The 144,179-nt window shown below is 39.8% G+C and overlaps 1 protein-coding gene and 1 non-coding gene across 2 annotated transcripts; both read right to left on the bottom strand.

Moving 5' to 3' along the window:
- Positions 1-15,000: 15,000 nt before the first annotated feature.
- On the bottom strand, positions 15,001-109,660 carry RSPO3 (R-spondin 3). The gene is made up of 5 exons (XM_004011136.5): positions 109,037-109,660; positions 70,448-70,639; positions 68,559-68,705; positions 62,634-62,831; positions 15,001-16,233 (listed from the first exon to the last, which is right to left on the bottom strand). The coding sequence occupies exons 1-5, from the start codon at positions 109,131-109,133 to the stop codon at positions 16,046-16,048; spliced, it is 822 nt and encodes a 273-aa protein (XP_004011185.1). The 5' UTR covers positions 109,134-109,660; the 3' UTR covers positions 15,001-16,045.
- On the bottom strand, positions 55,930-56,001 carry TRNAC-GCA (transfer RNA cysteine (anticodon GCA)). The gene has a single exon. It is a non-coding gene; the product is annotated as a tRNA-Cys (tRNA).
- Positions 109,661-144,179: the final 34,519 nt, after the last annotated feature.

Consider the following 144,179-nt stretch of genomic DNA (forward strand, 5'->3'; position numbering starts at 1 on the left):
GGTCTCCTGCATTACAGGCGGATTCTTTACCAGCTGAGCCACAAGGGAAGCCCTAAATATTGCTAAGTGTGTTCAATCTTTTTCCTTTTCTTTTAGTGTATTCTGCTCAGATCCACTCACCTATGCCCTCTGGTTTATCTATTAGATGATTACTTCTAATTCGATGTTTCATTTTACACGCTCTAAAAGGGACTGACTTGTATTTCAGAATCCCTTGAGTTCATCCCCATTGAATGCTTCACACATTTCAACATCAACAAGGCAAGCAGGCAATCCACTTGTGCCTATGGTCAGTTCTCTGTGTAGTGATACCACTAACCTCAGACACACCAAGAGACACACGGATTCACTTCACTTGCCAGCTTCCTCTTGTGGCTTCTACTTTCAAATGATGTCTCATATCTATTTTCTCTTCTCCTTCACCTTCTCTGTGCATTAATTCAGGCTCTGTGTATTTTTGAGTTCACTATATGCAGGTCAGGAAGCAACAGTTAGAACTGGACATGGAACAACAGACTGGTCTCAAATAGGAAAAGGAGTACATCAAGGCTGTATACTGTCACCCTGCTTATTTAACTTATATGCAGAGTACATCATGAGAAATGCTGGGCTGGAAGAAGCACAAGCTGGAATCAAGATTGCCGGGAGAAATATCAATAACCTCAGATATGCAGATGACATCACCCTTATGGCAGAAAGTGAAGAGGAGCTAAAAAGCCTCTTGATGAAAGAGGAGAGTGAAAAGTTGGCTTAAAGCTCAACATTCAGAAAACGAAGATCATGGCATCTGGTCCCACCACCTCATGGGAAATAGATGGGGAAACAATGGAAACAGAGAGAGACTTTATTTTTGGGGGGCTCCAAAATCATTGCAGATGGTGACTGCAGCCATGAAATTAAAAGACGCTTACTCCTTGGAAGGAAAGTTATGACCAACCTAGATAGCATGTTGAAAAGCAGACACATTACTTTCCCAACAAAGGTCCGTCTAGTCAAGGCCATGGTTTTTCCAGTGGTCATGTACGGATGTGAGAGTTGGACTGTAAAGAAAGCTGAGCGCTGAAGAATTGATGCTTTTGAACTGTGGTGCTGGAGACGACTCTTGAGAGTCCCGTGGACTGCAAGGAGATTCAACCAGTCCATTCTGAAGGAGATCAATCCTGGGAATTCTTTGGAAGGAATGATGCTAAAGCTGAAACTCCAGTACTTTGGCCACCTCATGCGAAGAGTTGACTCATTGGAAAAGAGTCTGATGCTGGGAGGGGTTGGGGGCAGGAGGAGAAGGGGATGACAGAGGATGAGATGGCTGGATGGATGGCATCACCGACTCGATGGACGTGAGTTTGAGTGAACTCCAGAGTTGGTGATGGACAGGGAGGCCTGGCATGCTGCGATTCATGGCGCCACAAAGAGTCGGACACGACTGAGTGACTGAACTGAACTGAAGACAATTTTATTGCACGTAATCAGTCACTCAGTAATATGTGACTATGTGACTTCATGGACTGTAGTCCACCAGGCTCCTCTGTCCATGGAATTTTCTAGGCAAGAATGCTGGAGTGGCTTGCCATTTCTACTCTAGGGGATCTTCCTGACTCAGATTGAACTGCTCGTCTGAGGTTTCTTTTGTTCATTCTTTTTAAAAATTCTGTCATTCTTTGTCACCAAAGTCATCTTTGTAAGCCAACTAGAATGATTTTGTTGCCTTTCTCACAACCTTTCCCAGACTTGTCACTTTTCAAGATAAAGTTCCAAGTCTTTCACATAGCATATAGGGCCATTTGTCATCTGTTCCCTGCCCACACACCCACCAAATCTCTTGCCAGAGAACACAACAGGTACGTGGAGTTCCGCAAACAGCATATGTATGCTCTTTTATGCCAGAGTCTTCTCATGGCCTATGACTCTATCACTTCCTTCCTATCTTGTTTCACTGTCAAAGAACTATAGTAGTCTCCCCTTATTCATAGAGGGTGCATCTCAAGACCTCCAGTGGACCCCTGAAACTGCTGCTGCTGCCAAGTCACTTCAGTCGTGTCTGACTCTGTGCGACCCCATAGACGGCAGCCCACCAGGCTCCCCCGTCCATGGGCTTCTCCAGGCAAGAACACTGGAGTGGGTTGCCATTTCCTTCTCCAATGCATGAAAGTGAAGTCGCTCAGTCGTGTCCAACTCTTCGCGACCCCATGGATGGCAGCCTACCAGGCTCCTCTGTCCATGGGATTTTCCAGGCAAGAGTATGCCTGTAACCGTAGATAGTATCAAATCCTATATATACTATGTTTTTTTTTCCTACACATACATACCTAGGATAAAGTTTAATTTACACATTAGGCACAGTAAGAGATTAACCATGATAACTTATAATAAAATCAAATAATTATAACAATATACTGTAATAAAAATTAAATGAATATGATTTCTCTCTCTCTCTCTCTCTCTCTGAATGTCTTAGTGTACAAACTTAATGCCTTTTAAAATCTTATCCAAGTACTAATCACTCACTGCGCCTGTAACTTTTGCAGTTTGAGGGGTGACAGACAAAGCAGCATGAATTTATTTTTCCTTCTTCACAATTTCACAGATAGAAAACTTGTTCTTACCATAGAATTTAGCAACCCCAGCACACGATCTTTTTTTCTTTCCTTATTGAGAACTTTCACCTTTTCACTTAAAGGAAGCATCTTTCAGCTTCTCTTTGACGAATCTGAATGGCCAGCATCACTACTCTTGTGTTGTGGGGCTGTTATTAAGTAAAATGAGGGTGACTTGAATACAAGCACAAATATCATATGATATCACTTATGTGTGGAATCTTAAAAAAGAAAATGAGACAAATGAACTTACATACAAAACAGAAATAGACCTCAGACACAGAAAACAAACATGGTTGCCAAAGAGGAAAGTGAAGGAGGGATTAATTGTTTGGGATGAATATATACACACCACTATATATGAAATAGATGACCAACAAGTACCCACTGTATAGAGCGAAACATACCCAGTATTTAGTAATAATCCATAAGGGAAAAGAATCTAAAAAAGAATATATATATATGTATAACTGAGTCACTTTCTTATACATCTGAAAATACAACATTGTAAATCAACTATCCTTCAATAAAAAAAAGTTAAAAAATAATATTTAGAAACACATTGCTGGACTCTGCAAAGCAAAACAAAAAACCTTATTGCTAAAAAATGCTAACCATCACCTGGCAAGGCAAGGCGGTCACAAATCTTGCTTGTCAAAACCACACTATCTGTGAAACGCCATGAAGTAAAGTGCAAGAAAATATGCTTGTAGATAAAAACTTACATTTCAGAGTGATTTGGAAATTCTAAGTGTTTTAAACAAAGCGCGTAAAAGATCTGATGATGACAGGGACAACTTACAGAGCACCCACCATGTGCCCAGCAAGTCATATACTTTTTAAAACTTTTATTTTAATTAATTTATTCTGCAATCCATACACTATGTTTCCTTTAATCCTGACAACAATTCTGCATAGTCTGGAATGATATACTCATTTTATACAAGAAGATACTGAGAATCAAAGAACTTCAGTTATTTTTCCAAGGTTGCACAGTCTGCCAGAAAGGGATTTAATTGCAGCTCTTTGAGTCTCCAAAGACTGTGTCCTTTCCACAAAATTTCACTCCATCGGGTAACCGCAGACTTATTTCCCAGTGTCCTCCAATGATTCCATCTAACTAGTCATCTTGGCTTTTTCTTCTGCAGCACATTTGGATTTTGTGCTTCATGATGCTGCCAAATGGGGGTCTACTGACTGGGAGAGAAACAGGGATTAGGAGTCACTGAGCAGGTCAGTCAAGGGAACTGGAGGAAGAGAGATGGAAAAATGGCGAACACTGTGGCACACCGCCTCACCCCTGCAGCCATGTTTGTACGTCCTCTTCCTTTCTGTTGAGCTCCGGGATATTTGTTTTTGCTTAAATATGCGTGACTTTGTGACATTCAAAATCTTGTAGAATGGAAAGCAAATGCTCTTTTTGGAACTTGCAATATGAATGTATCTTTATTTTGTTTGCTGTATTTTTGTTTGTTGAAAGAGAGGGAATGGTTAATCCTCAAAAGTGAGTAAGAATCTCTTAAATGTATTACAACTTGTAGCCTCGGTAAATTTGACCTACTGCCCACATTTAACAGTTTCTGATAGAAGAGACTGTAATGTAAAATATCCTTCATGCAGCCTGGCTAAAACTGGCATTTGGTTAATCAGAAAAAGAAAGAAAGAAAAAAAAGCAATGAAATGTCTGATGACTTATTTCCCAGTGTTCTCCAGGAATTCCATGTTAACTATCCATCTTGGCTGTTTCTTCTGAAGTACATTTGGATTGTCTCATGATACAGCCAAATGGTATCTTTTTTTAAAGTAGGAAAACTGAGTTCCCCATTTTGCTGGTATAGTTTCAGCCACATGTGAAGAATGGAATAAATATGTGTCATCAGGAGCAGACTGTTAGCAGATGAGATGATGCCTCAAACCGTATCTCAGCAACATCCTTTGCCAAACTCTACTCCCTAAGGAAAGAGAAGCAAATGTACTTTTGAAAAACACTTACATGAGATTAAACATCCTTACATATTTGAGAAATATTTATCATCCTATTAGTAATGAACAGGTTGGTTTCATTATTTAAAAGAAAAATCAAGATTTGTGAACTAGGAAGAAAAAATAATTGAGGGTATATAAGCTTGGAATAATTGAACTGATTATTATTTACTATAAAATAGGCATGATGATTTTTTTTGAGATATAAAAATTTACTTACAAATTACATATTTCTAGTGCTTTTCTTTCTTTGGCATTGGATGTACCACGCTTACTATGTCACCTACAAAAATTTTATGCTAGCATTACACAAAATAAGCGAGGTGACTCTGGGGCAAGTGTGCACACAGGAGTCCTTAAATTCACTAGAGAGACTCAAGCATTCTTTGTAATGAGTTTGCATAGGAAGAGTGTCTGACCAGTTGCTGTCTCTATAAATATTAACCGAATTGAATCACTACCCACAAGTTGGATGCAGATGAGAAGCAGATGGAACATGGTCTTTTTTGCTTGTCATTGCAAGGAGAAATAATTTAATGTAATAACACTTTAGGATGAAAATGTTGAATTTTCCTAGTATAGTACATTGCAGATTTTAGTTTCCTAAGGCAAAAGGGGATACTTTTCTTGTCTAACAATACCAATAATAATTAGAGCTAAATACCATTTTCATATCTAAATGAAGTGGCTTAATAAGTGAACACTGTTTCAAATAGTAGAAAACAAGAGAGTTAAAATGTCACTAAGCCTAGGTCAAAGACATAATTACAGGCAGTATTCCCTTATCTGAGATTTTAAAGTAAAATCAGTACATCTTTGGCTTGTGTTTGGTTAATAATGGAAAACATTTCCTAAATTTTAAAAATGAAGTCCATACTTTAGTAATAGAACTAAGGAAAGTTAGCACTCTCTCTCACCCCATTCCCTCCAAAGCTTTTCCTCCAGATGTTATTTGGTATTTATTTTGCAGTGTTTATTATGACAGTTCAAGCCGTTTATGTTTTAAAGATGCATTGGTCAGTTTATTTATAGAGAGACAGCTTCTTGAAGTCAAGACAATTGACGTGGATATGGGTTAAAGCTACCCAGTGCTAGAAAGAATGGAGATGGCTGGTTTCCTCCAGTAGGTTCTCTGTCATTTCTTTCATTATGGGGGTTCTGGAGTTTTCTTTTCTTTTTCTTATTTTTTTTTCTCAGTCCCATAGGTTTTACGTGATATACCCTGGGAGGAAAAGCTGATTTCCTGGAGCTGTTATCCTGCTCAGGAAATGAAAGAAACACAAGGCAGAAGGGGTGACTGGGCCTTCATACATTTGCTTACAATCTGGCTCCAGTCCAGGGTGAAACTGGAAGAGCTGGAGATTTTCCCAAGGCACCCAGGTTGGAGTGCAGTTCGTCTGTTTGGATAGCATTGCTGGTGCTTCTCGAACCAGGCTCAGGACTGGGGGGGTGGGCAGTAGGTGGTTATGAGTGTGCAGCAGGGCTGGATCAAGGTTGTGGAGGTTTCCTGTGCTGAACTATGCTGTAATCCTCTCCCTTTGTGTGTTGCAAAATAAAACGATATTAAATTGCAAACCCGGGATGAGAAAGTTCAACAAAGTTCTCATTTTTCTCATTGTGATTACTTCACTGACACTTTGACAATATTGAATGATATTAAAATTTTTTTGTAATGTAAAACAGCAATTTTTTTTCCCCAAAGATTGCTTTTCCTTGCCTTTGCTTTCCTGAGTTCCTTAGACTTTCCATTGGGAAGTCTAGATAGGAAATACATCTACTGACTGAGTTTGCGGGAGTGCAAGCTCAGGAAATGGCAACCCACTCCAGTGTTCTTGCCTGGAGAATCCCAGGGACGGGGGAGCCTGGTGGGCTGCTGTCTATCGGGTCACACAGAGTCGGACACGACTGAAGCGACTTAGCAGCAGCAGCAGCAAGCTGAGGGCAGTGGCAAGTGGAAGCTGGGGGCGTGGCACCCAATGAAGTCTGGGGAAGCGCTGAGGACCATTATGGCTTAGGGCTGTCTTTAGAACCACATTGTCTTTAGAACCACAATGCAGTACTTTGTAGTAAGACTGAAGCTTTGTCTTGCAAATTAGAATGTATAGGGAATTTCACTTGTAATTATTTTCCTCTCCTTTAGCAGAATGTGTCTTTCCAAGCTTTAAGAAACAACTTAGCAATGAATTTGTTATCTCAATTCACTTTTAACTTAATATGTGAGTGTTGTACAGCATTTCAAGTTACACAAGGAAAAGCAAGACAATATGCTACTTTTCTTTGAGGGTCTAAAATAATCTTACACAGGGTTAGCTCTCCACTTGAAATGCTACTCAAAGGTATATTTTATTTTTTTCAACCCTTTGAAGCACTGCTTAAATAGTACTTAGTTACGTTAGTTCAGTAGTGATTTTTATAAAGAATTTTCCTTCAGAACTTAAATCACTCTGATTCTTTGTAAAGTTGGACTTCTGTATTTTCAAATTTTCTTGTTTTTTGATATCAAAACTTATAAAGTTATATAACTACAAAGGCAATAATGTTTTCTTATCATTTTTACAAGCTGGAAAACATTAATATTTACAACAGATGCCAGGGATGGTAGAGCAATTAGTGCAAAATAATATAAAGCTTTAACTTCTTCATATCTGGAGATGATAAATTTTAAGAGAATATATAACTTATACACATGGAAATACTAAATCTAATTGGGTAGCCCTACTGGTCCCTCAAAGCACTGTTGCTGTTAGCTTTATAATAAGGATGGCAGAATCTATCTTTTGATTATTTATTCATTTAAATGATGACTCATAAGTGGATGGTGCTATTGTCTGAACGTGTCCCCTTCCAATTTCATGTCTTGAGATCTTAATGCTTGCTGTAATGGTATTAGGAGATAGGGTTATTACGTCATGTGGATGTAGCCCTCATGATTGGAATTAGTGCCCTTGTAAAAGAGGCTCCAGAGAGATCCTTAGCCTGTTCTACCACAAGAGGTCCCAACAAGAAGGTGCCATCTATTAACCAGAAAGTGGGCACTCAAAGGTGAGGTGAAAGTCATTAAGTCATGTCCGACTCTTTGCAACCCCATGGACTATACATGCAGTCCCTGGAATTCTCCAGGCCAGAATACTGGAATGGGTAGCCGTTCCCTTCTCCAAGTGATCTTCCCAATCCAGGGGTTGAACACAGGTCTTCTGCATTGCAGCAGGTTCTTTACTAGCTGAGCCACCAGGGAAGCCCAAGAATACTGGAGTGGGTAGCCTATCCCTTCTCCAGTGGATCTTTCTGATCCAGGAATCGAATTGGGGTTTTATGCATTGCAGGCAGATTCTTTACCAGCTGAGCTACCAGGAAAGCCTTAAGTGGGCTCTAACTAGATACCAAATCTTCTGGTGCTTTCATCTTGAGTTTCTAAACTCCAGAACTGTTATTTATAAGCTACCAGACTTAGTTATTTTGTTATGGCAGTCCAAATGGACTAAGACAGATAGGAAATACATCTACTGATTAGTTTTGTAGAACTGTCCCACAGGTGACTATATCAAACCTGAAACAACTGATGCTTCTCTACAGTCATTTCTCTTTAAACTTATTATTCCTTGTTAATTCAATTGCTTAAAAATTATCTAGTTGGCTGGTTGTTTTGAGGGGTGGAAAGGGTTGAGGCAATAAAATTGATAAAGGCCCTGAATTTCATGTTGCTTCAGCCTAGAACAATGGCTATGACCAAACAATTAATTTTGAAGATGTGGAAAGGATAATTTTCATAATAAACTTGAAAAATCTGGAGACATGGAATAGCACATTCTAACGATCTCTTCCTTTCTATAAATAGTAGCATTTTGGATTTGGTTGGATCATATGGATTCCAATTAAGCTGTATTCTCTTGACCCTTTCTTTCACATGTTGCATATTAAGCTTTGCTTTAAATATTCCACAGTCAACAAGTGGAAATATTTTTTTACCACAATAATTCATTTCCCCCCTCCCACCCTAAAAATGTCAACATTTAAAGGAGACTAGGATGGCAATCAAGAAAGTTAGGATTTACTTGCATGAAAAGGATTCACTTTTCTAAACTGACTCTGCTTGTCTATGTCTTTTTTGGAATCATAAACTGTTCTCACTGCTGGTTTAGATAAAACTATAATCTATTTTCCTGTAGTGTATGGTGTATTCTTGTTATGAGTCATAATCATTTTTTTCTATGGGAAAAAGATGAGTGGGGGCAAACTTCGTGATAAATAGGATCTGTTTCTAAACAGTTATCACATAAAGACAATCCCTAGAATGTTAAATACCAAGTGTTTTTATTTTTGTTTTTTCTAGTTTTTATTTTTATTTTTGTACTATGTCTTTTTGACTCATGGCATGCAGGATCTTCCCCAACTGGGGATCCAATCCAAGCCCCTTGCAGTGGAAGCACGAAATCATAACCCCACTGGGCTGCCAGGGAATTCTTAGTTTCCTTTTGTTTTTATTTTATTAAACTACTGCTTTAAGACGTGTAAAATAATGTCTTTCCTTAGTTTTACATTGAGCAGAGGAACTTATTAAACTATGTCTTCTCCAACTTATTCCAAGATTAATTTTTAAATCATTAGGTCATTTTTTTCCCCTTCTCAAACTAGCCAACCAAAAAAACAAACCATCAAGTGAAGTATAGGACCAAAGCAAGGGGAAAGGCCACAGTCCAGGATGACTGACATTGCCATCAGGAAGAGCCCAGTGCCCCATGCCCTAAGGCTAGGAATGTGGCTTTTTTTTTTTTTTTTTGATAACATTCTTGGGCTGATAGCTCAGCTGGTAAAGAATCTACCTGCAATGCAAGGAACCCTGGTTTGACTCCTGGGTCAGGAAGATTTGCTGGGGAAGGGATAGACTACCCACTCCAGTATTCTGGCCTGGAGAATTCCATGGACTATATAGTTCATGGGGTCTCAAAGAGTCAGACATGACTGAGCAACTTTTACTTTCACTTGGGGAGAAGCAGTGAGGTAGTACATAGCTGTCTGTGAGTAGAGTTAAGGGCCCTCATTCTTCTGGAATCATACATTTTCTTCTATTTTCTTTTTTTCAAACCTTGAGGCTGTCGTGACCAGAAGGTTGAGTGAGCTGTTAAAGAACCTTCTGCCTCTTGGGAGGTTGGAACTCGGCAAGAGTGTGGATGATCCAGGGACAGAGATCACACAGGGTAGCATCAATGCACTCAAAAACACCTCCAGTATAAAATTAAGATTTAGTGGGAACTTATGTTACTGTGTCTAGGCACCGCAAATTTGACAAAATGAAGTGGTGTCCCCTTCCCCATTTTTGATGGAGCTCCAATGACAGCAGCTATAAGGAAACCAGAGTGAAAGTGAAAGTTGCTCAGTAGTGTCTGACTCTCTGTGGCTCCATGGACTGCAGCCCATCAGGCTCCTCTTTTCATCGGGTATTTCTGGGGAAGGATACTGGGGTGGTTTGCCATTTCCTTCTTCAGGGGATCTTCCCCACCCAGGGATCCAACTGGGGTCTCCTGCACGGCAGACATTTTTTACCGACTGTGCTACCAGGGAAGCCCCAACAGAAAAATAAGCCAGAAGGAAGACTGTGTGCTGCATTCTCAAATATGGGGTCTGTCAACTCAGGAATGAGTGCTTTTATTAATCCCTTCTTGGGAAGGACATGGATAATTTCCTCTAAAAATAGTCTCGAGTGTCTCAACAGTGTGAGGAGTGGAGAAAGGCAATCTGTTGCTTTAGCTAGTGACTGGCTAGCAACAATAGTAGCTTGTATATTTACTGTGCTTTGTAATTTCAAAGCACTTATTTTATTATAAAAGTAGGCGTCTCTGCAAAAATTTTAATGGGTTGTTAAGTGGGTTGAAAAACTCTATCTCTTGCTTAAAATCTACTTGTGACATGGAAATTTGATAGGGATAGCTAAAATAGTAACTGATGTTAATGGTACAAAAACCTTTCCAATAAGAATTTGCTAATTTTCTATTTTTAAAAGTAAAACTTAGTCTTTAATAGATTATTCAATATTTTTGATTGCTCAATATCATTTTGAACAATATTTTTCATTGCACAGACTGTAGATATAGAAGTGTAAGGTATTTTTCAAACTATTTATGGCCATTAAATTCAGTCTTCTGCCATTATCATGTTGCCAGTTTTCCAGCTAATAAAATATTCTTACTGGTTGAGATTCTCTTACAAGTGTATTTTCATGACTATTCCCTGGTGGTCCAGTGTCTAAGACTCTGTGCTCTCAGTTCAGGGGACCTAGGTTTGATCCCTGGGCAGGTGACCAGATCCTACATGCGGCAGACTTGGTGCGGCCAAATAAATCAGTAATGACTATGAATAAAGCTATGGTTACTCTTTTTGCCTCCGTCTTTACTTCCCTCCATTCATTTCTTCTTTCTTTTCTTCATTTCTTAAAACCTACTTACATGATGGATATGCTGCTCTTTGAATTACTGGAGAGACAGGATGGGCAAGAAAAGACATGTGGCAACTGAAACAGCGATACTGAATGTCTGAAGTAGCTAGGGGAAAGTGAGGACCCATCTGAAGGAAGCTGTTCTGGCATTTCCAATAGTGAGAAAGATCTGCTGATGCTTATTCTCGTGTTAGTTTAACTCTTGACAAGGACTCAAGGGAAAGATAATAGAATTGGCCAATATCCTGCTTACACCGAAAGAGAACCGGACTGAGAGTCATTACACAGTAATAAAGAACGGCTATAGCAATCCAGGACTTTCCCAAGGAGCCATACTTGCCATTCCTTTTGTATATGAATGCTGGTCTTCTTCTGAGGGCAAATAATTCTCATTTTTCCATTTCCCTCTGAGCACACTTGAATCCTCCCATCAAATCTTCTATTAGCCAGCCCATAGACTCTTTGGAGCCCCCATCCCATCCCAGCCCCCAACACACACACCTACAAATAGTCACATTTGAGTTCAGATTCAGAGTTGAGTCTTATCCTGGGCTAAGGCTTCTGTGATTTGACTTCTCTGCTTCTTCTTTATGAGCTACTAGTTCAGATTACAAGAAAATACTCTTATCATATGTTTATGGACTTCTTTGGAACTAAGAATAAACATGATTTTTTTTTTTTTTGGTCACACTGTACAGCACGTGCAACTTCCCTGATTAGGGATCGAACACATGCCCTCAGCAGTGGAAGCATGGAGTCTCAACCACTGTATCACCAGGGAATTCCAAAGAGTTATGAGGTAGGGGAAGGAGCAAGAGCAGAGCTGAAGTGACTTCCAGGCTTATTGATTACTGCTTCTGTGACTTTGGGTGCTTCTCTGTGCTCTAGTTTCCTCATTTTAACAACAAATATATCAATAACCTGCTCACTGTGCTTTGGAGATAATTGCATAATATAATTCAGTCAAAGGATAACTGGTTAGCATGAAGGAGGTACAGACAATTTGGGGGTTTTGTTTCTTTTTTCTAATAAATCCAGAAGTAAGAATATAATAAAAATGATCACACATCTACTAAGTTAGTGGCTTGGGAACAACCTGGAGGGGTTGGTCACTAGGTTGGTAACAACCTAGTTGGGGAGGGAGGTGAGAGGGACGTTCAAGTGGGAGGGGACATGGGGAAACCTATGGCTGATTCATGTTGATGTTTGGTGAAAACCAACACAATACTGTTTAGCAATTATACTTCAATTAAAAATAAATAGGTTAAAAAAGCAGGTGAAATGTTGTTATTTGCAACAGAAAAAGTCTCAGTTGATCCAACTGCCATCTTTAGGTAATCTTATTCTTTAGTGGAGGATGAATTTATATTGGCTTCCAGACTGACTCTGTGTTACAAGAAGTAACATATCAGCTTAAGAAAGAGGCCTTGTCTCCCACTAATTTGCCCAGAAATAATTGCAGCTGGACTGAGATAGAGTCTAGTCAGTTCCCCAGCGTCTTTATGCTCATTTATTTTAAAAAATGCATAATTTCAAGAATATGTGATTTCTTAATTTTAACAAATCCAAGACAACACCTGTGTTTACATTTTGGTTACTAATATTCATTTCATTTCCACTGAATCCTACAGATATACTTATTCCTGGAAATTATTACATTAATTTCCAGGAATAAGTAATTCCTTGATGCAATAATTTCAAGGAATTACTTATTCCTGGAAGTTAATGTAACAATTTCAAGGAATTACTTATTCCTTGAAATTAATGTAATAATTTCAAGGAATAAGAAATTAATGTAATAATTTCAAGGACTAAGCACACTTATATGGATAATATCACATATTAATCAGGACAAAAATGGACTTATACGTGTGACTTGTGGGATTAGTTATTTTTCTTGATATTTATTATGTACAGAATAATTATTATATTGAGTGGTGAAACTTCTAATTCTCATCTAAGAGCCTGTACATTTCCACTTTTTGGAAAAGCAAAGTTGGGGAACCCAGAAGAACACTGTCACTAATGAGGGGTTATTAAGGACATCACCTTGAACTAACACGAAGGACAAGGCTTTCCTGCCAATGGTCATCTCCAGACCACCTCTTTCATGCTACACATAAGAAATGAGGACGCAGAGCAGTTAAGTAGTTTGCCAGTCATTAAGCAGTGCCAGCTATCTATGACTGGATAGAAAAAAGACCTCCTTTCTCTTATAAAGTAGAATTTGGAGACCAGAACAGGCGTGTGGATCAAACACAGATTTACTGCAGATTGCTGCATTCCCTTCATTTTCTTTGTATCTAGTCTTTACCAGCCATCTGTCGCCATTAACAGTTTACCAGATCTTAGAGACAGAATCAGAGCAGAAAGTTAATGCCTTCAGTGACTAATACAGGAATTTTATCAGAAGTCAAGCAGATTTTCCCAAAGTTGAGTAGGCTGCTAGTTTGAAGATGATAATGATTTCACGTGCTTTAAAATCTAATTACGTGTGGATTAAGAACTGCAGTTAAAGTTGATGTTTTCTTTGTCTTCACTTCTATTTCACCCAATGAAAGTGAAAGTGAGGTCACTCAGTCGTGTCCGACTCTTCGCGACACCGTGGACTGTAGCCCACCAGGCTCCGCTGTCCATGAGGCTCCGCTGTTCATGGGATTCTCCAGGCAAGAATACTGGAGTGGGTTGCCATTTCCTTCTCCAGGGGATCTTCCCAACCCAGGGATCGAACCCAGGCCTCCTGCATTGCAGGCAGATGCTTTAACCTCTGAGCCACCAGGGAAGCCCATTTCACCCAATATGTGACTATAATGCTGGTTTTCATTTTTTTTTCCTTTGTAATAATTCTACTTGTAATTATGCCCTGCATCAGAGATTTAGATTATCTGCCATTGTCTGGGGGCCACAGAGTAAAAGTCTGGAGTCAAAACACCTGGGAAGACATGATAATCACTTGCCACGGTTGTCGTGTCCTGGTTTATTTCACCTTTTTTCAGCATTGCACGTGCAGATGTAGACCTTCTCAGTCATTGCTTGTGAAAGGATGGAGACAATGATAAACACAGAGAGTACACAAAAATTATTTGGCCACATAGCCTTGACTAGGTAAGACTGAGGACAAAGATGGTGATAGAAACCACCTCTAAGGTCTAGAAGATGGGACTATACTTCCACCTAACACAACTCTGTAAGGAAAATGTTTGTTTCTCCTTGGCGACATAAATGTTGTAGTTGAAGATTGGATTATTTTTGTACAGAACACATTTCACGTGGACAAGAAAAGAAAATACAGAATAAGAAGCAGGAACACATCACTCAGAAATTTTATATCTTGGAAGAGGAAAAGAGAATTAAGGCAAACGGTCCACACGAAGAGTATCGTTTGTGGAGAAAGAATGACCAGAAATTGGCAGCTAGAAACCAGACTCATTGCCAGCTCTTCAGAAAGCAGTGCTCTTTAGAGGGCTAGGAAGACTGGTGAACGGGTAGCTGTGTGTCTTTCCATTGCAACAGGAAGGTTATGGTGGGTCATGAGAGTCTGTGGCACCTGTCTCCTCTTGCCCCAGGCTGGCTGTGGCCTCTCTGAAATACTGGTGAAGCCTCCAGGTAGGGTGACTTCAGTTCCCCAAAGAGATCCAGAGACTGAAAAACATGCAGAAGAAAAGGCCAAATGTTCAAGATGCCGGAGGAACCGACATACAGGAAAAGATACAAATTTTGAAGCAAAAAAAGGGGGAGTAATGAAACCATTTAGGGAGGCCCCTGTAGCTATAACTAGAATTTTTTTAATCACAATAAGAAAAATGGGATAAGTATCTTCTAATACTGTATAAGTAAATTTCCATCAGCTCAGATAAGGCTGGACTCCAAAAGCAAACACTGAGAAATGTAATATGTTCTGAATTCCATAGGATACACAATCCTCTTTCTTATTTCAGGAAATCTCTCAGAGTAACAACTTTTTAACAAAACAAACAATAAAATGAACAAAACTTTAAAAACTATCAACAAATATATTTATTGTGGTGGCTTTCCCCCCTATTAGATACACTTTGTTAGAAAGTAGTATCCCTTTTAGTTCCATGTGGACAATTAAGCAGGTAATAAGATTGTTTTTCCCCCTCCCAGTTGAGAGAGAAAGAAAACACATGACTTGGCAAACATGTTATATTTTCCTTGCTCTAGTTTTTGTTTTCTATGAAATCAGAATTTTCTTCTAATAAGTATGATTTTGTTTTTGGAAGTAAGTTACAGGTACATGTTTACAGACATATAACCCAAGGGGTAGCAGAGGCTGAACCACACAGTGCGGACATAGACTGGAGACCTGTTCCAGGTAATCACAACCCTTCACAGTTTTGTAAAGCACAAAAATCATCCCCAGCTCTATGGTTTAGTCCACATTTTGCCTTCCTCCAAGCCCATACAGTATATCAATCCTGAAAATATGTGCACTCTCATGCTTCTTGCAGAAGGACAAATGAGGGCAAGAGAACCAAGCTTAAAACAATTGTTTCCGTGGTGATAATTCCTATGATTCCAAATGCCAGGCCCTACTATCTGAGCACTCCCTAGATTTCCTGGACAAAACAACACTGTCCTTTGAAAGGTGTTTCTCTCCTCTGATCTCTGGTTTCTTTTGAAGGGACACAGCATCTTTCAGTTTGCAGAACTGTCATTTGCTTCTTTAAGCAATAGCTTGAAAACATGACTTTACGGGGAGAAGATGGTGCTTCTCTAGCTGTTATCATTAGGTTGTTACAGCTTCTAGCCTATTGATGATTATGTACAAAATTCCTTGTCTCTTAAAAATGCACAGCACGTAAGATAACCATTCAAAAGCATCCCTTCTTTGGACTTTTGGCTCTTTGTTGTTAACTATGCTTGTATGAAGAATATAGCGACTATCTGGAATGTTGTTTAGACTGAGCAGTAACTGACACGTTGTCCATTTGTGGTCCTAACGGCTAGAGCACCTGTCCTGGGCATCTGGTGGAGATAGCAGCATTACGAGTTTACGACAATCTCACGGGACCCTCTAGTGTACAGTGCTGACGGACACCGATTTCTGTTGTTTATCTTGGACCTTTCGTTTCTTCTGCTGCTGTTTGTTTTCTCGTTGCTCTGGAGTTTCCCTGCTGGGCTCCAGACCTTTGTTGTCAGGTATTGCATCTTTACTTTCTTCTTTACTAGGTTTTTTTCTCTTTCTCTCCCTTCCTTTTCTTCCTGAAATGAAAGGAGACACCTTTTAAAAAGCATTCAGTCATGTTCAGTTTCATTTTTCAAAGTTTTTAAAGACAAGTTGAATTTCTCTTAGGTTGCATACCATGCCCATGGATACGAAATTATCCCCTATTTAAATCATTCATCCAGTTAGTTCTGTGAAGGCTGTTGTACTGTACTTTAAGCAACGCAAACATGAAACACATGCACATACGATGATATAATTAATACTTGATAGTTCTGAATTCCAGAAGGTTCTATTGCTGTCAGTTTGGTATGAGTATAATTTTACGTGATAGCTATTGGTGGATAATTAATATAAATTTTTGAATAGATTTCTGGTGGCTCAGATGGGACAGAATCTGCATGCAATGAAGAAGACCCACGTTCTATCCCTAGGTCAGGAAGATCCCCTGGAGAAGGGAATGGCAACCCACTCCAGTATTCTTGCCTGGAGAATTCCATGGATAGAAGAGCATGGCGGGCTACACTCTAAGGGGTTGTAAAGAGTCAGAAAAAATTGAGAGATTAATACCTTCTTTCAAGAAACTTACTAATGTGTGTATGTTATCTGACTCCTATAAGAGGTTCTATTTTGTTTTCAAAATTTTCGAAGTAGCAGTTACCTATTTGCATTCTGTCCCAAAGAAAGGCAATGTCAAAGAAGGTTAAAACTACTGCACAGTTGCACTCATCTCACACGCTAGCGAAGTAATGTTCAAAATTCTCCAAGCCATGCTTCAACAGTACATGAACCATGAACTTCCAGATGTTCAAGCTGGATTTAGAAAGGGCAGAGATCAAATTGCCAGCATCCATTGGATCATTGAAAAAGCAAGAAATTTCCAGGAAAAACATCTACTTTTGCTTTATTGACTATGCCAAAGCCTTTGACTGTGTGGATCACAACAAACCGTGGAAAATTCTTCAAGAGATGGGAATACCAGACCACCTGACCTGCCTCCTGAGAAATCCGTATCCAAGTCAAGAAGCAACAGTTAAAACCAGACATGGAACAACAGACTGGTTCCAAATTGGGAAAGGAGTGCGTCAAAGCTGTATATCGTCACCCTGTTTATTGAACTCATATGCAGAGTACATCGTGAGAAATGCTGGGCTGGATGAAGCACAAGCTGGAATCAAGATTGCCAGGAGAAATATCAATAACCTCAGATATGCAGATGACACCACCCTTATGGCAGAAAGTGAAGAACTAAAGAGCCTCTTGGTGAAAGTGAAAAAGAAGAGTGAAAAAGTTGGCTTAAAACTCAACATTCAGAAAACTAAGATGATGACATCTAGTCCCATCACTTCATGGCAGATAGATGGGGAAACAATAGAAACAGAGAGAGACTTTATTTTTGGGGGCTCCAAAATCACTGCAGATGCTGAGTGCAGCCACGAAATTAAAAGACGCTTGCTCCTTGGAAGAAAAGTTATGACCAACCTAGACAGCATATTAAAAAGCAGAGACATTTCTTGCCAACAAAGGTCCATCTAGTCAAAGCTATGGTTTTTCCAGTAGTCATGTATGGATGTGAGAGTTGGACTATAAAGAAATGTTTGACTACGACTATGACTTAATAACCCTATGGTATTAGCCATGAGGGCAGGAACTTTCTCTCAACCAAATGAGTAGATGTTTATTGAAATATACTGGACTCCATGAGAATCTTGACCTTGAACAGGGTTTGAAGCACAGATTTATTCAGATACACAGTGTGAAACATTTTAAAAAGTGGAATCAATACAACTTTAAAGGTTTTGATGCAGGAAGCATAGTGAAAGAAAGACTGGGGCCAGGACGAAGAAATAAATTTCATTCTATTGGCCTTGGGTAACTGTCGGCAGTTTTAGGAGAGAGTAATTTCATCAATGGGCTTCCCAGGTGGTGCTAGTGGTAAGAACCCACCTGCCAATGCAGGAGACATAAGAGAAGCAGGTTTGATCCCTGGGTCAGAAAGATCCCCTGAGGATGGCATGGCAACCCACTCCAGTATTCTTGCCTGGAGAACCCCATGGACAGAGAAGCCTGTCAGGCGATGGTCCACAGGGTCACAAAGAGTCAGACACGACTGAAATGACTTAGCATGCAATTTGATCAAAGTGAGTGAGTCTGGCACCACATTAGATGAATTGTTTTTAAATTTCAAATGAGTATATTAGCTATATTTTATTATTATGTTAACATTTTACGCATACAACCTACATTGTAAAGTGATTTTGGGGGCATGGTTTAGCAATCTCCATTAACACACATATCCCAGCGAAAAATTACTGATTCAAATCGATACAGTAAGTGAAAACTAAGAACCAAGTCTACCTGGGTGTGGAAGAAATTCTGATTGGGTGTATCCCTACATACTGAGTCATGCAGAATCTGAAATTAGTTTCAGTCTACAAAAAGTCATTTTGAACAAAAGTATTTTCGAGAAATTATTTGCATGGGAGAACCAAAATATTTTCACATCCTGAAATAGGCTGCAAATATTGAATTCAGTGGTTTGGCTTTCCTTTTCTTGAGCTCTGGTTATGGAATTCTAGGAACCAACATTATTAATACTGTATATGTATGCTCAGCCAACACAGTCTCCTTCGCTTTTATGCCACAACTAGCTTTGTCTGAGACTATATTTATAAAGTCTTCCAGTTATGTTGTGAAAACTTGCCTGTTGGGCTCAACATAAAAATCTCCAAAGTTTGGACTTTAAAAGGAGAGTAAACAAAAATAAGAATTCAGACCACGTAAATCAAATATCACGCAAATTATTTGGGATATGTAGAGAACAAAAAATATTAGAGTTGACTATTACGTCTAGGGCTGACTAGTTGTATACAGATTCATGAATTTCACCATTCTTTTCACTAAAGAGACTATTGCTGGATTGATAATATTTCTATAGAAGAAATTCAGGGTGTTTTCTTTTTTTTTCACGTTGCCTTTACACATTTTCAGTGCTGATATGAACTTAGTAACTAAGAGAAAACTGAAAAGCTAATTTATTGTCTTGCATGTGTACTATAATTTTCATAAATCTGTACAAACTGAAAGAGAGAGATGCTGGCTTTTGTGATATGCGGTTGATTTTCCAAAGAACATGGCTGAAAAGGTTAGATTACATAATACTTCCATTTGAAGAGCATTTTGGAAGTGTTCATCTCTAAAAATATCGTCAGTGAAAATCATTCCAAAGTTCCATAAAAACTACTGACCCTAAACAAAATGTTATTTTTATGGAAATCATCCAAAAGTTCAGCGTTTGACATTGTTCTCTTGATGACGGTCCAACATTTTACAGCTGTGATCCCAACCATAAAAAATATATAGTTTCTTTCTTGGTCATGGATTGATTTATATGTTTGCTAGCTGCATGTGACAACATATTCAACTTACAGTGTATTTCTGCTTATTAGCAAACTGATATGATTATTTCTTAACACAGGCAGAAACATTCTTGGAAGTAGCTTGAAACCAGTATTAGAGTTTTATTATCCAAGGAATAACTATTTAGTCTGGGTGGTGAGTGAAAGGGGAGGCTCTACTAAAGTAACAGGAAACTAGCATGTTGTACGTTGTTGTTGCCTAACAGAGGGCTATTGCACAATAGAAAAATGAGATTATTATTTTTTACAGGCCATGTGTTAGTGGTTGGAAATGCTAACTATCCTTTTGCATAAGTAATATGTTTTCCTCTTGTCCAAGAAATAAAAATGCAGAAGAGTGTCTCTAGTCCATTAAAAATCACATGCAGTTTGGGAAACCCTGTCAGGTTTTCATTAAAGGGGATTTCTTTTTCTATGCTGCTGACTTTCATTGATGTGGGCAGGAGTTATTTTATACATTTTTGGGTGATTTTGCAAACTATGCATTCCAGTTATCACAGTCTTACATATACACTTGTGCTCTGTCATTCACTGATTATGTGTGTGCATGCACCCACGTGCACCAGAGTTGGGTTGTAGAGTGCTCCAATGATTAAAAGAATCTTCATCATGCTTCCATGTCCCAGCTATGAGGGCGGGGTTTGGATAGAAACCATCAAAAAGAAATTAGTCCTAGCACAGAAGTGTAACGTTTAAGAACATTAAACACTACATTAGTCAGAAAAACATGGTGTTCAAATTCTAGATCTGCCACCAGCTAGTTGTGTGACTTTTGACAAGTTGATATCTCTTGGGATTAATTGTCTGATATTTAGAATGGGGATAATCATTACCACTTGCTGAACTTTTTAAGGGTGCTTGTAAAGCACTTAGCATAGTACATGGTACATATTAATCATGGGAGAAATGAAGGCTACTGTTATTAACTCATTACACAAACAGGAATTAAGCCTCTATCCCTGCCAAGGAGTGTGTTAAAACCTGGAGATACAAGTGAGATATGGGGACAGATACAATAAATAAAGCCACACACTAATGCAAAAATAGTAGCGTGCACAAGATCTATTGGTTGCAGAGCAAGGAAAGCATTGAACTCTGCCGATGGAGACCGAAAAAGACTCCCCGGACGGGGTGATGTTTAAGCTGAGCTTTAAAGAATTAATGAGAGTCCGCCAGGCTGATGAGGGGAAAAGGGCACAGCAGGCAGTGAACAATACGTCAATGGCATGAAGGCACGCAAGGACACGGTGAATCTGGGGAACTGAAGTAGACTTCCTTGGTTTGATCAGAGCCTATATATAGCGCATTACCCAGAGAAGCTGGAAGCACAGACAGGACTCGCTTGCCATTTTGGGAGTTTGTTCTGAGGATCAGTGGTACTGAAAACTGGAGAAGGGCAAGTGTCAGAATCTGAGAGCAAAGCAGAATTTGGGTGTTTCTGTGACTAGTTTAGAAAAGGCTATTTTCTATTTCAGAAACTTCTAAAAGTAATAAGAACCCATCAAATGAGTATGGTGATGTACCATTTGAGCCTTGACTTTGAAGAGTAGTTAAAATTTAGCCTAGATCTCTGTGAAGACCATATAGCCACATATTATTCAATATTTGTTGCAAATCATAATTGAGTAGGCCAGTGACATTTTTGAGATTCTGAAGTTATTTTCTGTAAATACAATACTGGAATGGGTTTCCATGCCCTCCTCCAGGAGATCTGCCCAACCCAGGGATTGAATCCCAGGTCTCCCACATTGCAGGTGGATTCTTTACCGTCTGAGACACCAGGGAAGCCCATGAATACAATAGGGTATTGTCACTTATGTAAAGATCTCCTAGGGCCTTCTGCAAACCGGGTTTCCAAGCACAGATGACTTTGAAAAATAGATTCCTAGTGCCACTCCTGGAGATTATGAGTCAGTAGTTTTATGATGTGCCCAGGAATTAACAACATGTTCATTCCCAGTTGATTCTTCTGTGCAGCTACATTTAAGAACCATAACTAGAGATCAAAAGAAGTCCAATGTTCTCAAACATGTGCTTTCAAAAAATTTATTTCATGTCACAGCATTGATAATTTAATTTCTTATACTTTCCCATGGATATCCAGTATGTTTTTTTGACTTACTGTAGCTATTAATTTTTAAGTCAAGTTTTCTAATTAGGTACATTTGGAACAGGCACCTATATACAAGATAAAAATTAGTTGCAGATTGTCTTTTTAAAATATGTTCAAAAAGAAGTATGAACTGAAAAGTAAATACATTAAAAAAGAACAAAATAAGTGGTGTTGAATAATATTTCCTAAATTGTGTATTACATACTTTAAGTTCCAAGTAAAAATAAAAACCGCAGAAAATGCTGTTATCTTTTTAAATGTAATAGGGTTATGAATAAAAGAATCGTTCTCGTTAGAATCACAAGTAGAATTTGTTTATTGAGAATTACTCAAATTAGGAATATCAGTTCACAATTTTCAGGGTGTTTAGAAATATCTGTGTATAGAGGGTCATAAAAGCTGCTTCTTGGTGAATTTCTTGCAAGGTACCACTAAGGGGAGCTATTGAGCTTTAAGTAGCTCAACTTCCAAGACTAAGTTTTCTCAGAAAGCTAAAAATGTATCCCACACTCTATGAACTGAGGACTAAATATCACAGAATCTACGATCAAGCCAGTTAAATGAGTATCTCATCAAAAGTACGAAATTCATTGTTAGGTAGTTCTCTTAATTTGGTATGGAAGGAAATTCATTCGATTGGGTATAGAAGGAAATTCATTTGAGAAGCCAAGACTTTATACTTTCAAAAGGGCGCAAATGATGTGAAAAGGGAGTTAATCTGATGATTTTTGGACCTAGAGTTGGACCTGAATTTTATGTATAGAGGATGAAAATTCCAATTTTTTCCTTTTTTGTGAAGACATCACTGAAGAAATTTCGCAAAGGAGGGGAAATTGCTACAGTATGACTTCTTCAGCAAATATGATCTATTGTGTAAATACATATTTAAAGGTCTTTGAATTGTGGGCTATATAAACACAGGACAGCTTGACCTAGTGGTGCAGAACAGAGCTGAACGTCAGCAAGGCTAAATTCTTTCTCAGCTATATTTTGCCCAAGTAGAATTGACTTGAGAAATGCATTAAAACCTTTTGGGTTTTTGTTGTTTAACAGAACAGAAATACTTATTTCCTTTCTATTATTTTAACCTAGGAATTTATTTCAAATACAGTGCAAATATGGTATAATGGATACTTAAAATAGGCAGACGATGTCTCCAAATGGAAATTTAAGCTACCTGTTTTATCTACTCTGTATAGTTGATCCTTGAACAACACAGGTTTGAACTGCACAAGTCGACTTATACATGGATATTTTTCAACAATAATACTACAGTACTACAGCTTCTGGTTGGTTAAATCCCCCGATGCAGGGGAACCACAGATATGGAGGGTGACTATAAATTATACTTGGCTTAACCCTCTGGAGTTGTATAATGGTCAACCATTGTTTAATACATGAATTAGTTCAATTGTATTTCCATTTAATTTCCAAGATGCTTCTGAGTAATTATTTACAGAAAAATAATTTGATGTATCATTACATACTCTGCTAAATGCTGTAATTTGAGAAATTATCTTGAGCCCATGTTTGCAAAGATATTAAGACTGAAACAACATTTTGGCTACCAAATGAAAAGGGTTAATATAAGAGGTGTTCATCCATTGTTAATGGAAGAAAATGAAGAGAAACTAAAGAGCCTCTTGATGACAGTGAAAGAAGAGAGTGAAAAAAATGGCTTGGAACTCAACATTCAAAAAACTAAGATGATGGCATCCATCATTTTGTGGCAAATAGAAGGGAAAAAGTGGAAGCAGTGACATAGTTTTTTCTTGGGCTCCAAAATCACTGCAGATAGTGACTGCAGTCATGAAATTGAAAGACATTTGCTCCTTGGAAGGGAATCTAAGACGAAGCTAGATAGCATCTTAAAAAGCAGAGACATCACTTTGCCAACAAAGGTCTGTCTGCCACAGCTATGGTTTTTGCAGTAGTCATGTACAGATGTGAGAGTTGGACTATAAAGCTGAGTGCCAAAGAACTGATGCTTTTGAACCATGGTGCTAAAGAAGACTTGAGAGTCCCTTGGACCTTAAGGAGATCAAACCAGTCCATCCTAAAGGAAATCAGTCCTGAATATTCATCAGAAGGACTGATGCTGAAGCTGAAGTTCCAATCCTTTGGCCACCTGATGTGAAGAGCTGACTCACTGGAAAAGACTCTGATGCTGGGAAAGATTGAAGGCACAAGGAGAAGCGGGTGGCAGAGGATGAGATAGATAGCATCAGTAACTCAATGGACATGAATTTGAGCAAACTCTGGGAGATAGAGGAGGGCAGAAGAGCCTGGCGTGCTGCAGTTCATGGGTTCAGAAAGAGTCGAGCATGACTTCATGACTAAACAACAACAACAAATCTGTTTATGCCCCATTCTTTTGGGGATTCTGAAACAAGATTGTCCTGCCTATAAGGTACTGAGTGTAAATTTTCAGAGGTTAAAGAAGATAAACCCAAGCTTCCTACCATGGCACCCAGCGCACTTATCCTCTGTGACCGGGCCCCTGCTTATGCAGTCATCAACTTTGAAGTCCTCATCCTGCTCTTGCCAGTCACCCCTGCACATCACTCACCATAACCCACAATGCTTACAAATCCTACTGATGCATTTCCCTAGAATGCATTCTCTAGTATCCCTGGATCTAACTCAGACTTAAGTGCTTACATGTCACACCTTCAGAAAAATCTTCCCCATTCTTGTAATCTTTTCCTCTGCTGGATTAATTATGTCTCTCTTCTCTTTGCTCCTTAAACTCCCAATTAGTAATCCTATTGTAATAATCAAGATGAAGTTGACTTAGGCTGTCTATTTTCAGAAATACAATCTGCCACTCTTTCTACTTTTTGCCTATCTATTTGCCATGAAGTGATGGGACCGGATGCCATGATCTTAGTTTTTTGAATGTTGAGTTTTAAGCCACCTGTTTCACTCTCCTTTTTCACCTTCATCAAGGGGCTCTTTAGTTCCTCTTCACTTTCTGCTGTTAGAGTGGTATCATCTACATGTCTGAAGTTGTTGCTATTTCTCCTGGCAATCTTGGTTCCAGCTTGTGATTCATCCAGTCGGCATTTCACATGATACACTCTGCATATAAGTTAAATAAGCAGAGTGACAATATACAGTTTTGATGTACTCCTTTCCCAATTTTGAACCAGTCTGTTGTTCCATGTCTGGTTTTAACTGTTGCTTCTTGACCTGCATAGAGGTTTCACAGGAGGCAGGTAAGGTGCTTTGGTATTCCCATCTCTTGAAGAATTTTCCACTGTTTGTTGGGATCAACACAGTCAAAGACTTTAGCGTAGTCAATGAAACAGAAGTAGATGTTTCTCTGCAAGTCCCTTGCCTTTTCTAAAAGACCCTGATCGAACCCTCCTACACTGTTGGTGGGAATGCAAACTAGTACAGCCACTATGGAGAACAGTGTGGAGATTCCTTAAAAAATTGCAAATAGAACTACCTTATGACCCAGCAATCCCACTGCTGGGCATACACACTGAGGAAACTAGAACTGAAAGAGACACATGTACCCCAATGTTCATCGCAGCACTGTTTATAATAGCCAGGACATGGAAACAACCTCGATGTCCATCAGCAGATGAATGGATAAGAAAGCTGTGGTACATATACACAATGGAGTATTACTCAGCCGTAAAAAAGAATTCATTTGAATCAGTTCTGATGAGATGGATGAAACTGGAGCTGATTATACAGAGTGAAGTAAGCCAGAAAGAAAAACACCAATACAGTATACTAACACATATATATGGAATTTAGGAAGATGGCAATGACGACCCTGTATGCAAGACAGGGAAAGAGACACAGATGTGTATAATGGACTTTTGGACTCAGAGGGAGAGGGAGAGGGTGGGATGATTTGGGAGAATGACATTCTAACATGTATACTATCATGTAAGAATTGAATCGCCAGTCTATGTCTGACGCAGGATGCAGCATGCTTGGGGCTGGTGCATGGGGATGACCCAGAGAGATGTTATGGGGAGGGGAGGTGGGAGGGGGGTTCATGTTTGACCGCATGTAAGAATTAAAGATTTAAAAAAAAAAAAAAAAGACCCTGATCCTGGGAAAGACTGAGGGCAGGAGGAGAAGGGGGCAACAGAGGATGAGATGGTTGGATGGCATCAGTGACTCAATGGACATGAAAACTGTCAAACTCTGGGAGATAGTGAAGGACAGGGAAGCCTGGCATCCTGCAGTCCACAGTGTCTCAAAGAGTTGAACACCAGTGAGCAACTAAACAAAAACAATAACAATTTTTAGAAATAGTAAGAGTAATAATGATAGATGACTACAATTTAATGAACATGTCCAAGTGCCAGCCATACTCCTAAGAGCAAGTACTGTGTCTATAAGTTCTGTTATCACCTCCATGGAGAGATGAGGAAAAACATCTTTTCAGATGAGGAAAAAGATGAGGAAAACCACTGCGCTTCACTGCCTTCACATTCTATTTTGACAGAGCACAATGTGACATGGCATCCTTGTATTCTTGTTTTATTTACACTGAAACTGATGAGGACAAAGAAGCAAAAAAAGAAAATACAGTGTCCAGGTGTGAACTAACACAAGAAAACATAGAGGTTTTGTAAAGATGAGAACATACTTCCTTGACCTCTTGAAATTCCAGTTTCCTGAGCACCCAGTTGCTCTTCAGAACCTAAGAGTACTTTGCAGTAAATGTTTTGTGTCAGCGCATTCATTTACACCATGAGTTACAGGCTTCTGTTTTATTGCTACAAGTCAATTTTCATTATTTCCACCCCTCTCACAATCACTTAGAGGTGACGTATTGTATACATGTAATTTGGAAATCATTTATGTATTTCATCATTCATATGTAACTTAGAAACTTCATTTGACCTTTAAAACTACTATTACACTTTTAACATTCTGATAGAATTCAGCAGAAATTTTTATATTTAGCTAACATTTAATATCAGATAAAGAGGAAGAAAAACTGTATGAATTCAAATTTCAAAATCCCACTGAGGTTTGAAGGCAGTTCTATTATTAATAACTTCACTTCATGGCAGATATCATAAATAGTAATATTAACAACTTTTTAGAATCTATATATTCATAATACCTTAGCATGATGAACTTGCTTTTGCCAAAGCAAGTATGTTTCTTATTGATTGTTGTCAATAGGTCTTTATGGATTTTGTTCTCTCCTTCAGTTGTTTAAGTAGTTTTGTTACTCATTGAAGATATAGGGTCTGAAATTTTGAATTCTGGCTCCATGTCCCAACCGAACTTTTCTTATGCCTTTCTCCCAAGGTAACTCCAGTCTATCAAAGTGCTTCTGCTGCCCAGAATACTACCCTATAGAATTTTTGCACTCAAAAGGGGCATTAACTTAGAGTCCAAAAGGGCCTGTTAAAGATATTGAATAGTGCATACTTTGATGCCCTCTTATTGTAAGTCATCAGTATTAAAAATAGTTAAAAAGTACAAGGAGAAAAAAGAACCCTCAAATGTGTTACTATTTGCAATACGCACAATTTACCCATTATAAAAGTAAAGTGTATCCTGTATTTTATTTTACAATATTTAAACAATATAACAGGGCATTACAATTTATATTATATAGCTATTTTAAATTTAATATTCTTTTATGTGGGCTGATTTCTTTTGAATCAACTACTCTTGTTTGAAAGTTCATTTGAAATTAGTAATTTCATTGTATTTTTTTTTTTGTTTTTAGTGCAAAATTTCTTAACTTGACTTTGAAATTCTACCCAGCACATTAGGTTAGATTACAAAATTCTTGAAAACTAAATCATGTACAATTTATGTGTCAGAAGTTTCTTGATCTAAGCATGTTTGCATAGTGTGTTTAGAACTAGATCTTGGGTCTTATACAATTTTATCTACTGGATAAGCACGTAAACATTCCGATTTTCATTTGCTGTCAAAGAATGTGTTGGTAAATTTCAGCTTTAAATCAATTAAATTTGGTTCATTATTTCTACCATGAAATTCACGACTAGTTTGTAAAATTACTATACGGCTCTCCTTAGAAAAAATTGACTCTGGATATGAGTTTTGGATTGTTTAACATACTGTTTGTGAATTTATGAGCATATGTGTATATTGCTTATCTTCAGAAATTTAGATAGTGATGTGGCTAGTACTGCTATTTCAAAAACTGTTGGAGCTTGCCTTGTAGCACTGTCAAGCGTCCTCCCTGAAATTTTCAGTTGAGATCCTTCTTCTCAAAGTACTAATGACTATCTCAGGGATGAAGTTTCTCCTGGTTGCAGCGCTCATTCTCTGCCTTGCTTCCCTCAGGGCCCACCCTCAACTCGTGGTGGCTGCTAGATAGCCTACCACCTCATATAGCAAGGTAGAGAATACATGTGAGTCTATGGAATGTTTTCATCAATTTTTGTTCATATCATCCTTAAAAAAAATTGAGTGCAGCCATTTAAATATGAAAAAAACACCCAGTAGAATGGCCTCTTAGAAAACTCCTACCATATGCATATTGCCAAACTTGAAGTATGTAAGATAGTATTACAGATAGGATTTCTCGCAAAATTATTTTAGAGCAGAACACACAATTATCATCCAGACTATATTTTGAGTGATTCCTTTAAGAAGTATGAACAATTAATTTTTTAATACTTCATGATACTTAATTAAAATTTTTTCACTTTTGTGATAAATTAGTTTTCTTAATTTGTGTCAATTAAAATTTTAAATATAACAGTTTTAATAAGTTACTAGTCAACAATAAGTTGAAAATAAGTGTAGAGCGCTTAGAAAATCTGAGCCTTAAAAATGTTTTTTCCTAGTGAATTTTCATTTTCTTGCTTTAAATCTTTCTGAGTTGACAATCATGTTATCTCAGTCCCCATAAAACATGTTAAAGTAACAATTAAAAATGCTTCAATATGTTGACTTACCCAATTCATTTACCTTAGAAGATCAGAAACCTCAGTTATATCAACATTTGATTCTGAAAATTAACCCTTGATATTTTAAACTGTTTTACATCCTTGCATATTCCTCTCGAGAGAGAACACAGTGATAGTGCATTTTTGCGTAGAGTTTAGAGTTTAGGATAACACTGGTATTTGAATTTTCTGTTTTTTCTTCAGCTAGGTGTGTAGGCTCACAGTTCAGTTTTTCATACTTGAAATACAGGTTCTGAAATCTTTTTATGGTAAATATCCACCAAATGCTTTTTTTTTTTTTTAAGAGAATCTCTAAGCCAAGAGCACTGTCTTCATCTTTGATGAAATATAACTTTCCAATTAACAGGAAAGTCCTCCATTTCAAAAGGCTGAACAGAATGCTACTTGAAAATTCATTCCAGCTGGTTAAATTAAAGAACTGAAATAAATCCAAAGAAAGAATATTCTCTTGGCATTTATCATTTGATTCTCATTTGGATAAATTTCCATTTGCTCCAAGAACTTGTCTCGTCTCAGAATTTTGTTCTTCTGAGACAAAAAAAGAAGTGTTGATAGGCATGTTTGACTGTACTGTACTTCCTCCCTTACCCGGATTGTCTACACGGTTGCATTGACAGCTGGAGATGGCCTCATACTTGGTGACACATTTGCAGTGATTGATTATACAAGATGTTGATATTATTCTAGTCTCTTTCATCATTTTATGTACCAGCTGACTGTGCTGTCTAATTCTCATTCTACCACATCCCACTCTTTCCTTCCTTTGAAGCTTTTTACTGCTGTATGGGGGAAAAAATGTAACTCTAATCCAGAATTACATCACAGGGGGAAAAACAACTACCAAGTGTCTCATTTAGCATGTGCTACTCCACATTTTTAGTAAAGATGTCACACTCTTTTATAGTCATAATTTACTGTTTTCAGAAATGTATTGATTACTTACATAAAGCTAATTTTTTAATACACTTTCAGTACATCCTCAAATATTTTTACTTTTCTTTTTTGTTATAGACTTGATGCTAAACTCTTGACTTCTTAACTAGCTTGGAAAACATAGAAAATCCCATGTAGCCTTTACTATATTAAAATGTGTAAGAAATAAATTTTCTTCATTCATGCAAATAAGATCATATGGGGCATATTTCAGCTTTAGTAGATAACGCAAGCTGTTTCAGTTCTTTTTCTCTCACTGTTGGCGCAAAGATTTGTTTTTGATTAGAAATACTTTTCACATTCATTTTCATAACCAACAAGATAGCACCTTGTAATTATTTCATCAACAGTGGTTACATATACTTGAATGGAATACAAACAATTTAATTTCTTTAAGGTTTTAGCAGTTGAGTATTCACTCATCTGGAAATATCAGTCCAATAATTAAGCAAGATTTGAGACCTGGGTTTGATCACTGCATTGGGAAGATCCCCTGGAGAAGGAAATGGCAACCCACTCCAGTATTCTTGCCTAGAGACTCTCATGGACAGGGGAACCTGACGGGCTACAGTTGGACATGACTGGACAACTAACTCACTCACTCACAGTAATATTTTACCACATCTCACTTTACAGTTTTTCGTGGTGCTTCCTTTTTCACTGTACTGATGCATGTTAGGGTGGAAAGAGTCAGGAGGGGAGACACATGTGCAACAAATGTGTGTGTATGTTTTTGTATATATATGAATTTATATGCACATATTTATTTATAGGTCCTTTCCCACTACAGATGGAAAAGTTCTATCTTTCTGGTGGATTTAAAAATACCAATTCAAGACAGAAAGTCTGTTTTCCAATTTAATTTTCAGTAAGTCTAAAAGGGGATTTAGCCAATTAAAAGAGTCCTTCAGAAACTCAAACCTTTAAAATTAAGAGACTCTGCTAGATTATACGTGACTTTTTTTTTTATCAAACATTTTCCATATGTTAAATTAAACTTAAATTAACTTGCACCCTTTCTTTTTTTCTTTGAAAACTTTCAAAATGTTTTAGGGAAAATAGAATATGGTGCCCTTATATACATCTGATTAATGCAGGAAAATTTAAAGAATTATATTCATTCTTCAAATACTCTTTTACACGTGGACTTTCTCTCCTAATGTTGACGTTATCATGAGAAGCCCAATTTCCCTCTTCTTTCTTCATGACTAACTAGTTCATTTCCTTCCATTGTTTTGATCGGGTTTCTAAGTGTACATTATATATATTTTATATATATATATATTATCTAATGAATTCTGACCTATATATTTCTAGGCCCTTTTGTAATACAACATGATATTGAATTATATTTCTATTTTTTGTAAAAGTAGTTATATTCTGTGTGTGTATATATATATAATTGTATTTCTATTTTTTGTAGTAGTAATAACTGAAAATATGATGGACTTATCTTTGTAGAAACTCAACCTTAATTCTGCTTCCCTATAAAAATATTTGAAAAGAAAATACAAGTCACAGAATGGGTTATTTCGGGTGGGGTGGGTAATGTTGGGGTTTCCAGGAGTGGGTTCCTGATCCATTTGCATAATTCTGTGCACAGAGAACCTGGAGGCCTAGGGAGGCCTCCATACCTGGGCACACAGGTAAGCGCTGCTGCCATTGCTCTGAAGAATGTGGTAGTTTGCCTTGCTCTTTGTCACAAGCCTCCTGTGCACAGAAGTGACTCAATACATATTTGTTGAAAAACTAAGTGAAAATATGAATGATGCTCTTTTTTTCTTGATTTAATGCCTGCCATTCTATTGAGGGAGAGATGGGGAAGGGCAGGCATGTACAGAGATACTTTTGGTGTTATTCTCACACACGCAAGCATGCTGTGAGTGAGTGAATGAAGTCACTCAGTCGTGTCCGACTCTTTGTTTACCCCATGGACTGTAAGCCTGCCAGGCGCCTCCGTCCATGGGATTTTCCAGGCAAGAATACTGGAGTGGGTTGCCATTTCCTTCTCCAAAGCATGCTGTGATTACCCAATATTTTGAATAACTTGTCTTAATGAATGACATTTTGGAGTCCTCTGCCAGTTAGGGGCTTCCCTGGTAGCTTAGTCAGGAAAGAATCCGCTTGCAGTACAGGAGACTTGGGTTTGATCCCTGGGTCGGGAAGATCCCCTGGAGAAGCAAATGGCAAATCATTCTAGAATCCTTGCCTGGAAAATTCCATGGACAGAGGAGCCTGGCAGGCTGCGGTTCATGAGGTCCCAAAGAGTCAGGCATGACTGAGTGACTAACCCTGTCACTTTTCTGCCAGTTAGCCACTTCCATCTCAGTACTGGTTCCAAGTGAGTACAACCTACTCCAGAGAGCTACATCATGGTTGCAGGGAGCTAATTTTGATTTGTCATGCTCTAAAAGATCATCTTTGGGACCAAACCGATGATTAATAACTGCGGTATCCACAAGGCTGCTTCAGAAGAGACCTTAGAAGGCCAGGGTGCACAGAGAGATTACAGAGGATCCGACTGTCTTCTACTGTGAGGAGGAACTTAAATTCCAGAACAGTTTTAGGGATTTGAAGGCTCTAAGGTTTCACTGAAACTCGGAATGTGGACCAACTCTCAGCCCCAAACTTGGAAACAGGGCCTAACAAAAATGTTTTCTGAGGCTGGAGAATAAGAGGTGGTTAGGGAGAGAGACAGAGAGGGGAAACAGAGGAGGAAGCGAAGAGAACTGACTGACTGTGAAAAGTTGAAAGATGGCAAAATAAGTTTTTTCTTCAAATTATTTTCTATAGCAGGCGTAAATGATGTGTTATTTGGTGGAGATGGGAATGTAGTCTTCTTCTAAAATAATGAAAAATGACCCTGGCTTATCTTGGCCCAGTCTTGGGCTCAATCTTTTGAGCTGGTACTATACAGTCGCAGAAGCTTGATTTCCTCTTGAGTTTTGAATGACTGTGGTTCTTGTTGTAATCCACCAAATTCTGCATTCAGTGGAATTCCACTGTAATAAAGGGCCATTTGAAAATACGATGATACTGTCAACTGAGGAGGGTGTAGCAAGGGCAGCAAATGGCAAGTGTAATGCAATTAACCAGAGAAAGTCCTGGAAAGACTTAAGCCAAATGAGCTGAAAATGAAAGAAACCGTGACAGTTTCTGAAGGAACGAACGCCCTCTTCCTCAATCTCCATGAAAATGAATATTTATTGCTTAACTGAGTATTTAAGAATCAAATAAGAAGGTCTTGGAAATAAAAAGGCTGAATGAAATAGCAAAAAAAAAAAAAAAAAAGTTTTAAAGGAATAAACAGTTTTTAATATCTTATGTTTTGGTTTTTTATTTTCTGAGAAAAATACAGAATCTTCTTGTATCCCTGAAGATCACTTGAAAGTATAAAGGGAAATATGTGACTAATGATTGATATAAAACTTTGTCTTATCTCCAGGGGATTTTTAGGAAAAAGGATAGTGGTCAGGAGGTGATTGAAAATGCTAGGAATATGGACTTCCCTGGTGGTCCAGTGATGAGTTTGCCTGCTGATGCTGGGGACACAGGTTCAATCCTTGCTCTGGGAAGTTTCCACATGCTGCGGGGCAGCTAAGCCCGTGCATCGCAACTGCTGAAGCCTGAGTGCCTAAAGCCTGTGTGTCTCAACAAGAGAAGCCACTTCAATGAGAAATCTGAGCCCTGCAACTGGAGAGTAGCCCCTGCTCACCGCAGCTAGAGAAAGCCTGCATACAGCAAAGAAGACCCAGCACAGTGAAATATTATTATTAACAATAAATATTAATAATGATATTAATAAGTATTAATGATGTTAATAAAATATTAAAACTAATTTTTAAAATGCTGAGGAGTCAAAATATTTAAGGAAGGCAGGAGTAAGGCTGGCAGATTTGTCTCTGCTGGGCTAGGGCCTGGAGGGACAGGAAGGAGAATCCTTCCTTTTCCATCACATCCTTTTGCTGTTGTTTCGTCACTAAGATGTGTCTGACTCTTTTGTGACCCTATGGACTGTAGCCCACCAGGCTCCTTATTCCATGGGATTCTCCAGGCAAGAATACTGAGTCGGTTGCCATTTCCTTCTCCAGGGGATCTTCCCAGTCCAGGGACTGAATCCATGTCTTCCGCACTGGCAGGGAGATTCTTTACTGCTGAGCCACCAGGGAAGCCCTGGGCGTCCTTAATCAAGTACATTTTTGGATCCTGCAAACTTCATTGGCCCTTTTAGCTCCAGAAGCCTTGAGGAGTGAAGCACAAAAGGCTGTCTTGTGGGCAGCTTTCCCTGAGTATGAACAGGTCTGGGTGTGGGTGATGATTCTGTCCTAACAGAAGACAATGCCAGTGATTTCTAAAAATCAGCAAATATTTCAGAGCTCATCAAATGCTCTAATAGATGATTTTCCCTATTGCTTACAACACATAACAACTACTTGTGTTCTTTAGGTATGCTAATATATTTAACATTTTTGATTCACACCTGGATTAATCACATATTTTACTGTACTAGTTGTTAAGTGTTTTGAAATTCACTCCTTGCCTATAGACATCCTTCAAGATACATTTCAAAGGCTGCTTTGTCCATGAAGTCTTCCCTAGTTATTCTCCAGAAGGTGAGTAGGGATGCAGTAAAGTCTAGCTTGTATGACCTTGGACTTTGAAGTTAGACAGACCCTAGTCTGATTCCCTGCCAAACCATTTAGTCATTGTCTATGCTTGGGGGATGTTACTTAAACTCTCAAGACCTCATTTAAAAATATGTATGAGCTTAAAAATATGTGTGGTATTAAATTAAATGTCAAACATGTGAAATGGGTATCAGAAAATGTGCATTTTATATTTGGCTATGTTCCTTAGCAGCTATGTGACCTTAAGTGAAGCACTTTCTGCAATTTAGTTGCCTCATTTATAAACATGAACAGATAATTCCTCTTCTTCTCACTAGTTGGGATAGATGTGAGGAACAAGTACTTAGAAAATTGAAAAAATTATCCTTATATATGTTATTTATAGTTATAAAGTTATAAGTCCTAAAATATGATGATGATGGTGGTGGTGCTCTCTATGAAAATACAAAACAGTGGAGTAAACCAAGTCACCTTTGAAAATAGAAAAGCTCTAATATGACTAAAATAAAACTTCAGGGGCGCTTAATTTTTTAAGACTTTTGGTGGACGTCCTTAACCACTCAAGTCTATGTTGTTGTTCAGTCGTTCAGTTGTGTGTGACTCTTTGCGACCCCACTCATGGCAGTACATCAGGCTTCCCTGTCTTTCACTATTTCCTAGAGTTTGCTCAGGTTTATGTCCATTGAGTCGGTGATGACATCCAACCATCTCATTCTCTGTCACTCCCTTCTCCTGCCCTCAATCTTTCCGAGCATCACTGTCTTTTCCAATGAGTCAGCTCTTTGCATCAGATAGCCACAGTATTGGAGTTTCAGCTTCAGCATCAGTCCTTCCAATGAATATTCAGGACTGATTTCCTTTAGGATTGACTGGTTGGATCTCCCTGCTGTCCAGGGAACTCTCAAGAGTCTTATCCATCATCACAGTTCAAAAGCATCAATTCTTTGGCACTCATCTTTACGGTCCAATTCTCACATCTGTACATGACTACTGGAAAAACCATAGCTTTGACTATATTGACCTTGTCAGCAAAGTGATGTCTCTGCTTTTTAATATGCTGTCTAGGACTATGACTCAAGTCCATGTGCTTTAGTAAAATTAAGAAAAAAAATCTTACTTCTTATATGTCTCTCAACCTTGTTACAGTCTCTTCATTCTCATTTAGTTCAAGCCTCTTACCATCTCTAGAGTATAATTTTGTACAACTAGGGACATTGCATTTTTTTTTTTTTTTTTTGCTTTCAGATGTTTCCTACCTTGCTGTCAGGTTACCTTCTTATAGCATAGAGGGCTGCTCTGCCCTTCCCGTTGGTCTCTTGTTATTTTAATCTCCCTGGTTCCTGTACTTCCAAAGTTGGGAGTATATGGTTTAGAAGGTCCTTCAGAATCTGACCCTAGTCTGTTTTATAGAGTCTCATTTTTCCCCCCAATTCGCCTTTGATTTAGCTAAAACCACATGTGTCATGATTATCTGATCACATCATATTCTTTCTTGCTTTTGTGCCTTCGATGCTGGTCCTTAATAGAAAGCTTCTTTAGCTAGAAAAATTCTACTTGTTCTTCAAGAACCAATTATACTTTATCTCCTCTGTTTCCAAAACACCCAACCCATCTGTCTATTTTACCATTATTTGTTTACAACCAACTCTCACAAGAAATTGTAAACTCTCAAGTAAGTCTCATACAGATTTATGTATTCTCCTTGTCATTTTCGCTTCTTGACCTAGGATGGTTTCTGGAATACAGTAGTTACTCAACTCATAAAGTCAAATGAAAGGATGAATAGGCAGTGTTCAGTGACAGAATCCTGCAAAGCTGGGCAAGCAGTAATACCTCAAAACTTAATCAACAGAAGAGTCTGACAATTCCAGTCCTGAAAACAGATTTTCTTATAGGACATCAAGCTTATTTTTCAGACTTACTTTGCTTTTGTCACAATGATACTGCTTTGTTAGTTTCTTTACATTGTGTTTGGTAAAGGAATCTTTGTTTTTGGTGATGGTGTGATCCTGTAAATAAAACTGTTCTATATGAGGAATGGCATCATCATGTCACTTCAGCTGGAAGCAAGGCTTATTCATGGTACCGTTACATCCAGCTTTCAATTTTCTAGGCTTCAGTTTGTCCTCTGATTGATATGCACAACACATGCCTGATGAGTTAGAGATGATGGATTTAGTCACATTTTCTACAGTCTGTTTATGAGAAGGATTAACTTCTCTTTTAAGTCAGTGAGGATAGTCAGAGGGGACACATAGAGTAATGAAAGAACTGGACAGACAGCTGAATCTGTCAACAATTTCTTATGGTGGAAATCATCACAGTGAGTCTTCACTTCATAAAAAGGAGCAATGCCAGTTAATGTTTGGTCCTTGGCTTGGTAATCATTTATCCAGGGCCCCTTCAGAGAGCATTATGTAAATTGGGGGGGGGGCTTCAAATTTATAAGTAGCATGGCTTGTTTTGCTGGAACAGCTCAGTGGAAAGCAGAATAAGAGCCTCCCAAAGCTGTCCATGTCCTAATGCTGGAGCCTATGAATATGCTGCTTTACAAAGTAGATGGAATTAAGGTTGCTATTCAGGAGACTCTGAGATGAGTAGAATATCTGGGATTATCTAGGTAAGCGTAGTCTAACTTCACGAGTCCTTGTGTCTGCATGCTCAGTTGCTTCAGTCATGTCTGACTCTTCATGACCCCGAGGACTGTAGCCTGCCAGTCTTCACTGTCCATGGGATTCTCCAGGCAAGAATACTAGAGTGGGTTACCATGCCCTTCTCCAGGGGACCTTCCCAACCCAGGGATTGAACCTGGATCTCCTGCTTTGCAGGTGGATTCTTTACTGCTGAGCCACTGGGGAAGCCCTCATGAGTCCTTAAAAGAACTTAAAAGGAAGAGGCAGAAGAGAGAGTCAAGAGATATGGTTAAAGACTCAACCTGCCATTTGTGGCTTTGTAGACGGAGGAAGAGGCCATGAGTCAAGAAATGTGGGCAATCTATACAAGCTGGGAAAGACAAGAAAATGAATTCTCCCTTAGCACTTCTAGAAAGACATACTGCCCCTTGGACACCCTGATTTTAAACTGATTAGGCATGTATTGGTCTTCTGACATAAGAGAATTATAAGATGATAACTTTGTGTTGTTTAAGACACTAAATTTTGGCAGTGATAGAAAACTAATATGAGCCCAAACTTTGTAATGATTTTCTTATATTTCAGCTCATAAATATATGCCAAAATGGTTTTGAAGGCCATTGTTTTGCTATTTAAATGCTCTAGGAAACTTGAATGGATCATCTTGGTTCTGAATAACGTCTCGCTTGTCTACACAGTCTTTTAGAACATAAGCACCATACGTTTCATTCTGGCAACTTTCTGGACATTTGGAGAAACTGAATTTACTGATGATCAAGTGAAAAATAGTAGATCAAAAGCAGCCAAATGTCAGAAATACGAATTTCTTAAAAAGTTCATAACCTCTAATATTTATCCAGTTCTTGTGAGAACCAAAAATTTGCTTCTCCTGAAAATGATCTGATTAATTTTAAGACAAAGTTGTAAAACAAGATGGGTCCTTTCCATCTTATTTTTACATGTATGGTGAATACATTTTCTGCATCAATTTGTGAACAAGGATTCCTATTAAGCAGAAAATCATCTGGAATATATCATCTGCAAGACCAGCTTTAAGAGAAATGAAAGAATGTAAAAACAGGGAGATTCTTTAAGAATGAAATTATGCCTTCCTCCAAGCACCCACACCAGTGTGGTTATAGAGCTTCAGGGAATTTATTCCAATGTTTTCTGAACTCACAGTGTTCATTGCTTTACTTCTTCCTATCAGAACCTCCTGAGGTCAGAAAGTTTTGCCCTTTTCAGAGACTTTTTTCAGCCAGTGAAGGCTTCTGAGCTAACCAGAAATCAAAATGGGATGCTGCATTATGTCAGAACTACATGTTTAGTCTGCTTTCTTAGAAATAATCAAGAAAAGTTAGATGTGAAAAGTCACAGATGTTCCTTTCCCAGCAATATTTTCATACTTTTGAAGCATAGTATGAAAAAATTTAGTTGCAATCTAGAACAATATCTATTTTGCATATCTACATATTTTATTGATTTATATAAGTTAACTAAAGACAAATATATTTTGCAAATGTCTAAGATTATATAATAATATGATTATATCATATATAATATGTGATGCAAGGCAATAAATGTTGTTTCATGTTGATGTTGACCCTTAACCCAGCATGTCTTTCTTTGAAAATTCATAGGAAATAGATATTCTACTGTTTATTCTGACTTATGTGAAGTGTTAGTCACTTAGTCATGTCCGACTATTTGTGACCCCATGGACTCTAGCCCACCAGGCTCTTCTGTCCATGAAATTTTCTAGGCAAGAATACTGGAGTGGGTAGTCATTCTCTTCTCCAAGGGATCTTCCTGATCCAGGGATTGAACCTGGGTCTCCTGTATTGTAGACAGATTCTTTACCATTTGAGCCACCAGGGAAGCCTAGTCTGATTTACAGTTGAGCATATTTATAGCATGGAGAATATTTTTCATTTATTAGACTTCCAATCATTTTAGGAAAATCTTTGAAGAGGTACCTAAAAACTAAGTTGCCCAAAATTTAATCATGTTACTTGTCTTTCATTTTTATTATTATGTGAGAAAACAGGGCTCAAATTTAAGCTGCCTTAAGACATATATTCTGTTTTGAGTTTAGTAACTAAGCGTGTGTATATATCTTGGAGAATCTCAAAGAGTTTTTGTAACATTTAAAGTTGTTGTTCAACCCAAATTCTAAAAAATGTCACTACTTGTCGACTTAATGTATAATCTACTGTTTAAAAATACATAGAGTGAAATAAAATTAGCTAACATTTCAATATTTGAATTAAAGATAACTATAGACTCTTTCACAGAATGTAAAGTCCTAGAGAAACAGTTAGGTAGATACCTATTAATATTCTATGAATGCCAGATTCATTAAACACATCAATCTATTTCAGAAATGAGTCAAAGGACTGTAACCCACAGTATGAGGCTGATACTAGTGAAATAAAACTTATTATTCTATTCAATCATTGAAAAAAACTCAGCAAAACCCCAAGAAACAAAAACAAAACTTTAAGACCACTATTTGGCTGTCTCTCACTCCTTTCCCTGGACACCCATTAAATAATTGACTTTTGAGGAAAAACAAACACATTTGTAAAAAGTTTGGCTTCCTGTGAGTCCTTTTCCTGTTGTCTTTCATCTGTCTTACTCAAGTTATTAGAAAAAAAGAGCGAGAAAGTAGATGCAAATCTTCTTAATTTACATTTTAAAAACTCCTTTTCAGTTCCTGCTTAATCAGTTTAGTTGTTCACCCAACTCTGATTATTCATCTTTATAGTTCTTGACTTACTAGTCACACCTTATCAGAAATTCTAATAGAATATAGAGTTCAGTTCTTGTGATCAGAACTTATTACTGGCATGGAATAGTTGGTGCCAACCATAAACTAATTTCAGGTTATGTTTGTATCCACGTCCTCTTTTTGACAGGGCACTATCTTCTGCTCGGAGCAAATATACAGGTCCTGCCTGCTGGATGGCCAGCTGGGTTTAAGAAGGAGGCAGGACCTCGTGGTTGATAGATACCAGATGAATGTGCCTCTTCTATACAGCTGAGATATGGAATTGTTGGTGAGCATTTGGTACAATCTGGTAGCTTGAAAGGCTGGGAATTCACATTCGTGAATAATTCACATTCGTGATAATTTAAGCAGATTTTAGTCTCACTGGCTTATTCCCAAGAATTGGGTAACATGTTATAGCTTTTGATGATTTGTTGGTTATTTGTTATTCTTCTAAATTCCCAAAGAATGAGCAAAATATCCAGTGGGAATATTGACGTGAGCAGCACACTCAGCAGTCACTTTGTGAGCCATCAGCCGTGGCACATCACATTAAAAACCCCCAAGACAGGCCAGTTTTTGGGTCAGAACTCTCTCCAGTTAGAGGAAGGCTCTACCATTAAGAAAAGAACAAGTTCAAAAGAAGTCTTGGTTTAAAATTTAAGGTTTGAGAATCTTAGTAGGGTGGAGGCGGGTGGAAACAGGTAGTGTTTATTAAAAGTAACAATTTGCTGCCACGGAGAATCATAGGGGTTATCAAGAGTATTGTAATTCAGCAACGAGGAATTCATATCTTGTAACGAGTGTCACCTGAGTTAAATGAAGATAAACTTGAACACTTTTTTGCGTGCTGCATTCCATGGGGTCGCAAAGAGTCGGACACTACTGAGCTACAGAACTGAACTGAAACTTTGACTTTTATTTGAAATTAAATATATATATAAATCCTAGAGTAGAATATTTCTTCTTTTATAACATATCTTGAGGTTTTTCACTGCTCAAACCATGGATTATTATAAATTCATCCTAAATTACTTTCTGGTGATTCCTAAGATAAAGTGCTTTCCACCCCACCCCCCCTTCCTAGATATTAAAACACATTATGTTCTTTTAAAGGCTTATTCCCCTCATGTGTTTGGCCATATTAAGAATAGTCATGAAAAATGGCTGACCTAAAATAAAACAAGTGGGATTCCAGGACTCAAAGAAGCTGATAGTTAGGAGTGAGCATTTAGGTCTATTCACACACACAAAAAGGAAATAACAAGTTCCCTGACATTGGAGCGTCAATTTCTTTTGTTCCAGGCTTGCACTTCAGCTTCTTTTTCTGCTAAGTCATTGCTTTAACTCCCACTCTGAGATTAATTGCATGACCCTTGGAGATGAATGGTCTTCTACTTAATCTTAGCCAATGCAATCTGGACAACTTCAGGGTTGGTGAGGCTCCTCTTGGGTGGTTTTTCATTTGTTTTAGGAACATTAAAGTATCTCATAAATCTATATTTATTATATTGGTGAGTAATCTATTATAATTAAATATGAAATGCTGAAGACAATGTTAAGGTAACATTGGGGTCACAAACACGCTTTTTATGGTGGTTTCATGGCTGCAAAAATACTCTGGAATTTGCTTTTGTCTTTATGTCTGCATCTGTTTAACATTACGAAGCATCCAACAGCATATCATTTTCAAATGGGCACTTTGTGTTTTAAAATAATAGTGATCTTTTTGATTATAAATACACACTGCTTAAAACAAAAAATTTAAGATGAATCTTGGAGGGAATATGGCTAATTCATTCAAAATGAAGTGTCTTCACTCACCAGTATTAGAAAATTTGGTAAGCCAGTCTTAATAATGACATATTTATGAATATTCAGGGTTTAATACTAGATCTGTTCCTATTAGTTTTCAGATTGAGACCAGCATGGAGATAAAAGAAATTAAGTAATAAAAAAAAATTCAGCTTAAGTATGTGAATTTGAAATCTACATTCAGAACAAACTATGATAAATATGCTGAAATTGACCTTTGCAGTATCATCAGGGAGAAAGAGGATTTATTATGCAAATTAATACTGAAACAAATGGTTGGTTTAGAAGTGTTTAAATTATCAAAAAATATAAACTTTTCCAGTCTTTTATATCATTTACAAAAAAAAAATTCATCTTACCAGGAGGTATTATTTGATAACCGAAGCAGCTCTCCTAATCAATTTTCCACTTGACTACAATAGGTCAATCACGCATTTGAGGAAAGTGTCACAACTGCATATCGTTCAAACATGTTCTGTAACTCACACCAGGAAAGCTATTTCCTTGGATTTTCTGAGTTTTCAATATTTAGCAGATGCAACCCCTGCCCCACCCTCCACTAACCTCAACAAAACTAAATACCGTGCTTTGGGACTTTCTCTTCAGTAAAAGGACTCAATTTTCTAAGTCAGACAGATGAACAAACCAAAACAAATAGGCATACCCAAAGATAAGAGACACTGTCAATTATAAGGATCAAACCAAGAGTCAACAAATAACTCATACTAGGAAAATAAATGCTAGAGGAAAAATGAATTATAGAACATAATGAGAGTGAGGCCATTTCAGTAAGCTGGGAAAATTACTACTTTTCATATTTAAATGTGCTACAAAATCTATTCACTAAAGAGTTTTAAAATTGAATAAAGTTTCATGCAGTTGTACCTAAAGTCAGGGATACAAAGGAGTTACTCATAATGATTCCCCGGCTAGTTTAACACGTTAAAATAAAGTTGCCCTGAGCAAGCTTCTTTGTAAATCTAAACACTATTTCTATCAGACAGTCTTCCAAATTGGTCTAGGAAAATTTTACTGAGTGCTTCAAATGGAACTTTATTGTATGGCTGATAATAAATACAAATAGATCAAACAATGGACTTTGTTAAAAACAAAACGTAGTTGGTGACTACATTTCCAGTTCTCTTGACTCCACACGTATTATTTTAATTATTTTTTAGCACATGCGTACTTAACTTTTGAGGAGAAGGAAGTAAGACTAGTTACATTCTAATGGTGCCAGAGAATATGGTGGCATGTGTGTGTGTGTGTGTGTGCGCACGCTAAGTTGCGTCCAACTCTTTGTGACCCTATGGACTGTAGCCTGCCAGACTCCTCCGTCCATGGGATTCTCCAGGCAAGAATACGGGAGTGGGTTGCCATTTCCTTCTCCCCACCCAGGGATCAAACTTGCATCTCCTGCATTGACGGGCAGGCTCTTCACCACTAGCATTACCTGGGAGGCCCTATGGTGGGAGTGAGGTCAAGTTGTAAAGCCATGGTCTTCATGTTCCCACAGGACAGCAGCAACAGAATAAAATCCAGCAAAGAAGCAGTTTCATAATGTATCTATTACCCTGCTTTTTTAACATCCCATGTTTCCTTTGCTCTCTTCACACGTCTTGTTTTCTTGGTGGGAGCATATCCACCATTCAAAAATGAGATCAAATGAAGTGTTTGTAAAAACACATGGGCAAGGCCAAAATGGCAAGCACCAATTTGTTCTTATTTCCATGAGGCCATCCTTGAGTTTGAAGATGTCTAATTATGTTTCATGTGCTCTAGAAGGCTTCATAGATCACTAGTAGGTTTTACCGCATCTTAATTCTGAAAATCTGTATATAATTGAAAGGAAACATATTCCATGTGTTTCTGACTAACTTGCCATTAAGCTTATTTTGTGAGCTCAATTTCATGTCTAAAAAATATTTAAAAGCCTCTTTAAATTGTTAAGCTTTTGCCAAGAGCAAGGTATCGCAGCCATGCACACCATTAGAAGTGGGCTGGTCTTTGACAGCCCAAACTAAAGTCTGTAAATAGATACCTAATAAAGCTACTAGAGGAAATATATGCTCCCATCTTTTTGCAAACAAACAGCTTCCTGCCCTCTTTTTCCCTACCTGGAGGAACATGCTATATATATAATGTTAGAAATAAACTCTTCTTCTGTAACAGTCAGTTTCAAAGCTACTATATTCTAGGAGGAATTTTACACCATAGCCCTACCCTCAATCTCACGTGCCTTCAGCAGATGTTGAGAGCAATTGAGAGCAGCATGTGATTTTTCCATACAGTCGTGAGTTCCCAAAGAACAAACCAAAAGTCATGCTGCATCTGCTTTATTCCTACATGCCCACTGTGTTCTCTCTTGGAACTCTATCCTCGTACAGCTTGCTTCAGGCTTGGAAGCCTCCTGGGTTGGGAACTTTGCTCCACGTCTGGCATATTCACTGGTTCACACGACACTTAGGAGACATATATATTTTGTAAACCGAGTTGCAAATCTGAACCTCTGAAATATATTTTTGCTTTTGTGAATTTCATTTTGTCTTGTTATTTTATAGTAGTTGGATGAGGTATTATTTTTCATAACCTTTTAAAAACCCAAATGAGGATCTTTATTAGGTTCCATATTTAAACACAACCCAGTGGAAATGGCATCTAAGGCATTTAGAGCCTGAAGGTAACAGACTATTGACAGACAGTGTCTTTGTTTAGACAGTGTGACGCTGCAAACATAACCATTTACTCCATTTGAATACGATGTTAGCAATTTGTGAAAACCATTTGGCTTTAAAACAGCAGTGTGATTTGAGGCAAAAGGCCAATTTGCTCATTAAGTTCAAGTTTGTTCTTTGAACAACAGAATGATTATAAAACAGGAAAGATTTAGCAGGTTTCGTGGTAGAAATAGAAGGTTCTCAATTTCACCAGCAATAAAATGACAATAAGAAATAATAGCTAATGCCAACCACATGTGGGGTGTGTATAATTTTAAAAGGTCAGAAAAATATAAATAAATGTCTTGAACATGTGGCAAAAATGTTGAAAGACAGTGTAGAAAGAAGATTGGATTAACAGACAAAATATCCACATTCTAGTCCTGAATCCTCTATTTACTAGCTAACACTCTTAAGGTTGCTATAAACTTTTTTCAGCCTCAGTTACTTGAAATGTCACTGATCTTGGAGTCAGGTCTGAGTTTGAGTTCTATGTCTGTAGCTTAATATGTGTGATTTATAGTCACCTACTCACATGCATCTGGTCCCATCACTTCATGGGAAATAGATGGGGAAACAGTGGAAACAGTGTCAGACTTTATCTTTTGGGGCTCCTAAATCACTGTGGATGGTGATTGCAGCCATGAAATTAAAAGACGCTTCCTCCTTGGAAGGAAAGTTATGACCAACCTAGATAGCATATTCAAAAGCAGAGACATTAGTTTGCCAACAAAGGTCCGTCTAGTCAAGGCTATGGTTTTTCCAGTAGTCATGTATGGATATGAGAGTTGGACTGTGAAGAAAGCTGAGTGCCGAAGAATTGATGCTTTTGAACTGTGGTGTTGGAGAAGACTCTTGAGAGTGTCTTGGACTGCAAGGAGATCCAACCAGTCCATTCTAAAGGAGATCAGCCCTGGGATTTCTTTGGAGGGAATGATGCTAAAGCTGAAACTCCAGTACTTTGGCCACCTCATGAGACGAGTTGACTCATTGGAAAAGACTCTGATGCTGGGAGAGATTGCGGGCAGGAGGAGAAGGGGACGACAGAGGGTGAGATGGCTGGATGGCATCACTGACTCGATGGACGTGAGTCTGAGTGAACTCCAGTAGTTGGTGATGGACAGGGAGGCCTGGCGTGCTGCGATTCATGGGGTCACAAAGAGTCGGACACGACTGAGCGACTGAACTGAACTGAACTGACTCACATGCACCCAGGTGGCTCAGTGGGTAAAGAATCTGCCTGCAATGAAGGAGGTTCAGAAGACTCAGTTTCAGTCCCTGGATTGGGAAGATCCCCTGGAGAAGGAAATGCAACCCACTCCAGTATTCTTGCCTGAATAATCCCATGGACAGAGGAACCTGGTGGGCTACAGTCCAAAGGGTCAAAAGAGTCAGACACAATTGAGCGACTAAGCACTCAAATGCAAAGTCTCAATATCCTCATTTTAAAAATGGAGTTGATAATAGAAATGCAGAGGTACCTGAAATAGTTAAAAGAACTACATGAGATAATTATGCAAAACTGCCAAGATTTAGACAAATCATATTGTTAAATCACAACCCCACCAGAAAGAATATATGTCAGTGGATATGGTTACTGGGTTTGAGTAAAAGATATATAGCAAGGATATACAACCTAACCAAATTATTTTCTAGCTTTCTTGCCTGGAGAATCCATGGACAGAGGAACCTGATGGGTCATAGTCCTTAGGGTCTCAAACAGTTGGACACAACTGGAGCGACTTAGCATGCATGCAGGCAAGGATACAACCCAAGCAAATTATTTTCTTTGGCTCTTTGAAAAAGGTAATTTGTGGTCCACTATAATTACTGGAAAATCCCATGGATGGAGGAGCCTGGTAGGCTGCAGTCCATGGGGTCGCTAAGAGTAGGACACGACTGAGTGACTTCATTTTCACTTTTCACTTTCATGCACTGGAGAAGGACATGGCAACCCACTCCAGTGTTCTTGCCTGGAGGATCCCAGTGATGGGGGAGCCTGGTGAGCTGCCGTCTATGGGGTTGCACAGAGTCGGACACGAATGAAGCAACTTAGCAGCAGCAGCATAATTACCCTGGAAAACCATTATCACTTCTTTAATAACTAGAAGTCTCATCTCCATTTTAATCATTTTATCAAGTTCCCAGGAATAATGAAACTAGGAAACAGAACTACTCCACCTTACCCCTTAGTGTCCAGCAGTGAGAAAATTCTCTTCCAGTTGTTGTGCAATTTAGTGGGGCTCCATGGAATATTAAGATTTAAACCAACTCAGAATTTGAATTTTTTAAATAAAAAATCGACTATAAAAGGTAAGTATGTTAAACAACCTGGTTTTAGACTGTAATATCAATAATTAAGGGTTTATTAATGATTCATAAGTCTCCTTTCGAGAGAAATGTAGGTTTGTGAAAAGGCCTTTTAGTTTAAAGGAACAGAGTTTCATGGCAAATCCAATATCTAATATCATGAATTAAAGACAGTTTTATGTTTCCTATGGAACTTTGGGTTTTTGCAGTTAGAAGATTCTGGATCATGTGTTGGTAGTTTTATTCTTTTCAATATTCCAAATACATATATTCAAGTCCTTTGGGTCTTAAACTAACTTATTTTTTTAAATTTAGTATTGCACACACATTTTTAGTTAAGCAATAAACATCTGTCATCTGCCATTTATTAATATTAATTATAAATGGTCAGTGGCTCATGGGATCCAAGTACAGCAGCTGAGATTTTTCTACATCTGACCTCCTTAGAGTTTATATAAAAAGTGTTCAGAGTAGTTCTCCTAAGCTCCTAGCCAATTTAAAGCTGGTTTGTAACCTAGTGTTTTCAATTCTGCATCTAGCAATTAAAAAAAGGAGAAATAAATAACAAAAAACCTGAAAAAAAGCATTGTGCTTGGGGATTAGATGGAACAAATAACAACAATATGTCCTGGGACATATAAAAAGGGACAAATAACTGGTCATAGCAAACACCCTCTTCCAACAACACAAGAGAAGACTCTACACATGGAAATCACCAGATGGTCAATACCAGAATCAGACTGATTATATTCTTTGCCGTCGAAGATGGAGAAGCTCTATACAGTCAGCAAAAACAAGACCAGGAGCTGACTGCGGCTCAGATCATGAACTCCTTATTGCCAAATTCAGACTTGAAGAAAGTAGGGAAAACAACTAGACCATGCAGGTGTGACCTAAATCAAATCCCTTCTGATTATTCAGGGGAACTGGCAAATAGATTCAAAGGATTAGATCTGATAGAGTGCCTGAAGAACTATGGACAGAGGTTTGTGACATTGTACAGGAGGCAGGGGTAATGACCATCCCCGAGAAAAAGAAATGCAAAAAGGCAAAACGGTGGTCTGAGGAGGGCTTATAAATAGCTGTGAAAAGAAGAGAAGTGAAAAGCAAAGGAGAAAAGGAAAGATATACCCATCTGAATGCAGAGTTCCAAAGAATAGCTAGGAGATAAGAAAGCCTTCCTCAGTGATCAGTGTAAAGAAATAGAGGAAAACAACAGAATGGGAAAGACTAGAGATTTCTTCAAGAAAATTAGAGATAGCAAGGGGACATTTCATGCAAAGATGGGCTTGATAAAGGACAGAAATGGTATGGACCTAACAGAAGCAGAAGATAGTCTTCATGACCCAGATAACCACGATGGTGTGATCCCTCACCTAGAGCCAGACATCCTGAAATGTGAAGTCAAGTGGGCCTTAGGAAGCATCATTACGAACAAAGTTAGTGAAGGTGATAGAATTCCAGTTGAGCTATTTCAAATCCTGAAAGATGATGCTGTGAAAGTGCTGCACTCAATATGCCAGGAAATCTGGAAAACTCAGCAGTGGCCATAGGACTGGAAAAGGGCAGTTTTCATTTCAATCCCAAAGAAAGGCAATGCCAAAGAGTGTTCAAACTGCCGCAAAATTGCACTCATCTCACATGCTAGCAAAGTAATGCTCAAAATTCTCCAAGCCAAACTTCAGCAGTACATGAACTGTGAACTTCCAGATGTTCAAGCTGGATTTAGAAAAAGCAGAGGAACCAGAGATCAAATTGCCAACATCTGCTGGATCTCCTTTGGCTTTACTGACTATGCAAAAGCCTTTGACTGTGTGGATCACAATAAAACTGGACAATTCTTCAAGAGATGGGAATACCAGACCAGCTGACCTGCCTCCTGAGAAATCTGTATGCATGTCAAGAAGCAACAGTTAGAACTGTACATGGAACAACAGACTGGTTCCAAATCGGGAAAGGAGTACATCAAGGCTGCATATTGTCACTCTCTTATTTATCTTACATGCAGAGTACATCATGGGAAATGCCAGGCTGGATGAAGGACAAGCTGGAATCAAGATTGCCGGGAGAAATATCAATAACCTCAGATATGCAGATGACACCACCCTTATGGCAGAAAGGGAAGAAGAACTAAAGAGCTTCTTGATGAAAGTGAAAGAGGAGAGTGAAAAAGTTGTTTTAAAACTCTACATTCAGAAAACTAAGATCATGGCATCTGGTCCCATCACTTCATGGCAAATAGGTAGGGAAACAATGGAAACAGTGAGAGACTTTATCTTTTTGGGCTCCAAAATCACTGCAGATGGTGGCCGCAGCCATGAAATTAAAAGACACTTGCTCCTTAGAAGAAAAGCTATGACCAACCTAGACAGCCTATTAAAAACCAGAAACGTTACTTTGTCAACAAAGGTCTGTCTAGTCAAAGCTATGATTTTTCCAGTAGTCATGTTTGGATCTGGACTATGAAGAAAGCTGAGCGCTGAAGAATTGATGCTTTTAAACTGTGGTATTAGAGAAGACTCTTAAGAGTCCCTTGACTGCAAGGAGATCCAACCAGTCCATCTTAAAGGAAATCAGTCCTGAATATTCATTGGAAGGACTGAGGCTGAAGCTGAAGCTCCAATACTTTGGCCACCTGATGGGAAGAACTGATTCATTTGAAAAGACCCTAATGCTGGGAAAGATTAAAGGTGGGAGGAGAAGGGGGTGACAGAGGATGAGATGGTTGGATGGCATCACTGACTTGATGGACATGTGTTTGAGTAAGCTCCAAGAGTTGATGATGGACAGGGAGGCCTGATGTGCTGCAGTCCATGGGGTCGCAAATAGTCGGACACGACGGAGCGACTGCACTGATCACCTCTTTAACCTCTGGTAGAAAATGAGTGCATCAGTTCATTAACACTATAGAGATTTTTGTTGTAGTACTAAGAGCAAAAAAGAGGAAAACATTTTGCTATCTATGTGTACTATTATGGTATATTGGTAGTATGCCATTCTGGTATCTATACATGCCATATCATGTATACATTTACTGACATTAAAAATAATCCTTTTGTGAAAATTAACCAAAGACAATAAAGAAACAGCAAATCCAGAGTTGAACTGAGATGTTTTGGTTGTCAAACTAGTTCAGCAGTGTTTTACTGCTGAAGGTAGGTTGACACTGTGTGTATTAAACTACTCTGACAACTGTGAGCACAAGAAGAAATGATGATTCTATGAACAGATAATCCTTTGAAAATGGAGGAAACCTGCATGAATGGAAGGAAAGGGTGATGAGGCAGGACACAAAGCAAGAGGAGGGACACTAAGGGCGTGAAAGAGGGGAGGAAGCCAAAGGTCCTAGGGAGAGGAATTAAACAGAAAAACTCCTTTTTCCTACACATTTCAAAGAAAAATTAGAAAAACTGGACAAGTGTGCATCCACCACCAGTTTGTCCAAGAAATACTTTAGTCACCTGCATCTTAACTATTGAAACAAACCAATCTGAAACGAAACAAAATTCCTTTATGAGCTTAGTGTTGGTTGGAAACCAGAGGAGCATAATATCAGACATTAACAGTTTTGTACTTATTACTTTGAAGAATATTTCACTATTTCATGTGCCTACAATCCATAAAAAAATTTAGCTATCTAATTAGCATTCTTCTATAAATTAGGATAATTGTTTTTGCTCACAGGTTATAATTAATTAGATATGTATACATTTCTATGACTCATTTTCAGATTTATCAACTACTCATATTTTCCAAGTGTGAATTCAGTATACTGATATTTCCTTGCCTAAAATGTGATATTATTTAAAAGAAAAAAATCAGTGAGGTATTTCCTGGTGGTCCAGTCGTTAAGTATCTGCCTGCCAAGGCAGGGGACACGGGTTCAATCCCTGGTCTGGGAAGATTCCACTTGTTGCTGGGCAGCTAAGTCTGTGCACCACCATTACTGAGCCTGAACTTCAGAGCCCATGAACTGCAGCTACTGAAGCCTGTGCACAGAGAGCCTGTGTGCTTTAACGAGAGAAGCCCCTGCAGTGAGAAGCCCACGCATCACAACTAGAGAGTAACCCCTAGTCTCTGCAACTGGAGAAAGCCCGCCTGTAGCAATGAAGACCCAGGGTAGCCAAAAAGAAATTAAAAAATAATTAATTCTTAAAAATCAATGAGAAATGAGTGCCACCATGTTTCCAGCCATTAGTTTTCACATAAGACAAGAGTAAAAGGGATATCTCATTTTCAAACGTACATTTTGCATTGAGATAGAAAACATAATTGGACTCTGTTCACAAACCATTTCCTAAATTTGATCTCTTGCAAAAATTACAAAAGTTGGCTTTTCCAGCAGAAACAACAAATAAACAAAACAAGCTTTTACCAAACATATTTTTCAATTATGGCAGCTTGGGCTCACAAAGGATAGAGTTGTGACCGGGTGGTGTATACACAGTATAAACACAAGAGTTCAGTAATTAAGTTTGAGTTAATCTTAAAGTTCCAGTGGCCTGGTGCATAATCAAGCAAAAGGTCATTACCCATACTGGTACATTTCACACAGAACACTCAGCTGCTAGAAATGGAAATGGACATGTCTTTACTTTAGCCTGCACAAATCAATTCCAGAAACCATTCATATGAATAGTGGAGTCTTTTTCTATTCATTTGAGAGCCCATTTATTCACAAAGAAAGGTTTATAGCAAACCAGAAAAATCAGAAAAAAAATCAATTAAAATATTAGCATTATGCTGGGCACGCTTGTCTAGTCTAAAACAGATGAAGCAAAGCTTTGGTTACACTTTTTTACTTAAATTTTTTTTTCCATAAATAATATTGGATAGGGATTACCCTATAGAAGAGTACAAGCTTTTTAATTTTGGGCTTCCCTGGTTGCTCAGATGGTTAAGAATCTGCTTGCAGTGTAAGAGATCTGGGTTCGAGCCTTGGGTCAGAAAGATCCCTTGGAGAAGGGAATGGCTACTGACTCCAGTATTCTTGCCTGGAGAATTCCATGGGCCGAGGAGCCTGGAGGGCTAGAGTCCATTGGGTTGCAAAGAGTCAGACACGGCTGCGTGACTAATATTTTTTTTTCTACACTATAGGAGAGTAAAAAGCTTCTTAATTTTGAGCTTTTTTTTGGGAAGAGTATCATGTGCATCTGTTGTTTCTTCAGCCTAGCACTCTTATTTCTACATAGAACTGCCACTCAACATGGCCCATGTGTCCCTTGGCTTCAGCAGTGGGCATGTGACTGAGGCGGACCAATCACAGCACTCCATTTCCTCTGCTACAGTGAGGGGCTCAAGGGGAGACACATGAGTCAAGCAGGGTCAGTTTGCATCTTCCATGTGATTGGATGAATGGACGCTGAAAGAGAGCTTACTGTCCTTTTGGACTGAGAGCAACCTGGATGTAGACTTAGGGCTTCCCCAGCCAAGCTTTCCCTGTGAGTAGAGACAGACTCCCTGTAGCAGGGGAGACCAATGCCAATAAACAAACACAAACAGAGGCAGGATGAATTGCAATGGCAAGAAGGAGGAAAGAAGATGTATCCAATGATATTGTTTGAGCACTTAGAGCAAGCTGTGTTTCCAGCCAATAGGTTCCTTTTTGCTTAAGTTAATTTGAAATCTGTCATTTTAAAATATCCTAGTGAGTACACAAGAGGGTAACAGTGAGCTTGGTGAAAAAGGACTATCAATGAAGGATAAATACTCTGACATAAACTGTTTTACTCTTAATAATGACAACATTTGCAAATAATTTTTTAAAGAAACTTAAAAACAGTAAGAAAAGTGATAGAAAACATTTCCGATTTAGGACATGAAGAATGAGGTGCTTTAAGCAAGAGGAAAAACGAATCAAATAGAAAATAAAATGGAAAGTGAAGTACATGTGAAGGAGAGCAGAAACTTAGAAGAATAATGGGTTTTGAAGAATTTATACTCATTTTGCACATGTTACTGATAACAGCCCACTGGTGCCAGCCACTGCACTAGAATTTTATGCTTGGGTTTGTCCATTAGTACAAAAGTACACCATAATCTATTTGGAGTCTGCTTTGACAGCGATGTACGAGAATGAAACCATTCAAGTGATCTTTCATGATGCTAAAAATGATAGGGTTTTAATGTAAACAAGTTTGAGAATGTTTCTGTTTCAGTGAGGTCAGGGAATTTCATTGTAATATAGTTGTATTGGCTTGGTGTTGTAACCTTGGTTGTATTGGCCTCTTGGGAGGTGGGTGGATGGAGGTAACTAGTCTTTTCTGTCAGGCTGTTAACAATCTACAAACTTAGTCTGTAACGCTTATATGAAGTTACTGGAGTAGATAAAAAAAGAGAACAAGATAATAGTCTATGGAAATAATAATTCTTTTGTGCCTTCAAATGTGAGGTAATTTCTTTGCCAAAGAGGTTTCAGCAACACCAGCAGTTTCAAGGAGTGACTGTTTGGGAGGTGGGAAGGAGGACAGGAGCATGAAAGGAGGAAGTGTCTTTTTTGCTGGAGAAATGTTTACTTTGTAATTAGCAAAGGACAAAAAGGCCCTTTTGGAAACTATACTTGGGGGTCCAGAATTTAAATTTATGCTGATGCTCTCTGAGGTTCTCTCTAGGGAACCCTCCTCATTGGCAGGGATCTCAGCTGGCTGGAACAGGCTGCACACGAAGCCAAGGTCTCGGGGTCATTTCTCCAAAGGGCCCGTTAACTCAGCTCTGTTCCACAACTACAAGCTGTACCTTTAACCCTACTCAGTCATCTCACAAACACACATTAGCACATCGACACGGTGGTCACAGAGAAAAAGACTTGCCTGTAGACCAAAAAGAAAAGCAGGCAGAGATAGTTCGTTTTTGCCAGCATAAACAAATGTTTTTGTAAATGCAAACTAATGAAACTGCAGCTACTGACAGAACAAATCACTATGAAAACTGTCCACACAAGTGGATGCTACAAGCGAGCTGATCACTGATGGTCTTTGCTCTGTGACCCAATATAAACCATGGTGGGCTTCCCCAGTGGTTCAGTGGTAAAGAACCCCCTACCTTCCTGTGGAGGAAACGTTAAGAGACATGGGTTCGATCCCTGGGTGGGAAGATCCCCTGGAGGAGGAAATGGCAACCGACTCCAGTATTCTTGCCTGGAGAATCCCATGGACAGAGAAGCCTGGCGGGCTACAGTCCACGGGGTTGCAAAGAGTAGGACATGACTGAAGCGATTTAGCACACAACGCATAAACACACTTAATAGAATAAGAGATTCATGATAGCCGGGACTTCTGTCTTTCCTGTCCACTGCTATTGGGTTGGCCAAAACATGCTTTCAGGTTTTTCTATAAGAGTGTGTGGAAAAACCTGAATGAACTTTTTGGCCAACTCCAAAAATGCTTAAAGTGCCTAGCATAAAGCTGGTGCTTTAATAGATATGTGTTGAGTGTATGAGGGTTTCTTGACTGGCCTTTTTAAAAATCATTATTAATATTCCTATTCTTCCCTTTACAAACTGGAAAGTACAATAGAAATAATCTCCTATATACTATCCCCTGTATCAACTGTTGAGTGTGTTTTTACAAAGGAAGAGACATTACCTTAGACAGGAAGAGAATGCTGAGTAAAAGAGCAGTCACACTCATCTAACTACGAACAAGAGAACGACCCCTGGGGCAGATGGACAAAAACGGTTACAGTTCTCTACCCATCCCTGTATATGCATACCAAATCACAAAGTAACGCTGGGGACTTCTCCCTGCAAGAGGGGATATCTATTTCTTTAACTCTTAAATCAGGATTGGCCTTGTAACTTGCATAGACTAACAAAAGACGGTGGAAATAAAATTGTGCCAATTCTCAGCACATACTCAACAGGACTGCTTCTCTTCCCCTTAGAACATTATAGAATTCTTGGCCACCCTGAGGATGATAGAAATGGCAGTTTCCTCTGTGCACAACCAGTCTACCACATTAGGGAACCAGCCAGAATTGCACAGTGGATCCCAGCCCACACTGCCCATCCACATTTATTGTTTTAAGCCTATATGTTTGGGAGTTATTTCTTATGCAGCAAAAATGAACTGAAACAGTTTCATCCCAACACACAGGATGTAAACAATGGCAAGATCATTGCCTTGTTGGGGCTGAAGAATGCTTTGTATACTATAACTACTACTTGATTCAACATCCTGACCAATGTGCACTATGTTACATATACCAATGGGTTGAAAGCATTAGATATTTATAAAAATCACAAAAAAGAAATCTCAGAAAATATAGGCATTTGCAAAAATAATTTGTTATAAAGAGTTAGTATAAAAACCATTTTAGAATAGAGATGCTGCAGTGTATGTTCCAACACACTGGTGAAGCCTAAAAATGATTCTTCTACCAGCAGAGACTGCACAGATAATAGTGATACTTAAGTATTTCACACCGTGAATCATGTCCATTGTGACTTTTGACCACTATGAATAGCCCTCAAATCTTGCAGAACCTACAAAAATGGAATGGTACAAACTTGGTATTAATTTTAGTGAGATAATAACTTGGCTAAATTATAAAAATAGTACAGTACCTGGGATTGCAAAACATGAAATGAAAGGCATCTTACCTTCTGCAGAACTTTTGCGTTAACAGGAGTTTAAGAATATACAGTGGAATTGTATTCAACGTTTTCATTAACAGAGTTTAAGAATATACAATGGAATTGTGTTCAAAGCAAGAAACCTAATAACTGTCATTTCGCTTTTTTTCAAAATCCGTCTAGGTGCTGGATGTGACCCTTCAGTTCCATTATTACAGAGGGGGAGTGAACTGTACATATATAAAGGAGCTTGGCATGGTCTTCACCCCACAAACCTGGGCAACAGATAATGCCTGCAAAGATCCTGCCATTGTAATGTCAACGTCAGAGGAATCAATGAGAGAAACTGGGGCCTATCACAGAGGCAATAACACTCTTTTAACCATATGGATAATAAATTTGGACACATGGTTGTGGAATTAGCAAGTTGATTTGATGCTTCAAAGATTAGGTTGGAATTGGCAGGGAAGAAACAAAGAGGCGTAAGAGTTGTGTAATATAGTGAAGGAAAAAATACATAATCAAATAAATCAGTGCATAGGCCATGAGTGAACATGACTGAAATGGACTGGAAGATGAGCCATGTTTTTATGGGGTCTTTAGAGATCAGAAACAGCAGCACACCTGTATTAATACTAAAAGCCCCAAATTTGTATTTGGTGATAACATATACAAACTGTAATCTTTTGGTCAGTAACAATGGTACTCTAAGTCTAATTTGAGTATTTATAGAAAAAATTCTGAAGTATTAGGTTGAACTCTAGTGGAAGTGAAAGTCGCACAGTCATGTCCGACTCTTTGCGCTCCCATGGACTGCCTGGCTCCTCTGTCCATGGAATTCTCCAGGCAAGAGTACTGGAGTGGGTTGCCGTTTCCTTCTCCAGGGGATTTTCCCAACTGGGAATTGAACCCAGGTCTCCTGCATTGCAGGCAGATTCTTTACCAACTGAGCCACTAGGGAAGCCCATGAAATTGTTAATATTTGACTACTGACAAGCAAAGTAAGAGCTAGTCCCTGGTGGCTTAGATGATAAAGAATGCAGGAGACCTGGGTTTGATCCCTGGGTCTGGAAGAGCCCCTGGAAAAGGGAAAGGCAACCCACTCCAGTATTCTTGCCTGGAGAAGCCCATGGACAGAGAAGCCTGGCAGGCTATAGTCCATGGGGTTGCAAAGAGTCGGACATGACTAACATACACACATGTATGTGAAAGAAAATGGCAGTTTCATATGGTTTAACCGACTAGACAGGAAAGTATTAACAAACAGCGATGACTACAGTCACGTAATTAGTCTTGGTGAAGAGAGAGCTATGGGGCTTTACTGGTGGTCCAGTGGTTGGGAATCCTTCTGCCAGTGCAGAGGACACGAGTTTGATCCCTGGGTTGGGAGGATACCATATGCCGTGGGGCACCTGAGCTCGCACACCACAGCGACTGAGCTGGAGCTCCAGAGCCCACGTGCTGCAACCACTGAAGCCTGTGCACCCAGGGCCTGCTCTCCGCAAGAAGGGAAGCTGCCGCAACAGGAAGCCAGTGCGCTGCAGCTAGATGGTAGCCCCCACTCGCCGCAACTGGAGAAAGCCGTGTGTAGCAACAAAGACCCAGTGCAGCCAAAAAAATAAAGAGCTAAACAGTTACTAAACAAATGACAGGCCTCTCCACTGGGGACATTAAATGAAAAGCTGGGTTTAGCCTTTAAGAGAAAGGCCACACATTTATATTAAGGACCATATCTCAGAGTGAAAGGCATTATATATTTGTAATAGATTACTTTTCTTAGAGACTTTAAACACAGCTAAATATTTTTGCATGGTACTGGAATATTTTAAATTCAAAGTGAAAGTCACTCAGTTGTGTGGGACTCTTTGGACTTGTAGCTCACCAGGCTCCTCTGTCCATGGAATTCTCCAGGCAAGAATACTGGAGTGAGTTGCCATTTCCGTTTCCAGAGGGTCTTCAAAATCCAGGGATTGAACCTGGTTCTTCTGCATTGCAGGCAGATTCTTTATTGTCTGAGCCACCAGGGAAATTGGGTGGCAAAAACTTCCCCTCTGTTCCACCAAATTGTTCTTGTTACCAAAGGTTTGCACCATGCACAGGTTTCCATTGGTGGCAGTGAAATCTTGCCTTGGTTGAATGAAAACTTACATTTGTTCTCCACACAATCTCAAAAAACCATTTAGGTAAGGGGCTGACTAGACCCTAAAGAAGGATCACAAAGAGAAACTGTTGAGTTTACACCAGGGTTTCTCCTCTTTGGCACAGTTCAGTTCAGTTCAGTTCAGTTGCTCAGTTGTGTTCAACTCTTTGTGACCCTATGAACCGCAGCACACCAGGCCTCCCTGTCCATCATCAACTCCCGGAGTCCACCCAAACCCATGTCTATTGAGTCAGTGATGCCATCCAACCATTTCATCCTCTGTCGTCCCCTTCTCCTCCTGCCCTCAATCTTTCCCAGCATTAGGGTCTTTTCAAATGAGTCAGCTCTTCACATCAGATGGCCAAAGTATTGGAGTTTCAGCTTCAACATCAGTCCTTCCAATGAATACCCAGGACTGAACTTTTGATGTGGGGGGCTGTCTTGTGCATTGTAAGATATTTAGCAGCCTTGCCCCATTAGATGCCTGTAACATCCTCCTCCTCTAACTGTGACAAGAAGATGTATACACTAGGGAGCAGACTCACAACTGGCTGTAAACCAGTCTTTAATGCCATCCTTATCTCAGCTCTCTATTTTGTGGAATTTTCTCTGACATGTCAAAGGGCCAGTGTACTGACTGTGTGCAGGGAAAGAGCAGAGGGCACCCACCCTCCAATGCTTAAACAGGATGAGTGTCTGCAGGCCAGCTGGTCTTCCTCCATGAGGTGAAGGTGGTGAGAGGACATCACCGAAATTCTCTAAGCCAGTTGGCATCCTACAATTTTGAGCTAATGAAGCCTTCTATTTGGATTTTGAGAACGGTTCCAAAAATTTTGGCTTAATGTCTTGTTTTGAATTTGAATGAATTTTTAATATGAATCCTTCCTGTAGAAAACTCAACTCTTCATCACTGGAGTGGTTGTTACAAATATTTTAAAAAGTAAACCAGAGGACAGAGGCGCAAGCCTGGGAACAAAGTAGATTCACTTTTTATTTGCTTTCTTTTTTAAAAACTAAATATGCTGTAATTTTAAATATAGTGCTCATGATAAATATAATGCATGTGTATAATATTGGTATTTAAAAACATGATTAATAACAATTTGTAAGTTAACTTACAAAACTTTTCTTCTATGTAAAACCTAGTAGAATTTTACAACTGGGCTTAATTTTGGGAAGGCACATAAGGTGACCTACAGTACGTTCAAATAATGCAATAATTCCCATGCTTGTTTCTTCCCTGGAAATGTCTGGATATTTTCATTTATTTATATCTTAATGGATTCCTTTTCTCCTTCTCTGCCAAGAAGGATGCTATTTCTTTCTTTACACCAAGAAAGTAGACCCTGTCCCCATTTTTTCCATGACTCTGTTCTCTCTCCTTTCTATCCCAAGATCGTGTACTACATGTAATTAATTAGGATCTTGTTCACTCAGTTCACCAAAGGACAAAATTTCTTTCATTCTTTGTAAATTTGTTCAAAACCCAGTATCTATCAGAAATTCTCTTCAGTTAATTAAAGGAATCTACATATGATTGGGAAACATTTTGGTGATCTTCCCTTCTTTGCATCTACCTTCCACTGCAAACAAACAAAAAAATCACTCTTTTGCATCAAATGCAAACATATATATACGTCCCTGCTCTGTTTCACTTCCCCTTATCTACGATGGTTACACCCAATATATCAAAAGAGTTAATAAGTATAATTTGGAAGCCATTAAAAGTGCATTTTCTCCTTGCTTATTTCTATTTCAAATATATTGTTTTAAGGCATATGTGATACTAGTATACGTTATGTTAGCCTTCATAATCTCTTAAAACACGTTACTTATCTGTGACACTTCAGATATATATAATTTAATTGAGCTATACTCAACTAGAAACTACTGCATTTGTAATAACATCTTATAAAAAATTATAATTGATGGAGAAGTTAAGAGTGATTAAAATGCTGCATGTCAGGTAAAAGGAAATAATCCTAAATGTGCAAGCAAGTAGTATATCAGACAAAAGTTTAAATCTGGGGCTACAGAAAAGACATTTATCGTCTCAGATTAACTTATGATAATTATTCTAAGTATGAGAAGAATATCAGTAGGAAAAATGTGTATATGTGTAAGATTTTGCAACCAACTTTTCATATATATATGTGAAAATTTCATGTGTATAAATATCCATCTTACAACCTGAGTAATCCATTCTGTTACTAAAATCTAGTTCTTCTTATTCAGCTTCTTCTTTGTGTACATTTTGAAAAGTCATTTCTGGATCTTATCATTCTTCCCTGGAGACCTTGCCTTTGGCAATTACAACACAGCAGGAAAAATCCTGAACACATGCTCCATACCTTTTCCAAATAAGAATTATCTACCTCTGTCTATTGTTAACCTCTTAGGCAGGGATGATAGATGTAAATTTAAATTCAAGATTTTCAGGCTAAATTTTGTTTTATAAAACCTTATCTTTTAGCTTACTCATTTGGAAATGCTCAGCCATGAACCTAGGAGATGTTATTTTGTAAATCTACAAGCATTTAGGTACAGCTCAAGCAACAACTATTCTACCGGTAGGATAAATCGTATCTTCATCACTTTATTGTGTTTATATTTATCATTTTATTGTATAGCTCTGAGATATACAATATAAATGAGAAGGCTCTGGGTAGTAGTATGATTTTGATGTGATTTTTGCTAGAGTGGCAAGTTCAGAAGTCATAATTACTTTTCTATTTGGTTTCTTCATATTCAAATAGATATTTATTTGACATTTGAGTTATTATTAAGAGAAGTTAAGAAAATCAATAGATTAGAGAAGTTAAGGAAAGAAAAGTGGTTTCTTTCCTATGTTAAATTTCTAGATAGGCTACTTGAGAAAATACTTTTGACAGACATATAAAAAGATGAGTGAAAATTAAATAAAAATGGTACTGAATCTTGAATTTAATTATACATGTAATCCACACTTCCTACTTGGTATTCTATTGATTATCAAATTTAGAAAAGAATAAAGAACCTAAAATTTTCTGGTTGTATAAAGTTCTCATTGTAAACATAAAATGTCATTGTATCCTACTTAGAAGGGAAGAAAAAGACCAGAAAGAAACTTTAAGTCAAGCTTATGTTACAGGTTATTATTTTAAACTTCTTATGGCATTTATTTTACTTGCTGCTAGTCTAAAACCTAACATTTTTCAATGTTAATGTTTAAGTCAGTGCTAGCAAAATATATTAGAAGACTATTTTCTCAAAGAAAAGAAATAAAATATAATTAGTATCTAATTTATCTATTGGATGAGGTTTTCTTCACTTATATTTTAAAAGCAAAGTACACTAAATACTGATTAGTAATGTAGAATCTTTGTGGAAAGAATAATACGAACAAAGACCACCTGTGAATCATTAAATTTCAAGAAAATTTAGTAAACATAAGTAAATGTACGGCTATGGGAGCTTACCAACAAGTAAGAGTGATGAAATATTTGATTTCCAAATCCAACTTTTAAAATCTAAGATGTTTTAAATTAATTGGTAACAAATGTCAGAAAGACCTTTTTCACTAGCCAACTTTCATTCCTAAAACCTAATTTTAATCAAAACCTCCTATAAATTTACAAAAGTTTGAAATTTCCTTTAAAATGATCCATGTATTCAAGAAGTTTGTCCCAGTAACTATTTGATTACTAATGGCAACGGCAGGCTGTACCCATCCTGGTGATGGGCAGCTTGGTCTTTTGGTACAGTGAGGACACTGCAAAGGACGGGTGACCCAAGTTCTTTCTTGTGTGAGCAAAGTTAAAGTCTCACAGCACTCTCTTCTGTGTTTCCATTGAGTTTTTTCACGCACCAAGTCTCCCTTCATATATGATACTACGATTATCTGCTTAAACTTATCTCAAACCTCCACTGGACTCTGAGTGTAACTTCAGAATAGAGATGGTACCCTATTTAGTTGAGAATCCCAAGTGCTTAGCACTATGTGTGGCTATAAAGGAAAAATTCAATAAAATGATGAATGAATGAAATAAGCAAAGGAAGTTCAACTATAGAGTCAGCCAAGCTATAGCTTGGCTACATTAATTTTTTCAATTAGTTAATTGAAAGGATCATTTATAGACTCAGCAGATTACTACCAATAGGTACATAGCATATTTGTAGGCAGTAGTGTGGGGGATAAGCAAGAAAGATGGAAAAATTATATTTTAAAAGTCAACAACTGCAAATCTTCTAGATAGATGTTTAATCACCAGAAAGCATCATATTAAATGATAAATGAGTTTTCTTTGGCTCTAACAAGACTTCAGAACAAGCCCTTACACAGAGTTATTTAATATTGATTTGGTAGGCTCTATAATCTGATATACTGCAGATGGTGACTGCAGCCATGAAATTAATAGACGCTTACTCCTTGGAAGAAAAGTTGTGACCAACCTAGATAGTATATTCAAAAGCAGAGACATTACTTTGCCGACTAAGGTCCGTCTAGTCAAGGCTATGGTTTTTCCAGTAGTCATGTATGGATGTGAGAGTTGGACTGTGAAGAAGGCTGAGTGCCGAAGAATTGATGCTTTTGAACTGTGGTGTTGGAGAAGACTCCTGAGAGTTCCTTGGACTGCAAGGAAATCCAACCAATCCATTCTGAAGGAGATCAACCCTGGGATTTCTTTGGAAGGAATGATGCTAAAGCTGAAACTCCAGTACTTTGGCCACCTCATGAGAAGAGTTGACTCATTGGAAAAGACTCTGATGCTGGGAGGGATTGGGGGCAGGAGGAGAAGGGGACGACAGAGGATGAGATGGCTGGATGGCATCACCGACTCGATGGACATGAGTCTGAGTGAACTCCAGGAGTTGGTGATGGACAGGGAGGCCTGGCGTGCTGCGATTCATGGGGTTGCAAAGAGTCGGACACGACTGAGCGACTGAACTGAACTGAACTGAATATGAAAAAATCTGGGAATAAATTGTCATTAATGCTTGTATTATGCTAATAAAATATACAACTTTTAAAACATGTTTTGCTATAAAAGCTTAACACCTAATTGCACTACTTTGATGTGTAGGAAATGAAAAAAGGAGCAAGCGGATGGCTGGTGTTTACCAGTCTCATGTGTGTACCAAATGCTGTTAGATTTTGCATTTCTGAGGCTTCTCATGAGTTTGCCACATACTAGGAAAATGCGTGATAGGAAAGATAGTGGCCCCAAAGGAAGATACAGACATTGATACATTATAAGGCAGCTCCTTCACCAGGATTCATTTAGCACACTTGGGTGTAAAGTTCTGATATCAAGCTCCATTTTTAAGAATCACCACCTCAAGATTCTGTACTTTACAGCCAACATATTGTTTGGTACACAGTTTAGATCATACTGAACGTTTCCTAAGAAATCGTGAAATTTGCATCAAATCCTGCGGATCTAACTGAGCACATGTTGTTAGTATGACTGTACCTCGCTCCCCCTTCGGACATTTCTTCCTTTGCACTGTACACTTCCTCGCCTCACTGGTGGGGGGACACAGGTTACCCTTTGCTGACGGATGCTGTATTATTTCTCGGACCCGTGTTTCAGTTCCTCTTTTGAAGCCGCATGTTTTTCCTTTCTTTGTGCATGGACTCCAAGGGCTCCATTCACTGGCCTCACAGTGCACTGAAACAGAACACCAGAAACAGCCTCAGTTCACTCACACATAGTTTCACAATTGTTAAATAAACAAAAAGGCTTGCCTCCATCAGTGCTTGCCCAAATTCTGAGCAGAAATCCTGCAGAACGAAACTGGGCAAGACGACTTAAGGGAAAAGGGAAAGGCAGGAGCAGAATGTTTCCCCCTTTTTAATCCTCATATTATCAGGTAAACTCACTCTTGCACTGGGTTTACTTTTCACTGTAGATTTTAACTCAGGCATTAATGTAATTACAAGTAACCAGTGCTTTATAATTTCTGGAGCACTGCTACAATTTATTTATTTGTGTATGGCTGTGCTGGGTCTTCGTTGATGCTTGGGGTCTTTCTCTTTTGTCTCGGCAAGCTGGAGCTACTCTAGCTGTGGAGCATGGGCTCTAAGGGCACACAGGCTTCAGGAGTTGTGGCACGAGGACTCAGTAATTGTAGCTCCCGGCTCTAGGATACAGGCTCAATAGTTGTGACACATGGGTTTAGTTGCTCTGTGGTACATGGGATCTTCCTGGATCAGGGATCAAACCTGCGTGTCCTGCATTGGCAGGAAGACTCTTTACCACTGAGCAACCAGGGAAGCCCTGCTACAACTACTGATTGATCCTGACCAGATGATGACTGCAGCCAAGAAATCAAAAGATGCTTGCTCCTTGAAAGAAAAGCCATGATCAACCTAGACAGCATATTAAAAAGCAGAGACATTACTTTGCCAACAAAGGTCTGTCTAGTCAAAGCTATGGTGTTTTTCAGTAGTCACGTATGGATGTGAGAGTTGGACTATAAACAAAGCTGGGCACCAAAGAATTGATGCTTTTGAACTGTGGTGTTGGAGAAAACTCTTGAGAGTCCCTTGGACTGCAAGGAGATCCAACCAGACAATCCTAAAGGAAATCAACCCTGAATATTCATTGGAAGGACTGATGCTGAAGCTGAAACTCCAATACTTTGGCCACATGATGAGAAGAACTGACTTCTTGGAAAAGACCCTGATGCTGGGAAAGATTCAAGGCAGGAGGAGAAGCGGATGACAGAGGATTAGATGGCTGGATGGCATCACTGACTCGATGGACATGAGTTTGAGCAAGCTCCAGGAGTTGGTGATGGACTGGGAAGCCTGGTGTGCTGCAGTCCATAGGGTTACAGAGTCAGACACGAATGAGCAACTGAACTGAACTGACTGACCATAGCTTGCTAGGTTAGTCATTCTCAAGAATTGATTCTCAAAGTTGATTGTGCAACAGGATCACCTTCAGTGAGGGCTTGCTAAAACAGACAATGTTGGACCTGTCCCAACCCTGAGTTTCTGATTCAATTGTCTTGGGTGGGGTCTGGGAATTTGCATTTTTTATGATACAGGTGATACAGATTTGCAGGTACTGAGAACACACTTTGAGAACTTCTGTACGAGACAGTGGTTAAGCTAAAGATGAATCCAGGTCTTTGGCCTACAACTCACTGCCTTTGCTACAGTGCTACAATACTGTAATATTGCCAATTATTAATTAGTATAGATCAGGCATAGCAGTGTCTATTTTAAGTGAATTCCAGGTCAATTTCAGCTGATAAACTGCTTCTAGAATTCACTTGACTGGCTTGTTTCTAGGATGAATTGATATCCTTTTTCTAAAGCTTCTTTTGTAGAATTTTTTCCCTTTTTCTGTATGTATCAATCTTTTCAATCTTGGCTTTCCAAGGTCTTTCCTATAACATATTTTTGCACTTATAAAAATATGTACCTGCAAGGTGATATTCTTATATTTATGTTCATAAAACTTCCTGACTTACAACAACTGAAATGACTTGCAACAGTAACCCTTTCAGATGATATAAGAGTTTCTTTCTACAAAAACAAATTCCCAGTAACCTTTTTTGCTGGCTTCTGATGTAAAGAATCCTTATTTCAGAGCAGAATACTATTTTTTGCACAATCTCAAGAAATATAACTTAAATGTTTCAGAAATTTAAAACCATTCATAATACATTTTTTTCACATGCTTTTTTCAGTTACTTTCAGATATCTGAGTGCAACACAGAGTTGAGTGGAAATGGATGTGAATTTAAGTTTCTATGAACTTTACTGAGCCACTTTCAAAAGAGTCTTCATGCTCAGCTATACTATTATAATATTGGCTAAAGAATAGAGCAGCCAAATCATTTAATGACATCATAATCTCTTGCCAGTTAAGGTCATATCTCTGATCCCAATATTACTCATTAAAACGTAGGGAAGCTTTAGTATACACCAATAAAAATACCTCCAAGAAAGTAAATGGAAAAAAAAATCCAGTTTGTGAGCTATAACTTTGTCTAGTGTTCATTTAACGCCAGAATTATGAGTACTAAATTAGAAAAAAAAAACTTATATGATGTGGAAATGACCCAAACTTTAGTGCTTTTGTATAAGAGCAAAGATGCTCTAGCAAAAAGCATATCTAGACTTCAGAGAAACAGATTTTAAAAATTACAACATAGATAGCTTCAGTCAGATGATGAATGGTTCTAAAAGCGAAATTTTACTGACAGCCGGAAAAATATTCATAACTAACGAGTTCAGACAATAAAGGGCTCTAATACAATAAGATAGTTAAAAAATATTGAGAGAATAAGAAATAAGCCTTTAATGTTTGTGTGCAAAAAGTATTTTTGGAAAAAACAGCAACTTTGTTGAACATGTAAAGACAAAAAAAAGGGTGATTTAAGTAATATTCAGGTCATTAAATGAACAGTGTAGGTCTGGGGCACTATTTGGTTAAGAGGTAATTAAGGAAAAAACAGGACTGCTCAACTCTGCCTTTCTTCTATATTCTCCATTAAGAATAATCTTAACATTGGAAACGTTTGACTGTTCACTAATGAAACAAGTGTCTCAAAAATGTAATTAGCTCCTTGTCCCCGGAAGTGGTCATGGTGTGGTTGAATCATCAGCCTGGAATGCTGTAAAAAGGATTCTTGAAATGGAGAAAAGTTCAACTGAATGTTTCACTAGTAATGGTCTTACAACATTATTCACGTCTCATTCTTGTTGTCTGACTCCATAGCTCCAGAGGGAATGCAGCAAGGCCATATCCTTCACTGCTCACTGTTTGGAGCTAGGTGCTTTCCTTCTATGATTACTTGAACACCAGCTGTCTCAGAAGAGCGATGCCAGTGGCAGAATGACAGTGCAGAAAAGAGGCAAATATTTGGAGCACAAAGGGTAAGTAACAGGCCTACTGAAAGATTGGGTTCATTTGACATTTTTGCTTAGTTTGACCTGCCATCCACGAGAAGTGGATATGTATGATGTAAGTCTTTCACCCTAGCTCTGTATGAGGGTAGTGTTTTCTTGGTTTATGGCGTGCTCTCTCAATTTAAAATCTAAAAGACACAAGTCATACGGTGCAGATTTTAGCAAAGGGAGAGACGAGACACATCCCTCAACCTCTGTCCTAGAGAGCCAGAGTCAAGGTACTAATTATAGCAATGACAGTGATTTGCATTGCGTCCTCGAGATCACTGTTTCAGCTCACTGGGTTCTAGTTTTCAGATTTGTTAAAGGAACAGCCTTTAACAGCTCTTTGTGATCATCAAGCAGGTTACCATTTTTCATGAAATTCTGAGGTAAACGCATGGGCATGGCCAACACACTGCTTGTAGGCCAGATAGCATGCAATGGGAGGCATGCCTTAGGGAGCAAGCAACAAAAGCCAGCTGAGGACTAAAGCAGCTGATTTGCCTATTCCTATGTCAGAGGTCAATTCCAGCAGTCCCCAACCTTTTTGGCACCAGGGATCTATTTCACAAAAGACGATTTTCCCATGGACCAGGGGTTAGGGAATGGTTTTGGGATGATTCAAGTGCATTACTTTTTTTTTTCTCTTTATTCCTATTATTATTACATCAGTGCCACCTCAGATCATCAGGCATTAGACCCCAGAAATTGGGGACCCCTGATTTATACCGATCTATTCAAGGAGCCAGATTCACCAGATGGCTTTTAGATTGCTAAGTGAAGTGAAGTCACTCAGTTGTGTCCAACTCTTTGTGACCCCATGGACTGTAGCCTACCCTAGGCTCCTCCCTCCATGGGATTCTCCAAGCAAGAGTACTGGAGTGGGTTGCCATTAGATTGCTAACCCCTATTCTAAAATATATACATTTCTTAAATTTAATTGTGTTACCAATCTTTATGTAAATTACTTTGCATAAATTACCAGGAAGCTTTAACAGCTAATCCCACAGTCAGATGTTAAATGCTCTCTCTGATAGGAAAGCATTAACAGATTTAAGATGAATGGCCTTTGAAGGACTGATGCTACACCTTCTACAACTGATAAAGTCTAAACATTTACCCCTTTCCTAGGTAGAGCAACACCACTAACTTTCCAAAACTCATTCTGAATTTCTGTCCCTGAATATTCCACAGAACTGTTTCCTATTTTCTCCACAGTTTGGAAGTTATTACCTCTAATCATCAGCCCTCAGGACCTACAGAGAGATGAATGTGAAGTGCATTCTCATGTACCTTTTACTCAATTTCTAAGTTATTTTTCTGTTTTTATTGACTAGAGGGAAAAAAATAAAGACCCAACCAAATTGAGCCACGAGCTGTTTCAGGAAAGTTGTTTCCCAGATGCTTCTGAAATTATCTTTAAAATATCATCTGTTTGTTTCATTCTTACACAAACTTTGTTTAGAAATAAAAGTCTCCTACGGATCTGAAATGGTTAAAGCGCCACTTTAGAGTTATTACTCCAGTACTTTAGATTCTAATGGATCTATCTGTGGGGACCCCAGGGGTGTCCTGGAGACTATCTTGTACTGAATCAAGGGGACATTGGCGTGCATATGCCAACATCGCTGCAGCATCAAAGGTTCTTGCAGCCCTTGCCCAGGGGATTTTGAGATTTAGTATGCTGTTTCCCCATTTGGTTGAGCATCTGCTCCCCAACTGTTCATCAAACTTGTAGCTGTAGTAGCTGCCCACCATTTAAAAGAGGGAAAATATAGCCTGACAGTGATCCGTTATTTAGACAAACAACTTGTCTGAGGAACCTCCCCTCCAAGAAACTCAGCCTGCAATTAATCAGACCCTGGGACTGTGTCCGTCTGTCAGTTTGAGTAAGCCCCAAATCCTCTTCTTGTCTCTGAATACCTGTGCAAGCAGAGAATTTCAGCAAAGTAGTATGAGAGAAAAAAGTGTGATTTTTAAAAATGTGATTTATCGTATCCAGTTCTTTAAATCTTTGATCCATTTACTGAGTATTAATGGGCTGGATCCAGAGAATATGTTTCCTCCTTTTGGAAAATAACTTTGGTCACTGGTTGACATTAGACCCAGGTGGAAACTCTTAACCTAAGGTGGACATGTAGTTCAAGATTAAATTTGTAACACACACACACATATATATGGAAGTATGTGTGTGTATACTATACATTGCTATAAGTAAAACTTCATTAAATAATGATACAAAATAAGTCTATATCACAATAGTTGAAAGAGTTGTCGACAGTTCCTAACAAATAATGGGGCAACCACAGGTGTTAAATTTACTGTAATACATGTTGAGTAAGGCCCGTTAGGATGTTATCTTTGTACAGGAGGGAGTAAGCCTCTAAGAGGAACCCCTCGGGTTCTTGTGAGGCAGGATTCTGAGCAGCACTTCCACGGAGACTGATGCTATCAGCTCTGATGTTTCTCAAATCTCCTAAGTCCTCACCAATACTGACGCACTCCATGGTGTGGTTATTGGCTTCCAACCCTTCTGGGCAATTGTCAAGGCACTTTCCAAGGTGTAAGTAAAATCCACTTTTACACTTTGTGCAGAAATTTTTGTTGAAACAGGTATCACAGTCAGCTTTGCATTCTGAAAACAAAAAAAGAAAAGAGAAATACACTTCCATTATTGTGAGTTAACTATTTTATTTTGTGGGTCCAGTTCTGTATGCTTACAACACTGGCACCTGCAACTTGTGTGTTAAACACACAGCCTCAAAACTATTTTGCCAAACAGAATTCAGGATTCCTCCATAATCATTTAGTTGATGTACATCAGTCATTGATTTCAAAATTGTTGTTCTTATTGCCTTGTGAAAAAAAATTTTGACAAGAATGCTTATAAGACTGCATGTCTACTTCTACTAAATGATAGTAAAAATGTTTTATTAGAACTTTCATGGAATGTTCTACAATATTGCCTTCACGCTGCTCTTGAGATTCCTTTGTTCGTGCACCAAATATTTGATTGCCCATTGTGTGCCAAGCACCATTCTAGATACAGGTTGATGGCAGCAAAGAAAAGAGAGGGAAAGTCTATTCTCCATGATGCTTATATTCTAAGAAGGGAGAGGAGATCAATAATGATAGTTGTCCCTTACATGGTGATTACCGTGGGTCACACACTGCTACAAGTATTTTACAATATTAAGTCATTTAAACCTTACAACAGCCCAGTGAGGTAGCCCCTACTCTCTCATTTTACAAATAAGGGAACTACGGCTCAAAAAGGTTGTGTCATTAACTCAAGACCGTGGAACACAGTGGTCTTTGAAACTAGGCAGTCTGTTTCAGATTTCTTCCAGAGTGACAAGTGCTCTAGAAAAAAAACTTAAGACACACATAAAAGGTAGGAAGAAGATACGAAAAATGACTGGTAAGGGGAAGAGGTTGATTATTTTGCATAAGATAGTCATGGAACGCCTCTCTCAGAAGATGACATCTGAGCAGCATCTTAAATGAAAGGAGAGAGCCAGCCAAGTGAAGGTGCGGGCAAAGAGCTTTCCAAACTACCAGACAGGGAGTGTGGAACAATGATTTCAAAAGCCTTGAGGTGAGAAAATCCTGCAAGCAGGCCGGTGAAGTTTGTGCAAAGTGACTGAGGGGCAGTCATAGGAGGGAATCTGGAGAGGAAAAACAGGGCCACATGCGGTGTATGCTGGAGAAGTGCCGTGCGCTAACTCATGTTTTGAAAGGTTCCTCAGTCTACAGTGTGGAGAGAAGACTTTCAGGGTCTACAAGAGAGGTGATCTGAGAGTGTTTCCAACACTTAATTCCAACTGATAAGTCAATATTTCAGTTGTTGTAATGGAATCCTTTTTGAAGCAAGAATAGCTGAATTACTGAGTCATTAAATACTTGGATTCCATGATAGCAGTGGGAACCCAGATGGCATTGGTGCTTGCCATATTCTTATACAGGTTCAATGAATAATCACCACATTCTCAGTTTTGTTTTTTACAATGAAAAAAAAACAACAACAACAACAAAAAACACCTCTCAAAACTGGAATATTTTTTAGAGTAGTGAAAATTTTCCTGCCCTGAGGGCTAAGTTCAAGTATGGTTTAGTCTAATTGTCAGGTAAAGACTATTATTTACTTAACATTGAATATTACAAAAATGCTAGAGGCCGTTTCATATCTGGAAAGTACCCCCAGTCAGTTCAGTTCAGTTGCTCAGTCCTGTCTGACTCTTTGCGACCCTGTGGACTGCACGCCAGGCTTCCCTGTCCATCACCTACTCCCAGAGCTTGCTCAAACTCATGTCCATCGAGTCAGTGATGCCATCCCCCAAGGATGAGATAAAAACATAATTTTGTTTAGGCACTTACTTGTACACTTATTTATATCTGGATATCGGGTTCCATAATATCCACTTGGACATGAAGAGAGACACACTCCAATCTGCTTCATGCCAATTCTTTCCAGAACAAAAAATAGTTTGGGCTTACATGACAAACAGCCATTGTAATCTGAACACGTTGCACAGCCTCCTTGGCAGCCTTGACTGACGTTAGGATGCACTGGGGGGACAAATGTAGAAAGACAAAAATAACAGTTAAATCATAAATATAGAAGTTCAATGACGTTCTCTGGGCAGGATACACATGTTCTTTTATTAGCTTGCAATTTGGTGGTAATGGGTGAATGAGTTCAGAATTTTTCCCTCTCTTTTCTGTGATCTGGTGTTTCCCTTGAATAGATACATACATTGTATTTACTTTCAAAGTTTTAAAAATGTGAGCATTTGAAAAATAAGAATATACTGCCTCAAAATATTTATAGATAATATAAATCAAGTGGAAGTATGCTTACTGAACTAGTGTCCCAGTAGATTAGAGATGAGAATTTTGTGCTCTTTCATTGAAATCAGTACATATTAGTTTTGCTTTTCATGTATGTGGTGGATGTATCTAATGTCTTCAAATAAGGATGACAACATAGATTGGGACTTAACTGGAGAAGGAACATTACTTTCTTTTTTTTTTTTTTTTTTTTTTTTAACTGCTCCTGCAGATTTTATTTGTATATAGAACAATTAGTATCACACAGAGAATATTTTATGGTTGGAAACGATGGACCTTAAACTCAGATAAAATATGTTTAGCATATGTATTACTAGAGTTGATATCAGAAAATAATGTTACTTCCAGCATGAATGTACCAGTAATATTTTAAAACCTATTCAAATCTTATGACTTCCAAACAGGGAGTTCTCTTCATAGACCAAGATCCACACTTGAGTTCTTAGCTTTATTGTATGGAATCGACCTGTAGTACTATTTAACTTTCTAGGATATCTTTTTCAAACTCTGGTGTATTAGAAAACACAATTTTACTCTTTGATTCAAAGCAAATTGACTCTGAAGCTCTGTAGCGATTTAGCACCTCACTCCTTGCCAATGCTTTCCTGAATCACTTCTGCCCACATGATATTTACCAGCTGAAATTTATATAATGGTGAAAATGATTTACCTTACCAGTAGTTCCACATGGATCATACTAAGTATTTATAATACTGAATAATATTTATTATAAGTTGTGTTCAATATTTGATCTGTTAGGAGAGAAGTCATAGTTTTGGGGCCCTCATCTTTCATTTACTTAAGTGAAATCTACATTTGGTGAGGACATGACCAGTCCATTCTAAGGGCTGCTACTACACATGTTCCTGAGAATTCCAAGATTTCTGAGAGTCACCAACATACGTGGTGAGACAATTCATTAGCAAGTCTGAACAAATATAAACAAACATTTGGAAGATTCATGTTTACTTGAGATCTTCATAACTTTAAACCTTTTTTTAATGACTATTAACTGGTTATAGACACTGTGTGTGAGCAGATGGAATTTGCTGACTGAGGGGCATCTCTCATGTAGCTAGTGTTTGGGATGATTTTTTTTCTAATGTATTCTCTACTCAAATACAATATTAACATCTTTACTGTCCCTTTAGGAGTGCAGAAGGGAATCATCCTGACCCTAATAGAAGTAGGGCTGATGCACAAGAGTGCAAAGGCCTCCCTGTGTCTCTCTCTCTTTTGTTGGTAGTGGGAGGGACCTTCAATTATTAAGTCTGTCTTCACAGTGATGTTTGATTATTGCAAAGTCCTTTACTGCAAAAACAAATCCCATCAGGCTTAGTTAGAAGGGGTACGCATAAACCCAATCAGCCTTACCACAGGGGCGCACGGGTTAGCTGCTGAGAGGTCATTCAGTTGACCAGCATCCTCTGCCTGGAGGAAACCATCCCTGAATCAGCCACAGGAACCACAAGCAGCTCATTCTCATTCCAAGACATTTTGTAAATAAACTGAGGAAATGTGTGGGGGAAGGGAAGTCTGCTTTTCCTGTACATGCTCCTCCATGGGGTGGGGCGGACATATAAAGTGGCACAGGAGGTTTAGACATTACAGGACCTGGGGGACTTGTAAGCGAATACTGCCTTCCAAGGAACAGAGTCATTTTTCATGCCAGTAACTTCAGTATTGGAGACTTACAGAAAATGTGTACATATTTTAATCAGGGAAAGACCCTAAAAAAGAAAGGGGGTGAAAACTCCATGTGTTTGGAATCAAACTGATCCATTTCAAAAAGTGATAGTTGTAGGTAAAAACCTGTAAAACCTTTCCTAAAAATTATCCCTGGAAAAATAGACCTCCAGTTTGAAAGAAAGTCATTTCAAGCTCAGGGAAGCAAGTGACTGTATTTCAATGAAGATGGACTGGATTGGTCCATGTCAATGTGTCTCTCTGTCTCTGAGACACAGTTGCTTGAAGGAACACAAGTGTAAGTTTAAGCCCCTTGAAACTTTTGTCAATTATAAGGTTAAATAGTTACAAAAAATAAACATGATTTACATGATCTGAGCCTCAAAAATGGATATACTTTGAAATATATTTTATTTAAAAATTTGGGTTTTGAATGTCTGGAAACTTCTGGAAGAGAGATCTCTGTATGCATCCCAGGATTAACAATTTAGCCCCAAATTATGAAATGTGCTACAGTGATCTCGCTCAACCCCCTCTTTAAAACTTTTACTGATGAACTGTAGCACATTCGACTCACACATGGTACTACAATTACTCTTTTTTTTCCCCATATTTTGCTTTTTTGAGACAAAAGCTTTTGACAAAATAGCATTCTTTCCCCCAGTTTTCTTCACTCCACTACCACACTGTGTTAATTACTTTGGCGAAGCCATTTAGGATATTTTCTAATTATGAGGTTTAATACCTACAACTTTGATCTGCTTTTGCAAGGTTCTGACAACATAGTTTTGAAAAATCAAAGATGTAATTGTTCTAACTGGCAAAGAAAATACCTGTTTGTTTTCAATCAGAGAATTTTGAACATGGGCAGCTACAAATAATGGCAAACTTTACTTATTCAGGAGGGGTTAAGTATTATGCTGTGGAAAGTAAGAAAAAAATCGAGACTACAAAGTTCAGATTCTATGATTCTAGATTCTTTTATAGTTGAGTATCATGACATTTTGCTTTCTTGAACCCTGTATAAGGATCACTCAAGTTATGCAGTTAGTATTACACAACTGGATACAAATTTCCCAAACTTCATCTTAAGGGAAGAGTTTTTACTTTTTATATGGAAACCACAGAAAACTTTGGTCTGGATTGATAGTAACAACCCTTTCAGCCTTAAAAATCTTATAATACTAACAGAGAAAATAGAACTCTACTTGTCATGCTGTTCATTTCCCCCCCCACTCTTGTAATACCTTCACTTTCTATTTCTGAATCATTTCTTTTCAAACAATGTTTTGTATTATTATTTTATATGAGCACTGGAGGGATTGGTGGTGGTGAAGTTTCAAAGAATATCTAACGTTTGAACTTAATCTTGGAAAATGTATCGAAGTTAGCAGTATGTAAGAGGCCACGGTGGGGCTGGAGATGGGAACACCACATTAATTCCCATCAAGGAGACTGGCACGAGTTCCATGCAACTGATGCTGAACTAGTAGTGAATGCAGGTATAAGGCATATCAAGACAATTTCGAAGCACAGGAGAGATCTAGGTTACAAAACCCCTTGTGGGCTCTCCCAAGGAAATTATTCTGTAGACTTGGAGGACTTACACCTGGTGAGTGATATAACCACATCTGTATTATTATAGAGGGGAAATTTCCCTGGCAGGCATGGAAACTAGAAGACTAAAGCAATGATCAAGGTAAAAAGACAGATGAAAGCTTAAAATACAGCAGAAGTCGTGTAATGTGGTAAGGGAGGGATTCATATTCCAAGGATACTTGGGAGGTGGCATCAATCAAATATATTGAGCAACAGAATGTGGACTGAATACATAAAATAACTTGTGTTTTGCATTTTCGCCAGTAAACAGAATGGAAAGGGACTACTAAATAAAAGCCTGCGGTTAGAGGGAAGGGCAAGGTACACAGAATAAGAAGGTCTACAAATATAAACATGGTTGGGGGTCTTTGATTTTGCAGATTTTGTGAAATATCCAAGTAGTCATGCTTAGTAGATGGAGCTTAATGTTGTGATGGTTCCTAGAGATGAATGTGGGAGTCCTTTAATTAGAGAAGACATCTTGAAAGGGGGAGGTTGCCAAAGATGCCAAAAGAAGGAATAGTAGTCCAAATAAGGAAGAGAAAAAGATGTATAATCAGCTAATTTTAGTAATAGGGATTCCCTGGTGGCTCAGTGGAAAAGAATCTGCCTGTCAATACAGGAGATGTGGGTTCAATCCCTGGGTCAGGAAAATCCCCTGGAGGAGGAAATGGCAACCCACTCCATTATTCTTGCCTGGGAAATCCCATGGACAGAAGAGCCTGGTGGGCTACAGTCCATGGGATTGCAAAGAGTTGGACACAACTTAGCTACTAAACAACACCAATTTCAGTAATACTTTGTATTTCTATATCACTTTTGCTTTCAAAGCATGCATCTCAGAAGGCTAAATTAGCCACGGAGGGACTCGCTAGCTGGTCCAGTGGTTAAGAATCTGCCTTCCAAAGCAAAGGACTTGAGTTTGATCACTGGTTGAGGAACTACTGAGCCCACACGCCACAACTAGAGAAGCCTGGACACTGCAACAAAGACTCAGTGCAATCAGTAAATAAACAGATAATACAAGCATGGACATTACTGTTAGTAAGGACAGAAGTTATCACAATTACTTATTTTGGAACCCCAGACTAAGAACTCAATGAAATGCTGTAAGCTACTGGACAAATAGTTTAGATCCAAGAGTAGATCTTAGCTCCTTGATGCCTGACACCAGTCTATTTAGGACTTCTCAGGTGGCACAGTGGTGAAGAATCCACTTGCTAATGCAGGAGACACAAGAGACGTGGGTTCGATCCCTCGGTTGGGAAGATCCCCTGGAGAAGTGAAATGGTAACCCACTCTAGTATTTTTGCCTGGGAAATCCCATGGACAGAGGAGCCTGTGGGCTACAGTCCCTGTGGTTGCAAAAGAGTTGGACATGACTCAGAGACTAAAAAAGAGCAAACCAACCTATGTACATATAAGCAAACTTTAGATGTGTAACGTGGATAAATATAAAGTGAAAAATGGGCAGAATTCATGGAAACTCTAAATTGGGACCTTCTGGTTATGATGCATCAAATACATGGTGAAATTTGTATGACTTTTCCTGAAATTGGGAAAGAAGAAAGTATCTTTTCTTAACTTGTATATGAAAGTTAACTATGACGAATATATCTTAATGCATAACAGACCAATTTTCAGTGTCTGAGCTGTCGACACTATCTGTGTAAGTGACCTCAGTTTCTCTAGCTGTTAAACAAACCTTCCTACTGTTTCTTGGTTTGATAAACTTACAATGCATAACTGATGCAACCATTCCTAAAGGCTCTTGTCATGAAAGCCAATTCAACTTTTTAAATAAAATATCCAGAACATGGAGTTTTAAACAGTACTGTGCATTTGAAAAATACACACTTTATATTAGTGTTTATGATATACAAAACCAACTGCAGCATTGGAATCTAAGTTTGTTTCTTTAACCGTTTAAGTGTAAGTCAACGATTTTTCCAACTTTGTATGTTCATGCTAAATAGCGTTAGTTGTGCCCAACTTTCCATGACCCTATGGACTGTAGCCTGCCAGCCTCCTCTGTTCATGGGCTTCTCTAGGCAAGAATACTGGAATGAGTTGCCATGCCTTCCTGCAGGGGATCTTCCCAACCCAGGGATCTGAACCTGTGTCTCCTGAAACTCCTGCATTGCAGGGGGATTATTTACTGCTGAGCCGCAATGGAAGCCCTTGTCTTACTTTAATTCCCTTCTAAAGCCCCAATGCAAATACTAATCTGTATCTGTTATGCAGAAGGAATCTACTGTAATTGTTATGCAGAAGGAATCCATTATTGTTGTTGTTCATGTCCAGTTACTCAGTCCTGTCTGACTTTGCAACCCAATGGACTGCAGCATGCCAGGTATTCCTGTACTTCACCATCTCCCAGAGTTTGCTCAAACTCATGTTCATTGAGTTGGTGATGTCATCCAATCATCTGGTCCTCTGTCATCCCCTTCTCTTCCTGCCTTCTATCTTTTGCAGCATCAGGGTCTTTTCCAATGAGTAGGCTTTTCGTATAAGGTAGCCAAAGTATTAGAGCTTCAGCATCAGGCCTTCCAATGAATATTCAGAGTTGATTTCCTTTAGGACGGACTGGTTGGATCTCCTTGCAGTCCAAGGGACTCTCAAGAGTCCTCTCCAGCACCACAGTTCAAAAGCATCAATTCTTCAGTGCTCAGCCTTCTTTATGGTCCAACTCTCACATCCATACATGATTACTGGAAAAACCATACCTTTGACTAGACAGACCTTTGTTGGTAAAGTAATGTCTCTGTTTTTTAATATGCTGTCAAGGTTTGTCATAGCTTTTCCTCCAAGGAGCAAGTGTCTGAATTTCATGGTTGCAGTCACCATTCATAGTGATTTTGGAGCCCAAGAAAACAGTCTTTCACTGTTTCCATTTTTTTGCCCTCTATATGCCATGAGGGCTCGAAAATCACTGCAGATGATGACTATAGCCATGAAATTAAAAGACGTTTACTCCTTGGAAGAAAAGTTATGACCACCCTAGACAGCATATTGAAAAGCAGAGACATTACTTTGTCAACAAAGGTCCATCTAGTCAAGGCTATGGTTTTTCCAATAGTCACGTGTGGATGTGAGAGTTGGACTATAAAGAAAGCTGAGCACCGAATAATTGATGTTTTTGAACTGTGGTGTTGGAGAAGACTCTTGAGAGTCCCTTGGACTGCAAGGAGATCCAGCTAGTCCATCCTAAAGGAAATCAGTCCTGAATATTCATTGGAAGGACTGATGTTGAAGTTGAAACTCCAAAACTTTGGCCACCTGATGAGAAGAGCTGACTCATTTGAAAAGACCCTGATGCTGGGAATGATTGAGGGCAGGAGGAGAAAGGGACAACGGAGGATGAGATGGTTGGATGGCATCACCGACTCAATGGACATGAGTTTCATAAACTCTGGGAGTTGGTGATGGACAGGGAAGCCTGGTGTGCTGCAGTCCATGGGGTAGCAGAGTTGGACAAGACTGAGCGACTGAACTGAACTGATATGCCATGAAGTAATGGAACCAGAGGCCATGATCTTCATTTTTTGAATGCTGAGTTTTAAGCCAGCTTTTTCCCTCTCCTTTTTTACCTTCATCAAGGGGCTCTTTAGTTCCTCTTAACTTTCTGCCATAAGGATGGTGTCATCTGCATATCTGAGGTTATTGATATTTCTCCCAGCAATCTTGATTCCAGCTTGTGAGTCATCCAGCCCAGCACTTCATATGATGTACTCTGCATATAAGTTAAATAAGCAGAGTGACAATATACAGCCTTGACTCACTCCTTTCCCAGTTTTGAACCAGTCTGTTTTCCATGTTTGGTTCTAACTGTTTTTTCTTGATCTGCATACAGGTTTCTCAGGTGGTAGGTAAGGTTGTCTGGTATTTCCATCTCTTTAAGAATTTTCCATAGTTTGTTGTGATCCACATAGTCAAATACTTTGACATAGTCAATGAAGCCAATATTTTTCTGGAATTCTCTTGCTTTTTTATGATCCAACAAATGTTGGCAATTTGATCTCTGGTTTCTCTGCCATTTCTAAATCCAGCTTGTACATCTGGAAGTTCTCAGTTCACATGCTGCTGAAGCCTGGAGAGAGTTGCCTTGCCCTTCTCCGGGGGATCTTCCCAACCCAGGGATTGAACCCAGGTGTCCTGCATTGCAGGCAGATTCTTTACCATCTGAGCCACTAGGGAAGCCCAATAATTGATTTTAAATGAACTGCAGCTATGAACATATAGTAAAGAGATCAGATTTTATATCACATACATTCTGAGGATGCCTCATTAATTATGAAATAAATCATTCAAAATAATATAATAAAGGCTTCCCTAGGGGACTTCCCTGGTGGTCTGCTGCTTAAGACTTGGCATTCCCAATGCAGTGGGCATGGGTTTGATCCCCAGTTGGGAAACTAGGATCTGGCACGCTACAAGGCTCAGTCTCTCTCTCTCTCTCTCTCTCTCTCTCTCTCTCTCTCTCTTACACACACATACACACACACACACACACACACACACACACACACACTAAGTTTTCTAGGTGCCATTTACTTCAGTTATCAATTCACTTAGAGAAAACGCAGACTTTTTTCCTGCCTAAGTAAGAACAGCAAATTTCTATCATATCTTGAGACTTCATTGTTACAGAATCATTTTTAAGTTTAATGCAATGTTTTGGTCACAGAAAAAGAAGTTCCGTGGTTCCTCTGGAATGTTTGGCAATATTCACTTTAAGAAAAGTCTAATACTAAAAATTTGAATAACTTGGCAGTCTCTTTCAAATTTTATTGATTCAACCCCAGAAAATGTTGAAAGTCAATGTTTCTTATTTATTCCTAAGTTAAATCTTTTAGGGCAGAAGTGACTATAGTTAAGATCTCTAGAACCATTTGGGCAACTTGGGACTATTGGGTACAACATCAAAATATTAAAAGTTGCTTGAATAAATATGATTACTTATTGTACATATAAGTACAATACTTGTATACAGAAATATTTGTATGCTTACAATGTATACAATTGTATACATACAATATTTGCATACGTACTTGTACACATTCTTAAATAATGATATCTGGATGAACAGAGGTCTAGCATAGTCATCCATTGTTATTTTTGACTAATAATTTGTTGAAAGAGTGACATGTTTATATATACACACATATATATTCTATTGTTGAAATACTGTGTATCATCTGATGATTTTGATGTTTTTGTATATGAATGTTTAAATCATTAAGGGAATTAAAATTCACCTATGCTATGTAAATATACAAATGTACACTTGTTTTTGTGTTAGACACATAACACTCACACATCCTGTTTGGTCTTTTATTAAATCAATATTACAGACATTAACTGACATGAAGCAGTTAAAATAATCGAGTCCGCCACATCTTTTATCCCAGTGAATCAACTTCTGATACTCTGAAAGTCTGTGCCCAGACCAACGGGTTCACAAAATTCCTAGCAATCTCAGAGAGGAATGTATTCACCAGCTGCTGAATATAGCCCAGTGAGGACTCCACCATTATTATGTGGGAAACATACTGTTTTTAATGGAAACTATTTCTTTGAAAACTTGGAAGATCTTTCTCTTTCTCTTACTGAATAATAATTTCCTGAAGGGACTCTAATATTTATATTCTATAAATACTTTAAAATAAAACCACAGCAATAAAACAGACCTAACATTAAGTAGCAATTAGCTAGACTTTCCACTAAAATCAAGCCAGCTCAAAATATTAAGAACATGGCTAGCAAGTGATGGCAGATATAGATTTCCCGAAATCTAAGATATGATGAATATTTGGGACTAGATGCCAAATTGGTGGCCAATGGCTGAGCTTTGTCTATCCGCAGGCTATAGAATCAGAACTAGAAGTGAAAGATGAGAGTAGGTTACATCGTGTGTGTATATGTATATATAGTAGTACATGTAATACATATGTACTACATAAAATATTACATATAACATCACATATGTTATATATGGATTATATATCATATGTATGTTATTATATATAATATATACATATATCTGCTATTATATACACATGTATATAGTGGAGATCAGTGTTAAGGGTTTTAACATAATTTTCGGATAACTTCTATGTGCCCAACACTACACACGGTGCAGAAAACATAGGCGCGAATAAGACATCTGGTTCCCAATCTCATGATGTTAATCAGTTAATAAGCAAGTCAACAAAGAAATTAAATGCTCAAAGATTGTGATGAGTGTTGTGAAGGAAGTAAACAGGTGGATAAAGCAGAAAATAACTCTGGGAATCTACTTTAAATACGGTGTTCAGGAAAGGCCTCTTTAAGAAGTTTACCCTTTAGTAAACCGGGAGGATGAGAAGGACTCAGCCCTGAAAACCTGAGGGCCAGTACCCCAGGTGGAGCCTCAGTCAGCACAAAGGCTGTGGGCAAGAGACAGGGCACAAGGAATAGCCAAGGGGAAACCAAAGAGGGTGCAGTGCTGTGACTGGTATGAGACGAGGCTAGGAAAGGAGGTTAAAGCCAGATCCTACACACCCTTAATGACCAAAGTAAGCAGCTCGGATTGTCTACCAAGACCCTTTAGACTCTGCATTGCTAAGTAGATATCAGAAGGAAAGGAAAGAACACATTTCTGCCTGATTTAGTCATCCACTTTAATTTTTTGCTAATTTTATAGGTTATAGAACAGAACCAACATCTTGTGTTCCACAAACACAGGTTTTCTTATTAAGTTTTATATTAAAGGATAATGTTCTAACTAGACATAACTTAGGAATTTACACTCATTCCAATCTCCTGTACATTGTTCTACCTGTACTTTGCTCTTGGGAAGATTTATTTCATTTTTGTTTCTCCCATCTCTCTATAGCAGTAACTTTAGTTTTCTTTGGGCTTTTACATTTTCATTCTACTGTACTGGAGTGTGTGTGGGGGGAAGGGGAGGGGGCCTTGGTAGTGGTGAGGAGAAACAAAAATGTTATGAAATATATAAGATGCCATAAAATCAAACTCTAAAAAAGTAAAACATTCTGCAGCCTTGCATATAATCTTTTTTTGTGTGTTTTTCTGAATTCTTGCCATTAGTGACACATACTGACACAGTCTAATTTAGAACAACAACATTATCGTTTTCACTTATGATCTAACCTTCCTTTTAGAATCCCACTATTATTATGAATTAAATAACCTAAGAGCTAATTCCAAAGTTGATTCTTCAAATGCAGTGAAAACCATATTAGTTTTCATGTGACCTACCAATAGCTGTAGTTGATGCTGAAACTGCAACGAAAGGCATTTGTAGAATCAAAAATAGTGGAATTTTTTTCTCCTTAACTACAAGTAGAAAATCTGTCATAAAGTTAATGCACTCTGCTATGGGTGTAATACATAAGGTACTGAATCAACATCTCCAGCTGTTGCTAAGAGCGGGACAGCTTCCCCTTCTCCAAGTGGCTATGTTCCCAATGGAGGTGAATAGAGGACAAGACGGCCTGGATGGGGGCAACGGAGACCCAGATTCTGTAGAGAGCTAGGACCTGTTGATGAGTTAGTGGGTGGTAATAGCAGCGTTTTTCATGAGACAGATCCAACAGTGTTCATCCAACAGTGGGAATCATTATGTGCTCTGGTCTGGCTGAGCCATTCCTTTTTTTTTTTTTTTTTTTAGGAGAGAATTAATTAGAAATCAACATAAACAGAAAATGTGATAGTTTAATGGTAATGAATCTGCATGGGTGTGATTCCATAACTACTAAGTTTGCATTCTTGAATGAAACAAACTTCAGTTTGTGCTAAAAACAAACTCCACTTTGTTATATTAGGAATAAACTTGGATCTTCTCACCACATAGCATGCTCAAGTAGCATATCTCATGCTGAAGTCTTAGCATAAGCAAACAGCAGGCAAGGGACTTGTGGTATTTTAACAGGCACAAGAAGATGTGCAAATAGTGGGTATACCATTAAATAAATCCAGCTTTATGTGTGACATCTGAAATCCTGAACAGAAAAAAAAAAAAAGTGGATTTTTTTTCCCTATGTTCACAAAATTGCTGACACGACAGAAGGTGCAGATATGCACCTTTGTGAGTAGAATGTGTTTTTGTACCTATGTGCACCACTCAGTTGGAGAAGGCAACGGCACCCCACTCCAGTACTCCTGCCTGGAAAATCCCATGGATGGAGGAGCCTGGTGGGCTGCAGCTCATGGGGTCGCTAGGAGTCGACACGACTGCGCGGCTTCACTTTCACTTTTCACTTTCATGCATTGGAGAGGGAAATGGCAACCCACTTCAGTGTTCTTGCCTGGAGAATCCCAGGGAAGGCGGAGCCTGTTGGGTTGCTGTCTATGGGGTCGCACAGAGTCGAACACGACTGAAGCGACTTAGCAGCAGCAGCAGCGCCACTCACTGTGGCACTGCCTCAGTCAGAAAAGGGGCTTCCGCAGTTCCTAGAGGAGCACAGGGACTGGGAGGAGGAGAACTGGCTTTGGACTTAAACAGAGTTGACATTTACTAGCTGGAAAACCAGAACGGACGTCTTCAACTAGGTATTCATTTAAACGACTGAGTTTTCTAAACATCCAGACATGGGGCGAGTTGGTGAACATTCAAAGATGAAGAAAACCAATAATTTGTGTCGAAGAGTTCACAGTCTGATTATTTATTTAGATAGACAACAGATGTGTAACCTCTCTGAACCTAAGCTTCCTTACCTGCAACCTGAGAATATCTACCTGATGGACATGGTGGGAGTGGAGGGGGGAGGGAATTAAGTGAGAGCATTTGGAAGCACCTAGCACTGTTACAGGTGTGTGTGCGTACGTGCTAAGTTGCTTCAGTCATGTCCCACTCTTTGCAATCCTATGGACTGTAGCCCACCAGGCTCCTCTGTCCATGGGCTTCTCCAGGCAAGAACACTGGAGTGACTTGCCATGCCCTCCTCCAGGGGATCTTCCTGACCCAGCGGTGGAAGCCACATCTCTTATGTCTCCTACACTGGCAGAGTTTCTTTACCACTAGTACCACCTGGGAAGCCCACTCTTATAGGTACTTACTACAGATCAGTAAGTGCAAGACATTTAGTTTTACCTGAGAAGTACCAACCACATTCGTGTCTTATGTCCACTCTTATTCAAGGCAGCTGGGAGCTTTGGTCAATAATAACTCTTCAAAAGCCTCAAAGCAAGGAGACAGGAGATTTGGGGAACCTTTAAGAGCCAAGGATTCACTAACAGTCATAGAGAGGGGCTACTTTTTCAGGACTGCAGACACAGCTTTTAACGAATATCCAAGATGCTCTTACACAACATGCTGAGCAAGAAGTCCTCCGGGACTCTAGCAACCCACTGAAGACAAGAACCTGCTTAAACCGATGGGAAGATTTCAGGCATGCCGTGGAAGTGGTACCAGAATGATAACAGAGAACCTGAAGGTTCTAGAGTATGTCCAGACTCACGTCTAGACTAAACTTCGCTATGTGTGAAAACGACCTGGAGAACTTGTTAATAATGCAGATGCGTAGGTTTCACCCCAAAACTCTTTGATTTGGGGAATGAAGAGGCGGGCTTAGGTAGCTCCATTTATAACAGGCCCTCTAGGTGAATGTCATGCAGATGATACTAATATCATACTCTCAGGATCACATCACGGCCATCCTCCCAACTAGGTACTTATTCAGTGATTACTGGAAATTCTCTGCTAGGGACTGAGAGACAAAACATGGTCCCTGGCTCAAGAATTCTATAATACCATAGTAAAATAGTCTGTTTATATTCTGAGGGCTATAAATATATAGTTTAGAAATGAAGTAAGCAGACATTAAAAGGTAGGCGCAATTACTGATGGTTGAGGTATTTGAAGATTGCAGAGAGCAATTAGGAATATGGGACTTGAGGGAAGAGAAGAACTTAGGCAAATTGAAAGAGAAGGAATGTTATGAACAGAAGTGTTCATAACAGGAAGATAAAAAGAATATTTGGGACAATGGTGAATATAAAGCTGTGGAATTTTAAGGGGATCTTAGAGCTCTTCCTTCTCTCTTAAATTTCAAATGAGAACACTGACATCCATAAAGTTAACCAGCTTCCAGCTGATAGAATCATAAACCTTTGGAACTTTAGAGGGATTTAGTTCAAGCCGCTCTCCCAGAAGAGTCTATTTAATCATGTTTAGTAAAACAAATCGTATGATATCTGGGGGCAAACAATATAATTATTTTACAGCATCCCATCATATTGAACATATTAAAACATCTCCCCACAGTGAACGTAAATCTGTTTTTCACAAAGTTCACATGCTTAGCTGCTCAGCAGTGCCCAGCTCTTTGTGACTCCATGGACTACAGCCCACCAGGCTTCTCTGTCCATAGGATTTTCCCAGCAAGAATATTGGAGTGGGTTGTCATTCTCTTCTCCAGGGGGTCTTCCTGAATCAGGGATTGAAGCTGGGTCTCCTGCATTGCAGGCAGATTCTTTACCGTCTGAGCTACCAGGGAAGCCCTCATTTGACAATACTTCTCAAGTAATCCAACATACCAAATGAACTTAATTAGTTAAATATCTTTCTTTGAGGTGTTTTAGGGGCCCTTTGAAGCATACTATTAGGTTGGAGCAAAAGTAATTATGGTTTTGGACCCTGAATTTTAAATCATTATAACTAGGCTCAAACACATTTTTATTAATCAAAATAGGAACCATTACAATCAACACATTTTTGCCAATGAGAAATAAGTTTGTTTATTCCTATAGCATAAAAATCCATGCTTTGGGATTCGATGAACTCTTGGAAAGCGTTTTCTGAGTCCTGTTGGTTGTGGAAGCATTTTCCCTGCAAAAAGTTGTCGAGATGCTTTGAAGTGGTAGTCAGCTGGCAAGAGGTCAGGTGAATATGGTGGAAGAGGTAAAACGTGGTAGCCCAACTCATTCAACTTTTGAAGCACTGGTTGTGTGACATGCAGCCAGCTGTTGCTGTAGAGAAGAACTGGGCCCTTTCTGTTGACCAATACCAAACTCAGGTACCACAGTTTTCAGTGCATCTCATTGATGTGCTGAGCATACTTCTCAGGTGTGATGGTTTCACTGGGATTCAGAAAGCTGTAGTGGATCAGAGAAGCAGCGGACTACCCAACAGTGACCACGAACTTTTTTGGTGCAAGTTTGGCTTTAGGAAGTGCCTTAGAGCTTCTTATCAGTCCAACCACTGAACTGGTCATCAAAATTCACTTTTTGTCACATGTCACAATCCAATTGAGAAATGGTTCATTGTTGTTGTGTAGAATAAGAGAAGATGACACCTCAAAACAAGTATTGGTTTGATTTGTGGTCAGCTCATGGGGCACCCACTTATTGAGCTTTTTCACCTTTCCAATTTGCTTCAAATGCTAAAGAACTGTAGAATGGTTGACGCTGAGTTCTTTGGCAATTTCTGGTGCAGTTTTAAGAGGATCAGCTTCGATGATCCTCTCAATTGGTCTTAATCAACTTTCAATGGCCGGCCACTGCACTCCTCATCTTCAAGGCTCTAATCTCCTTTGCAAAACTTCTTGACCCACCTCTGTACTGTATGTTAAGTAGCAGCTTTGGGGCCAAATGAATTGCTGATGTTGCAAGTTGTCTCTGCTGCTTTATGAATCCATTTTGAACTCAAATAAGAAAACTACTGAAATTTGCTTTGTCTAACACCATTTCCATAGTCTAAAATACATATAAAATAAACAGCAAGTAATAATTCATTAGCAAAAAACATAAAGCAAGAAATGCACATTAAAATGATGTAGAACATAACCACATTTTAAGAATGTATTCCAATATCAAATGGCAAAGTTCAACAAGACAAAACCAAAATTACTTTTGCACCAACCTAATATCATAGACCATACTCTATATGCTTTCTGTTTTCCTTAAGACAGTTTGTCAGACTGGTGCCTAGGATGGTAGGCTGCAGTCCATGGGGTTGCTAAGAGTCAGCCACGACTGAGCAACTTCACTTTCACTTCTCACTTTCATGCATTGGAGAAGGAAATGGCAACCCAATCCAGTGTTCTTGCCTGGAGAATCCCAGGGATGGGGAAGCCTGGTGGGCTGCCGTCTACGGGATTGCACAAAGTTGGACACAACTGAAGTGACTTAGCAGCAGCAGCAGCAGCAGCAGCAGGGTAGAAAGACAGATAAGACCTAGGAGTTTCCAGTATGGCTAGAGATTACAAACTAGGTTAAGCCAGCATGGTAAACTCTGTGTACAAATCACACAGAAAGCAAACACCTAGTTGGCAGACATTACATTTGAGCTGGATTTTGAGAAATAAGGAGAAACGGGGTGGGGGTGGGGGGTTGAATTTAATTGTAAATGTAATCTGTGTGAACTGTTTATGGCCAAATCCAAGACATGCTCTAATTTGGTTCTAAGTGAATCCTCTCTGATGGTGAAGAAGAGATGCACTGGAGAAGGGAGACTCAAGTTGAGGGAGTCAGTAGGATGTTCTGTTCTGTATCTGGTACTGCTGTCAGCTCAATTAGTACAGGATTAATAAGATGTTAAAAAGAAAGCACAGATCTTAAAGTTATTGCCAGTGAAGATGGGCAGGACTGATGGGATCTGACAATCAGTTTTCAATGGGCAAATGAAGGAGTAATACATGTTGAGTTGGGGGTTTCTAACTTGGGAGGCCAGGCATAAAACGATGTGGTAGCTGAGATATGGGAATTCAGATATCAAGCCAGAAGGACAGGTGGTGAGGGAGGGAGAAAAGTAAGTAAAAATGATTGTTTTATTTTGAGGTCCTGGGGCTTGGACTTGTTTCATTTCTCTTTGTGTATCCCAAAGCCATAGCGCAGGACAAGGCATATTAACAGGTTCACAAGATACCATAAAGAATAATACCCTAACCCCCTTCATTTCATTAAAAAGAAAATTCAAACCCCAAAGAGCAAAAGCTGAGGTTTATGGAGTTTGGTGTCTTAACAAGGATCTCCTAGCATTAGTGGCACTCTTCGGGGTTTTTTTTTTTGTTTTGTTTTTAATTTTTTGGTTTGACTGGAATGTAAAATTTATGGAGAGAAATAGAGGGGAGAGACAGTTAAGACTAAACATAGGAAGCAGGCCAAGGAGTTGACCATGACGATAACAAGGATACATCATGGTTTTGAAAGGTGATGGGACTTTAGGAAAAGTGGTTCTTGCATTATATGAGTTCAGAACACAGAGCTGGGAATCACAGTGCTTGTGATCCAGCAGTTAAATCATTACACCTGAGCATGTGAGAACTTAGGAATGGAAGCTAAGAGTTCTCCAAAACCAAAGAGAGCTGAAATGCTGACACTAAGTGTAATTTCTTACAGGATCAATATCTCACTACATTTTCCAGTGTTTGAGATCATTCCCTGATATTCATTTCCCTGTGATTAGTCATTGTGGAGACAGGTCTTGGAAAGTTCAGTTCAGTTCAGTTCAGTCGCTCAGTCGTGTCCGACTCTTTGCGACCCCATGAATCGCAGCACGCCAGGCCTCCCTGTCCATCACCATCTCCCGGAGTTCACTCAGACTCAGGTCCATCGAGTCCGTGATGCCATCCAGCCATCTCATCCTCTGTCATCCCCTTCTCATCCTGCCCCCAATTCCTCCCAGCATCAGAGTCTTTTCCAATGAGTCAACTCTTCACATGAGGTGGCCAAAGTACTGGAGTTTCAGCTTTAGCATCATTCCTCTCAAGGAAATCCCAGGGTTGATCTCCTTCAGAATGGACTGGTTGGATCTCCTTGCAGTCCAAGGGACCCTCAAGAGTCTTCTCCAACACCACAGTTCAAAAGCATCAATTCTTCAGCGCTCAGCCTTCTTCACAGTCCAACTGTCACATCCATACATGACCACAGGAAAAACCATAGCCTTGACTAGATGGACCTTAGTTGGCAAAGTAATGTCTCTGCTTTTCAATATGCTATCTAGGTTGGTCATAATTTTCTTCCAAGGAGTAAGCGTCTTTTAATTTCATGGCTGCAATCACCATCTGCAGTGATTTTGGAGCCCCCAAAAATAAAGTCTGACACCGTTTCCACTGTTTCCCCATCTATTTCCCATGGCGTGATGGGACCGGATGCCATGATCTTCATTTTCTGAATTTTGAGCTTTAAGCCAACTTTTTGACTCTCCACTTTCACTTTCATCAAAAGTCTTTTTAGTTCCTCTTCACTTTCTGCCACAAGGGTGGTGTCATCTGCATATCTGAGGTTATTGATATTTCTCCTGGCAATCTTGATTCCAGCTTGTGTTTCTTCCAGTCCAGAGTTTCTCATGATGTACTCTGCATAGAAGTTAAATAAGCAGGATGACAATATATAGCCTTGATGTACTCCTTTTCCTGTTTGGAACCAGTCTGTTGTTCCATGTCCAGTTCTAACTGTTGCTTCCTGACCTGCATACAGATTTCTCAAGAGGCAGATCAGGTGGTCTGGTATTCCAATCTCTTTCAGAATTTTCCACGGTTTCTTGTGATCCACACAGTCAAAGGCTTTGGCATAGTCAATAAAGCAGAAATAGATGTTTTTCTGGAACTCTCTTGCTTTATCCATGATCCAGAGAATGTTGGCAATTTGATCTCTGGTTCCTCTGCCTTTTCTAAAACCAACTGAACATCAGGAAGTTCACGGTTCACTTATTGCTGAAGCCTGGCTTGGAGAATTTTGAGCATTACTTTAATATTGCCCAGAGTAGGAGCACAGACACTTGACTGTTATACCTCTGATATTCTATCTTCCTCACTGGATGAAAGAAATGTTCCTGTGGTCCATGACAAGTGATCACTCTCCATTGAGAGTATAGAGCCAAAATCTTTAGTAACAAAAAGAGATCCAAATTGGTTCATTTTCCATCATGCCCCCAATAAGCATGTTACTTTGGATACTGTATCATCAGAAAGCTCTCAGTCAATTTTAATCAGGAAGCTAATTTCAAGGTCCTAATTCATGATCTTATATATAACAAAAGTAAATTATTGTAGACAATGAAATAAAATAGGAAAGCATTTTATCTTTAATAATTTTATAAATTAATATATTACTATGAATCTTTATTTTTAGTTTCTTTTAGCTTATAAGGACTATTGAGGGAGTCATGGGTTTAGAATTTTATTCTTAGATTTAAAAGCATTTTTGTTCATTCTTTAAAATGGTCCCCCTTTGGGGATATCCTTTTCCCTCAGAATTGCCCCACATCCCCCCTTCCCGGATGAGCTCACGCTTGGGTATTACAATGGGAAACGACCTTAAAGAACCACCAATTCACCTTATCAATCAGTAAGAATAATCTCATCCATAACAAAGATTTCCCCTAATTTATATGCCTTTGTTGTCAGACTCAAAGAAAATTTTATTAATAGTAGTAATTTCACAGGAAGATAAAAGAGGATTCTGCCAATGCAGGAAAGGCTATAAACTTGCAGTAAAACAAAAGACATATTCCCCTGTAAGAAACCTGAAGCTGAGGTTTGCCACTTACCACCTTTATGATGTTTATACAAATCACTTAACATCTTTGAGAGTTATCTGTAAAGGACAGTAAAACCTGCTCTGCGTATTTCATAGGGTATTGAAAAAATCAAGACAAATATGAAAAAGTGCTTATAAGTTATACAAAATTATTAGGTTGGCCAAAAGTTCGTCTCGGTTTTTCCGTAAGATGTAAGATGTTCCATAACATCGTATGGAAAACCCTGAATGAAATTTTTGGCCAAGCTAATATATTGATATGTTATTGTTAATAATGGGCATGATGGTACTCTACCATCTCAGGGCCATATTTGAACTTACCATTCCCAGGAACAGAATAAGAATACATTTGACGAGAAAACTGACAACTTTATTTTATGGGAATATGTATAAATGAGTTATTTTTTTTAAAAATTGTGTCCTCTTGTGAGTCTTGTTACACTAGGGACTTTTTAAGGTTTAGATCTTGGAGTAAGAAAATGAAGAGATTGTGAAATAAATAGCCAGTGAACAGATGATTTTCTTTGAAATGACCATTAATTAAACAAATAGGAAATCAGATTGCTGGAAGATCCACAGAGCACTTCTCTGGAATATCAGTCCTTGGAACCATCTGCTGTGCGGTGTTTGGTGTTACAGAATGGCCACAGGAGTTGTTTCTACTCTTGGCTCCACTGCAAAGTGAGTTTGGTCAAGTAATTCACTTCTCTGGCCTTTCTTTTCCCTCTTAAGTTACATAAGGGAATTATGCCACAGACATAACTTCCCCAATCTTCCTAGCTCTTAAAGCATGTTGTACACCTAATCCGCATGGCTCTTTCTCTAGCATTCTCAGTTTCAGTAAATGGTTCCACCCACTGGCTAGAGGGAGCCGAGCGCCCTCCCCGTTCTCGTCTCAATCCCTTTGCTATGAGCAGAGCTCACACCTTCCCATTTCCTGCCACCACTTTTACTCCTGTTGAGCAGTGACAGAGGACTTTTCAGAAGAGCAGCTGTGATCTTATCAGGCCCCTGCTGTAACAACAGTTTAAAGGCTTCTATTCTACTTCCCAAGTAACCATTTCCGCCAGTTAGCCCAGTTTACTCTTTCAACCTCACCTGTCTAAGAAGGCGTTAGTAGTTCTGTCTCAGTAGCAGAAAGAGAATTTCCCTCACTTCAGCCTCTTCTGACCTTCTTGGTTAATGGACTTAATGAAAAGCAGAGTGTAATGGAGAAAACAGTGCTTCAGTTTAGAAGATCTGGGTACACACTTAGTTCTACCCTTGCTGACTATGTCATTTTGATCTGTTTCCTAATTAGTTTCAGCCTCAGTTCCTTCATTTCTAAAATAGTTAACTATATATTGATATTGCATAAGACTGGGGTGAAGGTTACATGAGAACACATATAAAATGCCTGAGGGTCACCTCTCTTTACTCAAAATCCTTCACAAGTTAGTAATAACACACAGAAAAGTGGGCCATGTGATTTTCGGGAATCTGAATTCTGGCAACTGATAGACTTAAAGCTATCAATTGATGTTAGGAAAGATCACTAACAGACTCACATAGAAATCCAAATAACTTGTTGACATGCATTTGCCACAATGGTGCCTTAAGTATTAATACAGCCAATTGTATGGTCCATGTAGTGGTCAAAGGTTACCATAAAAGGTTTGGAAAATGCCTCTGAGATATGAGCAAAAATGCACTATGTTTAAATACACAATATTTTAATGTTTGTTTGATAAAAGTGATTCCAGTTAATGAACTAGTGTGAAAGTTCAACTATAGAAATTGTTCAGTGCCAAAAAAAGAAATTCACTCAGCTAAACCACACTGCTCCATTACAAGCTTTACCTAACAATGCCAACCACTTTTATGGTTTGCATGGCAAACTTCCTATGATTGTCACAAAGGTCATGCTAAAGGATGACTCCTATTCATCGGTCATAAATTTTCAAACAAGAAAATACCAGGAGACTCAATAAATTCCAGTGTTTTCTGTTGATCTGTCTTCCACTTTCCTGTGTTTTTCCTTACAGTATGTCTACTATCCTTATTTTCCAGAGAAAAACCTGGATGCTCATTAGGCTTATTTGTAAACAATTTGATTTCCAGTTATATTTGTGCAAGCCTTAAAAAAGAAAAGTTATACAGCTTAGAGTGCTTAACAGTTCTCATTTACTATAAGCCAAATATTGTTTAATTCTGGCTTCATGTTTCTTTTTTCCTTAACCGCTGTGATATGCTACGAAGGCAGGTTTCACGTGTGGTTTGCTCACTTTTGTAACCTCAGCACATACTAAATGTTCAATAAATAACTGTTGAATGAGCAAACAAATAAATTTATGCTGTTTTAATACAGGCTAAGTTTAATTTCAACTTTTCCCCCAATAGAACTTCTTTTCCATTTGTTGGTTTTTAAAAATATGATCTAAACAACCCCATGAAGGTACTAAGAGAAACTTATGCTGCATTCAAGCCCTAACTCCATATTCTTGAAGTTTTGATGAATAGTTGTCAAGTTTAGAGAATGCTACAAAGAGAAAAGGGAAAGTTCTTTGATCTTACTGTCACAGGGACTTCAAGATCAGTCTCCTGCTTTCAAATAAAAGAAAGATTAAAAATCAGATTTTATAATGGCTGCAACTGAATCACAGACTAAATGATTTGTCTAAATTATACAGCAGAGTGTTAAGCAGAAGTCAATTCACCCACCCTCCACTGTGGCATTTCTCTAACCATAGTCCAGACTCACAAAGATCAAGATTCTAAAAAGCCAAGGAAAAAGATATTTTCCTTCAATGAAGTTTATCAAGTTTCCATTTCATCTTCCTTAAATCTCTTTTTATTTTCTTTGCTAAATCATCAACAAATACAGGATTCAAGTGGGATCCAACTGGAGACTCAGCATCAAATGGTTGTCATAATAAGTTAGACTCAAAACAAGGAGGAGTAAAATCTCACTGTAGATATTTTAATAATATTCTTTATAGAGCATTGCTTTTCTAAAATGATTTTCAGCAGAAAAAAAATCCTATGGAAAGTGAAGAAAAATCCTACTTCTATAAAGAAGAAAAGATTACATATACTAATAAGAAATCTTAGATTGTGACTTATCAGTATAGAAACTGAATTAAAATTCTTTGCTTTTTATGTTTTAATGTAGGCCTTAAATCATCAAGGGAAGGTGGCAACAACTGGTATAAAGGATGAATACCTTTTCTAATCAAGTATCGCAGTAATCATCAATATAGTGGAATTAATTTAAAATTCAGTCAGTGAAGCCTCCAATGCTTTCAGTTACTTAGCTGGGTAATCCCCTAGTATATAAAACACTTAAACATGCCATGCAAATAGGAAAGCACAGAAGTGGACTAGTGCTCTTCCACCCATTGAGGCTACGGTACCACCCTGTTTTAACAAGTGATATTTGATATAAGCATTAGACCCTAGCCATTATCCTTTTTAGTAGTTCTTGAATAATATAGAAATGAGAACTTACATCAGATAGGATCTCAGATGTATCACTTAATTTTGTTGGGAAAATGGAGAAATAGCTAAGAACTGTATTTGATCAAAAAATACAGGGTTGATCAAAAAATCTGTAATTGCCCCTCACTTTTTTATTAAAAACACCAGTGGCCAAGGTTTACTATTCTCAATTTAATCGAACTCATTTCCCCTACATTCTGTGTACATTAAAACATGTCATCTCTCTGGAGATAACTTCAAATAATATTTTGCAGCTCAGGTTACATACAGTTCAATCTAACTCTTGTCTTGATTTTTTTTTTCCCCTTCACCTTTTTCTCTAGTGTCCCATATTGGAATCTGTGCATCAGATAGCATAAGGCTTGTTGTTGCAAACATTAATAAGATCTATCATTTGGGAACACTTACTTACACTTTGTTTCATCTCTAATGGAAAGGATTTCTCTAAATATTTACACCAGAACAGTTGTCAGAATGAATCCTGCAAAATTGCTGGCATACTCCCAGGAGCAGGGAGCTGGTGTTAGGGGGAGGGGAGATTCCTGGTGCTTGGTTGTCTAATCCTAAGCAGTCCTAGATTTTCAGGAAGCTTCTTGCTGGAACATGAGGGGTTTGTATTAACAAAAAGGTACTTCAGTGTGTAGACCAATTCAAGTGAAGTATCTGAACAGCCACTTTCATTTATTGCTCTTGTAAAAATGGTTCTCCATTGGCTTTAGGTTTAAAGTAAAAGGGACGGTTTAGGTTTCAGAGACACAGCAAAAAAAAAAAAAAGTGTATGACGAAAGAATCTTATACAGGAAGTGTGAAGAAACATTGAAATCATTTTAGGCAATGGCCCTTAAGGTGCTTTAATATATAGAAATGTCTTGTTCCCTCCATGAATTGCTAGGCGAGAGAGTCAGCATGCAAGAGTTAGACAGGAGAGAAGTGAAACCTGCCAAGATAAATGTAGCAGTGTTTTATAAATTAACTCCGCTGTCTGTGTGTTTGTTTTTTCTTTGGAAGAGCCTAAAATTAAGGCTATTCGACTCATCTTAGTAATGGTTTAGAATTTAAGGAGTGGATGAGGAAGTAAGTTTGGGCTAGAAAGGGCAGAGAAAATATCCTGCACCGGAAAATCTCAGCAATTTTCACTTGAAATGTGTTCTTATCTGGTGAATGATGGTATTTCTGCCCCCAAAGTCTATGAATGAAGTAGTTTGGTTAAAAAATGATTCCACAAAGGTTTCTAGGTTTGTAAGCATGCCATTATAGTATGGGCAGTTTATTAAGTTCAAAGGCAAACAGTTGACAATGAATTCGAGAAAGTCAATGAGGTGTCCATGTGGGTACTGAAAAGAGCAGAAGCAGCCTGAGACGGTCTAGAGCTACTCTTGCTGGAAATCTCCCTTATTCTATTGGAAATTAAATGTTGAGGTATGGGCACATAATGCTCACAAGTCTGCAAACACATTCGAATTAGGGCCGGCTCCTAGAGGCTCCATGCTCGGGAGAACGGTGCATGCCATTGATTGTACTAGGGCCAAGAATGCATCGACATGATCCTGCAAGTCTAGCTGGCTTCCAAGGGAATCCCACTGATCTATGTTAAAAGCTTGGATTTACATCAAGCTCTGGACAGAACTGGAATGCTGGAGATGGATGTCTTAGAAATATGCTACAGGAGACACTGCCTATTTTAAATTACCTTAGTCTTTGTGGAGGGGGCTACAAGTTAACATCTTAATATTGCCATCAAATGAGTGTGAATTGAGACTGGAGGGGCTTAAGGACACTACCTTTGGGCTTTACTTCTTGTTACCTAATAGTAATGAGGGTCCTTTTAAACTGAGATCAACAAATAGGTCATACACTGGAAAATAAGACTGAAATCTGTAAGAGACAAATCTTCAGGGACTCAATGAAAAGTCAAACTGTTAGTTGCTTAGTTGTGTCCGACTCTTTGCGACCCCATGGACTGTAGCCCACCAGGCTCCTCTGTCCACAGGGTTCTCCAGGCAAGAATACTGGAGTAGGTGGCCATTCTCTTCTCCGGGGGGTCTTCTCAACCCAGGGACTGAACCCAAGTCTCCCACGTTGCAGGCAGATTCTTTACTGTCTGAGCCACCAGGGAAGCGGCTCAATATGTGGTCCTTTAGTTTGTGGCCAGGCAACATTCAGGTTCAGGTTCAGTTCAGTCGCTCAGTTGTGTCCAACTCTTTGGGACTCCATGGACTGGAGCACGCCAGGCCTCTCTGTCCATCATCAACTCCCAGAGTTTACTCAAACTCATGTCCATTGAGTCAGTAATGCCATCCAACCATCTCATCCTCTCTTGTCCCCTTCTCCTCCTGCCTTCAATCTTTCCCAGCATCAGGGTCTTTTCCAAGGAGTCAGCTCTTGCATCAGGTGGCCAAAGTATTGGAGTTTTAACTTCAACATCAGTCCTTCCAATGAACACTCAGGACTGATCTCCTTTAGGATGGACTGGTTGGATCTCCTTGCAGTCCAAGGGACTCTCAAGAGTCTCTCAAGACTCTCAAGAGTCAGGCAATATTAGTCTATATCTTTCGTATTTAATGGCAGAAACTACATGTCATCAAAAGGTATGATACAAGTAAGCACATTTTGCTGCTAAATTTCCAAAAGTTAAGATTCTTCCATTCTTAAATCAGCTCATGGTCAAATTTCAGACCAAAGCAAATAAAATACATGATTTCACTAAACTGCTATCATATTGATAGCAGATCATGATAACTCTTTGGCAAAGGGCATAAGGTTAGAGTTTATTTGCCCAGTGTTACCTGGAGATTGCCAGTTGCCACAGAAGGCTGGCAAGAATAACAATCTGACTTCCTGCCTTTCTGTGGATTTAAAAAAAGCAATATCACCCATCCACATGTTTAAACAAAGAGAGATTCAGGTCACAGGAGTCTAAGGTTTAAGATTACAGGAGTACTGAAATATACTGACGTCATTCTGAATCATAAAAGACTGTCAGACTTACCACATTTAGGACACTGATCAGTGGGGACTCTGTATCTTTGTTCAACTAAAGATCCACTTGAGGTGACAGAATAACCTTTCTGGGGATTTGAGGCAATGCCAATAGTTTCAAAGGTGAACTTTCACTGAGATGATTCAGGATAGATACATATGTGCTACTTGAATATTTTCCTATAGCAAGGTTTAACAATCTTCTCCCATGCTAAGTTGCTTCAGGCACGCCTGACTCTTTGTGACCCTGTGGACTCTAGCCCTCCAGGCGCCTTTGTTCATGGGGTTCTCCAGGCAGGAGTACTGGAGTGGGTTTCCATGCCCTCCTCCAGGGGATCTTCCCAACCCAGGGATCAAACCAACTTCTCTTACATCTTCTGCATTGACAGGAAGGTTCTTTACCACTAGAACTTCTACTTTCTAACATATTGAGAGCTTAAAATTAGAGCACCACTTAGCTCTTAATAATTTTGACTTAGCTATTGACAGTGCCACACCTCAAAATGGTATTGTTTTCAGTAAAAGAAATCCTAAGTTTGCTCTTGGTCTTTTCCTAGCTCTGGAGGTTTTAGAGCTCCTATCCTGTGTAATGTACTTCTATTTTCTTATTTCCAAATATTACTTCAGTAATGGTATATCTAAATTGACCTTAGGATGTTTACAAAGCTCCTTTCCCTTCCCTCCCCATCCTAATCGGACACCTCTTGTACAAAGACTCAGGCGGCATTCCTTGAGTTCTTTTTATCTACTCAGGAAGGGAGGAGGAGAGCTTGCAGTGGTGGCAGCTGGAGCTCTGTATGTGTGGTTTGCCCTCATGCAGGCAGAAGGTGGTTTATAAGATGACCGTGATTTGCACTGGGCACGTATACTGGCGGCATGTTTCCATCTCGTGCATGTGTAGCGTGAATAACCTATTGAGGAAAAAAATTGGTGGAAAAGCATTGTTTTCTGGTGGGCTTCCTGCTGCCTGTAACTCATGATTGCTCCCAATCCCCAGGGACAAGTAACTAGGTCTGACCACGGAGCAATGGCTCAAGCGTGCTGTGATGACCCTCTGCCCCCAAAGCCTGGCTTTCCTCAGTCTAATTGCTTTTGGCAATTGTGGTTATTGGGATTTGGCCTAGTGACTCCCTGGAACCCAAATTCTCCCAAGGAGCCCCCTTAACAAGCAGAATTAAGTCTGACAGGAAGCCCAGACTTCCACTTCACTTTTACATGGAGTTTTCCCTGGTTTATGGCAAGGTCTGAACATCGTTCGTGGGCTAGAAAAGAATAATAAACAAGATTTAATGAAGATAACCACTTGAAGAAGAGCACATTAGGGGGGAAGTAAGAACAGCAAATTCAAGAATAAACAACTTACTGCAAAACTTCACCCATTAAGATGGAGTTAAAACTGTGCTGTTTACAGTAGTTTCATTGATCACCAGTAGCAGTCAATCTAAAGTTAGTCAGGAATTGTAGAAATCATAAAAGAAAAAGATGTTTATTTCTTATTAGAGGCTATTTCCTAACCATTTCGCTTTTCCTGAAAACAAAGAGGACTCTAGGGCACAATCATCTGGTGATACATGAAAACAGTTGTTTATGATTCTGTAGCTCTGAAAAAACATCTTTGGCATGGCTGATGCCTCATCTTCCATCCTATTTACTGCCTCCCTCACCCCTGCTGTAGTTCACCAGCAAGCACCCTGACTCCTGAGTCCACTTCTCTCGGCAGCAAGGCTCCAGTCAGGGAAACCAACAGCAGTGTCTGTTACGCCCTCCATCATGCCCCACTGTGTGCACTCTGCTATCTCTCCTTTGACTCTCTGAACAAGACAATTCTAAATCACATGATCTTGGCTGCACCAGTCAGTGCCACAAGTTTAAACAGGACTCACCTGATTGACAATCTGGGGCTATCAGATAAACAAATGCTTTACATTTTAAAACTACTATCTGTTCCGTGACACAGATCTCATCTCTTAACATAATCCCTACAAGTCTATGTTGTTTGTCTAGCTCTCAAGAAACGGGCATTGTTTTCAAATTGTTGAGTTGTCAGTGTTATCCTCAGATGAAGGTTTCCATAGAACTTTTCAGTTTTGACTGCATCTTAGCATCACCAGGATTGCTTTCGAAAGTGCAGATGTCCAGGTCCCATCCCCAGAGATGGTTGTATCTGGTCTAGGGTGGAGCCTGACTTTTTTTTTTTAAAGATCCCCAGGTGATTCTAATTTGAAGTTAGGGTAGAAAATCACTGTACCAAGGCCCATAAAGCAAGAATTCAGGGTGGAGGTTACTGTTAATGCTCATGGTAAAAGGAATATAAATAAGAGATTTTATGAAGCACCATAAAGATAACTTTTCTGGATAACAAACACTAGCCAGTGAAATATCTATTGTGGTTATAAATTACATAGAACGATTTTGATATTTAACTGCAAAATTACAGACTTTGCCCACATTCTCATGCCTTAGTTAGTCTTCTCTTGAATTGCACACCATAGATGGGAAGAATAATCTTCAAGTACTTCATATAAACTGTGCTATTCTATTGCTTCTAAGCAACTTCCTATGTTTAAAAACTATCAGTAGGGCAGGTTTAAGAAAGGAGAGGAAAAACAACCAAGAAAGGAAAGAGATGCGGGAAAGAGTATTAGAATACCAGAAGTAACCTCTGGAGTAAAAGTCTGAAGAAGGCTTGTGGTTTGTTAAATGAGGAGGAAGAGATACTAAGCAATGAGAGTAAGGGAAAGAAAAAAAGTAGGGTAGGGTTTGAGAGCCCCCGTCCCATCCCCTGCCATGATTGCTTCAAGTACTCCAATCCCAACAGCTGAAGTGACATGAAAAAATCAAGGAAGGCCATGAGTTTTGAAGTCAGTCCTGGGCTGGAATCCCAGGTACCACATCTTACTCAAGTGACCTCAGGCAACTGATATGAGACTATTGGCACCTGACTTACAGGTTAAGTGTGAGCACTCAGTGAGATAATATTTCCAAAAACATCAAGGACAGAGTCTGGCACCCACACGTGGTTAAAACACAGCACCTATTAAAATCATCATCATCACATTACTCACTTTAATAAATAAATACAAATGCACGTTCAGACAGAATGCATGTGAATATAACAGTGGTTCTGAGGACTATAAAACCATAGCTGCCACAAGGTATCTATACACACTTTGTCATAACATTTCACCTCTTCTTATCTAAATGTGACTGACTCTGCCTCTTCTTACAGGACAGCCTTTGACGAGATGACCGTGTTCACATAAGTGCAGTCCCATTGTATGAGGGCACATAACAATGGGAAAATAGCTGCTCTTTTCCTTACCAGCTAATCAAGCATATGTTAAGAAAAGGGTGTTCTAAAATAAGCATTTCACAAATTATGTGATTTTATATTGTGTGGTGGTGGCTTGTATTATGTGGTTATAAAATGGGGGCTGCTTTACCACTTACTCTCAGGAATGTGCTTTGTATTGGGGTATAATTATAAATGTGCTTACCAGCTAGTTTTCTAAGGGCAATTTTTGGGAGTGAATAGGGTGCATTGAATTATTGTATATTCATTTTAGAAAGAAGTTTTAAGGTAACTAAATCTCAATCTCATGCCCCTGTCAGTTACTCAGAAGAACAGGCATGCTAGAAAATATATCCTGCTTCCTGATACAGAAGACCCAACTTGACTAGGAGAAGCAAGCAAAGGCATGGGACCTGGTTGTTACTGAGTAGTAGTGTTAGTCACTCAATCATGTCCAACTCTGCGACCCCGTGGACTGTAGCCAACCAAGCTCCTCTGTCCTTGGGATTCTCCAGGCAAGAACACTGGAGTGGGTTGCCATTCCTTTCTCTAGGGGATCTTCCCAATCCAAGGATCGAATCCAGGTCTCCTGCATTGCAGGCAGATTCTTCACCGTCTGAGCCACCAGAGAAGCCCTAACTGGTTGTTACTGAGGCTAGACAATTACTCGGTGGGCATGTTGCAGAAGCAGTTCATGTGCTACATAGATGGACTGAATTTCTTCAAGTTTCAATCCATTCTGAGAATTTGTGTTTATTTTATCTTTAAACTTTTTATTGGGATATAATCGATTAACACTGCTGTGACAGTTTCAGGTGAACAGTGAAGGAATTCAGCCATACATATACATGTATCCATTTTCCCCCAGACTCCCCTCCCATCTAGGCTGCCACGTAACATTGAGCAGAATTCCATGTGCTATACAGTAGGTCCTTGTTGGTTACCCATCTTAAATAGAGCAGTGTGTACATGACCATCCCAAAGTCCCTAACTATCCTTCCCTCCCTTCTTCCCCACTGGAAAATTTCTTATTTTAAGAGAGTGTACTTTGAAAAATCTGCTTGAAAGTAGAATACTATGAGTAGATGCTAGATCCAAGTGGAACGATATAAAAAAATCTCTTTTACTCTTTAAGGAAACATCTTCCCTTACTATAAACTTTTTTAGGTCCCCTAAGATCTGTGGCAAACTAATACAGTGCCACAGTTGATGAGACTTTCAAGTATGATTTTCAGTTAGAAGTCTTGGCAATGTAAAATTAAAGCTCCTGATACCAGCGACCGCTCTCTTATGTGCACAAAAAGGGCACATATGTTGAGAATGATATATTAGGCCCCTTAAAACAGATGAACTGAAGTGAGTGAAAGTGGCTCAGTCGTGTCTGACTCTTTGCAACCCCATGGACTATACAGTCCATGGAATTCTCCAGGCCAGAATACTGAAGTGGGTAGCGTTCCCTTATCCAGGGGATATTCCCAACCCATGAATAAAACCCAGGTCTCCCGCATTGCAGGCAGATTCCTTACCAGCTGAGCCACGAGGGAAGCCCAGATGAAGTGCCTTGCTTTTCACCAGATCTGAGCCCTTTTACTCCAAAGTGTGGTGACAAACAAGGCTCTCTTCCTCTTCTCCCTTCATACGCACTCTGCTCAGTCACTGTCATAACACAGGGTCTTATCACTTAAACCTGGGCCACTGTAATTGCCACTTCCACCCCCAGCACAGGCCACTTCTAAAAGCCTGACATGTAAGGGAGTTCTGAAGCATCTCTCTGGTTGGGATTCCAAACCAGTTTCCTGTGACTCTTATGTCTAAGGACAAAATGAACTTGCTGAAGATGGAGTGTGTGGACTGACGCTACGGTTATAGTCTTCTGGCACTAGAAATTGTGATGGGGTGGGGGATGTGTGGGATACCATAATTAATTCAGTCTCTATGTTGATAAGTTACTTATTAATCTTTATATGATGAATTTACAAAATCACTGCAGATGGTGACTGCAGCCATGAAATTAAAAGACACTTACTCCTTGGAAGAAAAGTTATGACCAACCTAGATAGTATATTGAAAAGCAGAGATATTACTTTGCCAACAGAGGTCCATCTAGTCAAGGATGGACAACCTAACTGGTTGTTACTGAAGCCAGACAATTACTCGGTGGGCATGTTGCAGAAGCAGTTCATGTGCTACATAGATGGGCTTTTCCAGTGGCCATGTCGTGGATGTGAGAGTTGGACTGTGAAGAAAGCTGAGTGCCGAAGAATTGATGCTTTTGAACTGCGGTGTTGGAGAAGACTCTTGAGAGTCCCTTGGACTGCAAGGAGATCCAACCAGTCCATTCTGAAGGAGATCAACCCTGGGATTTCTTTGGAAGGAATGATGCTAACGCTGAAACTCCAGTACTTTGGCCACCTCATGCGAAGAGTTGACTCATTGGAAAAGACTCTGATGCTGGGAGGGATTGCGGGCAGGAGGAGAAGGGGACGACAGAGGATGAGATGGCTGGATGGCATCACTGACTCGATGGACGTGAGTCTCAATGAACTCCGGGAGTTGGTGATGGACAGGGAGGCCTGGGGTGCTGCGATTCATGGGGTCGCAAAGAGTTGGACACGACTGAGCGACTGAACTGAACTGAACTGAACTGAAATGAATACTTCTTATATTCATTTATATTCGTCATCTACTAAACTTAGTTAAATAAGATAGCTAAGTTTAGAAGAAATAACTCCCCACTTCTGCTCATGCTTCATGCTCTTATACCAAAAGATTAAAGGTTGAAGAGACTATAAGAATCATTTAGCTCTAAATTTTTAACCAACCCTCTCACTTCACAGATGAGGAGCTGAAGCTTTGTGTGGTATAAGGGCTTGCCTGGGATATTCAGATATTACAAGCAGCGCTGGACCTAGGACCCAGGTCTTCTACTTCTCAGTCTTATTCTCCTTCAGTGATATCTTAGGTCTCCGTCTCTACCATGGATTTATGTATGTTTGCTGTTATCCATCAAATTATTCAGGTCAGAAGGAAGCCTAATAAAGTAGTAATTTGAAGACTGGGTTGGATACTTGCATAAGGCATAAAGCATAAAGAGAGTTAAAGGCCATTAAATATGTATTTAGTTGGGCAATCATATCCTTTAGTACCATTAAATTTTCTTTAAAAACTTTCAGAAGAATTTTAGTGACAGCAGATGGTAACTAGCTCCCTTGCCAAGATTACAAATAAGGCAGAAACATTCTTATCAGATAAGAGGCACCTGCAAACATGTCTTTTTTAAAATGAGTTTTTGAAATTATTCAAACTTTTTATGGTTTGAATAATTGTGAATAGTGAGGAAGTGGGAAGAGAAGTTAGGTAAAAAGAATTCAGGCCTTTTGCTTAAAAGTTTCATGTTGTTGAAATACCCTCAGAGCAGAAAGCGGGATTTCTTAATACTCAGTGGCATCGTCAGCACCCCTACCATCCTTGAGAATGGAACATTCCATTCTTTTCAGCAGTGTTGGATAACTACTTTAATCAGAATACTAGTAATAACCCTGAATGGAAAGATCGATGGACAGAACTAAACAAATAGAAAAAATGGACAGCATCTTTTACAGCTATGTATTTTATACTTTATATGTTTCTCTGCTATATGTTTGCTAAGATATAGCTACAAAGCATTTCAAACTTACTAGGTTGGCCAACATACGGTAAATTTAAGATAAATCCAATCATTTTAAACCTGAAGAAAAAATTCACAATTAAGAAAGCAACCCACATCTTTCCTCAAAATCAAAAGCAAGGCAAAAACAAAAAATCTATATAATTTATGATGCAATGCTTTTACAAATGATCATTCTCAAAAAAATGCCAGTGTACAATGCACTGTTCAGAGAAGAAAAAGTCCTAACCAAGTAAAACATATAATTTCAACACACTGTCTTACATGATCCTTACCATGCTCTCAAAACTGAATGATGTTTTCCTAATGGTAACCAAAGTTGATTCTTACATTTCATGAAACATAATACCCACTCTGATGGCATTTCAAGAATTCACTACTTGGAAAAAAATGTTTTGGGGGCTGGGGAAAGTGAATAGTAAGGAAGTGGGAAGAGAGGTTAGGACAATGTCCAAAATGAAACATTTGGATAGAGATAAAGCAGGGGGAAGATGATTTAGAAAACTGTTGTATGTGGAATAGTTTTATTTTTTGACAGTTTATTCTTGTAATTGCAGAGGGGTCATGTCATCTTACCTCTACATAGGGATCTTACAGCATACAGTATTCTATCAATAATACATACAATTTAAAAGAATGATTGCATTTTTTTAAAAGAAAAGATTAACCATTTAACTAGAAATATTTGAAATAGTAGCAACCTGGAGATCTCTGTTCAGATTGAAATAGCCTCAAGTGATCAGATGATTAATAAACTTGTTTTGCAGTAGTGTGGTGAGAGTTTCTCCATAATTTGAAAATCAAAATTAACTACATATTGTAATTCCCCATTCATCACTTTCTGGGGACCTAACTTGTAAAATATTAAATTCCAGGAAATATTTAATGGAGAAACGATTGAACAAAACTTATTTACTTACAAGCTAAAAGGCCGTTCATATTTCATGCTTAAAAAATACTGAAGTAATGACATTGATCAATTTTATGCCTATTATATTGTCAATGACTTTACATAGAATAACTTGGGACTAAAAAGACAATATTTAAAAACTATCATACTTAATACTCTTAGTAAAATCATTCTATTGAAGTGATCAAGGATTAAAATAGTACGACAAAGAGATATTTTAAGAAACAATTTTGATAGTGTAATAATGATTAAATTAGAATTCACAAAAATAGATCTTTGCTTATATTTAGATGTTGCCATCACTGCTTACTTAAGAATTTGGGGCTTTGATTTATGAAGATATCATATGATATGTTGCAGAATATATTTTCTCTAGCAAATTTTACTCATCTCTCCATCCATTAAACAGTGTTTCTCTCAAAAACAAGGTAGACTGGTAACAAAAGTGGACAAGTGAAAAAATGCACTGTAGTCAACTTCCAAACCAGACACTTTCATCCAAAATTAATATCACAAAAAGTATAGTAGAATGAACAATTTTTCTGTCTTACAGCTAACCTGTTATTTCCCCAGTGAGTTATATAATCATCAAGAGTGTATCATAATTTCAGAGAATGGCTCAACAACCAAGATATCATGAGCAATGGCCACTGTATTCATCATTTTTCAGCTTGTCACCATTAAAATAATTTTTCTTGTGTTCTTACTCCTTTATTTCAAACATCTTTATGAAATATTAAAAAAAATTTTATAGATTGTGCAATGGGAGCTTGGTAATTATTATGCATACAATGGCTTGTCAAAATCTGGATCTATCTGGAATCTAAGCAATTAAAAATGAATTAATAGATGGCATCAAATAAAAAGGATACCATAATGGCATCTGTTGTTTCTCACAATAGTATTCTGGCATAATATGAACCTACAATGTCTTCCTAATAACCAAATAATATATTATACTTAGCAAACTATCAGGTAAGTTTAACTCTTTGACACCAATCATTAATGTATAATATATAGAAAGAACAGTTCAAAAACGTCCAGTCAACCATAAGAGCTTATTCTCCAAACACAGGATAAATGATGGTTTGGAGATAATCAGATTTATTATCTAATACTCCTGACATCTACTCTCAGACATGGATTAGCATATAGCATAATAGCAGGAGACAAGTTCCATTCAGTATCTTACAGCTTTGTATAGATTACTTAGCCTCTGTTTCTTGGGTTCTTTCCCTGTAAAATGGGTATATGAATACCGGCCTCTATACCTCAAGTGGCTATATAGGGTCCCTAGCAAGTAACTCAAGTTAAAAGTGTGGCGCAATTGTAAGATACTGTGGTTTTTATGGCTAACACAACCTTTACTTTTGTTAGCAGATAATCTAGAATTCAGAAGCTAACTCTATCAAGTAGCAAAGGCTGAGTGGGAAATGATTTTAAAACTGGATTGAGGATTCTTTATGTAACATCCTCTGAAAACATTTCTGGTTGAGGACTGTTGAATGAGGATTGCATTCCATGTTTATCTTAAGTAAATTCAACTTAGCCAACTCTAGGAGCTGTATATGAATCCAAGTAGATAATAAAGTTAATGGGTATTTTTTCATCCATAACGCCCTGGTGGTGGTGGTTCAGTTGCTAAGTTGTGTCTGATTCTTGTCATGTTATGGACTGTAGCCCACCGGGCTCCTCTGTCTATGGGATTTTTCAGGCAAGAATACTGTAGTGGGTTGCCATTTCCTTCTTCAGGGGACCTTCCTGACCCCTGCTGGAACCCACACCTCCTGCATTGCAGGCAGATCCTTATCCATAACGCAATAAGTATTTTTTAAAGTATCAAACTCCTGTTTAAAATGTTTCTTTTATAAAAGGAAACAAGAAACTAGTTTACAACAAAGTAGAGATAAACGGTATACCAGCTGCCTGAGGGAAACCGGGATTACTGATATAGCTGCTTTGCTGGTGGCTCAGAGGTTAAAGCATCTGCCTCCAATGCGGGAGACCTGGGTTCGATCCTTGGGTCGGGAAGATCCCCTGGAGAAGGAAATGGCAACCCACTCCAGTATTCTTGCCTGCAGAATCCCCTGGACGGAGGAGCCTGGTAGGCTACAGTCCACGGGGTCGCTGAGCGACTTTACCTTCACCTTTATCTCCATTATCTGAGGATTAGTCATGGCTCCTTACATTTGATAATATTTAACACTGCAAATGATTTTTTTTTTTTTGCAGAAAACTTTTCCACCAAAACATTCAAGAGACCGCTTTAAAATTTTTGAAAAATAGTTCTTGCACCTCAATTTTCTATCATTGGTTAAGATTTTAAAGTTTAGGATAGTGAAGCTATTTAACTCTAAGGACAAAATGGATACCCTTAAATACTTTAATTGTCTCTTGAAGAATAAAGAGGAAAGACTATTTCTTTCTAGAATACCTTTACTACCTTATTTTTCATTTAAACAACTTTTTCCCAGTCTCTACTTGAGAAAACTTTTTTCCCCCAGAGATTTTCCAAACAATGAGTATGTGAACATGCAATCTGACCTTGAATTTCTGGATTTTTTTTTTAAAACAAATCTCTCTCTTTACCCTCTTACCCTTTCCCCATTCTCAAAATAACCGAACAAGCCCCATGCTACACCTGCCAAGAGAATCTGTCTCCTCAGAGAACGCAAGGGGTCGCCCCTCTCCCATAATTGCACCAGCAAACCCCAGTAGCAAAGGCAAGACTCAAGCGTGAAGGAGCAAGGAGCATCCCCTGCTAGGGGAATTCTCTCCCGGCCCCACACCCACAGCACAATCGGAATTTCAACACAGTTCCACCCACTTCGTCTCTCATCCGCGCTGCACAACAAGAGGGCGCCTTTGACTTGGCCTCGAGACGATGAAGGCAGATCAAAAGGCAGCTCGTCTTTAGACTCTGTAAACCCTCTCCAGTTCAAGCCCAGAGGTGCATCATCCCCCTCTGCTCTCAGAAGACTTGGGGCAGCACCACTGGGCAGCTTCCTGCACCGCTATCCTCGCTGGGGAAGTGAGAACCAATGGGTGGTCAGCTTTCTTGCCGGTGCCTTTCATCGCAAACAGCCCTCCCCCGCCCCCACCCCGGAATCGGAGACAACTCTGACACGCAAGACCCTGTCCCTCCCTTGCACTTGTGGGGTTCCTGGCCCTGGGATCCTCGGTAGGGTAAAAGAGGGTGTGAGCCATGGACGCCGGGTGGGGTACTGGCTGGAAGATGGGAGGGGAAGGCAGGAGGCTGCACTTGCGCCTAGCATCTCTCTTTCTCGCCATCGACCTGCGGGAGAGACTCAGTGCCCTCGAGCCGGACTCTGCAAGAAGGGGACCTGGGGACTGCCAGGAACTAGGGCAAGGCTCGAGTCCCAAGCCATTTGTTTCGTGAGGCAGCCGCAAGGCTCGAGTGGAAGGGTAGGTGGAAGAATTTTGAAGACTACAACCATTCAGAGGCCAAGAAAAATAAATCGGATGCCCTGACATGTTTAGATTAGGCCCTCCTGCCCCTTGCTACGCCATCCTAGAGGCAGTGAGGCTGGGCAGGAGCCCCTGGAGCTTTGGCTCAGCTATGTTTTTTAAAGACAATTTTCAGGTGAATCAGACCTTGTCTGCTTTAGGCAAGCGGCACAAAGGGGGCTTTCAGGGGACCCTCACATCCAGGGACAGGGCACAAGTAGCGGCGGAGAAGCGATTACTAAATCTCCATCTCGCACAAGCCCATGCTGTGTCTTCTGCGCTGTTACCCACGCTTACCTCGAGGGGCTTCGCGGGCCAGCGCTGGGAGCTGGCTCTGCGCACCGGAGCAGGCGCCGCCAAGCGTCATTGACTCCCGGGAGGCGGAGGTCTGAGTTGGTCAAGGCAATAGCCTCGTTCTCTGCGCCCCGGGAAGCTTTCTCCCTCCGGGTCCCCGCCAGCGCTCTCTACACTGGAGCTCGGGTCGCTCCGGCTCTATCTGCGAAGAAGGGACTCCCCACTTCTGCACAGAAGCCAGAGCGCCCAGCGCGCCAGGCTTCCCGAGAGCAAGAAGTGCCTTTCTCGGGTTTGTCTCATCTATGGAAGACTCCACCTTGAAACAGACCAAGCCGCGATGGAGGTGCCCTTAGGGATACCCGTTTCATCCTCCAGCTATGGCACAGTCCTAGGAAGGCTACACCAGCCAACCTTTCCGAGTAACTGGACTCAGGATAAGGGGAAGCGAGGAGGCGAGCCAGAGCCTTTAGGGGAACCCCATCCTCGGCATGTGTCTGGCCCCCGGGAACCCACTTGAAAGGGCCTGAGACGGTGAAAGCCCTCCCGGGTGACAGGCAAGAGTGTCACTGGAAAGCTGGCACCCTTGGCTCCCAGTGGCTGGCTCCGCATCTCTCGCGATCCCCCGAGGCGTACGCCGAGCGGCTCCGCCAGCGCGCAGGCAAGCGAACCCAGAGCGCCCGGCGCGCCCTACAGTTCCACTCGCGCGTGGTTGAGGGTAGCGGCAGCGCAGGCGCTGGCTCTTGGTTTCCCGAGGGGCGGGAGAGCTCTTCGCGACCCCTGCGCCGAGGGAGGACCCCGCGAGGTCTCCCCACGCGAGGCGGCGACGCAAGGTGAGCGGGCGCCGCGGCCGCGCCTCCCCCGGCGGGCACTCGGTGGGTCAGGGGCATCCCGCCAGCCGGGCGTCCGCGACGCCTGGGGGCTGGAGGCTCCTGTCCCAGTCTTGGGAGGAAAGCACACGTCCCCTGAGCTGGTCTTAACGAAGGAGCGAACTTTTCCGCTAACCTGCGGTTATGCGGGCGCCGGAAGCACAGGAGCGCCGGGTCCGCCGGACTATGGCACCCAGGAAGATGCGGGGCAAGAGAGGAGCGGCCGAAAGGAAGGCGTGAACCACCGGACCCTAAACTGTTACCTCCTCTCCAGGCGTGGGGTGTGGGTGGGAGGACTGCCGCCGCCGTGAGCCAACTCAAGTCAAGGAAAAGCGACCCGACAGGTGAACGCGGCGGGAGGGAGCAAATGCGTAAAAAAGCCTGCACTTACTTCTTCGCTGGCGCCTTCCCCGGGAGGCGTTTTGGCTGCCGATGTATTCCATAAAGTTCAAAATGATAAAAAACCAAGAAATCAGTCGCAAGTGCATAGTAACCCAATAATGTTTCCCTTTCTTTGCTCCTTTTTTTTTTCCTTTTGATTGTTAATTAAGATTGACTGTTTCAGAAATACACGTAGGTGTTAGGCGTATGGAGAGAGCAAGCGCTAACCCCAGCTGCGGACAACTTCTCCACTCAGATCCGACAGGCGAGCCGGGATGGCAAACGCAGTGGGGTCGGGTGGTCAGGGAAACCAACTATTGTACTTTCAAACTGTCCGAGCCCTGAGCTGCGGGGGCTCCCGTGCGGTGGCTGTCAATGCCGCGAGTGAGGGTTCCAGAAGCAGCGAGCGGCCTCGCCAGGGTGGCCGCAGGTAGCATGGTGCGCCGCGGCTGCGCGGGATCCGGGCGGGCGGTGGCGACGGTGGCGGCCCCTCGGGCTTTAGAGGTGGCGGAGGCAGCGGCGGGGGTCCCGGGAGCGGAGGGGAGCGGGCGCCGTGGGCACCGCGGCCATGGCCAAGGGCCGGCGGAGAGACCCCGAGCTGCTTCTGCCGTTCGCAAGCAGGAGCGGCTCCACTGGTGGAGGGAGGGAAGGAGGGAGGCCGCGAGGGAGGGACAGGGCGAGGGAGGGGGAGGGGGGCGGCTGCGGGGGGCGGGGGGAGCCTGGGGGCGGGGAAGGAAACTGCTGGAGCAACAACCCCGAGCGACCTCAATAACTTTCAATTTCAAGAGTGAAAGAGGGAGCTGGAAAAGTACAGGCGTCGCGATTTGGCAGAGGCACGGGAAGAGGCGCCTAAGGGGTCCCGGGTCTGCGGCGGAGCATCTCTGGACGCGGCGAGGAAGGCGGGAGAACGGGAGCCCGGGGCGGGGGGGAGCCGAGGAGGCACTGCGGGCGCAGAGGGACCCCTCCGAAGGGCGGCTCTCTCGGGGAGAGGTGGGCGCGCTCCGGCTGCGAGTGTGGAGGTGGAAGGTCCGGCGGCCGCGAGACCACCCCGCCCCTCGTCCCCCCTCCCCGCCCCCCGGGGCCGACTCCCGCGCTGGGCGGGTCTCCGCCGCCAGGGGCCAGGCGCGCTCCGCTCCTCCCGGGGGCCGAGCGTCCCGGCTCCCTCGCGCCTCGGCTCCCGGAGCCCGCGCGCAAGCCCGGCCCCGCGGCAGCTCGCTCCTCGCCCTCCGGGGCCGATCGCTGGAGGGTTTCAGGCTACGGACGCTTTCCCCGTCTTCTCGAGCCCCTCCTCTTGTTTCTCTCCTTTCCTTTCTTTCTTTTCAATAAAAGTCGCTGCAGTTGGTCCGGCGCAGGGCGGGTGGTCCGGAGGAATTTCGGTGGACACTCGCGGTCACCCTGACCGCCCGTTACCTGCCCGACGCGGGTCGGACTCAGAGGTGTGTGCTCTCACACACCGTTTGGAAGTTCAACTGTGCTGCGACTTTCTCCCAAAGGGAGTCTTTGCCGGGGCTCTGGAAGATTCCTCCTCCCCTCGGGCAGTTCCCTCGGCAGTCAGCTCGCCCTCGCTCTGCGCCGTTCTCTCTCTCACTCAGTCTTCTCGAGAAGATCTCGTGTGCAATTTGGTTTCTCATCTGGGGGACTGGGAATGATCTTGGGAAAGATTTTCCCAGCTTGGGCAGGGGGAGGAGGAGAAGGTCCGCTATTCCCGTTCCCAGGGCAAGCAGGGGTCCTTGGCAGCGGAAAATAAGGTTCGTTGTTCTCCGGCGCCTTCGCCCCCCTCCCACGCCCCACCTCCATCCGAGGTGGGAAAGTTGAGGGCTGGCCCTACAGAGCAGGGTACACTCAGGCTCTTATTAATCCGTGGTAGCTTCCCATCTCTTTTCTCCAGTACCGCAAGTCGGAAGAGCTTCCAGTACTTACTGAAGAAACTGAAAGTCACAAGCCCCCAAAGTGATTTTAATGTAAATGTGTCCTCTGTGCTGTATTACTCAGACTGTCTCCAGGGTTCTGCTCTACGGCCTTACAACTTCACACAGCCCCAGGCTTCTTAGAGGTGGCTTTGAAAAAGTCCCTGATTCATGGACAGCTTGCTAATGCTTATGCTCAAAAATTTAGGTTTAGAAAATAGCTAAAGCCTTGCAGAAAAACAGTAAGATCTGTCTTTTCCCTTCTTTTATCCATTTGTAATCCTTCTTAGTAGATTGCCTTAATTTATATGTTGATGAATGAGAGGAGGGGGAAAAAAGTGATTGCTTCTATCCATCCCATTTTGCAAGCTTGCAATGCTTCATTCAAATTGTTGTGTGTCCATGAAGATGTAGCTGTTATTCATCCCCAAAGTGAGGAGATGAAATGGCCTGGAAGCAATAGGAAGGGAACATGAAATAAACACTGCTGTGAAGGTGCTAAAAATTAGAATCTGAGAGACTGGCCTTTCCTTGTGAATTCCTTAATTAAGTATCATCTATTACTTTACATACCTGTATGGGAATTTTGAAGGTAGAAAGAGTTTTCTTTAGGTTCTTTATTCTGCAGAAAACAACAACCCATCAAGACTGTCCTTTGGGATTTATTTTAAAGATTGTCATTTGCAACATTTCTCTTTCTATGGTGGAGCTGTATTTTCTATACATCACACACACACACTCCCTTCCTTAATCTGTTGCATAATGTCCTGTTCCAAATGACGGAGTCTATTACTTTGAACCAAAAAAGTTGCAGATAACAGGACAATTCCAATACTGATTGTCCAAGGAAGAAGCTACTCTAGTTTTCCGTGCCCCTCTGGGCCAGCCTTGCTTTCCTTCTTCCTTAATGCCTCAGATTCTGAATATCTGCACCATAAAACGTGGGGATTTAAAGGCTGTGGGAGGCTCCCTTTGAAAAGGACTCCAGAGAGGGCTTTTCTAATCCTAGATACTTGAGCCGGATGGGGTGAGGTTGCAAAAAGGGGATGTAAAAAAGCAATTTGGCGAACAAGTTCAGGGAAGTAAATACGAAGAAAGACATTTACTTTTCACTGTGTGTTGTGCAGACATACGTTCATTTGGATGAGGGCAGGAATGGCCCTGTCAATAAATAAACAGACACAGTGAGAAGCTACAGTTCCTGAGCCATCCCAGAAAGATGCAGTGGGCAGGAAAAGCTTGTCAAGGAGTAAGTGCTGCTCTGAGGAAACATAAGGAAAACATTAAATAAATGGCGAGTGTATTCTTTCTCTCTTGACACTATGTGTTAGAATAACTTTTTCCTGATCCATGTTATCATACTATTAAATGCGTATTTTCTTTCCTGGCTGAGTCTTATGTCCCCTCCACTGTCCTTGCAGCTTATGGAAAGCTTGCCATGGCCTATTTTGTGCAACATAGTCCTTTTTTTTTTTTAAATCAAGAAAACGATGCTCACAAAAGCATGTGGCTGCTGATGGATTCTAGGGCCCAAGCCTAAAACAAGTTAAAAGCCACAGGCTTAGCCTAGAAGTCAACTTTTGCTTGCTGTCTGTTTTTTTCCAGAAAACATTAAAGTTCCAGGGAGTTTAGATAACCAGGAGTTTGAGTCAGACCATGAGGACAGAAGAGTTTTGGACAAAGATAGAGGGTTAAACACATCCAGACTAGTTACTGCAACTTCTCATCTCTCCTTTCTTTACTTCCCCCACCAGGCAGTGACAACAGTAACAAGTTATTTTTGTCCCTTGCAGCAGTGGCACTTTAAGGAAAGAAAATGATTGTCATATTGTTGAATCCATACTGCAAATATGTGAAGGGGGGTGGGGGCGGGTGGTGCAGTGGCAACGGTGGTGGAGGCGTGCTCCAGAAAGAGAGAGCAAGCCCAAGAGTTTGGAATGGGACATCACTGGTAGTGATGAGAGATGTTTGGCAAAGTTCGGGCTGACATCAGTCATTATACCACAAAGCTAACATGCAGACCCTGAAAACGCTCAGCTCTCCAGTTACTCAGATCTGGAGGCATCTGAGTGAGTTAAGTCAAGCAGGGTACTGCGGGTGGGGTCTGTGTAACTGATGCAGCTGGAAGTCACTCCTGAAACAGAGAGCAGACAGCAGTATTTAAAAGCCATTGAAATGAGTAGATGAAGGAAACGACTATTTTTAGAGAGACAAACAGAGGAGACAGAATTATTATAGCAATTTAAAAAATGATTAAATGGTTATATACCATTAAGAACATGAGAAAATCAAGACCCATGATGAATTACTTTCTGTCGATGAGAAAGAATGTTCTTCCTCCCAGATGAAGTTAGGAGACACTTAGAAAGTTCTGGTGAGCACTATCTGGTGTAAGGCCTTCCCAGGTGGCACAGTGGTAAAGAACCTGCCTGCCAGTGCAGGAGATGCAAGAGACTCCAGTTCGACCCCTGGGTCAGAAAGATCCCCTGGAGTAGGAAGTGGCAATGCTCCTCCAGTATTCTTGCCTGGAAAATTCCATGGACAGTGGAGGCTGGTGGGCTACAGTCCCCTGGGGCCGCAAAGAATCAGACACAATTGAGGGCACCACGCACTGTCTGGTGTGCCTGTTTTTAAAAAACCTTCACAAATCAGTTGATTACTGGGCTCACTGAAATAGTGAATGTCTGGTAGTACTTAATATAAATTATTTACTGCCTCAGAAAATTTTGTTTGACTGCAGAATGTCAATAGAAAGAGGCTGTGTGTGGTGATAAGAAGGGCAAGAAGTCTCGGGACCAAGGTGAGTCCCTTGTTCTGGATTTGTTGTTGTGTTTCAGGGTTCTTTATCTGAAAAATGAGGGAATCCAATCATCTGCAGAGTCCCTTTTAGCTCTGAAAATAATGGCAATATATCCAAAAAAGAAAGACATGCTTGTAACTGCAAATGTCAACGCTATTTCTAGTTATGTGACATCACAGCTTTCACTTACAGAATTATGTTGAACTGAATAGGTCCAGATTTAGAAATCTGCCTGTAATTGTGTTGATTTTCTGGAAATGCCTAAGCTCTTACAAGAATCCTAGATGACTGGCCTGGGCAAGTCAGATCCAGGACTGGTTTCATCTGTCTAGATGTCTCTAGACTTGGGGACAAAGAGGAACACATTTTAATCCTGGATTCTGGGCACATGCCCGGAGAGATTAGGGAAAAGGACTTCTATGCCTCATGGAGATACTACTCAATCTCTTTTTGTTTTTAGGAATTGTAAGTGGGGAAGGCACACGGATTTCACTGGGTGTGTGGTCTCTCCTTTTATTCTGTGTTATTCCTGTCTTCTTCCTACTCCTGTCTTCGGATGAGGACTGATATCCATGTCTCTTTTGTCCCAGGAAATGCTCCAGGAAGTCAACGGTGAAGCTTGAGTGGCTGTGGTCACAGATTTCGGTGGAAGGATTATTGTCAATGACATTCAAATCCTGTAGCATGTCGTGGGCAAGGCCACATGATAATTTAAATGAACACCTTTTTTGCAGTTGCTCTTGCATGTGTTATCTCAAAGCAGCCTCAAAGCACATGATTTCATAGATGAGACAACATAAGTCGGAAAGAGAACGTTGTTCGCTTAAACTTATACAGACACTCTTTGGTTATGTCACCCTCAAGAGCTATGTTCTCAGCTCTCCCTGACCCCGAGGTTGTTGATTTCTATGGACTTTCTATGGACCAGAACTTTCTTCCTCTGGTTCCTGATTCAGTTCGGTCAATGGGACCACCAGGAGGAGATCAGAATATGGGAGGAAAGAGTGATTCTGCTCCTTCTCATCTTCAGCATCATTCTAGAAGAGGCTGTATCCATAGGGGTGACCACAGCTCTGTCAAGCAGCCCCATTTCTATGGCCCTAGTTCTTAACCAGGTTTCAATAACACCATTGACTCTCCCTGCCTCTTTACCTAGGAGTGAAAATGGCTAGTTCCTGGGTGCCTTAACATCGCCTGTTGTTTCCCTTCATTTGTGCTATCATAAATAGTCCTTCTTGTAAAAGTATGTTCCAAAAATTCTTATGGGGTTCCAGACTTCCCTCGTGGTCCAGTGGTTGAGACTCTGTGCTCCCAATGCTGGGGGCCCAGGTTCGATCCCTGGTCAGGGAACTAGACCCCGCATACTGCAACTAAAAGTTCACCTGATGTGACTAAAAGCTCCTGCATGCCATGACTAAGACCTGGTGCGGTCAAACAAATAATCTTTTTAAAAAAAAGATACAAAAAACAAAAACACCACCTATTCAAAAATTCTTGCAAGGTCCCTCCCCAAGTGACATATAAGTGTCAGAACTGAGACTGGAAACTAGGTCATCTGACTTAGTCAGTGCTTTTTCTACCATGTCATCAGCCCTATCCAGAGGAACGTACTCTGATTAAAACTGAGGTGGGTAAAGGGGCGGATAATAGGGGAAGTTGCAGGGTTCCAAGCCAGGAAGGCTTCTGATGTAAACAAGCAGGCATACAACAGATTTTGGAGCAAAGTTGTGGGTTAAACCAGAGTGAATAACTAGAATCAGAATGGCAATGAGCAAAGTGAAATTCATGTACAAAATTATACTGGGCATCAGAAGTAAGATGATTACGCAGGAAAGGTAAATCAGGTACTCATTTGTTCCGCAAGTGTATGTTGATGGTGCCTCCTGTGAAGGACAGCGGGCTGGACAAGGAGACAGAGATTCATGCATGGTCTTTAAGACAGAATGTGGAAGTGATGACCGTGTAGGTTGTATTGGCATTCTGGCTAAAACCAATGTGATGGTTTATGACAGAAATAAAATGGCATGGAGAGACACATAAGGGCATGTTCAACAAGCTTTAAGGAAATGTCTCATCCAAGCAGCTCTATTAAAAAGCAAAACAACATAACAAAAACAATCTCTCTCCATCTATATATTTACCTGTTGCTTCTGGTTTACGTTAGTTGTTAACCAATACAATTAGGTAGCTGATTTTGGTCAACTGATCACCCTTATGTCAGCATTCACTGAACATATGGTAAGCACCACGCTAGGCTCTAGAGATACAAAACTCTGAACACTAGGACCTTGCCCTCAAGTAGAGAACACTCAGTGAAGGAGCCTGTGTGCTAAGTTGCTTCAGTCGTGTCTGACTGTTTGCGACCCCAGGGACTGTAGCCCACCAGGCTCCTCTGCCCATGGGATTCTCCAGGCAAGAGTACTGGAGTGGGTTGCCATGCCTTTCTCCAGGGGATCTTCCTGACCCAGGGATCAAACTTGAGCCGCTGTCTCCTGCAGTTCCCTGCTTTGCAGGCAGATTCTTTTCTACTGAGCCACCAGGAAGTCCCTCAGTGAGGGAGAGAGCCACATACACCATGAAAGCTTCCAGGAGATAAATGCTGTGTGATAAGGCTGGTGGTGTGTTGTGGGAAGAGGAAAGAGAAACAATGCTTTGGGGGAAGGTGGGGTGTGATAAGCTCTGTGTCTAAGATGGGCAACATTTAAAGGACTAATAGTGAATCTTAATGCAGATAAGGAAGGATTCCTTCCCTTGCTTAGACTGGCCCTAAGTCAGAGGTGGAGGGATAAGCTCTCCTTCTATTTTGCTCTGTGAAGGTCGGTGGTCAAGGTTGGCTGCCTGCTTGCTAGGGAGGAGGCCATGCTCCTGGAGTGGTATCAGGCCTCCTCCTCTTCCAGCAATTCAATGTGGCTCAGTATTGACTATGTGGGAGTGCTGTTAATGGCTGATACCTATGCAGGGGTCTTTGTGGGTTAATGATTTGACCAGTTTATTATAGCTGCACTGTGGGTGGATTTCACTCATGTGAGAAAAATGACATTTCATTTCTCCAGCTTCTTATACGTATTCTGAATTTATTTATAATAATCACCACCAACAACAAATGAAAGTCAGTCTTCCTTGGGGTCTGGCTGCTCTCATTCTCCTGCCCCACCCCCACGTTCCACCATTCCATACACATTCAAGTATTTCTTTGCAACATGTTCTCTCAGACGGTGTTTCGGTCACCCAGCTTTGCCCAGACGTCCCCTGCTGAGTCCATCCACTGGCTGATCTAACCCTCCCCTGCTTCAGAAGCACCCTACTCTGAAACCTAAGTCTAATTCACACATTAGTGATCAAGAATTGACTTAGCTCTGCCACTGTCCCCTTCTTCTCTTCCCTCACAGAAGCCTTTCTTTCTAGAAACGGATTTTGATTTTACATTGGTCTGGGGGGTATGCCCCAGATATAGGGATTTTAAAACCTGTATAACGAATAGAAAAGTTTCCGGTTTGCTGGTGATTCTGGCATGTGGATGCTAGCCTGCTTTTGACTTTTTCCCATTTGGCAGGTGGGGGAGATAGTGGAGGATGGGGAAGCCTGGCATGGTGCCGTCCATGGGGCTGCAAAAAGTTGGACACGACCTAGCCACTGAACAACAGTAACAGAATTCCAGGACACTTGTAGGACGAAAGTTTGGACTTAAGTCTATAAGTAGAGAGCTGTTATCATTTGGAACTCATGGAGAAAAAACTTGTTGGGGCATTGCAGTCTTGGGAGGAGTCATAAGAACTTCCCTACATGGAGGTAACTCGAGCCTGTTATTTTCCTTCCTTTCTTGTCTCACGGGCCAAGATAAGTGTTTCTTAAGATTTGTGAATACAGCCTAGAGAGCTCTTCATTAAAAAGAAGTGAAGTGAAGTCGCTCAGTCATATCTGACTCTTTGCGACCCTGTAGACTGTAGCCTACCAGGCTTCTCTGTCCACGGGATTCTCCAGGCAAGAATACTGGAGTGGGTTACCATTTCCTTCTCCAGGGGATCTTTCTGACCCAGGGATCGGACCCAGGTCTCCCTCACTGGAGGCAGACGCTTTACCCTCTGAGCCACCAGGGAAAGCCCCTCATTAAAAAGAACCACTCTTTAAATGCCTTCTTCCTGAGAGCCTTCCTTTTGCCTGCTAACACTGACAAATGGACTTATGTTCGTGCACAGGAGCGTAAGGAATTTAATAAGGTGAAGCCACGATCTTTACTCCCTCGGTGTTCATTGATTCTCCAACTTAAGAATGGTTTTGCCTGACTTTATGGTGAATTTTCATCATCTGTGGTCATAAGAATTAATATTTTTAGTGGCATCATAATTTATGTAAAATATGGTGTCTTCCATGTTTTTGTTAAAGATGTGGTATAGTAGTTAGAAATTTGATGCCAGCTCAGCTTCTAATAGATAAGTAATAACCTGAGGATGTCTCCCTCAAGTAATTATAGAGTATATATAGCTTGCTTTACCTTTTCCTTTATGTGTGCTCATGACTATATATTTTTTCACCTGTTTAATCCCATTGCTGAAATTGTTCACAACATTATGTATACTACTTGAAATCATCAGAATTAAAAATTAATTTTAAATGCACATACCCCCAAGAAAGTTAAGAACAAGTAAACCATTTTAATTAGGTTGTTTTTTCTTACCAGACCTCTGACGTGTGGCAGGGGAAGATCAGCGTGTGCAAGGCATTATGAAATGTGAGTGTGTGGGAGGCACGTCTAATAAGGATGCTCAGTGACTATGGGAGGTTGAAAAGTAAGGGCAGGAACAGAAGCTGCAAGAAAAAGCAGCAGAAGGGGATGTGACTGTTTCAAGGATGAACTTAGTTTTCTAGAGGTGAGCAAATGAAGCGTTAATGAAAATTTAAGTCAGACACCTTCTTGCAATCCCCTTACCACAGGAGAAGATTGTGTCAAAGATTAAACAATGGATTGTCCTAAAAATAATTTTGACAAAATGAAGCCTTCATCAGACTAGGTCCCTGGGGGACTATGGTGGCCAGCCCTCTTTCTCCCTACCTGTTGATGGCTGTGTTGGACATGCAGCAGGAGTGAGAAACGAAACTTTGTAGTTAGTGAGCTACTCAGATTTCCCTACAGTTGGATTTTGATTCCTTCAGTCAACATAGGTCCTAGCATATGTGAATGAAAATAAGTGTGCAGAAGGAGAATAAATTAGAGAATTAAAATAGACAATTTCGATAAAAATAATAATAATGGATCATTTACAAGGTAAGATTCAATAGTTTCTTACTGATAATGGGCAAAATTGACTGAAAGATTGCATAGCTGATTCCCTGGAGTAGGCTGTGTTTGCTGTATACACATTTTAGACAATTTGAAGGGTCTGGTAGTTACTCTAATTTTTCACATTGGCAAATATTTCGCTCTAATTCTATAACTCCCGCCCTCTGAAGTGCATGCCTTGACTGTGCTTGTGGCACTTTGGAACACCAGGCCCTAAGGGGCTTCAGGATTCCTGTGTATACAGGGCACCATGCTGTGACGGCCATTACATGGGAGCTGGGATACAATAGAGAAACCTGTTGGCACCAGAACCTGAGGCAGAATGCTTAAGGATTCCCTGAGACTGCACTGTTGTTGAAGACCTTGGTGGGAGGGATTTCCAGTCTTCTTTGCAAGCTTAAAAAAGTTCAGAACAAATTTTATTTCACTCTAATGCAGCTTATGGGCTTCCCGGGTGGTGCTAGTGGTAAAGAATCCACCTCCTGGTGTAGGAGACATAAGAGAGGTAAGTTAGATCCCTCGGTGGGATGATCCCCTGGAGGAGGAAATGGCAACCCACTCGAGATTTTTTGCCTGGAAAATCCTGTGGATAGGGGAGCCCGGAGGCCTGCGGTCCATGGGGTCGCAAAGAGTCGGATACGACGGAGCAACTGACACTAAGGCCACTTACACCAGCATGAGGCTTCTGTCCTGAACTGAAATTTCAAAGACAAACCAAAAACTGCCCAGAAGCTGGTAACACTTCCAGTCGTTAATGAAAATGTTTGTTTAATTTGACTTGCAAAATTCATGGAGTTCTAGAACTGGAAGTGCTCTTAGAGATCACCCAGTATATATTATTTTGTTTTGTAGATGAGGAAACCGAGGCCTGAAAGATTAGATGACCTGCCCCAAATCCCACTGGCAAAGCTGAGGCTAAAGCCCATCCCCTCTCATTTCTAGGATGTTTTTGACCGCACCAAGATTCTGCATGTAGTTTCATTCAGCATTCAGTGTTCATCACTGTTTTAGAAATTTGTATCCTTTTGTTTCACGTCAATAGGGTTAGAACAGCGCATTCACTAACTAGTTCCTTTTTGTGTGTACTCCCATTTATCCAATGCCCCTTTACTACCGTCTTTGGAAATTGTATTGATCCTCATTACTACTTTCAAAGGAAGAACTCTTCATACAGAAAATAGTACGAATTTACCAATTTCATTGGGTTTAACACTTTAATTCTGATTCTTTGAATATTTCTTCATAGACTTTGCAAAATCTAGGGTCAGATGAATTCTGAATATAATAGAAGGGAGATCTAATATTTCTGTTTTTATTTTCCTGAGGCCCATATTTGTTTTTATAATATAGGATTCTAATATGAATTTGCTATACAAGTGGCCCTGTTTTTTCAGTTGCACTTAAGGGAAAAAAAAGTATAACTTCCACAGTTAAATAAGGCCATGTGTTTATTCCATGTATTACCCTATACTTGTACTGATGAAATTGTCATTTATTTTCAAATTAGTTCCATGTATAAAAAAGTCACTTGGATTCTGCTTTCCCACTGCTGATTAGTGAGAATACTGTGTCTGCCTTGTGAGCAATAAACATGAATTTATTACTCTTATGAAAATTATACCAAAGAAATGATGGACCTAGGTCCCCAGGAACTCATAACTTAGTTATAAAGAAGACATAAAGAAATATAAGAACCATGAAAATCTTATGCTCTGGATATATTCTTATCCCTAGAAAAAGGTTACTCTTTAGACTACAGAGAAATGAGAAGAACTAGGTCAGTCACTCAAGGTGTCAGTGTTTGAAGATTTGGGTGTTAAGCCAGATTTTGAAGCAAATCTGATGAAGATATAGGGAGAGGGTAGTTCAGGTACTGAAGTTCTCACTGTTCAAAGGGAACTCTTGGGCTCGAATTTTTCTCTCTGCTTTGAGACTAACTGAATGACCCAGTCTGTGCACCTGCTCCTTCAGAACGTTCAGGTTCTTTTTCAGCAGCAATTCCTGAGAGCTCAGTTCCACCAACTATGTAAAGCACTCTGGCATGTTGTCCCATTCGTTCACCTAATTGTTTTTCCATCGAGGCAGGTTGGCAGGTTATTCTCAATCTCCCCCTCCACGCTATTAGTCTTACCCACCACTGGAATCTAAAACATATAAGTGATGTGTGTAGGGGAGAGGGAGAAGGGAAGGAGAGGCGGGTGGCTAAGCCTTAGCTCTAGCTCTCGCTCTGTTCCTGAAGATGTCAATTTAATAGGCCTTGCTGCTCACATGTGGTCCACAGAGCACCACCCCAGAGACCACCTTATTAGATGCCAAATCTCAGGCCCGGCCCTAGATCTGCTGAAGCAGTCTACTGAATCAGTTCAACCATTTTCCTAGGTGATTTGCATGAGCATTCAGGGTTGAGAAGCTGCTTCCCAATATAGTCATTTACGGGAGCTTTTCAAGGTACTTCCCTGGTAGCTTGGACGGTAAAGAATCAGCCCTCAATCCAGGAAACCTGAGTTCTATCCCTGCGTTGGGAAGGTCTCCTGGAGAAGGGAATGTCAACACACTCAAGTATTCTTGCCAGAAGAATCCATGGACAGAGGGCCTGGTAAGCTCCAGTATCTGGGGTCACCAAGAGTCAGATGTGACTGAGCAACTAACACACTTTCAAAGTACTAATTAGTGGGCTCTATTTCAACATAGTGAAATCAGAATCTCTGGTGACTGGGCATCTGTATGATTGAAACATTTCCCGGGAGGTCCTAGTCAGTGCTTCTTCTTGTTCAGTTGCTAAGTCATGTCCAGCTCTTTGTGACCCCATGGACTGCAGTACACCAGGCACTACGGTCACTGTCTCTCGAACTTTGCTCAAATTTGTGTCCATTGAGTCGGTGATGCTATCTAACAATCTCATCCTCTGCTCCCCTGTTCTTTTGCCTTCAATCTTGCCCAGTGTCAGGGTCTTTTCCAATGAGTCGGCTCGTCACAACAGGTGGCCAAAGTATTGAAGCTTCAGCATCAGTCCTTCCAGTGAATATTCAAAGTTGATTTCCTTTAGGATTGACTGGTTTGATCTCCTTGCAGTCCAAGGAATCCTCAAGACTCTTCTCCAGCACCACAATTCAAACGCACAATTCTAAAGCATCAATTCTTCTCTATGGTCTTCTCTTCTTTATGGTCAACTCTCACATCTGTACATGACTACTGGAAAAACCACAGCCTTGACTGTGAAGAAAAAAGTAACATCTCTGCTTTTTAATACGCTGTCTAGGTTTGCCTAGCTTTTCTTCCAAGGAGCAAGCGTCTTTTAATTTCATGGCCGCAGTCACATCCGCAGTTATTTTGGAGCCCAAGAAAATAAGACCTGTCGCTGCTTCCACTTTTTCCCCTTCTACTTGCCATAAAGTGATGGGACTGGCTGCCACGATCTTAGTTTTTTGAATGTTTAGTTTTAAGCCAGCTTTTTCACCCTCCTCTTTCACTGTCATCAAGAGGTTCTTCAGTTCCTCTTCACTGTCTGCCATTAGAGTGGTATCATCTGCATATCTGAGGTTTTTGATATTTCTCTTGGCAATCTTGATTCCAGCTTGTGCTTCATCCAGCCCAACATTTCACGACGTATTCTGCATAGAAGTTAAACAAGCTGGGTAACAATATACAGCCTTGACGTACTCCTTTCCCAATTTGGAACCAGTTAGTTGTTCCATGTCCAGTTCTAACTGTTGCTTCTTGACCTGTATATAGTTAGAACCAGATATGGAACAACTGAGTGGAGACAAGTAAGGTGATCTGGTATTCCTATTATTTTTTTTTGTGCAGTCAATAAAGCACAAGTAGGTATTTTTCTGGAATTCCCTTGCTTTCTCCAAGATCCAACAAATGTTGGCAATTTGATCTCTGGTTCCTCTTTCTTCTCTAAACCTAGCTGCTACATCTGTAAGTTCTTGGTTCATGTACTGCTGAAGCTTAGCTTGAAGGATTTTGAGTGTTATCCTGCTAGCATGTGAAATGAGTACAATTGTGTGGTAGTTCAGACATTCTTTGGCATTGCCCTTCTTCTAGTCAATGCCCCTGTATCCTTTTACCAGATGATAAGACAGAATTGACCCACAAAGCAGGGAGGTAAACATGGAAAAGAAAGAATATGGGATAAGATATATGTTTCAAAATATCTGACAGGGTCTAAGCAGAGGTATACAAAAAAGATCTTCATGACCCAGATAACCATGATGGTGTGATCACTCACTTAGAACCAGATATCCTGGAATGAGAAGTCAAGTGGGTCTTAGGAAGCATCACAACAAAGCTAGTGGAGGTGATGGAGTTCCAGTTGAGCTATTTCAAATCCTAAAAGATGATGCTGTGAAAGTGCTGCACTCAGTATGCCAGCAAATTTGGAAAACTCAGCGGTGACCACAGGACTAGAAATGGTCAGTTTTTATTCCAATCCCAAAGAAAGGCAATGCCAAAGAATGTTCAAACTATCACACAATTGCACTCATCTCACATGCTAGCAAAGTCATGCTCAATATTCTCTGAGCCAGGCTTTAGCAGTACGTGAACTGTGAACTTCCAGACATTCAAGCTGGATTTAGAAAAGGCAAAGGAACCAGAGATCAAATTGCCAACGTCTGTTGAATCATAGAAAAAGCAAGAGAGTTCCAGAAAAACATCTACTTTTGCTTTATTGACTATGCCAAAGACTTTGACTGTGTGGATCACAATAAACTGTGGATAATTCTTCAAGAGTTGGGAATACTAGACCACCTGACCTGCCTCCTGAGAAATCTGTATGCATGTCAAGAAGCAACAGTTAGTACTGTACATGGGACAACAGGCTGGTTACAAATTGGGGAAGTCTGTCAAGGCTATATACTGTCACCCTGTTTATTTAACTTATATGCAAAGTACGTCATGCAACATGTTGGGCTGGATGGAGGACAAGCTGGAATCAAGATTGCTGGGAGAAATATCAATAACCTTAGATGTACAGATGATACCACCCTTATGGCAGAAAGTGAAGAAGGACTAAACAGCCTCTTGATGAAAGTGAAAGAGGAGAGTGAAAAAGCGGGGCTAAAACTCAGCATTCAGAAAACTAAGATCATGACATCCAGTCCCATCACTTTATGGCAAATAGATGGGGAAACAATGGAAACAGTGAGAGACTTTATTTTCTTGGCTCCAAAATCACTGCAGATGGTGACTGCAGCCATGAAATTAAAAGAAGCTTGCTCCTTGGAAGAAAAGCTATGACCAACCTAGACAGCCTATTATAAACCAGAGATATTACTTTGCCAACAAAAGTCCATCTAGTCAAAGCTATAGTTTTTCCAGTAGTCATGTATGGATGTGAGAGTTGGACTATAAAGAAGGCTGAGCACCGAAGAACTGATGCTTTTGAACTGTGGTGTTGGAGAAGACTGTTGAGAGTCTCTTGGACTGCAAGGAGATCCAACCAGTCCATCCTAAAGGAAATCAGTCCTGAATATTCATTGGAAGGACTGATGTTGAAGCTGAAACTCCAATAATTTGGCCACCTGATGCAAAGAGCTGACTCACTGGAAAAGACCCTGATGCTGGGAAAGATTGAAGGCAGGAGGAGAAGGGGATAACAGAGGATGAGATCATTGGATGGCATCACCAACTCAATGGACATGAGATTGAGCAAGCTCTGGGAGTTGGTGATGGATAGAGAAGCCTGGCGTGCTGCAGTCCATGGGGTCACAAAGAGTCGGACAGGACTGACTGAACTGAACTGAAGCAGAGGTGGAGGTGGGTGGGGCTCAAATCAGTTTGCATCCCCTTATCTTAATCAAGAGTCATTGCTGCACCTAGATCAGTGAATGATTTTCAACAACTCTGAATCTCTTTGTTTGGGAAAGGGGTGGTGCTGAAGGTAACATTTCAGAGAAGATAACCAGAGTATTTAGAGGAAGACAGAAAGCAAATCAGAATGGATAATGTGATTGAGAGTCCTTGGATTCAACAGGAAAGGAATGAATAGGCATTCTTCAGTACTGTGGAAAGCTATTCTGTGGATTTCTTTTACTATTTTGTCACCAAGTTGAGGAATACTGACTTCAGAAGTGTGTAGTTTTTTGTTTTTTGTTTTTGTTTTTTTTAATTGCTGACACAAAGGGCAACAATACTTTTCTAATACTGGTGTGGATATGATCCTTGCATTCATTCAATACATCAATCATCTTGACGTACAGCACCAAACTGGTATCTAAGATGAATCCTTCATAGGATTGTTAGTTGTCATTCAAGACCTTGTACCCATTTATAGAACGATTTAGATTTCATTTGTTTTATTTTTGTAGTAGGAAAATACTGTGTATTTTAAATACCTACATAGAGAAATGTGCAGAGTACTCCGCTAGGTGCTGCAGATGGAAAGAATATTAAAGGACACCACCCCTGCCTCCGAAGGGCTTAAAATTCATTGGAAGTGGGGGGAGTGGGATGGTCAGAGCTTGCATGCACGAAAACCTAAACACCTGTGAAGCAGAGCACATATTGAAAGCCAAATGGGAGATTCAGAGAAGTGCTTAAGAAGCTGGGGGTTCTCTGACGCTTGTGGATATTGTGCTTTGGGCTTCTCTCTCTAAAGGATGTCTGTGTGAACTCAGAGACTTATTCTATTTCATCACATCTTCTCACTTAGAGCTTTAATAATTGTTTAACTTCTCTTAAAAACAGTTAGCTGAATGCAAAGGTTTCTTAGGTGTGTCTCTGGCGCTAAGTTTAAAGGTACTTCAGAGACACAATGAGTTATCTTGCTAAACTTGAATATCTAGGGACGTTACAAGACCTTAAGATAATTAGCCTTTGTAATATGCTTCCAAACTGGACATTTGGCAGATAACTATTGTCCTGCCTTCTCCTTCCAGCAAGGGGTTGTGATTTCCCAACAAAGGCAGTGGAGTTGCAAAACAGCAGGACTTTGCTACAATTAGTAATTAATGAGGTGCTAAAAGTGCCAGAGCAGAGGCTCCCAGACGTGGTGTGTGACTCAAAGGGATAAGAAGCACCCAGCATTTCAAACAAAAGTGTCACTTAAATAAACAGAAAGTCAAGTGAGTCCAGTCTGTGGAATGGGAAATGGTCTATTGACATCATGAGTGATCATACAACTGTGTAACACAATACAATAAAGATTAGTCACTGCATTTTGCAACTTATGAAAAAGTTTTTTTCCTCCTCTGAATCCTGCAGAAAGTGAGCAGTCCTCTGCTTTGCAGTATTCAGTGAAGTCAAAATGAACTCTTAATGTACCGTAGTCTTCAAATAAATAACCAATTCGTACAGGTTCTCACCAGCATGACTTTCCTCTGCCTCTTTAATGTATATTAGTCAATCAAGTTAATTATTAATATTAGTTGACAGGCCAAAGTACTTTACTAACTAGTAGCCAGAGACTCAAGGCCTAAAGAGAGATTTCTTTACTGATAGGAGCTTTGTTGAGAGAGAAGAACATAAGGGTTGCTTTGGACCATAAGAGTTGCCTTAAGTGGAATATGTTTTCCTGTAGAGTAGAGTTCCTACGTAAATTCGGATGAGTATTAAGGCATTTTCAAATTAAGATTTTATGGTTTCTTCAGGAATTCCCTGGCAGTCCAGTGCTTGGAACTCCATGCTTTCACTACCAGGGCCTGGGTTTGATCACTGGTCCGGGAACTAAGATTTGGCAAGCTGCACACACGCTCCCCCACCCCACCACCCCCTGACCCCTCAAATGCACTATTTAAATTTTGGGGTGGTAGATAATGAAATAACATTAAAATAGCATTTACCAACCTAGAATAGCAGAAGTTCACTAAACAGGTCACTAAAATATCTATCTATATCCATAAATGGGCTTCCTTGGTAGGTCAGTGTTAAAGAATCACTCTGGCAATGCAGGAGACTGGGTTCGATCCCTGAATCAGGAAGATGCCCTGGAAAAGGAAATGGCAACCACTCCAGCACTCTTACCTGGAGAATCCTATGGACAGAGGAGCCTACAGTCCATGGGGTCACAAAGAGTCGGACATGACTGAAGAGACTAAGCACGCACGCACACATACATAGACGTACTTTATGTAGGGTTCCTGCTGTAAAGAACAGAAATGGTTAGATGCAATTTGATTATCCTAGCATAAGTATTATTCCTTTGAGGGGTTTCATAGTTACATCGATTGTTATCAATGTATGATACTTAATGTTTCAATGACCTTGAGAAAATTTCTCTCTTTAACAAGCCTACTTGACATTGAAAATGCAAAACAGGTGAAAGAAATCTCTTAAAGGTATCCAAATGTTAAGATATTAGGAGAATTAAGCAACTCCCTGATTTTTGTTTTTGCAGTATGGAACTAATACATATATATCTTGCCATAATAAAATGCATAGCATTTTCACATTTACAAGTAACTGTATGTTCATTATACATGTGAAAAAGCTGAATATATTTGAATTTGGTTAGTGAACTTTAATTTGTAGAAATAAAGGCTTCAAGGTAGGTTTACTTGATAGCATTTATTAAATGCTAGCCCATTGGAAAAAACCACTAGCTGCCTCACACTAAAGGCATTATTGGGAATTTGGAATTTTAATACTGAAATCACAAAGCCAGTATTTAATGACTTGACTTTAGAGATCTCTTGTCCTGGTACCAGCAGGTTAGAGATATACATCAATAGTTTACTCAGCAGAAACACTTTAGCTCTATCCATTAAGAATAACGGAATTGTTATGGCTTTTCTTCTTTAAGAAACTTTGTAGATTTTGTGGGGGAAGGGGAGAATATTGTATCAAGAGCTTTTCTGCTTTAAAATGTGTACTGAAAAAGAATTCACTAGATCAAGCCTTTTCCTCCAACATACTCTAGAGGGAGTCAAATCTAAGAAAGTTATACTTCCTGCATTTCAACTGCTATTGGTTCTTTTTAGAAATTCCTTTTTTTTGGTGACATCGTTGTTTGGCCCTCTTAGTTAATAAAGGTCCAGTCCAGGAGGTGATGAGAACCTGGAGCTAAGGAGGCCAAAGTGGGGACTGACTAACTATACGAACCAGGTAGCATCTTACAGAGAAAATATCCTGTCCTTCGTTACAGACTGCATGGGTCAGCCTGTGAACCGATGCATGTTTTGGCATGAATGGGTAGGTAAAGAGTGGAGTGAGAAAGTATGAATCAGGGAAATTCTTCCTTCCAGATAAAAATATAAACTCCACTATGAGTCTTAACATTGCCATTAATTAGCTGTATGAAGTTGGAAATGCTATTATCCTCTTCAAAAGTCAGTTTTCCAATTTTGCTAAAATAGAGCGTTGAGTTAAAACGATCCAGATCTAAATTTTATGATATTATTTCAACAGAAGATAGTGTACCATTTGTATAAAAGCCTGCCTTGAAAATCTGAGAACGAGCCAGGAACTTCTAGATAAATTGTGGATGTCCAGTGTTTTGTTTTTAAAATACTTGGACCATCACTGAACATACATAACTGGACTACATGTTCTTCTCCTAAACACTTATTGGGCTTTTTGCTCCTTTTATGGCTTTTTTTTTTTTTTTTCCAATCTGGAATTCCTCCAGCTGCCGTCTGCAACTATAGAAATCCTATATGTTCTTCAAGGCCCTACTCAGCTGATGTGTGCTCCATGAAAAACACCTTGTACCTTCCAACATTATGGGAATGATTTCTGCTTCCTCTGAACTTTCTTGGCATTTTGCTTTCATTTTTCTTCTGGCATTATCATTTTTTATCTTGCCTCATAATTGTTTTTTGGACGTGGCTTACCTCTTCGTGCTCAGTCGTGTCCGACTCTTTGTGGTCATGTGGACTATAGCCCACCAGGATGCTCTGTCCATGGGATTTTCCAGGCAAGAATAGTGGGGTGAGGTGCCATTTCCTAGTCCATGGGATCTTCCCTACCCAGGGATCTTCAGCGCATCTTAAAGCTCCTTAAGTGTAGATCTGATTATATCCTTCATTTTAAGTAGCATGACTGGCTCATAGGAAATGCTCAAATATTTACTCAAAAATGAATAAAAGAATGCTACTGAATTAAAAAAAAAAACACCACCTAGTTTTAGAAACTTATTTAAAGAGACATGGAGTTCATTTTGGTATCACTAATTGCAATTCTTCATGTTTCCTCTTTGAATGCTAAGACAGCTCCTATATTTTTTGAGGAAATAGTTTTAGGAAATTTTCTCTTTAGGGATCAAGGGAGGAAAAATTATTTTGAATACCTTTTTCTGGTGTACTTTACATATTTATTTCTAAGAAATTATAGTTTCGATTTTATTCTCTGGCAGCTATAAGTTGGTATTACTCAAAGCAGATTTTGAGTGAATGCTTTTAAGATCTGCAAAACATTTTCATATAGTTCATTCTTGTAAATGTAGCCCTTGGGGGTGAGGGGTAGCCAGCATTTTTCTCATCAGATACCAATTTATTTCCATACCACAACAGGCTCACATCTCCAAGTAGAACTGGACGTGAAATTAGAAATTCTTATATTTAGTACAAAATGTGTATAGACTTTTGCTTCACAGTTTCTTAATCATTGCAACTTTGATTTTTGTTATTATGCTTCTGTCCTTTCCTCCTGTTTCGATTTCCACGTTTTGTTTCTTCCTTACAGCCCACAGCTATGACAAGACATTTATATACTAGGTTTTCAATACATGTTTTATTTGTTTTGATTCTTACTAGTCATTTTCCTCTACGAGGGAGTGGAATTTTATCCAGGGAAATGAGTGATGCATGTAGAATTTGTCTTTCTTTTTTTTTTTTTTTTTTTGATAACTTGCAAAATTACCTGCCTTCTTAGTGGCCTTTTTTATCACGAACTTTTCATCCTGTATTTTAGCTCTTCTGTATTTCTTTCTTCAAGTGGCTACCATTTCATTCCTGTTGGCCATCAGCTTACACTGTGGGATCCCCTCCCTTGGTATTGCAAAGGCATAAGTCCCTGATGATAAAATATTGAGTGGCAGGGTTGAGATTTCTGGACCTGAGGGCCTTGTGCCTCATCATGTCCTCCACGTTATCATACCATGAACATTTAAGGCTTTATCAGTGGGTATGGCAGAGTGTTATTCCTTCTACCCTGATGTTGAATCTCTTTCACTTAGGCCTCCTCACCTCTGAGCTCAGTGCAGGGCTGAAGGCAGAGTTCTGATCCATTCTTTTTAATTTCTGTCTCATCCTTCCGCCACAGTTCTTTGTGCCTCTTCTGGACTGGTGTGATGACCATTGTAAGAAAACTTTATCTCCACTTAAATATGTATTTTAGAAAATTACATCTTCTATTAATCGTAGTATCATATACTAGAATCAGAAGTGTCGAAAAGGTTGATGTTAAAGGCCAGGTTGAAACAGTATTGTTGTAGGAAGAGGGACCCCTTCCAGGGCCCGATACTGGGCTCTTGTCTAACACTCAGAAATGAATTGTCCAAGGAGACGCATGTGCTGACAAAGCAAGAGATTTTATTGGGAAAGAGCACCCAGGTGGAGGGCAGTAGGGTAAGGGAACCCAGGAGAACTGCTCTGCTGTGTGGCTCGCAGTCTCGGGTTTTATGGTGATGGGATTAGTTTCCGGGTGGTCTTTGGCCAATCATTCTAATTCAGAGTCTTTCCTGGTGGCGCACGCATCGCTCAGCCAAGATGGATGCTAGCGAGAGGGATTCTGGGAAGTGGACGGACACGTGGTGTCTCCTTTAGACCTTTCCTGAACTCTTCCGGTTGGTGGTGGCTTATTAGTTCTGTATTCTTTATCAGGATCTCCTGTCATAAAATAACTCATGCACATGGTTACTATGGTGCCTGGCCAGGATGGGCGGTTTCAATCAGTGTGCTTCCCCTAACAGCATTAAAGAGGGATAAATGCCATTTGCAAAGATGAGCTCTGGTAGGAGTTCATAGCACTCTGTATTTGAGTTCTGTCCCTTGGGTTGATGTTTTGTTCAACTGATTTTTTTTGGTGTTCCAGAAGGCTGAGCAGTGTGGAGTGTGCAATATCTAACATAGATTGCAGAGACTTTGTGATAACTTATATTCCAGGTTAATTTCTAGGTCTTCCTTGTAGAAGGAAGATGTTTTCATTTAAAAAGCAAACTATTGATATGACAGAAAACAAAACATATTTTTATCCTTTACATCAAAAATCTGAACAGAATTTCATAATAGAGATAGTATCATCTATGATTTTAGAGGCTTAGTTTCTGTGTCTTCTTTGATGATTCCTTTTGCAGTTTAAGGTATGCCTTTAAATGATAGAGGAATATTTTGAGTATTAAAGCCATTGTGACTCTACTAAGGAGCAGCTGGTTCTCTGCCCTCATAAAGTGGTTGGTGTCTTTCTCTTCTCTTGGTTTCAGAGCTGGCTTGGATTTCAGGCTGGCACTTCATGCTACTGATAACGATATAAGTTGCTGGTAAAGTATAATGTATATATGGCCAATATTGATAAAGTGAACATAAATTTTATGATGTTGTCATAGCATTGAACTGCTCTCAATAGTTCAGGATTGTAGATTTGTGTCATCATCTCCTTTCTTTTATTCCTTCTTCATTTCTTTTTCATGGCTGAAAAGTATAGATTAACTGACAGACTGATGTGTTCATGTGTACTGGACCCAAGTCTTTTTTGAAACTCTTAAAATGAATGACTGATAAAACTAGTGCTTGAATATCTTGAAAGAAAGACACTAATGTCACAAAAATGTTCAGAATCTAGAACTAAACACATCATAGCTAATGTGTTTATCTATAAAGATATATAAACAGGCAGTGCCAAGATCATTCCTTGGGAAAAAATTAGTGTCCGAAGAGTAGTCTTCATAGTAACCTATGCATTACTTAGAGTCATAAGTCTTTGCTTTTATCCTGCATATATGTTTTTTTATCCTTCATATTTTATGTTTTGGGGTGCAGCTTATATCAAGGATAGCAATGATGACACAGAAAAAACTATCTTTTAACTGCAAAATTTCCTGAGGGTAAATGGTTGGAACTTTGACAACATATGTAAATTTCTGTGGTGCAACAATTATCTCAAACATTTAGATATGGCTTTGGGAAACCCACTAAACGTCTTTGAAGTTGGGAAGAAAAAAAGATTAAGTTTCATTTACAATAATGCAGAAAAATATGTAAAATATTTATTGGGAAAAAAGTTATGTTGCAGCAGAGGCATAGAAATAAGGAGCTTGTCTTAATCATAATGAGCTCTCTTAAAACCTTATCTGAATTATTACTGGTGGATTTCTCTTGTTGCCTTTATACTTCTGCTCAGTTTCATGCCAAGACTTTAAAAAATGCAAAACATATAGGGAAGTAAAGCTCTCGAAGGATCTTCTCCGTAAGCCTGAGGATTTGCACTCTCCCTGTGCTTTGTCTTTCCTCACCCCATCAAAACATCTCCACGCCACTGTGGTTTCCACGATTTATAAAATGACAATTTTTTTCATATTAGAAAACAAGGAAATATAGCCATGTTTCTACTACTATAGACAAGATGCATTCCATTAAAAATAATTAAGTGAAGCATTTAGATTCAAACTTCCAAATTAGTTCTGGCCATTAGATTTTTATGTGTAGACATCTGTATTCATCTACTCATTTGGGGACTAACTTTTTCTATGGACAGTTGGAGATGTTTTACATTAAATAAAATTAATATCTTCATTTATGTGCTCCGAGAGGTCTCAGAACTGATGAGGAATGTTTTTCCAATAAATATTTGGGTATTGATTTGTTTGCCTTAATACTGTGTATTTTTGCCTTTTAATAGGGAGGTTGACCATTTAGCATAATTTAAATCTTTCTTTTTTAGTATTCTGTTTGATGTTTCCTGATTTTGTGCTCCCTTGGAGTCTCCTTTTACTCGTGATGAGTTATATTTTGGTTTTGACTTGTCTAGGGATTTGGAAAGTAAGCATCCCATTTTAAATTTTACTCCTGCTTAACTAGTAGAATTAAAATATTTTCAAAAATGCTTTAGTTTATTAGTGTCTCTTATATTGGAGGTAAACATATATTAATAGCTCATTTGTTTAGGTTACTTATTTTTATTTCTGTAATTACTATATTTACATAATTAATATATCTGTGGTAGAATTAAACACTCATGCATCTTCTCACATTCACGTGATGCCATGTACTTCAGGGTCTTGGCTGTTTGCTCAGTGGAGCTCTTTGACCATTACACTATAGTGTTGCCTCGTTCCCAAATACCACTTGTTGTCTCAGATTCCCCTGGCAAGATGGCAGATTTTACTGCACCTGATGGTGGAGAGCTACAGCAGCAGATAAAGCAGGCTCGTCTCGGTTAAATGCATGACAACTTTTCCTCTTCCCACTGGTTCTGCTTTCCGCTGAGCGCTGAGCAGTGGGCATGAGATATGCCTTTCCCAAAGACTCTTCAGATGTGATGACTAATACAACCCAGCAGGACAGAGGAGTTAACTTGTGAAGGGATAGTTGACCAGTGAGGAATAGGAGATGAGAGAGAGCTGATTCTCTAGTTCACTCCCATCTCATCCCCAACTATTGCAGCGTGCGAACGGATGTTCCATGTGGCCTGCCAGGACATGGCCCCAGCCACGCTTTCCTGTGAAGCTGTGCCAGTCCCACATTGTTTTTGCTTCCTTGCTTCCTTGTCTCATCTGCTGGTTTCTCTCATTCATTCTTATAGCCACTGATTGCATTCTTTTCCCAAGTGAAGCTATTAAGATTTAATCTTTAACTTAGCCTCTGTTTATAGGAAATCTTGGTTTTGACAGATATATATTTGTTTTAAGTTAAGCCCTATATTGAAATATAAAATGTAGGAATTAAAAAAATAATTCCTATTTTTTTCATTTTCTAGATTAAAAAAAAATTGGGCTATTTATTCTATTACTGAGTTACAAGGGTTCTTTCTTTTTTTAACATTCAGTTAAAAAATATTTTTTGTTTGCTTATTTACTTGTTTTTGTCTGTCCTGAGTCTTTGTTGCTGTGCAGGCTTTTGTCTAGTGGTGGTGAGCAGGGGGCACTCTCTGGTTTTGGTGTGGGACTTCTCACTGTGGTGGTCTCTCCTGTAGTGGAGCATGAGCTCTAGGGCACGTGGACTTCAGCAGTTGCCATGTGTGGGCTCAGTAGCAGCCATTCACGGGCTCTAGAGCACAGGCTCAGTAGTCATGGTGCTGGGGCTTAGTCACTCAGAAGCATGTGGGATCTTCCCAGATCAGGGATTGACTTGGTGTCTCCTGCATTGGTAGGTGGATTCTTTACCACTGAGTCATCAAGGAAGCCCCGCTTTTCCAGACTTTTTAGTAAACATTTTCATATACTTAGGACAGATGGTAATACATATATATATATATATATATATTTTTTTTTTTCTCTCTCTCTGTGGAGTTTTGTAAGAAATGAAATTATCTTGTATACATTTTCCTGAGATTTGGTCTTTTCATAAAGCCATGATTTTTGGACATTGTTGTATGCTAGAACATTGTGTTCTATATCATTCTTTCAAACACAGTATTCCACAGTATGGATGAACCTAAAGGTCTAAGCCATTCCCTTTTAACTTGTGTTTACATGCTTCCAATTTTTTTGCTGGTACACATAATGTTGCAATAAAAATTTTGCAGGTGCTTCTATGTGCTGTGTGTCCATGTTCACATATTTCTCAGGGATACAGAAGTTCTGAGTGAGATTGCTGGAGATGAATGTCATGCACATTGTAAATTTTACTTGTTACTCCCAAATCCCACATCTTCCATCATCTGCACATATTTTTACTGTGATCAATTTCAACAATTTTCAAACTCAACATCGCTGGATAATATAAATCTTTATGCCAAGCCCATATGTGAAAAAAATTTCATTGTTGTTTTAATTTATATTTGCCTAATTAAAGAAGACAAATAGCTTCCCATGTTTTCGCAGCCATTAAAATTGCTTCTTCTAAAAGTGCCTGCTTTTATTCTTTCCTCATGATAGCTTTTGGGCCCACATGTGTTATGAACTGTTACGGAATATTTCACTTTTCAGCCTTTCCTGCTACTGAGGTACTTATTTTTCATAAATACTGACTTTTATGTAAGATTATTAGCAAATACTTATTTTTTCATATAGTTTCTCATTAGGTTTTATTATCAACTATTTCAGTTTGATTCTGTTAGCAGAAGGAGAGTCTGAAGACCCTTCCTCCTGCTGGCATCAGTTCCTGTTTAGGACACAAAGAAAAATCTAAGGTCTTAGCCCTTGCAAGTGAGTTCATTAACAATAAGGAAAGAAAGAATAGCTTGCAAAAAGTTGGACGGGACCAAGCGACTGAGCAGACACAGAGAAAGAACAAAGAGAACACTGCAAGAGAGAGGTGAACCACGCCAAGGTAGTCAAATGGCGCTGGAGGGCTGGGGTACAGAGTTTTTAAGGCAAGGTTATTTGCATAATCCAGGGGGTTGTTGATTGACAGCCTTGATTGACAGCCTTGATTGACCGCTGCAGGTTATATAACAAGATGCTCTACTATGGCTGTCCTTCCCATAATTCAGTCTATTATAACTAGATGTATGTACTCACGGAATAACTGTGAGCAGTTAATGAGTCCAATGGCCACCAAAGGTTACTTTAGTACAGAATAGTGTGAGGTTTGCGCATGTGTTAGAGTAGGGAAAGTCTCGCCAGTGAAGATGTTGGGGATGGTTTTTATGCCTTCTCTGACTATTTTTGGAGTGCTGGCAAGGGCATGTTAAGGGTGGGGCTTGCAAATTGCTTGGTGGGATTAGGTAGCTCTTGGACAGTTAGCTGAAGGGGCCAACTCTTGCTGCTCTCAGCTAACTTCCTGCCTATCCTTAACAGAGTTCAGCACTTATAATCTTTCTAAATAATATGATTACTTATGAAGTTTTGATTTTTAGCTTTCAGAAATCTTTTTAAACTTTAACTTTTATTATTACTTTATGACATAAGCAATTATAAACTACAAATATGGAAATTCACAAGGATAAAAAACACTTTCATATATGTTAATATTTGTTATATAACTTTTAAGATATAATGATATATATATTTAAAAATGACATATAATACCTGTTATTTTATAATTTGCTTTTCCACAATTGTATGATGTAAACATTTCTTAAACATGTCAATATATTTTTTGATAAGTGTTACAAGGAAGGTATGCTTCTGAACCTTTGAATGGCTTAAGTTGCTTTCACAGATGAATACTAATTTGTCTGAATATTAAATTATTGGGACAAGAAGTCTTCCCTTAGATCTTTTTGCCAGTTATTGTTACAGAAAAAAAATTTATATCAGCTATTCCTTTTGTTTATAGTCATCATGTAAATTTCTTGTCTAGGTTTATCTTTATGGGTAATAAATCCACATATAACTTTTCAAATCCCTTATCAGTTAAATTCTCTTTTTTATGTGACTTTTTTCCCTTGGATATTATGGCATGAAGTGAAGTCGCTCAGTCGTGTCCGACTCTTTGCGACCCCATGGACTGTAGCTGACCAGGCTCCTCTGTCCATGGGATTTTCCAGGCAATAGTACTGGAGTGGATTGCCATTTCCTTCTCCAGGGGATCTTCCCAACCCAGGGATCGAACCCGGGTCTCCCGCATTGTAGACAGATGCTTTACCATCTGAACCACCAGGGAAGTCCATACCAACTAATAATTAGCAGACTTTTATGTCAAATGGCCTCAGTTGTAAGTCTTTCCCTATTTGCTTCGTGATCTTGGGCTAGTCATTGTTTCCCTCAGTTGCTAAATCTATAAATATGGGATGGATTGTTGGCAGAACTGGGAAAGTGGGATGCATGTCAAGTGCTTTGAAAGTTTCTCTGCGTGTTTTAGGTATTTGCTGTGTTGTCTACACACCGCCATTTAGTCTTTTCTTTTTTCAAGGTATTTTGGAAGACTGCTTCAGCTATGTATATTACATCACTGATTTGATTTCTCATAGATGTGAATTTAAATTCTGTTATTACATTTTAGTTTAAGAAAGTGATCTCTTCTTACCTATTTCCTCGTTTTTCATATTCTGCTGGTTTTCCATCTCTCCCTTATGGGTTTCTCCTCTGTTTCATAAATGTTCTAAGTCCTTGAGTCTAAAATAAAGCACCAAATATGTACATCTTAAATATATTTTTTCAAAGTTGTCTTTCTTTCACTGGGCCTTAAACTTGATGTAACTTCTCCCAGGTTGTCATTGCTTTTTATTTTTCTCCAGAAGTCCAGTTTGCTTTCTTTATTTTTGTTTTATTTTTCTATTTATTTACTCTTGGTTTTTGCTAACACACTGGTTGTGTGCATTGCCCTTGGGCTTCAGAGTCGATTTACTTTAGTGATGGTTAAGTCTACCTCTCAGACTTCTGGCCTTAATGGCTAGTTAGTACAGGGAATTCTTTCTCAATTTTTACTAACTGCAACTGTTTATCTAGTGTCACTATAAAAAAATTTGATCTGTCTTTATATTCCACTGCCTGTTGTATGTCGTTTTGAACACATAAGGAAGGACATTAAAAACTACAATCTTTAATATACTCCACAAATCTTGTCTGTTCAGTTCAGTTCAGTTCAGTCACTCAGTCGTGTCCTACTCTGCGTCCCCATGAACCGCAGCACGGCAGACCTCCCTGTCCATCACCAACTGCCAGAGTCTACCCAAACCCATGTCCATTGAATCGGTGATGCCATCCAACCATCTCATCCTTTATTGTCCCCTTTTCCTCCTGCCTTCAATCTTTCCTAGCTTCAGGGTCTTTTCCAATGAGTCAGCTCTTTGCATCAGGTGGCCAAAGTATTGGAGTTTCAGCTTCAACATCAGTCCTTCCAGTGAACACCCAGGACTGACCTTCTTTAGGATGGACTGGTTGGATCTCCTTGCAGTCCAAAGGACTCTTAAGAGTCTTCTCCAAAACCACAGTTCAAAACCATCAATTCTTTAGCACTCAGCTTTCTTTATAGTCCAACTCTCACATCCATACATGGCTACTGGAAAACCCATAGCCCTGACTAGATGGACCTTTGTTGACAAACTAATGTCTCTGCTTTTTAATATGCTCTTGTCTGTAACTATGTCTGAAATGTAAAAATATCTTATTTGTAAGAATTATCCTTTCTAGAAATAAATATGCCATTACTACTGTGTTTACATTCTATCCCTACCCAGCTTTTCTAGAGTTTGCAGGATTAGATCAAGACGTAGAAAGGGAGGTCTCTGGTGATTTGGGAAGTGGAAGTGGGAAGAAGCTCCTTGCCTGCTTCAAAAACCTGCACCTACCATCAGGGATGGGCTTCCCAGGTGGGGCTAGTGGTAAAGAACCTCCCTTCCAGGAGACATGAGAGATGCGGTTTTGATCCCTGGGTCAGAGAGATCCCCTGGAGGAGGGCGGCAACCCACTTCAGTATTCTTGCCTGGAGAATAGCGTGGACAGAGGAGCCTGGTGGGGCTACAGTCCAGGGGGTTACAAAGAGTCAACAGGATGGAAGCAACTTAGCACACACCACCAGGGATATTTAGGTCTTCCTTCTGGATGGTACACTTCACATCCAGTGCATTGTGATGAATTGAATTACTGTCTAAAGACCCACTAGATGATTTGACACATGGTAGGTACTCAACATAAGAAATCTGTATGAGAAAGCATGGGAAATCTGTATGCAGGTCAAGAACCAACAGTTAGAACTGGACATGGAACAGCAGACTGGTTCCAAATTGGGAAAAGAGTACATCAAGGCTGTATTTTGTCTCCCTGCTTATTTAACTTATATGACGAGTACATCATGCAAAATGCCAGGATGGATGAAGCACAAGCTGGAATCAAGATTGCTGGGAGAAATATCAATAACCTCAGACATGCAGATGACACCACCTTTATGGCAGAAAGTGAAGAGGAACTGAAGAGCTTCTTGATGAAAATGAAAGAGGAGAGTGAAAAAGTTGGCTTAAAGCTCAACATTCAGAAAACTAAGATCATGGCATCCAATCCCATCACGTCATGGCACATAGATGGAGAAACAGTGGAAAAAGTGAAAGACTTTATTTTTTGGGCTCCAAAATCACTGCAGATGGTGACTGACTGCAGCCATGAAATTAAAAGACACTTGCTTCTTGGAAGAAAAGCTATGACCAGCCTAGACAGCATATTCAAAAGCAGAGACATTACTTTGCCGACAAAGGTCTGTCTAGTCAAAGCTATAGTTTTTCCAGTAGTCATGTATGGATGTGAGAATTGGACTATAAAGAAAGCTGAGTGCAGAAGAACTGATGCTTTTGAACTGTGGTGTTGGAGAAGACTCTTGAGAGTCCCTTGGACTGCAAGGAGATCCAACCAATCAATCCTAAAGGAGATCAGTCCAGAATATTGATTGGAAGGATACTGAAGCTGAAACTTCAATATTTTGGCCACCTGATGTGAAGAAGTGACTCATTTGAAAAAACCCAGATTCTGGGAAAGGCAGGAAGAAAGGGAACAACAGAGGATGAAATGGTTAGATGGCATCACTGACGTGATGGACATGCGTTCGAGCAAGCTCTGGGAGTTGGTGATGGAGGGGGATGCCTGGCGTGCTGCAGTCCATGTAGTTGCAAAGAGTTGGACCTGACTGAGCAACTGAACTGAACTGAACTGAGGTACTCAACAAATAAGTATTCTTTTCTCTCCTTGTGGTGGGCAGTGCCATCCACTTTCCTTTTAGGATTCTTCTCCAGTGCTTCCTAAAGTCTGGTGTTAGTTCACTGTCAGTCTTAATTCCCAGTGTATGTCAACTTTTCATTTCCTTTAGGTAACGGTGAATGGACTGGTTGGATCTCCTTGCAGTCCAAGGGACTCTCAAGAGTCTTCTCCAACATCACAATTCAAAAGCATCAATTCTTCAGCCCTGGGAGGGACTGGGGGCAGGAGGAAAAGGGGACGACGGAGGATGAGGTGGCTGGGTGGCATCACCGACTCGATGGACGTGGGTTTGAGTGAACTCTGGGAGTTGGTGATGGACAGGGAGGCCTGGCGTGCTGCAATTCATGGGGTCACAAAGAGTTGGACACGACGGAGTGACTGAGCTGAACTGAACTGAATGGTGAATGGTGAGATTTATCAGACTTCTAGCCCTTTCATACTGAATTACCTATGTATGTTTTAGAAACATTGCTCTGGTATCACCATGGCAGGAGCATTGATAGGAAGTGAGGTTGAGGAAGAAAGAAGAGTCAGTAGGATACATTCACAGTTTAACCCCAAATGACAAAACTGGAACATTCATAAGAAGATTACAGAGAAGAGGGCTATGCACCACAGGTGGATTCTTAACTGTTGAGCCACCGGGGAAGCCTTCGTTAAATTTCTACTGTACAGCAAAGTGGATCAGCTATATGTATATATCCCCTCTTTTCTGGATTTCCTTCCCATTTAAGTCACCACGGAGCATTGAGTAGGGTTCCCTAAACTATACAGTAGGTTGTCATTAGTTACCTATTTTGTACATGGTATCAATAGTGCAGACGTTTGTATTTGGATTTTATTTGCTTATTCCCTCCTCCCCTAGGGCTGCTTCTCCAGATATTGAGCGCAGACCATATATGACTGAACATAAGGTGGCTTTACTCTCTGATGCAGAGGGTGTTAGGATAGAAGGACACTGGAAAAAATGATTATTCAATTTTTATCCTTGTTTCCTAGTAGATCTGACACAGATTTCTTAGCTGCAGTTTCTGTACAGCCTCTGTGTGCATGGTCAGTCTCTCAGTTGTGTCCAACTCTTTGTGACCCTATGGATAGCAGCCCACCAGGCTCCTCTGTCCATGTTATTCTCCAGGCCAGAATCCTGGAGTGGGTTGCCATTTCTTCCTCCAGGGGATCTTTCTGACCCAGGGATTGAATCTGCATTTCCTGCATTGGCAAATGGACTTTTTAGCACCGAGCCACCTGGGAAGCCCATAGATGTCAATGTAATAATTGTCTTGTGTGCAAAAGCAGAGGTGGCTGCTGAAAGGCTAAACCCAAACAGTAAGTTTATCAGATGACTATGTGATGCTGATTGATGGCTATAGGATGGGTCTTCAATGCCTGTTTTATCTCTGTCCTGAGCATGCTATCTGAAACTTTCCTTGAATTACTTTCTTTGACTTACTTAACAAAAAAAAAGCAACCCTCATGATGGCAGTGAATTCACAATAAGATAAGAATGACCCAGCTGCTCCTTTACAAGGTGAGAAAGAGCGACCCAGTGCCGAGGCATGACTGCAGACTGGGGATCGTAGTGGTTTTTGTATAGAAAAACCATAAGTCATTATAGTTACTATATTTTAATTCAAGCTAGTTTTTATATTTCTGCTGCTGCTGCTGCTAAGTCACTTCAGTCGTGTCCGACTCCGTGCGACCCCATAGACGGCAGCCCACCAGGCTCCCCTGTCCCTGGGATTCTCCAGGCAAGAACACTGGAGTGGGTTGACATTTCCTTCTCCAATGCATGAAAGCAAAAAGTGAAAGTGAAATCGCTCAGTCGTTTCTGACTCTTCGCGACCTCCTGGACTGCAGCCTACCAGGCTCCTCTGTCCATGGGATTTTCCAGGCAAGAGTACTGGAGTGGGGTGCCATTGGTACTTTAATATTTAATGGAAATGCATGACAAGAATGAGCCTAGCCACTTGTGAGTTTGCATCACTTCCAACTTTATAAAAGTATAGTAACAATTTTATATGCATGTAAATATATATAATGTATTTTATTCTGATAGGTGAGATCACTTAATAAATGCGGCAAGTTAAACCAACTCACAACCTAAATATTTTTGTTGGCATGGCAGTATGTGTTTGTTTCTATGATGGTCTGTTTCCAAAGATAACTGTCTACTTTAAGTTCCTTAAGGGCAAAGATTTTGTTTTATTCATCATTGGGTACTCTGTGCTGAGTGAAATGCTTTTAATATAGTAGGTCATCAATGACTTTTATTGCATAAATAGCAGAAAGTGAAAAATGAGAAACTAAAAGAGAAATGACAATTTAGAACTTATATTCTAGGGGAAAACTTCCATTGATAGAAATAAGAGACCCACTTACTCAGGGTCCTAGCATGCATTCCTGAAAAAACCAAAACCATGAATTCCATTGTGTAGTGTTTGAAATAAACAATTCCTCTTTTTTTATGACACTAAATCGAGGAAACACAGAAATCTGGTCTTGGATAATTTGGTGTGGCCAGAAACATGACTTGATTCATAACACAAATTAGTTGGGATGAGTGTGATATTTCCCGTGGTCTGTAAAACCTCTCAGTCCTCTGTCCTCTCATCAACAGCCTTTTTAGCCATAATGCCTTTAAGTAGGAGGACTTGTTAGACCACAGACTTCCAGACTCAATTTTTGTATATCCTGATGAAAATTCTCAAATTTCTCTGCTGAATGTAAACATCTGTGTGATGTGTTTAAACTGAAACTTACTGAGTGTTGGCAAGCTTTGCTGAAGTGAATAGGGTGGTACATTTGTGTGGATGGAATTGTTTGGGACAAGGAAGTGATAAAACAAAATAATCTAAGCTTGGGATGCACTAGCATGTTTGCCTTAGGACACAACCTGTCCCGTCACCTCCGTCCCTTCTATCTCCTCCCCTCCTGGACTCCTTTTGAATTTACTGACCTCTCTGACTAAATTTCAATGTAATTCCCTACATTTTGTTTCTTCCTTTCTATCTATATAGTATGATCCTTCATTCTCTCTGGTTACACTGCATCTTTCTCCAACTATATTCTAGGATGACTGACCCAATCTAGCCATAATGCCATAACGTATAAAAAATGAGTTAAAAAATTCCAAGAGACCTTTGTAAAGAATACCATATTAAACGAAAAAAAAAAAAAAGGAATACTATGTAAATATAGTTCATTTTTCCTCCAGTTTTTAATGAAAGGCTTACAGTACTGACCTGGACCAATGAATGTTGTAGATGTGATGACTGGAAAACAACCGGTTGGTATAATTATAAATGATTACCATTCGCACCCTGCAAATGTACTGAATATATCAAAGACATAAATAAAGATTCAGTGCAAATTGGAGTAGAAATCAAGAAAAACTGAGGTGAAACTCAAGGGGGAAAAGTCATAGGATTTGGGCTCTTCTTTCCATGGAATCCTTTAAGCAAGAATACTGGAGTAGGTTGCCATTCTTTTCTCCAGGGCATCTTACCAACCCAGGGATTGAACCCAGGTCTCCTGCATTGCAGGCAGATTCTTTACCATCTGAGCCACCAGGTAAGCCTCTTTCTAAATCCAAGTTTTATCAATTAAGAGGAAATCTCATTTAGTATGTTAGAGAGAATGTACTCAATGTTTCTTTAGGTATAAATGGGTTTCTTTTCAGTAGTTATACATAGGCCTCTTGAAGTAAAGTTATATAAAGCCAGTATTTTTGGTGTATAAAATATAATAGACAACTACCACATAAGGTACATACAGTGGTTAGTTTAAGCTTTCAAACTCTTCAGAGTTTATGGTAAAGAATCACTTTTCACCTGGAGGCAGTTAACAGAGAGAATTCTTTTATAAGAAAGTTATTTTAAATTAATCTTTATTCTGTTTGAGATTTTGTACTCCTTGCAGATTAAGCTAACCTGCCATACTTTCATAGATGCTGGCAGATGACACAGGATTCCTGCTTCTGAGACAAAGGACCTTATTATCAACAACACCAAAGCCAGAGTATCAAGCATTTTCTCGCGCTGTTTCCCCACACCCTATTCTTATTGGACAGTACAAAAGATTAGGTAATACTTGTCCATGCAGTGAGTTGTATTAAAGGAGAAAGGTCCTGAAATTAGGAAACCTGAATCTTTTATAATGGACAGTAACCATTCTTGCTCTTTACTCTGAAAAGGGACATACTTTTTATTATACGGGACAAAAGACAGATCTGCTCTTTGCTCTGGTGTGTAACCTGTTTTTATTTTTCAAAGGCTCTTTGTTATACAAATATCCTTGAAAAGGTGGTCTGTAAGAACGATAGAAACTGCCTCTGCTCCTAAGATGTGGAAGAATGGAAGAGGCTTAAGGAGAACTCTCTCCTCAAATAAAATTTGACAAAAACATGCTTATCCTCTAGATATCTTGCACTTAAATTATTGAGTGATCTGAGAGGCCAATTACATTTAGTTTCCCAGGGCAAATGGTGCTAAGGTGGCT

This window comes from Ovis aries, chromosome 8 (genome assembly GCF_016772045.2).
Source record: "Ovis aries strain OAR_USU_Benz2616 breed Rambouillet chromosome 8, ARS-UI_Ramb_v3.0, whole genome shotgun sequence".
Taxonomy (NCBI): domain Eukaryota; kingdom Metazoa; phylum Chordata; class Mammalia; order Artiodactyla; family Bovidae; genus Ovis; species Ovis aries.

What these genes read in the sequence shown, in the direction of transcription:
- RSPO3 (XM_004011136.5), bottom strand. Translation starts at nt 109,133, where the DNA reads ATGCACTTGCGACTGATTTCTTGGTTTTTTATCATTTTGAACTTTATG. An exon ending in AGATATAAATAAGTGTACAA is followed by an intron (nt 68,706 to 70,447) that starts GTAAGTGCCTAA and finishes TTTTGTTTTCAG; the next exon opens with AATGCAAAGCTGACTGTGAT. An exon ending in CATGGAGTGCGTCAGTATTG is followed by an intron (nt 62,832 to 68,558) that starts GTGAGGACTTAG and finishes GTTCTGTTTCAG; the next exon opens with TGCACTGTGAGGCCAGTGAA.